We start from the raw sequence: 130,020 nt of genomic DNA on the forward strand, positions 1-130,020 counted from the left end.
AGCATCAAAAGTTCAGCGAAACGGTGCAAGAATAGTATATGACCGACAGGTTATCATTAGTCTGAGTAAAGTTAGCAACTTAGATCCCGTAAGCCCGGAGACGCAGACCGCGCTATACAACCTTGGTCTGCTACGCCAGTCAGATCCAGCGGCCTACAGAGCAGCGGAGTCTCCCCCCAGCAGAGGCCGCCCCCGGAGACATCGGAGGCGTTGCGAGAGGAAGCAGAAGCGCAGCTGTCGCGGTGGACTTACAGCTAAGCTAAAAGCTAACCCGTTCCGACCGCCGCTTCCATCAGTCCTGCTCGCCAATGTACGCTCCCTGGAAAACAAACTGGACTACCTGAAGCTGGACTTAAACACCAAACGGGAGACAAGAAACTGCTGCATCCTCATTCTCACCAAGACGTGGCTCAACTCTTCTGTCCCGGACACCGCCATTAGCCTGGACGGGCTAACAACATTCAGGTCCGACAGGAGCCATGCTCTCACAGGTAAAACCGGGGGGGGGTAGTGTTTGCATCTACACTAACAACAGCTGGTGTAACAACGCTACTCTGGTCTCCAGTCATTGCTGTGTGGACATAGAGTTTATGATTGTGAGATGTAGACCCTTCTACCTGCCCCAAGAATTCACCAGCGTCATCATTGCTGTTGCTGTTTACATTCCACCCAGCGCTAACTGTAAATAAGCCCTAAGTGTTCTCTACCGTGCCATCAGCGACATGCAACCCACATACCCGGAGGGCGTTTTTATTGTTGCTGGGGACTTCAACCAGGCCAACATGAAGACTGTGCTTCCAAACTTTTACCAGCATGTGGATTTTGCTACTAGAGGGGAGAATACACTGGACTTGGTTTACACAAACATCAAGAAGGCATTCAGAGCAGCCCCCACCTTGGCTCCTCAGACCACCTCTCTGTTATGTTAATTCCTGCATACCAGCCCTTGCTCACCAAAGAAAAGCCTGCTGTGAAGAAGGTGAGAGTGTGGCCTGAGGGAGACATGTCTGCACTGCAAGACTGTTTTGAGTGCAGCGAATGGAGCATGTTCAGAGAGGCTGCAACAGACAATCAACACACCAATGTGGGAGAGTACGCTGCATCTGTGTCAGGCTACATACAGTGGTGCATGGAGGGGGTTACAGTCACCAAGACCATCATCACACAGGCCAAGAAAAGAAACCAGAAACCTTGGATGACTAAGGAGGTCCATGGAAGACTGAGGGAGCGCAATGCTGCGTTCAAATCTGGTGATGCGACGGCACTCTGAACCGTGACATCAGAGTAGCAAAGCGCGCCCACAGTCAGAAGGTCCAAGGCTTCTTCCAGGACCCCAGCAACACCAGACAACTGTGGCAGGGCATCCAGACTGTCACTGACTACAAAGCCACACCCACACCCTGTCAGGATGACATCGGCTTCCTTAATGAGCTAAATAACTTCTTCGGAAGGTTTGAAGCTCTGAACAACAACCCTGCGAGGAAAGCTACCCCCCACCCCAACGAACAGGCACTCAGGCTCGAAACCACTGCAGTGTGGAGAGCCCTGAGGAAGGTCAACGCACGGAAAGCTGCAGGCCCTGACAACATTCCAGGACGGCTGATCAAGGAATGTGCAGACCAGCTGGCCCACGTGCTCACAGACATCTTCAACACCTCACTGAACCAGGCTGTCGTCCCCCTGTGTTTCAAGTCAGCCACAATAATTCCAGTGCCCAAGAAACCAGCCATCACATGCCTAAACGACTTTCTCCCTATTGCACCACCATCATGAAGTGCTTCGAGAGGGTGGTTAAGGACCACATCATCTCCATACTCCCCCCATCATTTGACCCGTTCCAGTTCGCATACCAGCCAAACCGCTCCACTGAGATTGCCATCTCCACTGCTCTTCACCTGAGCCTGGAGCACCTGGAGGAGAAGAAAACCCATGTACGGATGCTGTTCCTGGACCTCAGCTCAGCATTCAATATGATCATCCCCCAGGACCTGGTATGCAAATTGGAGCCCCTGGGTCTCAAAACCTCCCTGTGCAACTGGCTGCTGGACTTCCTCACCGGCAGAACCCAGTCTGTCCGAGTGGGTAACAACACATCCAGTGTCATCTCCCTGAACACCGGCACCCCCCAGGGATGTGTTCTGAGCCCCCTGCTGTTTACCCTGATGACCCACGACTGTTGCCCCAGGTACAGCAGCAACCACATTGTGAAGTACGCAGACGACACAACAGTTGTGGGCCTCATTCAGGACAACAACGAACTGGCTTACAGGGAAGAAGTGCAACATCTTGTGGACTGGTGTAAGGTGAACAACCTGGCCCTGAATGTCGACAAAACTAAGGAGATCATCGTGGACTTCAGGAGATCCAGACCCAGCCATACACCCCTCCACATCAAGGACACTGCTGTGGAAGTCGTGAGCACAACCAAGTACCTGGGGGTGCATATCACCAACAACCTCGGCTGGTCACTCCACACCTCCTCCCTGGCGAAGAAGGCACAGCAGAGCCTCCCTCCCCCCTCCCATCCTAACCACCTTCTACAGAGGGACCATCGAGAGCCTGCTGACCAGCTGCAACTCCGTCTGGTCCGGGAGCTGCAGGGCCTCAGACTGGAAGTCTCTGCAGAGAGTGGTGAGGACAGCGGACCCTGCTCCCCACCGTTCAGGACATAGCAGATAGCCGCTGCCTATCCAGAGCCCACCGGATCCTCTCTGACCCCACCCACCCCCAGCATGGACTGTTCTCCCGCCTGGCATCTGGCAGAAGGTTCTGCAGTATCTGCTGCAGAACAGCCAGACTCAGAAACAGTTACCTCCCCCTGGCCATCAGACTGCTAAATGCCAAATTAACCCCCCTATTATATATACTGGTTATTCTGTTTTGCACTATTTATTCTGTTGTTTACATTCTGTTTATCTATTTATTCTCTACTGCACTCATTATTATTTAACTCTTGTTTTCTTTTTTTAGTTATATAGACTATATTTTTAATTTTTAAACCGCCCCACAATTCTATCTCTGTTGTAAACCGGAAGCCAAGCAATGACATTTCGTCACCAAAATCTCACTGCTGTGTTTTTTTGTGCAATGACAATAAAGGAAGTCTAAGTCTAAGTCTAAGTGGGGCACATCTCTGGCTGCAGAGACGTGTTTGTGTAGGGAGGGGCGAGCGCTGTGTGTGACTGGCCAATCACAGAGCGTGAAGACAGTCAGTTACCCAATGAGGATTTTCCTTTAGCACGAGCACGGATATTGACGACTTTTACTCGTATCATGATCGTACTCGTCAAAAATGCTTTATCCGTACCGGATACTCGTCTGAAACGAATATTCGGCTCAACCCTAACTGTTACTGTTATAGAAATGCCCCCCATTTGCAGCAAAACATCCCCCTCTCAGCAATTTTGCTCCTAAAGCCCCCCAACATTCTCTGAACTTGATCTTGTCCAGAGGACAGTCCAGGACAGAGCCAACTCTCTTGCATAAAAAACTGCAGAGGCCACCAGAGAGTCATTAACGATGTCCTACATATTCCAAAAGACCACTGGAACACTGGAGATGACTTTGGCCCTTCCTGTACAGAATATCTCAGTTGTTTGTCCAGTCCAGTTTGTGGTTAAGGTGAACACCCAGGTATTTGTACTGGCTTCCAATCTCAATGTCTGGCCTTTATGTGCAGGTAGTTCAATCCACACCATTTGACCAAGTTGGTGATGACCTCCCTGTATTGCATTTTATTCCCCTGTGATACACATCCAATGATGGCTGTATCATCAGAGAACTTCTGGATGTGACAGCTGTCGGTGTTGTGTCTGATGTGTAGAGGGTGAAGAGAAAAGGAGAAAGATGATGTCAGCTTGGCTAACATCCTCCTGTCACCCACCTCCTTGATCTTGCCCAGAGGGCAGTCCAGGACAGAGCCAGCTCTCCTGACCAGTTTGTTCAGTCTTTTTCTGTCCTTCTCAGAGCTTTCACAGCCCCAGCAGACCACTACGCGCAATTTGCAGATGCCACCAGAGAGTAATTTTTTAATAGTGTCCTATATACTCCAAAGGACCTCAGTCTGCTTAGCAGGTGGACACACCTTTGGCCTTTCAAGTACAGGACATCAGTGTTGGTGGTTGTTTATTCACCTAAGGTATGTATGCAGGGAGCAGATGAAACAGGTTGTGGTCAGAAAACCCAGTGGAGGGAGAGTGGAGGACAGAGAAGCATGATTGAAGTCTGCAGTGATGAGGAGGAGGGTCTGGGGGGGTGATTTCTGCAGCTGTGAAACAGTGTGTAGGAGCTTGCATGCTGCTGCGGCATCAGCTGACGGGGGATTTATACCGTTGTCGCTATGATGTGTGAGAACTCCCTCGGAAGATAATATTGCTGAATACTAACGACTAGCAGCTCCTTTACAATGATGTGCCCTGGATTACATCATCTGTTGTTCAGAAATATTACAATGCCCCCACCCTTCCTCTTACCGCTCTCTGTTGCTCTTCTGTCTGCTCTCAGCAATTGGTCCATTCAAAGCAACATGCGAGGCTGGCATGAGTTAGCTTAGCCATGTTTCAGTGAAGCATATGAAGCTACACTCCAGATACTCCCTCTGCAGTCTGGTTAGCGCAGTTTGCGTTTCCATCTTATGAGGGAGAGATGTCAGATTCCCCATAAGAGGCGATGGTATTGATTTTTACTATTGTCTTTTCTTGTCACGGCACTTTGACTCAGCTCTCCATCCCCTTCTTCTTCTCCTTATTACGGTGGGGATCTCCAGTCTTTCCACTAGGAGTACATTTGTGTTGCTCAGCGCTACCAACTGTTCCTGTGTGTAAACAATGGAGCTGTGGCTGAATGGATCTCCCAGTGTTTTAAGTAATCCAGAGAGGAGTATAAAACATCACTAGTCTCACAGTTGTACATCCATATGTCTGAAAAGTGCGGTTTAAATAAATATTATGATTATATTACTGTTATTATTAATCACAAATCTAGAGCTCTGTACTGCTGCAGTGCTTTAACTGTACCTGGAGGACAGCTGGGGGTTATAGCATGACACTATTAACTGTGACATCAGATATGAAAAACTGTAACTGCCTCACTCATTCTTTCAAGATTTTCATCACCATCTCTAATTGTGTTGCTGTACACTGTTGGCCTCGGGTGCACCATCATGTCTAACATCAGCTGTAATGTAAGGCCAGCCCGGCTTGTGTCACTGGGGAGCAATAGGCTGTAGAGGAGCCCCATGTGCTGGGTCTCTGAGAGAATATTATTACCACAGTGAATGCTTTGCAAAGTGATTTCTTCCCCAAACTGCAGAAATTATGTTGGATGTTACCGATACCTGTTTTGTTTTTGTTTGTTTTTTTATATATCCATTATTCAGTGTACATCCATGTCAGCTAATGAGCTAATAAATGTATGTTGTCTGTCCATTAAATATTCATCTGTTCAGAACTGCTGGATGGTCATATACATGCAGCTTGTCTCCATTCGGAATAACTCAACATAACATACAAAAATGTCTTACACAGAAGATACATAGAAAAGTGATGGGTGACTGACTGACATTGTCATCCCTTGATCTACAACAACAGTGTAGCTAGAAACCACATTAAAATAGCGAGTATTACAGTTCAGTATGTCAACATGTAAACGATCAAAGAACAGTTTGACTTGGTACTGAATATATTGTGCTTATTTCATTGTATGAGTTCATTCTGCTCAACATCTAAACATAGTGGGCACAGTCAGTCCAACAGAAGCTGAGGAAAAGACAGATTTAATGTACTTTTAACTGCAATATTATGTGTTGGACCTATTGGCACAAGCAGCTTGAGTGAGGCCCTCACTGCTATATTAGCTTTGCAGCACCTATCAATATTACTCTGCCAATTAAGGCCATTAGTTGGTAATTAAACTAACTGGAATTATTTGTTAAATGGTGCTACCATTAAAATGCCCCAGGTACATTTTGGATGAGATGGATTTGATAAAGTGGCTGCCTCTGTGTTTCTGCCTTGTTTGCCAGCTCTCTACAGATGATCCAGAAAATGCCCCGATAAAGAATAAAGGTGGGAAAGTCATTATGTATCCTGGGGGTCCCACTACCACTTCATGTAGGGAGAAGTGCTCTATCTGTGCGTGACCTGGAGAGAAAACATTCCCATCTAATAGCAACCAGCATAGCTGACTAAAGACAAACTAACGCATGAAGAAATTGGAGTTCTAATCCCCCTCCTCTCCTGAAGCCTTTGTGTAAATGAGGCAGACTGTAAATCAAGCAAGTTGCAGGCATTAGTCTTTTACTTACACCTGGGTATGGTGGTTTAAAGCACAATATGATAACAGACCTACCTCTGAGTTCTGATGAAACAGTCTTTCATAGAGTTTGGTTATTTAAGCAAACAGAGAAAATCTTTTGGCCATTCTTCTCAGTTAAAGCCACTGAATGGAATAGTGTTACAACACTTGTTATCTTCAGGTTTTTATATTGTGTTCATTTTATTACAGTTAATGTGAGGGAGTGGACAGTTGGAGCACTTTAAGGATTGAACATTCAAGAGAATCAACTTGAGAATCAGTGTCAGGACTTTAAAATGGAGCCCCAACAGGTGTTGAAGAGGACACAGTGTGAAGTTAGATGGCAATTTTCATTATGTTTAGCCTGGCTTGCACAATACATGAAGTGTAAGGATCGACCTTCATACATATTTAATAATTATGCAAATAAAGCCAAGTCAGAAAAGATTAACACACTCTTTCAAAGTTCTAACATTCATGTTCCTGTTCATGCTTTGCTTTAGGACATGTGGTTTGGAGAGCATGAGCACTCCCTCAATGCCTGTCAACATAGTCCCTTGGAGGAGGACAGAGAAAGGGAGTGGATAGAGAGGGAGGCCATGGCCCATTAGATTTGATCTGAAATCATTCTCAGTGAATGCTGGCCGAAGGTACACTTACAATACTGTTTATAAAGAAATTACATAATCAGAGTTGCCTCTGAATTTGTAGATCAGTTGCAGAACTGGAGTCTTTCCATGACCACATCTTAATGTATTCCACCAAATGCTTCTACTTCAGCTCTTGGGTGGGTGTTACATGGTGGGTGATTCCAGATCAGTGCTATGTAGTACTGGGTATTAATATTTATACATTGTTTATTTTTTCTGCTCCAGTTTTTAAAAGATGCCATCTTGCTGTAGTAGCTAATGTGGTAGCTAGTGTTAGTGGAAAAAAATAGAAAATGAAGATAACTTCACTGTGCATTCAGAAACACTTTAATGTTACTGCTAGACTATTTATTTCTTAATACAATAAAAGTAATGAAATGAGGACCAAGAATATGGCCAAAATATAGTCAGGCAACAGTAAAACATGTTCTTGAAGCCAAAATGCTGCAGTAAGCAAGAGCAGTAAACAGTAAAGAATGATACATTCGTGTTTATTGTAACTAAACTTTTATTGTTTTTCTCCATTCATGTGGCCTTTAATAGGTAAAGGTCAGTCAACATTGTCACAGCGTCTACAACAGTGTCTTTATCATTTTCAGCTTTAGACTCAGCCAAGCACAACACAAACTGTGCCAGCCATCACCCAGTCCCCCCTGAAAACATTCAAAAATTGAACAACAAGCAAGTTACTGGTAAGCAAGTTTACCAAGCTCCTGATCTCATTCCACATCACTGAATCCATTAAATTCTTCATCCTTGGTGTCGCTTCTGAACAGCTCCCCCAACTCCATAGGAAAATGAAGTGTTGACAGTAAACATACAGGAAGAGGAAGATGGTGTATGGACACGCCCCCAGCGCCCACAGCACCCCAGATGGGAATCGAACCTAGGATCTTTTAGCTGTGAGGCGAAAGCATTGCCACTGTGCCACCGTACCACCAAAGTGGCTGAATATTAAATGTTATATAAGACATGAATTGTTGCACTGCATGTATACAATATATACACCAAGTATCAGATTCTCTATGCCTTCAACATGCTACTGAAATACCTCATAATCTCTTTGCTTGAGTCTCAGATTCTCTAAATAAATCAATCAAAGCCTTTAGAGGCCCTGGTGGCCCGAAACCAAAAGAAACAACACTCTTCATCTTCCACCAACGGTACTAAGGCTGGACCTATTACGGTTGGTTTCACAGTTGGGGCTCTACCAGCAGCAATAATGTGTTAATAATATTTGTAACATCTGGAAAACATTGGAGCTATAGCCCGGCTTGTAACAGACAAATAATCATGGGTCCAGCCCACTGTCTGCTTCAGCTCTGCAGCAGCTAAGAGTGAAGCTTCCCCTCTCTGCAGCTTGCCATTACAACAGGGATCACGCCTAAAAGCTCATTTTTCTTGACTGTTATCCTATAGGCATGAGAGGAATCGACCCTCTCACCGAACTCTCCACCAGAAGGTGATATCATATAATATAAAACATTCTATCCCTTTGCTTCCACTCATGTTTCTTGACAATTAATGGGATTACAGTGTTATTATTACTGGACATACTACAAAAGTGAGACCAGCTGGCTCTCAGGTGATGCAGGGAAAATGATGTGCTCATTTGTATGTCGGGCTAGACTGGAGGAAACTGCATGTATAGCTGAGCAGACAGCGAACAGACTGGTACCCACCACCGAGGCCACGGTATGTTGAAAAGACCTGGTGGCGAAGAAGGTCTGAGCTGATGTCACCCTTACCGCGACCAGGAGAGCACAGCCGGGGATGTGTGCTACCACGTCGACGACCTCCCTTGGCAGATATAATTTGTTCCTGTGACATGTATAAATTTGACAATATATAAATTTAGGTCTGACTGTATGTGCTGACTCAGATAGTTGCATTGAATCGTTGCTGTTGCTAATTATTGATTGCAGTGAAATGCCAGACACTGTGGAAACCTGCCTGCGAGGTATTGGTGACGTGGGCGCACGACTCCGCTGGTTTACGAAAGTCCACTTGTCTAGCGGTGCGCCGCCAGCGCACAGAGTTAAACAAATTTGGGGTGACGAGGTTTCAGTGCACTTTTACATCGCCGGCGTGGACCGAAAATGCAAATCCGCCTGCTGATTATGCCAACACCTCACCCTACTGCGCCACAACGCCCATCCTGGCATACTTATGTGCGCCTTGGTTTACCAAAATACCAAGTACGCTGCGCACCTGCCTGTGCTGCACAAAAATACCACTGCGCGGGGTGTGCAGGGTGCGCACCCTGCACCGCGCCAGTGGCGGGGATGAAAATAGAGCCCCCCAGTCTAAAATACCACTTACCACACGGCTAATGCGAATTTTCCGCTGTCACCTTGTCAAAACCAACAATGGATGGCTTTCGACAGAGGCATATGGATACCACAACTAAGAACAAGCTTACTGCAGCCATAGCCAAGTAATGTTCATTCTTTCTGGAGAGAAATAAGAGGCTGGGTTGATAAGCCTCTGGTGAATAAACAGAAGAGCATCATAGTCTGACTGCTTGTATGTTCAAAGGAAACTTAAGAAAGGAAAGTTTAAGCCATGGTTTAACTGCACTATAGGCTGAGTCCTAGTTTACAATGATGTGACCTTTGTAACTTTATCTTGTATCACCCTGTTTTGATCCCCTCGAAAGGGCTGTTGAAGGGGCTTTTTTGTAAGGAAGTATTTATTTTTTTGTCATCTGTTTATTGACAGTGTTAAATTTTGAATGACTGCTCAAAGTGAGAATGTTAGTGTGAACTACACGTTGTTCAATTCAATTCAATTCAATTTTATTTGTATAGCGCCAAATCACAACAGAAGTTGTCTCAGGACACTTTCCATATAGAGCTGGTACAGACCAAGCTCTTTTATCTACAAAGAAACCAACAATTCCCCCATGAGCAAGCACTTGGCGACAGTGGCGAGGAAAAACTTCCTTTTAACAGGCAGAAACCTCGAGCAGAACCAGACGTTGTTGTTTTCAATAAAAAAACAAAGCAAGCCTATCCACTTTTCCATGTTGATAAGAGTATTAAAATGATAATTAATGGGACATTTAGAATAGATAAAAATTTGTGATTAATCACAGTTAACTATGAACATTACTACTAACATTATACTACTAACATTCATGAGATTAATTGCGATTAAATATTGTAATCTATTGACAGCACTAATATATATGTACATATACATAAGTATATATGTATATATATGTATATGTGTGTGTGTGTGTGTGTGTGTGTGTATCTCTCTTTCTATATATATGTGTGTGTGTGTGTGTGTGTGTGTGTGTGTGTGTGTGTGTGTGTGTGTATGTACACACACACACATATATATACATATGTGTGTGTGTATCTGTGTATATATGTGTGTGTGTGTGTACACACACACACATACATACACATACACATACATATAGCAGCATTATTAAAGTTTTTCACCTTCGAAAGTTCTTGGAGTTCTAGGGAACATGTTAGCAAACAACAGCCTATTTACACATACAGCAGACAAAGCAACATTAGCATTAATTTGGAATTGAACATAAGTTCAGTGGTCACTGTCCTTTCTCCAGTAACTAAATGCTCCACTTTGTTCACCAGCTAGTCTCTAACTGTCTGTCTCCTGTTTGGTGTTGGGCAGGTACTGTGCAACATTATGTCCTCACAGAAGACATATTTACATATCACTGTAAAAAAAGCACAGGTATAAATAAGGGTCCTGGTATCATTCATGCTGGCTCACTGTCACACTGTCATGGCTTACTGGAAAACAATGCCATAGTTAAAATTGTCAGATACATATTAAGAAGCTGGTGACAGTGAATGTTTAGCATTTGTACTTGAAAAGTGACCCAAACTATAAATCCATTAACGAGACTGTCACTGATTAATTTTTAGTCAAGTGACATTGTAAAATCTGAATCATCATCTAAGTGTTTCCTGGTTTAACCTCATCATAACCATACAGTATGCTGATGATCCCAGGTCACAAGTTGACATTAATTCACAATAAATAGTAATAAGCTAAAAAGATTAGAATTGTGTTTTGAAATATCCTGGTGGTAAATTAATGTCTTGTTTCCAAAAATGAAAGGTGGCAACTTCACCTATCACCCTCAGACTTGTGTCAGACCATACAGCTCTATAACCTCACCACCACAGTCCTGAGAGATTCAACTCCACACACTGCACACTATGTCACGTCTATATTACATATTTAACTCAAATCATGTCCTAAGAACTGGATATACTTCACTGTGCTATCAGCTTTGTGTATATCACCACATTAGAAATCGTATTTTTATTTTAAATCCATTTTCTGTCAGACTTCCCCATTTTTCTATCCAAACATAGCAACAGCAGAGTCCACACATTCCCACGTTCAAGCTGGTGTTTTCTCACATGAACAGAGAAAAATAACAAAACAATTAAAGAAGTATCTGTCATCCAGCTAATAAAAAGCAGCTTTAAGTGACATAATGAATGACCTAGATGACAACTGCAGCCCCAGTGTGTCACTAGCCCATGCCAAGACTAGGCTTTGATAAATGGAGGCCAGTGCTTGGTGTGGAGGTGAAGAAATAAGGAAAGATCTGTCCCAACTGTAAAACTCAACACTTAGAGCTGATGAGCACTCCCAGGGCACATGTCCATCTGCACACAAACCTGAGCAGTGTGACCAATCAAGCCCTCCAGGTGACTGCCTCAGGCACTGTCTACATGTCGCATGATGTTTAAACGAAAGGCAGCTCTCACAGTAAACCTCAGCTATTACCAGCTATAGTTCAGCAACCTCACAACTGAAATGTCTGAATGTTTCATATTAAACAGGAATAAAAAAATAAGATATATTGTTTTTTTTAACTGTGTCTATCTGTTATCCGATGATCCTTGAGCTTTTCACTGCTTTTCAGGTTTCAGGCACATATATCAGCATCTGCTGGGTGACTCCCACTTTAATGCCTCAGGAGGAAAAGTTGCACATTGAGCGTTTAACCTAAATAACCCTCCTATGTCGTTTGATTATACTGTTGAAGACCCAAGGGCATTGCTCGGCAAAAGCCAAATTTGTGGTCTGACCATGGGGTCCATGAGACACAAGGGTAATCATCCACCCATGTCTGCAAGTATCCATGCACAAAATGTATTTTTTTATGCCCTGTCCCTTGTCCTGTTAAGTGGTTGCATATTATATTTTCACTTTCTGCCTTTTTTGTAGATGTTCAGGTATATCAGGGTTTCTCAACGGGGGCAGTACTGCCACCCAGTAGGCATTCAGAGAACGGTGGGGGGCGCTAGGAGCAAAATAAGGGGGGTTTTGCCACAAATGGGGGGCATTTCTATAACAGTAACAGTCATTCACCACCACAGTATTTTTAATAGTCTTCCATGCCTTGTCTCACAAAATCACGCAGTGTTTACGAATTTACAGCAAGAGTAGGCCCGGAACCTGTCACTTTTTATTTTGGCGCCTGTGTTAACAGGTTGGAGCTGCCACACTGCCCGCGTGAACAGCGCGGCTCAGCTGCGTCTCAGCTGTTTCTCATCTAGAGCTCAGGAGGCTCGCCTATTTTTGCCGCGAGACGCGTGCATTTTCAGTTTCTGGTCTCTTTTTTTCCCGCACCCATATTATTTTAAACTGTGATTGGTTACTCAAGTTAGATTGGTGAAGGAGCCTAATTAATGTTGGAATTTGACAATAAATATATTTTCAACCAATAAAAAAGCATAACCTTCATTATTCTTTACATTTAATAATACATTTACAGTATTATTTGATTGAAGAATTATCAGAATTATCAAACTGTGTTTAATGACAGGGCTACAGTGGCTATGAATACAGAAACATCTCAAATAGGCCAGTGAAATACACAATTTCAATCATAAATATCTATTAAAATTTAATAGATAACAGTATTTTTTTGTAGGACCCAACAGGCAGACAAAAAGGCACCGAAACGAAAAGAGCCATTCAAAAACAACAGTTTTATTTACAGAACAAAAACGATCACTATGATAACCAACAAAACACAAACTCATAAACAAACACATAATCAGCCCTAAAACAAAAGTCAACTACACCGTGGTGAGCGGGTAGGAACAAAACACACAGTAAGCACTAGGAAATCAAACGAGAAGAACAACTGGGAAACAAGACAACGAAAAAAAAACTAAGACACGCTCAACAGTGACTAGGAACAACAAGATCTAGGATGCAACGAGACAAGGAATGGCTGGAAAGTTTTAGCATGAGCTCAAATAATCTAGCAGCGAGACAAAGCCGCCATGCTGCTTAAATGCAGGGAGAAATCAGTGGATGAGCGTCAGGTGCGCCGTCTGCTCTCTGCACAGCCAGGCCACACCACTGCACAAAACAGAGACACAAACACAAAGCCCCTATACAGAAAACACATAAGCAAAAATGTGACAAAGCACAGTCTAACAATATCAGTATACAGGGGTTTGTGTAGTTGTGTAGTTGTATGCATGTATGTACACACACACACACACACACACACACATATTCGTATACATTTTTGTTTTTTTAATATAATTTTTTATTATAATTACTAATCATTATATTTAATGTCATCTTTAATGGGTTTCCTTTTTACTGAAATTGTTGGTTAGTAAGGGTGGGAGGGAGTTTTTTGTTTTCTTCATGAATGTTTGCTATTTATTTAAGTATTCAAAAAAAAGTTCCATAGTTACCATACAGGCAACTTCTCACTTCACTCTCAGAAAGAAAGTGAACAAGCGTATATCCCAAAATGTTGACGTATTCCTTTAAAAGTACTTTACTTTCACATCCTTATTACCTGGGGGGTGCTACAGGGCTCTGTTCCTCAAATGTTGCTGGGGGACTTCTGCACCTCCTCTTGGCTCTGTTTTCAGGCCTAAGAAAATGTAGCCCGTGACATGAGACACGGGACACTCACAGCCATTTGTATCTGAAATGGGTATAGGGTTCACCCTAAAACGTCTTGGTCATGATCCAGCAAACTGTCAATAAGCTACAGACTTGAGGTTAAGGACTTGGTGCTCTGACAACAGCTCTAGATTAATTTTGAGCCAGTTTTGAAGAACCAAAAGATCGAGACAGAGTATCTACTACATAGTGACTTTGTGATATACATATCAGCCAGGGTATTTAAGTATAATATTGATGGGTCTGTGCTTCTACAAGTAATGGGGTAGAGTAGGCAAATATTCATAACACTCCCCATTCTGAAACATAAGAATTTCATTGGTTTATTTATGATGTCATTGTAGCTTATAATATTTCAATAATTTCCTGTTGGTACTGAGAACATATCTGGTGGACTTAGTGACTTTGCAGCAAGTTTAACACACTTTATAATGTTGTATGTAATCTAACATCAAAATATTTTATGATCGCCACACACTGCCGCAGTATTATCATCTTTTACCAACTGTTTGTCACTGTCAAACTAGAGGCCATTGAGTATAAAAGTACTTCTGTTGGTGAATACAGTACCCACCATATGTGAGTTTTTAAAGTAGAATGTAAACTCCAAAATGTACGTGAACATACATACAGAGCATTAAAGTGGAATATATGTAACCCTCCAGAAACCCCTCTAGACTCACCAGAAGCAGAAAGTAAACTTAACTGCAAGATACTGGAAAATTAAACATGAATACTCAACAAACTGCTGCAGGGAATAGATGATCTAAAGTAAATTAAGCAGGTCTACCTTGCAGCAGATTGTGGGCTGAATCAGTTTTGTCATGTGGAGCATACTGGTTAATGATGGGTTGCAGTGCATCAAGCAGAGAACCCCATCAGGCTGTGCTCTGGTGAATGAAAGGTGAGCAGGAGCGAGGCTCTGAGAGGAGAGAGCCCATAAATCATCTGGAAGAGTTTAGTGTAAAGTAGCAAGAGAGGTGGGGGCCCAGGGAGCACTTGTCTTCAGCCTACTGCTTGGCCAGAGGGATTTGTTTTCTTAAACCAATCCAAACAGTCAGGAGAGGAGAGACTGGGCCTGCTCCTCACAGTCCTACCGTGGGACTGTCCTTTCCTTCCCCCTCTCCCTCTGTCAAACATACACACATGTTCCCTCACATATTCTCTCTGCAGGCTGGTGTATTCTCACTAATATAAACACGCATTGCCTATTGTTTATGCTATCACTTCAGCTAACTGTCTTCTTTTCTCAGACTATCAAACTGTGAATGTAGGACAGGCATTTTGCATGTTTCCTTGGTTACAAGTCCTGAAGTAGAATTAATCAATTAAAAGGTTATGTTATGGTTTAGGTTACACAGGGTTAGGGTTGAGTTCAGGGCAAAACTTGTGGTTCTGCCTGTCCCGCCAAAGAGTAACAGCATGAAAAGAGGCTCTCTCTGAGAGCTCCTTGCAAGAGTGTACTCTGTGAAGTACTAAAGCATGTACTGGGTTCCCAGCTGTTGCTGAAACTGTTTTGGATTGCATTGGACAAGTTGTAAAATGACTTTTGTGATCACATCAATCCTCTACAGTATTAACAATGCAAGAGAAGTTACAGATTATAAAAACAAGTGACCCAGATCCAGGACCACTACAAAATCAATCACTATCCTACACCACTATCTCCCAAAGATTAGATTCAATAGCTGAGCAGTTCATAAAATTCTTAATGCCATAGGAGGTGAATATTTCTAACTTTGCAGGTAGTTAAGCCTACTATCCAATGAATTTCTGTTTGAACTGTTGTCCTTTTACATATTTTATTAGCTGCCCAGTGACTGGGTTCACTCTGCCTCTGCCTGAATGACTGCCATCCCGTGGCACTCACCTCCACCATCATGGAGTGCTTTGAACGGTTAGTCAAAATCTTCATTGCATCCTCTCTTTCAGACTTACTGGACTCACTTCAGTTTATATACAGACCAAACAGATCAATGGACAACGCCTTTGTCCTGGCCCCTCCACACTGCCTTCTGCCATGTGGACAAGAGGAATGCATACGTACTGTATGTGTTACTGTTATTGTTCATTACTATAATTCAGCATTCAATACAGTGTGACCCCAAGGTCAAACTCAGAGACCTTGGGGTCACTGCCACTGTGATTGGATACTGAACTTTCTGATGGACCAACCCCTTGCTATACAGACAGGCGGAACCACATCCTGCACCCTGATTCTGACCATCAGTGGCCCTCAGGGGTGCATGCTCATCCCTCTCCTGTACTTCCTGTTCAAGTCTGACTGCATGGCCACCCACAGCTCCAAAACGATCATTATCAGCCTGATCATCAATGATGATGAGATGACCTACATAGAGGAGGTCAGAGCATCTGGTGCCATACAACAACCTCCATCTCAATGTCAGCAAAACAAAGGATCTGACAGTGGACTCAAGGAAATGACACAGAGAGAGACATGCCTCCATCACCATGAATAGGACTACGTAGAGACTTTTGCAGGATAAGGAGGCTCAACATGAAAACAGGATACTCTTTAACTTCTACAGGTGCACAATTCTGACTGGCTAATTCACTGCCATTGATGCTATATAACAATGAACATCTCTGTGACATCACCCATTGGTTTTTTAAGAGCCTTGTGAAAATCAGTGCCTGACTCCACCTAACTCCCAGCTAATCAAAAAATGGGCAAAGAGGTGGAGCGTGAGTCAAGCTGAGGCAGGCCAAAAGAAGCCTGGTTGCTGAAACCAAGCAGCTAGCATTCCTAGTAGTCATTTCTGAGGCGACTGAGGTCCTTCAACATCTGCCGGACTATGTGCAGGATTTTCTATGAGTCTGTGGTGGCTAGTGCTAGTCTCTGGTCGTTTCTCAATATGCGTTCTTCTCTGTACTTGTGTTCTTGTGTACTTGAGAAACGTCATCATTCTGAGTCCAAGTACTGTTCCAATTCTCAAGTCCGCATCTCGACAAGTACACTCAAATACCCGGATGTGTTCTTGCCCCTCCCACTTTATCGAGTATGCATCGGATGGTGACTTGTGCGGACTTGGGGCAACCACGTATCCCAGAATGCATTTCGTTGCAACGATGCCGGAGGAGAGGACTCACAACTATAAGTTACAAGTTTGGAAATACTGCTGTTTTAGTAGTACGGAATGTGGTTTTAAGATTATTTTATGTGAGAAAGTGGATATTATAACTTAAAATCTGTGGTCGATTCATCACAATAGCGCGTAGTTTAAAATTTGCTCTAAAGTTTTCGGAGATGTGTCGTCCTGCTAACGTCATCAAGTACGCTGCTGTCCCAATTGCAGAATGACGGTCCTGCCTCCTCCCGTCCTAGAGAGACTGTACTCCCAAGTCGAACTTGCTAAGTCCGAACTGCCAAGTTCGTAAGTCCGAACTTGGCGTACTTGGTATTGAGAAACGGCCTCTATGTTGTTGTATGCTGGGGCAGCAGGCTGAGGATGGCGGACACCAACAGACTCAACAAATTGATCTGCATGGCCAATGACTTTGTGGGAATGCAGTGTGACTATGACAGTGGTGTCAGAGAGGAGGATGCTGACTAAGCTACGGACTATCTTGGACAACGTCTCACACCCACGTCATGATGTGCCGGTCAGGCACAAGAGTACTTTCAGTGAGCGACTCATCCCACCAAAATGCAAGATTGAATGCCACAGGAAATCATTTCTGTCTGTGGCCATCAAACTGTACAGCTCCTCCCTCTGAATGGCCCCTGGACTTTTTCACTCCCTGTCAGATCATTCATATTTATAATGCAGTTCACTACTGACTTAATATAATAATCATGTGCAATAACCAACAGTGAAATTGCAATAATTCAACTTCTGTAATATCCACTGTCATACATTGATTCTTTCATACATTTATTTATTTATTTTTTACACTCTTATATAACTTATTTTTGGAAATACATGCAGATCTCTCTATCTCTTCTATTCTTTTAAGGAGCACCTGTAACAAAAACAATTTCCCCTTGGGGATCAATAAAGTATTTCTGATTCTGATTCTGAAAATTAGCTAAAAAGACAAAAACTATTTTTGTACCAGGCTATAAATATGTTAATTTCTGCTGTAAAGTTGGGCATTTTAATATGGAGGTCTATTGGGACTGACTTGCTTTTGGAGTAAGCTTCAAGTGGCCATTTAAGGAACTGCAGTTTTGGAACTTCCCCACTGGCTTGATCATTCTGATTTTTCAGGTTGCCGCTTGATCACCACCTAATATGGCAGTAGCTTTGCCCTCAACCATAAGGCATTGCAGAGGGAGGTGAAAACTACTTAACAAATCACCAGGGAGAAGCTGTCTTCCTCTACACGAGTACCTCTACACCCGGTGGAGCAGGAAAAACGTCAACAGGGTCTGCAAAGTGGCCAGTCACCCCAGCCAAAAACTGTTCTGCCTGCTGGAGGTACCACAGCATCTTGTTCAAGCTCAGAGACAGTTCATCCTACAGAATGTTGAGCTCAAGAATATTACGCTTATTAAGCTACAACTCTTTACTCACACAGTAGCATTCATCGCTTAGCATCTGGACTACCTCAACAACTCTACCTGTTACACCTTGGGTGGGGAACATCCTGCCTCTGACTGTTGTCTGCATGTCTGCAAGGCAATTAATGAATACACAAAAGCAACTCAGAAATAATAAGGATAATAAAAAAAAATACAAATAAAATTTAAAAAAAAAAAAACCTTTAGGCTGCAAATCTTTTTTTTTTTTATAGTAGACAAATGCATTTGGTTGGTTGATCCTTTGTGGCTGCTGTATGCCCGTGCGAGGGATGAGCCGGGTGAACACATCACACACATAGCTTTCACGTTATTAACAACATGCATCATGGCAATTGTCAAGAAAAGGAAAGTAGATGCAGAGTGTCCACTTTCCAAGTGAAATGGACAAACAATTATTGTTTTGATGAGGTAAAAGGCAAGTCAGTGTGCTTAGTTTGGAGAGACATAAGAAGTGATGGAAAAAGCCAACCTTCAGCATCATTACAGCTGCTAAACTGGATGAGTTGCAAGGATTGCTTGTCCCTGTGATCTACATGTCAAAGTATCCTGAGTATCCGGTAAGATGTTGAGCCACCAACTGCAGAAGTGCATGGCAATCTAGTGGTATGAATGTGTGTAAGAATTGTTGAATTCCGCAGTCCGTTAAAAATTGAGCTAATAGCTAAAAAGTTGAATCCTCATTCAGAAAGAGAATTTGTGAAGCAGTGCCTTGTTGCCAGTGCAGAGCTGCTGGCACTGGACAAAGTAAAATTGTTCCAAAATGTTGGTTTGTCTCAAAGAAGCATCACAGAGCAAATTGCTGACATGGCAGAATATTAAAAAAAACACTGAAGCTTGGTTTGTACCAGCTCTATATGGAAAGTGTCCTGAGACAACTTCTGTTGTGATTTGGCGCTATAGAAATAAAATTGAATTGAATTGAACTGAAATTGACATTGCGACAAAATGTAAGTTTTTCAGCTATAACAAGTACCGCCCAACTAGCCATTTTTGTACATGGAATTACCACAGAGTTTGAGTTGCTGTCTTTGCAAGCCATGCATGGCACTAACAAAATTGAGGATTTGGTTATTAACAAATTTGAACTCCCATTTGAAAAGTTAAGTGGCCTTGCCACAGATGGAGCTGGGCAGAGGCTCAAGCAAAAGTGATTAACTGCATTAGTCAAAAAAGAAATGAGTTGTCTCAATCCAAGTGATTTCGTTGTATGCCACTGTATCATACATCAGAAGAGTCTGCGTGCATATTCCCTGAAGCTCAACAATGACAGCTGTCATAAATTTCTTCAAAAGTAGAGGGCTAAACAGCCACCAACGAGCTTGACTCAGTGTACAGAGATCTGGTTTGCCAATCTGAGATGCCATGGCTGAGTCTATGCTTTCATGGTTTTACCAGCTGAGGGGAGAAGTAAACAGTTCATGGAAATAAAGGGAAAACTGGGCGGGGAACTCAGTGATAGTAAGTGGCTGTGTGATTTGGCCCGACAGAGCTGAACATTAAGGTCAAAAAGCTTTAAGGTCCAAACCAGCTTCTCAGCTCTATGCTTTCACACCACAGCAACTGAGACTGTACTTATCAAAGTTTTAAATGACATACATCTGAATAATGATGCTTCTAAAACCTCAGTCTTAGTATTATTAGATCTTAGTATTGCCTTTGATACAGTTGATCATGACATACTTCTTGACAGGCTGGAAAAGTGGGTGGGACTTAATGGCACTGTACTACACTGGTTCAAATCTTATTTACAAGATAGAGACTACTTTGTCTCAATTGGTGAGCATGTGTCTGAACGAAAAAAAATGATGTGTGGGGTGCCACAGGTGTCCATTCTCGGACCACTTCTTTTCAATATCTACATGTTGCCCCTAGCTCAGATTATGGAGCATCATAATATTTCTTATCATACTTACACAGATGATACACAACTTTATATTTCTGTGTCATCACATGATTACAGTCCCTTACTTCCCCTGAGTGAGTGTATTCATCAAATCAATGAGTGGATGTGCCAGAATTTTCTTCAGCTTAATGCAGATAAGACAGAAGTGATTGTATTTGGCCCCAAAAATGAAAGGTCAAAGATCAGTGCTCACCTTAACTCCATGTCACTGACAACAACAGATAAAGCCAGAAATCTTGGTGTAATTATTGATTCAGACCTGAATTTTAGCAATCATTTAAAGCTAATTACCAAATCAGCCTACTACCACCTGAAAAATATAACCAGAATTAAGGGATGTCTGTCCAAAGAAGACATGGAAAAACTTGTTCATGCATTCATTTTCAGTAGGTTGGACTATTGCAATGGAGTCTTTACTGGCCTAAACAAAAAAATCAATTAGGCAACTACAGCTGATTCAAAATGCTGCTGCACGAGTCCTTACAAACACCAGAAAAATGGACCAAATCACACCAGTCCTCAGATCACTACATTGGCTTCCTGTGAGTCCAAGAATAGACTCTAAAATCTTACTGTTGGTCTACAAAGCATTAAATGGTCTAGGACCAAAATATATTCTGGGTTTATTAACTCCATATGAAGTATCCAGACCTCTCTGGTCATCAGGGACAGGTCTATTGTGTGTTCCCAGAATGAGAACCAAACAAAAGTGAAGCAGCTTTCAGTTATTATGCTCCTCACCTGTGGAACATTCTCCCTGCACACCTGAGGTCTGCACCAAGTGTCAGCTCATTTAAATCAGGGTTGAAAACATTATTATTTGCTACAGCTTTTACTTGAATATATTTGCTCAATGATTTTAATCATTCTAAATGCTAAATTACTGTCTTTTACTGGCTTCTGTTTTTAATTTTCCTTTAATTTTCCTTTAATTGTATTTTATTTTTATTTTCTATTCTCTTATAATCTCTTTCTTTCTTTGAAATGAATGATTTTAATGTATTTCTATGCTTCTGTAAAGCACTTTGAATTGCCTGGTGCATGAATTGTGCTATACAAATAAATTTGCCTTGCCTTGCCATTCAAATGTGAAATTACATAAAACAAAATTAAAGCTGAAGCAAGTGCAACTCCACAAGGGTAACATTGTGCAGGAACAAAATCCTGCTCAAACATTCATCAAAACTCCTCCAGGCATTTGGCAAGAGGCTTCAGGATTTGCTATACCATTTAATGTGGAACCACCTGAAGTGCTTGACATCAAATCATGAAATCATTGAGCTGCAAAGCAACAACAGGCTCAAAGCTAGGATGGATGTTTTAAGGATGTTATCAAAATTGAAATGGCCCTTGATAGAAAAGAGGTTCCTCACCCGTTACACACTTCTTTCTATACAGTCGTGCTGCGGTCTCTGTATACTATACACAGTCATACAGAGAACCTCGTGAGGGAGCATAGCATCAGTGACAGTATACAGCATAAAGTGTATATATGTCTGTAAACCTAACAGAGGTGGCAGATCCGGATATGGTCATATGAATAGTTTCGGTGACATTAAGTTGTAACTGTTTTTTTAAGGTGTGGACAAACATTGCCATGCTCAATGAAAATGCTCACGGGTCATATTTAAGTAAATGAGAAACAACAGAAACAACAACAAACACATTTAAACATCCATCCATTTTCTATGCCGCTTATCCCTTTCGGGGTCGCGGGGGGGCCGGAGCCTATCTCGGCTGTCAACAGGCGAGAGGCGGGGTGCACCCTGGACCAGTCACCAGCCGATCGCAGGGCACATACACACACTCACACCTAGGGGCAATTTACCAGTCAACCTAATGAGCATGTTTTTGGTCTGTGGAAGCCGGAGTACCCGGAGAGAACCCACGCATGCATGGGAGGAACATGCAAACTTCACACAGAAAGGCCCGACCCGGGAATCGAACCTGCAACCTTCTTGCTGTGAGGCACACGCACTACCTGCTGCGCCACCGTGCAGCCCCCCATTTAAACATCTTGATTCAAATTAAGGCACTGTATTTATAAGGGTAACCTAAGGATTAATTTAGGGGTATTTTGAGGATTGATAGGGATTGCTTCATAGTATTTTGTTTTCAATAACACTGTCTAGTGCAGCTTGAAATGAAAAACATAGCACTGTTACCATCCTTCTGCATAGCAGCATTAGTAAATGAGCAGTGTTGTGGTGTCTCTGTTCAAGCCACTGTGATGGAGCTCTGTTTTGGAGCCACCACAGTCTCTCAGACAGAGCAGAAACACTGGGCAGAGAGAGATCATGTCCTTACTGTCCAGTCCCTCAGAGGTCGACCCTGTCAGCCTTTGCAGCACCTGAGGGACTGGATCAATCTGACTGATTGGACTGGGACCCTTAGAAGTAACCCGTTGTTATTATCACCCAAATTGTGTCGACATCTGTGATGCCCCTCCCACCCCCTGCTCTTGAAGCAAGCTGTCTGCAGTCCATCAGTGACTCAGGAGTTGTCAGAGTCTGCTCAGACCCCCATACATCATTGAGGCTGTGTGAAAAATGAGTTCCTTTTCTTCCTCTGAATGTTCTACAACTCTGTGGACTGTGACTGTTAACATCCTCCTCTGTTCACATTGACATCCACAGTTTTAATACAAAGCTAAGAACAGTAGGAATAGTAGGACCAATACAGAAGTGTTTGTGCAGCAAATAAAATGACAAAACAGTGTGTTGGAAGTGGTTTAAAAAATGAGAAAGAACACTAAGCACTTTCAGTCAGGTTCAGATCAATTTTCTCAGTTCATAACATGTGGGACTGAAAAGAAAGTTGTCCTCAGTCAGCTGGTGAGAGTGGTTCTGACATTGCAGTGATGTTGTGGCTCCCCCTACTGTAATAACAGTGAATGGTTAGGTACTGCAGCAAAAAGGAGACCTTTGCCACTTAATTTTTATGGAAGCTCTGAAGGAAATTCCAGGCAAAATTGAACACTCAACTGAACTCTCAAAGCAGAATAGAAATTTGATTACTATCACTCCTATCCATACCTACCTGTGTGGTGTCCTGTGGACAGTGGGTGCTTATCAATTACTCCTTCTTCTGAACTGGAAAGATCACAATCCAGACCGTTTTTCATGAGTCTCATGATGCAATATACACACCTTTGGACATGGAGCAAGTATGGAGCAGGCTTTAAAACACTTAGATTGGACATAAGATGGACATTTGGAGGTAATTAACAAATTCCTATATCAGGCTGCCCTCTGGAGGTGAAAAATTGGTCAACCATTGGCATACTCAGATGAGCCAGGTACTTAGACTTACTTAGAACATTTTTATCCTTTATTTTTATTCTTTATTTTTTTTTTAATCTGTGTTTGATCTTATTGTTCCTTATGTGTAGTTGGACTGCAGACAAAACAGGTATTACTGGGATACGTCACTGAATTATGGTGGCTTTTGACTGTCACTATTTTTAAATAAGTTCACATTTTCAATTTAGCTGAAGTGGAAAAGTTAATGGTATGATAAAAGCAAAATGCAACAAACTGCAATGGGTTTGGATGTAGTAAATAAATTATGACATACATGAACCATGTGACTTATTTGTTGCTTTAGCTTCCGCTGAAGAGGTGAAATATTGCAATTAATATATAAAAACCTCAAATCATATGTCATATTTCAAACGTGTTCCATCACATTATTTTTTAAGGTTTGACTGATGCTCCTTTAATTACGTCAATCAATCAATTACATCAATCAAACTTTTTCTACAGTGGTTTATTTGCGCTCAACTGGAGAATTAGTCCCACAAGCTGTTTCTCCATGAACTAACTGCAAATAGTCACTTAACATAGATGATAGAAACGCACTTTAATTAGTATTTACGTTGAAGTTGGATCAAAATTTGACTAAATCCTGGCTTTTTAGTTGGATGACAGGGTGTAATTATTATCTGCAACTCTACCTTTGTTATCTGGAATCTTATATTGATTGATGAGAATAAAACAAAATCAGTTTTTTGGCATTTAAGCTAGTTACTGTTACACTCATATGGAGTATTTGGGTTGCAAGACTCAAGTGCTTATTTTATCACTCTAATAGCTTCATTCAAATGGCAGCAAAAGTGGATTAGTTAAAAATTTAGAATAATCTTGTCATGGTAACTGTGGACTGAGTGTGTTCATTTGGAAAAATTAATCGTTTTTGTTTGCATTGTTTAAAATTTCCCACAACTCTACAAATGATAAACAGATATAGCTAACGGATAGATGGATGTTTAAACCTACATCTCCGTGGAGAAATGAAGAAATTAAGCATCTGAAAAGAAACTGCAGGAGTGCTGAGAGGAAATGGAGAAAATCAAAACTAACAGTCCACTATGAAATTTTACGTCATCACCTCAAAACTTACAATAACACCATTAAACAGGCAAGAATTTCTCACTTCAAAAAACTAATCTCTGCCCACAAAAATAATCCCAAATTTCTCTTCTCCACAATTGATCTTTTAATAAACAGTAATTTTAACAGATCTCACAAGACAATAACAAATACCCTGTGTTAAGACTTTGCAGACCACTTCAGGCGCAAAATTGATAACATCAGATCCAGTCTTTTATCGCAGCAGGTTTTAACTACCAATACATCTGAATCACTGGTATTACCTGAGGAAACACTGGAGAGTTTTGCCCTGGTTGATGCAAGGACACTTGGTCGAGTTTTCTCCCAGGTAAACCCTACAACCTGCCTTTTAGACCCAATTCCCACACCGTTTTTTAAAACACTCTATGGGTTCTTTGAGGAACAGCTGTTATACATGGTGAATTGCTCTCTTCAGACGGGTGTCTTCCCCGCCTCCTTTAAAACGGCGGTGGTGAAGCCCCTTCTGAAAAACAGCAATTTAGACCCCAATATTCTTAATAATTACCGACCTATATCCAACTTACCTTTTTTAAGTAAAATTTTAGAAAAACTGGTTTTTAACCAAGTAAACGATTTTTTAAAGATCAGATCAACAAGATGGCGCCACGGACGGCTGCCCCGGTGTGTTGGTGCGCGCTGTTTTGTTTTGTGTGTTAATTCTGTTTTTTGCGACGGTACCCGGAGCTCTTTCACCAGAGATGAGCTCATGAACATCAGGGCTACAACACCAGTGGATCTATTTCCTAATTTTCTGCTCCCAGCAGTGGAAATTTTGGACATTCTGGTCAAAGGTGCGCTCACCTTTGCTCACGCAGTGAAACGCCGGAGGAGAGGTAAACGGGCCGGCGCACTCATACGTCTCCGCCAGCGCGGACTACGCACAGCGTTACCAGCAATATTTCTTTCTAACATGCATTCACTGCCCATCAAAATGGAGGAATTAAAACTGCTGTCGGGTAAAAACAGAGACTTTTCCTCATCTGCAGTTTTGTGCTTTATCGAAACTTGGACCTATGGACTAATCCCGGACTCTGCGCTGCAGCTGGCTGGCTTCCAACTCTTCCGCGCGGACGGAGACTCGGAACTTTCCGGCAAAACTAAAGGTGGAGGAATCTGTTTCTACATCAACAGTGGTTGGTGCAACGACGTGACAGTGATCCAGCAGCACTGTTCTCCTGACCTGGAATCTTTTGTCATAAACTGTAAGCCCTTTTATTCACCCCGTGAGTTCGCCTCATTCATTCTGGTCAGCGTTTACATCCCGCCGCAGGCCAACGTGCAGGACGCACAGCGCGCGCTCGCAGACCAGATACTGCGTGTGGAGCGGACCAATCCGGACTCTTTAGTTATTGTCCTTGGCGACTTTAACAAAGGTAACCTCACTCATGAACCCCCCAAATACAGACATTTTATTAAATGCCCAACCAGAGAGGAGAATATTCTGGATCACTGTTACACCACTGTCAGGGATGCTTATCACACCGTCACCCGCGCCGCACTCGGCCACTCCGACCACGTCATGGTCCACCTGATTCCTACGTACAGGCAGAAACTAAAGCTCTGCAAACCCGTAGTGAGGACATCAAGGAAGTGGACCAGTGAGGCTGTGGAGGATCTCCAGGCGTGTTTGGACTCTACTGACTGGGATGTGTTCAGGACTGCTACCAACAGTCTGGATGAGTACACGGAGGCTGTGACGTCCTACATCAGCTTCTGTGAGGACTGCTGTGTTCCATCACGCACCAGGGTGAGTTACAACAGTGACAAACCCTGGTTCACAGCCAAACTCAGACAGCTAAGGTTGGCAAAGGAAGAGGCCTTCAGGAGTGGGGACAAAGACAGATTCAGAGAGGCGAAGTACAGATTTAGCAAGGCGGTGAAAGAGGCTAAACGGCTGTACTCTGAGAAGCTCCAACACCACTTCTCAGCTAATGACTCTGCGTCTGTCTGGAAAGGGCTTAGGCAAATCACCAACTACAAGCCTAAAGCCCCCCAGTCCATCAACGATCGACGTCTAGCCAACGACCTGAATGAGTTCTACTGCCGCTTTGAAAGGCAAAGGGACAGTCCAGCAACCATCCCCCACGACACCTCCCAACAGCTCCAGCTCCAGTCACCTCCACCAATTCCCACCTTAAAGGACCCCCCCCCCCCCCCCCCACCCCACCCACCTCAGTGACGACTCTTTCCATTCATGAGAGAGATGTCAACAAACTCTTCAGGAGACAGAACCCCCGGAAAGCAGCTGGACCAGATTCTGTCTCCCCATCCGCCTTGAAGCACTGTGCTGATCAGCTGTCTCCAGTGTTCACAGACATTTTTAACACCTCACTGCAGACATGTCACGTGCCAGCCTGCTTCAAGTCCTCAACCATCATCCCAGTTCCCAAGAAGCCAAGGACTACAGGACTTAATGACTTCAGACCCGTTGCCCTGACCTCTGTGGTCATGAAGTCCTTCGAGCGCCTTGTGCTCTCACACCTCAAAGACATCACCGACCCTCTCCTGGACCCCCTGCAGTTTGCCTACAGAGCCAACAGGTCTGTAGACGACGCGGTCAACCTGGCCCTCCACCTCATCCTCCAGCACGTGGACTCCGCAGGAACCTACGCCAGGATCCTGTTTGTGGATTTCAGCTCTGCCTTTAACACCATCATTCCAATCCTGCTCCAGGAGAAGCTCTCCCAGCTGAGCGTGCCTGACTCCACCTGCAGATGGATTACAGACTTCCTGTCTGACAGGAAACAGTGCGTGATGCTGGGGAAACACTTCTCCGACTCAAAGACCATCAGCACCGGATCCCCTCAGGGCTGCGTTCTTTCTCCTCTACTCTTCTCCCTGTACACCAACAGCTGCACCTCCAGTCATCAGTCTGTCAAGCTGCTGAAGTTTGCGGACGACACCACTCTCATCGGACTCATCTCTGATGGCGATGAGTCCACCTACAGGTGGGAGGTTGACCATCTGGTGACCTGGTGCAACCAGAACAACCTAGAGCTCAATGCTCTAAAGACAGTGGAGATGGTTGTGGACTTCAGGAAAAGCTCAGTATCACCTGCCCCCATCACCCTCTGTGACTCTACTATTGACACTGTGGAGTCCTTCCACTTCCTGGGAACTATCATCTCCCAGGACCTCAAGTGGGAGCCGAACATCAGCTCCCTCATCAGGAAAGCACAGCAGAGGATGTACTTCCTACGGCAACTGAAGAAATTCAATCTGCCAAAGACAATGATGGTGCACTTCTACACAGCCATCATTGAGTCCATCCTCAGCTCCTCCATCACCATCTGGTACGCTGCTGCCACTGCCAAGGACAAGGGCAGACTGCAGCGTGTCATTCGGAGAAGGTGATCGGCTGCAGTCTCCCGTCTCTCCAGGACCTGTACACCTCCAGAACCCTGAGGCGTGCAGGAAAGATTGTGGCTGATCCCTCCCACCCTGGACATAAACTCTTTGAGACACTCACCTCTGGCAGGAGGCTGCGGTCCATCACGACCAAAACCTCACGCCACAAGAACAGTTTTTTCCCGTCTGCTGTCAGCCTTATTATCAAGGCCCGGAACCCCCCCGACACTTCACACTTCACCTCTGACTCTACTTGTCACTGACATTGCCACAACTATATGCGTTACATTAACGCTCTACTTGGACTCCCTTGAAAAAAACAATCTGTGCTTCTGTTAAAAAAATATATATATATATGTACATATATTTATATTGTGAGATTTTTTATTTTACTACAGTTCTTCTATTGTTGTATTTTTTACTTATTTTCTTATTTTTATATTATTTACTTACTGTCATATTTTTAACTTTTTAATTGCTTCTTCTTGATAGATGTGTCATGCACCAACCTCACCAAACCAAATTCCTCGTATGTGTAAAATCGTACTTGGCAATAAAGCTTTTTCTGATTCTGATTCTGAAACAAAAAGAACATTTTAGAAAGGTATCAGTCTGGTTTTAGGATGAACCACAGTGCAGAGACAGCCCTATTAAAGATTCTAAATGATATCAGATGCAACTTAGATAAACACAAGCTCACAGTCTTGGTACTTCTGGATCTAACTGCCGCCTGCGATACAGTAAACCATCACATTTTATTAAACAGACTGAAGCACCTGGTCGGCCTCTCAGGTACTGCTTTTAACTGGTTCATCTCATACCTCACTGACCGACACTTCTTTGTAAGTTGGGATGCATGTTCCTCAGGTGCCCATGAGGGGTTCCCCAGGGGTCAAATTTAGGTCCAACTCTTTTTAACCTGTACATGCTACCCCTCGGGGACGTCATCAGGAGGCACGGCATCAGCTTCCATAGTTGCTGATGATATGCAACTGTACATTGCCGTGTCTCCTGATGACACAGGGCCTATTGATGCCCTTTTTCACTGCATTTTAGACATCAAGTCATGGATGGCAGAAAATTTCCTTCAGCTCAATCAGGACAAAACAGAGGTCTTACCCTGCGTTCCCACCAAACGCGATGAAAATTATTTAATCGCGCCTCAAATGAAATCGCATCGCACCAGGCGCTCCAGTTTTGACGCTGGTACAAAAACCCCTTGACCTGGCATCGCGTCGCGCGTCTAGCCCGTCCAACAGCAACATTTCTTACGTCATTTCATTCTCTCGTCGACCAGAATGTGGTTTTAAGATTATTTTATGAGAGAAAGTGGATGTTAAAACTTAAAATCTGTGGTCGATTCATCACGATAGCGCGTAGTTTAAACTTTGCTCCAAAGTTTTCGGAGATGTGTCGTCCTGCTAACGGACGAGCTGAGATGGTGACGTCATCAAGTACGCTGCCGTCCCAATTGCATACAATGACAGTCCTGCGCTCTCCCATCCTGGAGAGACTGTACTCCCAAGTCGAATTTGCTCAGTCTGAACTGCAAAGTTCGTAAGTCCGAACTTGGCGTACTTGGTATTGAGAAACGGCTCATGGCTGAAATAACCACCATCGCTGCACTGTACCTGTACTGCACAAAGTAGTGCAGCTATTGTTGAATGAGCCAGACAAGTATGCTAGTAAAGCAAGCTATGCTAACTGGGGCTATGCTACGCTGAACTGTCATAAAGCTCTGGGTGAGCGGTGACGGCAACAATGAGCAGTTCCTCCATTGTTTCTGGCAATTTCACTTTGCGAGGGAACACCAGGATGTCCGTACGTCAGCACGTCGATGACGATCTCAACGGTGATAGGCTGTCGCGGCGCGTCTTCACGCGAATCCGCCGCAAAAGTTCAATTATTTCAACTCGAGCGATGAAGCGATGAAGCAATGGGGCGATGGGGCGATGGGGCAACACGATGAGAGCGATTTTCGCGGCCAACGCGTCGCCGGGCAAAATGACGCTTCAAATCGCGTCTTTGCATTGACTTTGTATGTAATCTTGCAGCGCGATTTTGTTTTATCGCGTTTGGTGGGAACATAGCCTTAGTCATTGGTCCTGAAGGCCAGAGAGAGAAACTTTTCCCAAAACTAAAAGATTTGAAACCAACACATTCTGTAAAAAGTCTGGGCGTGATTTTTGACTCTGAGCTTACTTTTATTCCACACATCAAAAATATAACAAAGATAGGTTTTTACCATCTTAAGAATATAGCCAGAGTCAGCCCGTTTCTCTCTCAGGCCAGCACGGAGGTGCTGATGCATGCTTTTATCTCTTGTCGCTTAGATTATTGTAATGCCCTGCTCTCTGGTCTTCCCAAAAAGAGTACCTCAAATTTTCAACTACTACAGAATTCAGCCGCACGAGTGCTGAGGAGATAAACACATCCACCATATCAATTGTGTGTGTGTGTGTGTGTGTGTGTGTGTGTGTGTGTGTGTGTGTGTGTGTGTGTGTGTGTGTGTATGCATGTAGTTGAGAGTGGGTGTTTGTACATACAGAGGGTGGGAGGGATGGGTTTTTATTGTCGCTTTATTTCGATTTATATTGTTTTCTAACAGCTGTGAAGCACTTTGTGTTGCATTTTATTACGTATGAAAAGTGCTATATAAATAAAGTTTGATTTGATTTGATTTGATTAAAATGTAACACAATACAAACAAGTGAATGTGAGAGCTGTGCATTGGTCTCTTCATCCCTCTCCTTTCACTATTCCCCTTGTTTAAAGGTATAACACATACTATTATATAATTAAACTCTCAATAGCAAAATTCTGTTTCCAGAGTTGTCTGCCATGACTACATCCAAACTGTTAAGAAACAATTAAGGAAAACTGAAAAGGAGAAATGAAAGAACTTAAAACAGGACAACTACAGAATCCCACAGTGACACCAGAAACTGTCTGTGAGATATACTTATTTCATAAATCTTTATTCATTCAAATCTTTAAGGACAGAATGAATAATATCCACAGCATCAAGGTACTGTATTATTTTAGATCATCAGACACTGTCTACCAAGTATTTGATATAGCTTCATGAAATAATAAAACAAAGTCTAAACACAGAAAAGATTAAATATATTGTACCATACAGAAACCATATAGTACATATACAAAAATACTTTTCAGCTTTCTTTATATGAACATAGAAATAATTAGCATACTTGGTTCTGACTGATTTTAGAGATTCAGCCTAGAGTTCTTTACTATGCAATGATCCACTCTAACTTTGTAAAGAAAGTAAGAGATAAAATAGAAACAAAAGATTGTTACTTAAATAATGAAGATTTTCCTTTGGGTTTTATCTTTTGATAGTTAAAATACAGTAAGCAATGCGAAAAGTCCATAAAGAAGGGCACATGGGTAAGCCACCAACAGCTGCTGACCCTCCATAGCCAGGGTGGAGATGAAGATCTTGGAGGCAGAGAAACTACACCAACAAATTCCTAATGAGGCCAGAATTATACCAAGGATGCCCCTGTGAAAACAAAAAGAGGGATTTGAAGTGCTTTAACCACAAATGTCAACCTGACCAAACTCTGCAAGTATTCTTGTGTTATTTGCGCACTTATACCTACAGCATGAACTGGCATGAAACTCTCCTGATTAAATCATCAGAACAAGGTTAACAACTTAGAAAAGGTCTGGTTAAAGTCAAAGGTACAAGCCTATGCACATAAAAATTTAGAAGCAGTAGTTAAGTACAATGTCCAAGGTGCATTTTCACAAGAAACATCCAATCATCAAGCTTAAAATTCTGTGACGTGTGCGATAAATGTGGGAGAAAGATTAAGTCGATGGTGTTTAGAAAACTACACACATGCCACAGCTTAAATCTATTAAGTTTTAAATTCTGTGTCAATTTGGATGAATTGAGGGACAACACTGTCTTAATTACACTGACAATGTGTTTTGAGCTACAAAACCAGAAGCCATTCTACAGCTCTGAGAATGGCTTCTTCTCAGTGGTAAGTGAGGGCAAGGAGCCTGGGTCTTGAAGTATTTTGAGCACTTCCCCAAGCCAAACTGATGGACAAAACATAATTTCTCAAAGTTGAAATAACTAGAACTGGTGGTCACAACATAGCCCTATGTGATTATTACATTATGTGGGAGAGTCCTGTATTTCTATGTTAAGGAATGTTGAGAGTACCATTTAAAGAAAAACTTTGTCCAACTTCACAACTAATACAGGAAATGGTTATAGGTGTTCTCTCCTGTGCTCCTGTGTGTAAGTGAAATGAGAGGAGATGAGGCTTATTTTCATTGGAATGATATAAACCAGGAAAGAGTTGTTTCCTAAATTTTATGCTGAAAACATAATATTTTATTGTATAGGAGCCAAGAGGTGAAGAATAAATACAGAAGTATGGGGAATGTAAGGCCTTTCGATGCAGAATATGACAGAGTAAAGTCTCAAGGCAATGGATGCTGACAGAGATGTGAAGCTACACTATATTGTCAAAGGTATTGGCTCACCTGCCTTGAAATGTATATGAACCTAACTGACATCCCATTCTTAATCAATAGGGTTTAATATGACGTTGGTCCACCCTTTCCAGCTATAACAGTTTCAACTTCCCTGGGAGGGCTTTCCACAAGGTTTAGGAGTGTGTTCATGGGAATTTTTGACCATTCTTCCAGAAGCGCATTTGTGAGGTCACACACTGATGTTGGACAAGAAGGCCATGTAACTCTCTATACACTTTTCTTGAGCTAATCTGAAGGCCACACAAAGTCTGGAGGTCTGCAATGATTGACTCTGCAGAAAGTTGGTGACCTCTGTGCACTATGCGTCTCAGTATCTGCTGACCCTGCTCTGTCATTTAACGTGGCCTGCCACTTCGAGGCTGAGTTGCTGTTGTTCCCAATTGCTTCCACTTTATTATAATACCACTGACAGTTGACTGTGGAATATTTAGGACCAAGGAAATTTCACGACTGGACTTGTTGCACAGGTGGCACAGGTGGTACCACGCTGGAACTCAAGGAGCTCCTGAGAGCGACCCATTCTTTCACAAATGTTTGTAGAAACAGTCTGCATGTCTTGGTGCTTGATTTTACTCAACTGTGGCCATGGAAGTGATTGGAACACCTGATTTCAATTGTTTGGATAGGTGAGTGAACACTTTTTGGCAATATAGTGTAGTTGGCCGTACAACTATAAGCCCATATCCAGCTTATTCTGTATTTGATCTTGGAGTTATATCTTTTATAGCAGACCTTAAAAGACCTTAAAACCTTAAAAAGACCTTAAAAGTAATTTTGCCGTGCAATACGGTAGTTTGACAGCTGCAATTTCATGACATCCTCCATGAAAGGCTAGTTAGTGGACCTTAAATTAGTATAATTAAGTCAGTCTTTTATTCCCAAAGTCACAAGTGAACTTTTATGCTCAAAAACCTTTGAGTTTTAAAATCCACAAAGTCACAAAAGAAATAATGCACAACCACTGAATAGACTTACTGCAGAGAATGAAAGACTGCGAATGCAGAGAGCACCACCATGGGCAGGAGACAGTAGCCCAGGACACTGGCCACACAGCCATAAGACACATTCAGGGGACTCATCAGACTCAGCAGAATGTACATTCCAGTGCAGGCCGTAGCACTGGTCCCATAAACATAACCAAAGTGAGCTTTACCTGCCTGAATATATGACAGTGAATGATTAAACATTAAAGAGAGAATTGTTATATCTCGCTACTGTACATATTACGCAGCAGTGAATGCTGAATAAGGTTTTTAGTAATTGTCATGCATTAGTCTGAGATAGGCAGCATGCTTGTAACACACCATCATTAAAGTGACCCCCAGTGCAATGCAGAAGATGATAGGGCCTGTCAGGTCAGTCTCATTCATAATGCTGCCATCTGCAGGCTTAAAAGGGTTCAACACTGTCAGTGCCTTCTGCCAGATGTGGTCTAAATTGATGCCAAGTTCTAAACAATAAACAGAAAAGTGGGGAAAAGGGAAAACAATTATTTGAAAATCCAATCTTTGTATGTTGTTTGCATGCAATGCAAAAATGCTCCTCCTGGTCATCCACTAACTCTTTCTGGAGTGAAGTCCAAGTGCAATGCGGCTTTCATTTAGAGTGTCAATAACGGAATGTTGCTTTCAGGCAGAACTTGATTCTATAGCCGTTTCCTACAGTCAACACATCTGATATCAATATGAATGGAGGATTTCTGGCTAGATTTTAACTAATACAACATAGATAGTACCAAATTTTTCAAGATTCTAGCCATAATGAAACAAATGATAATTTTACCCTCAAGAAGGGGAGGTTCCTCTTCAAGATAATCTGTTCCTGTGCTTCCCACAGACTCATCAGGCATCGCAGGTTGGTAGAACTGTCCAGTGTACTGATGCTCTATGGAAGGATCCAGAGCCCCCGGCATGAAAGCAGGTGCTCCACTGAAAACAACACAATTGGAAGAAAAAATATTTTTTTAACGCTCACTGAAAGAGAATGAAAGTGGTCATGTTATAATGACATATGTGCTTTCAAGATTAAAAAAAAAAAAAAAAAATTGATCGGGAAATACTCCTTTGGTTCGTGATGTCATCAGTCTGTAATTTTTAAGTCACTTTTGGATTTATTTGGTGTAAAAACTAAGATTTGAAGTATGCTCTTTCCCAAAACCCACCTATACCTACTTTTACTTAATGCACACTACATCTCGCAGAATGCCTTTTCGCAGCCTCAATGACAAAGCCTGGACTTCTGGTGCCCTTAAGTGGACTCAAGTGAAAAGAGGCTGTACAATGAATAAGTGTAAGATTAACACCACAAGACTAAATGAAATGTGTAAGGCCAATGAGCATGAATATACCAATATCTTACTTAAGAAATAGAATGAAGTCATCACTTAATATATTCTGAATGGAGTACTCCAGTGATTTAGCATTTGACCTTCATTAAATTGTGGGACACAGATTCATAAACAGAATATGAAGAGCAGAGGTTGTGACATAATGACTTTATGGTTATTCTTTTTCTATTGTTTTTTAGAATAAAATTAATAGTAGTACGTTTTATATAGAGAGCACGTTTCAAAACATATGTTGTAAAGTGCTCTGCAAGGTAAAATAATACTGTTAAAACAGAGAGGGCAAAGAAGAGCTGACTGAAAGCTAGCAGACTCAGGAGGCTACCAGGAGGCCGAGTCAATAACTGGGACTTGAGGGGCTAGCACAGTCCATGGTGAGCCCAGCATGGGAGCTGAAATGCATATGCTTCAACTTTTCCTCACTGGTGGTGCAATGGTGGCACACTATGTGCCGTGTTATCACCATTTTTGCTTTTAGATGATGTCTGATGATATGTCATAGAAACCAGTTTGTTTCAAGCATGGTGAGGCTTTTTTTTTTTCTTTTTTACTTTATTGCCATTAACACACATTAACAGGCAATTAACAATACAAAATAAAATCTCCTTGAGGGTGGGCTTCACATGGTGAGACTTTTAAGTCAGGGCCATATTTGAAAGTGAGCTCTTGGATGATTTGAATGACATATTCCTCTGACAACAGATCCAAATACATTTTAAGGCAGCTTCATAAAACTGAAAAACACGTGGGTACACCAAATTAAGCTAACTCAAATTTGGCCTATGGCCAAGTGATCATCAAATCATTCATTGTACTAGTCAACAAGCCTTTAGGCTCCTTAGACAGTGATTAGACAGTGATTCTAATGTGTGTGTGTGTGTGTGTGTGTGTGTGTGTGTGTGTGTGTGTGTGTGTGTGTGTGTGTGTGTGTGTGTCTTGTAGCAGACATTATTGTGAATGTGAAAGACTGTCTCATTCAGTTGTGTAAGTCTGTGTCTTTCCAGCACTGCATCCTCAGAATAGCCACACTTTGTGCTTCATTAAGTTTTACCGTTACACTCTAGCCAGAGGACTTAGAATCCATTTTTTTGGAAAATAACATTATTATGGACAAATATAATGATGATAATTTTGTAAAATTTGGTTCAGGTTGTACATTCCTGGCTACCTTGTTTACATCAGGAGACAGTCTCACAGCTTGGGAAATGGATAAGAAATCCTTTTTATTGAGCAATATTTTTTCATCCAGATGATTAAAAGTCTTCCAGAAACACCAGAACTGTGGTGTTTTCTTGTAAAAAAAAACAAAAAACAAAACAAAACAAAACAAAAAAAACATAGTTTATGTTTACATTCATTGTGTCTCACAAAAAACAGATTCCGTGTATCCTAGAGGTCTAGAAACATGATGAATACATTCCTCATGAAGTTTTGATAATCAGGTGTTTATGTGACTCAAAGAAGATGCAAATACAGGAGAGGCACAGTCGAGGGCTATCCTCTAGTCTGAATACTTACTCATCATAATAAGCAGGGCTTGTGGAATTGTAGGTTTCATAGTAGGCCACAGCGTGACCCTGGTCATCTATGTAATATCCTGTCTGCTCAAACTGCTGGAAGTCCCCCATGCTATGAACAAAGCTGAGACAAAATAAGACACAACTGTTGACCAGAAACAGAAGAACAGTGGGGTCTTCAGCAGTGCCTTGGCAATCACCTTCAAGTTTATCAGCTCAGTGACTCAGTCACTAAATTTAAAATATTTGAGCCAGATCCAAATCTTTCTGTTTTACCCCGACTCCCAAATTGCTTACATTCTTACCAATCAACTTGTTTACTTCCCCTGCATTTTACCAATGCAGAAGTAAACAAGTTGAATTTTATCAAAATCACATTATCAAGAACATGAACTGTATGTTTCTTCTCACTGCTTCTCATTATTTTTTATTGTGCAAATATAAGTTAACTTTCTCCAAACTGTCACAACTTTAAACATAAAAGGGACACGGCTCAAAGTGACTGTCAAGTTGTAAGCTGTGTCCATTGGGCAGGGTGTTCTTTGCCTCAAACAACTTGGGTATTGTCACTGAGCAACTATTTATCTATTATATTTTGGCATTTCATTGCTGCTTTTCTTACTTGCCATTCAATACTGGTGCAAAGAAAAAGAAGAAAGTGACAGTGACCTCAAGACATCTAAGCAAGCACAGAGGCATTCCTGTTTAACACGCTATCCATCACAGTATTCTCTGAGACACCAGGGGGCACACGAACCAGAGGGGGGAGTAAGACACACATGTGCAAGTCCAAAAAGCCACTCCCAGGTCTAAACTTCAGGTTTTAAGCAAGTCCCAAGTTACTGTGGTGAAAATCAAGGAAAGGAGAGTTTTTCAACATAGAACTAACGTGACACTAACAAAAAAACAAAAAAAAAACCCAAAACCTTCCTTTAGCATTCAACTGACCTTCCCAGACTGTTCTGGGAATGTAACTGTAACCCACTCGTGCCCGGGGAGCCCCTCCAAACACCCAGGGACTCAGCGTTGTGTGATGCTGTGTGATGGGGTGTTGTGGGGTGGAAATGGGCACTGGACACAGGGGTTCTGAATCATGGCAGAGAACTGATGTGCTTTACTGGCTCACACTCAGTCATCACAGGCTGCTGGCTTCATCACCTTGTGGCAGCAAAAACATTCCTCATAAAACACTGTATTTCAGTGCAAAAATAATTTTCTCTGAAAATAATACATTCCAAAAGGTTACAATTAAATAAGGCTCTCTTAAAATATGTAGCGTGAAAATAAAATAAATAACATCCACAGATCACTAATTGGAAATAACTGAAATCACAAAAAAAATGAACTTACTTTTACTGCACCGTTTCCACTGAACCAGTGAACCACTGATAGATAGATAGATAGATAGATAGATAGATAGATAGATAGATAGATAGATAGATAGATAGATAGATAGATAGATAGATAGATAGATAGATAGATAGATAGATAGATAGATAGATAGATAGGCCTTGCTTACCTTGCGGTTGCAAAAGTGAATGTTGAAGTAAGATGGCAGTCCCCATAGAGCAGGCATGAGCAAACTACAGCACAAACCAGCCATGGTTTGCTCCACAATAAACTCACCTGTTTGAGTCTACAGTCCACAGCCAAACAGTGTGGAAGGCTTCCACTAGGCCACTTCAGAGAGCTGTGTGGTGTCAGGGAAGAGAACATGTGAAGCCCAGACTCTTAGGATATTCTATTAGTAGCTGGCTATATTTAGACTTGTTCTCATGGACATGACAACTCCTCAGTGCCTCTTGATTCTGTTTCGACAAATTGTGCATTGTCCAATCGTATCTGATTATCTACTGGAATACTACTAGTCTGAATGAAATTATCCAGATTTGAGTGCTGTGTGATACACAAATACTCACGAACTCTATGTCTATAATCGTGGTTATGGCCCTGCCTCTAAGGTTTCAAAGCTGCATTTATAAACCATGTCACATATAAATAAATAAACAAATAACTTATTACTGAAAAATACAGCCTACATCCAGCAACCATTAGCTGAGGTGAACAGTACTTAACAGACGTATTTAGCAGTTATTATATGCTGCCGAAGTGTACAGTTTACCACGCATTGCAACATTGTTGCGCAGTACCAACTCTCCTGAACACTCCTTCAAGAGCCGGAAACAAAACAAGTCTATCATGTGATTTCTGCTCGTGCCTCTTGTCCAGTATGTAGCTGTTAGGTGTTAAGCTGACCGAATAAGGATTGAAAGAAGGTATTTGAACCCATTTGCTATCTTGATTTGTATTCTTGCTTTATTTATTAATTCAGCCTTTCAAATTAATTTAGCATACAGAGGCATACTTGAGCAGTTGGCAGTTCATTGATTAGAGGAAGTAACAGTTAGCTAAACACATCGCCAGTTCTTTTGCTCATTAGCTTCTATGTTAGCATGCTCTAATTCACTTCACAGAACCCCGGTTTGGCTATATTAACAGTCCAAGTTACTGCTCATTCGTGAGGACGTTTAATGGAGCCTGTTTTCTCCCCACAGCTGCTGCATAACACGTTGAAACATTGGCCGCCATGGCTGATGTGAGTATGGCCTGTCTGTCACTCCTCTTCTGGTTAGCTCGTTCAGTAGCCCCTGCCTTTCTCTAGCACGGAGGAAGAGGGAAAAATATTTTGTAATATGTACAAAATACAAAAAGTTACACCGTTATATATGTGATGTTCCCAACAAATACGTGGTTTATAAGTTACAGCATTTCGGTAACTGAGAGCTCGAGCGTTAAAACGATGTGATGTGATTGTTTTGTGTACATTTTGGGAGTTTGTGTGACCTACCTGGCTGGCTGAATGTATGTGCGCTACACACGTAGTTGCCTTATATTTAAGATGATCGCCTATATACTTGTCAGTGACACTCAGCTTGTCTAATTTTCGACCATGATTTCTTTGCAGGATTTGAAGAGATATCTGTACAAACAGCTGCAAAGGTGTGTATGATTGATGTTGTATAATGGTAAAGTTATTCTCCATGTCAAAATGAAAATGTGACTCATCAATGTGACTATGAAATATGACAATGAAATCAGAATGTGAAGTGTTGAGTAATTAGTAAAATCTATTGTCTGTTATCCATCAGTGTTGAAGGTCTTCATGCTATTGTAGTGACAGACAGGGATGGTGTCCCAGTTATCAAAGGTAAGAAACAATTTTTGAATCCTTCCTGGCTACATGCAGTCCACTACAACCCTGCAGCATGGCTTCACACACTGATCCATGATATTGTGGTCTTGTTGGGAGTAGGGCCATCTAATATGGAATGTGTCACAGTAAGCTGGTTTTCTCCACATACCGTCTTTAAAAGCATGCTCGTTAAAACCCTTGCAAATGATCCAGAATGTGGCAGCTCGCCTGGTCTTCAACCAGCCCAAACAAGCACGTCACTCTGCTGTTCATATCCCTCCACGGGCTCCCAGTTGCTGCCCACATCAAGTATAAGTTGTTGATGCTTGCCTTCAAAGTTGGCACCAAAACCTCTCCGACCTACCTGAACTCCCTCATTCAGGTTTATGCTCCCTCCTGCGCACTACGCTCTGCCCAGGAACGGCTGCCACCTCCAAAAAGCCTTAGGTCTGCAGCTAGACTCTTTTCTTCTGTGGTTCCCCAGTGGTGGAATGAGTTACCAAACTCCATTCGTTCTGCAGAGTCCCTCTTGATCTTTAGAAAAAGACTAAAGACCAAGCTCTGTACTGAACACCTTCTTTCTTAAAACACAAAAAAACTAAACAAACAAACAAACAAAAAATTCTCTGTTCACTCTATGCATTACTTCGTAGCACTGCCTCGTAGCGCCTATGTCCAGTTGGACCAGAAAGTTGCATTAGGGCTCTTATTCTTGTTGTTCTCTCCCGCCTAGAACCTTGCTTGTGATGTATGTAAATCACATATGTACATTGCTTTGGATAAAAGCATCTTCCAAATGACAAATTGTAATTGTAATTGTGTGTGTGTGTGTGTGTGTGTGTGTGTGTGTGTGTGTGTGTGTGTGTGTGTGTGTGTGTGTGTGTGTGTGTACGTGTACACAAGATCTGTGCATCAGAGATTATAGTAATGTCATCTTTATTACAGTGTTCTTAGATTGCAGAATGTGAGGTGCATTTAATCTCTCTGTGTATTTAACCTGGTGCTGCTTGAGCCTTTATGTTAATGAAACACCATTTAGTTCAGAATGGAGTCATGTTGAAAGTGTGACATGAATGTTACAGGTCTGACAGGTCAGACTGCTGTCACAACTGTAAAGGAAAGGTGAGGTAGGGACTCATTCAGAAAGAAGACTGACATGACTGACATCATCGAATACATGTTGTAAAGGTGCTCTGTGATCTAAGGCCTTGTTCAGACTGCCAGTCCTAATCCATTTTTTGGCATATCCAGATTGTATCCAGATTGATTTTACAGAGTCGGGTCAGCAAAAAAAAAACAATGTGATTTTTGTTAATTCGATTCAACCCACCTTTGGTGGTTGAGAAACAAATCAGAAGGGATTTATTGTGCAGCTCCTGGCATATGAAAAACATATCCACCCACTACACTGGTAGATTATCTGAATAGATATTCCACAGTAGAGTGTTGTGAACAGATCATGGGTGAGTGGTTTGATTGCATGCTTGGTTTGTTTGGAAAGTAAAAGCAAGTAAGTTTTGTTATGCATATGTTATGCACATTATGCACAGTGAGCAGCCACTCACTGTCTGGAGAGCTGTTGCTATTATTGCTTCTGTGTCCCTGCAGTTGCCAATGACAACGCCCCAGTCCACGCGCTGAGACCCGGCTTCTTGTCCACTTTTGCTCTGGCTACAGATCAAGGCAGCAAGCTGGGCCTTTCCAAGAACAAGAGCATCATCTGCTACTACAACACCTACCAGGTCAGATGCTGGCGTTCCAATAATCATTCCATGCACAATTCCAGATAGATTTGTCGGATAAATGCTATAAAGGGATACAGTTTTGGCCCTTTCAGGTCAGTTTCAACCACCTCCAAAGTGCACGATGTATTATGGTTGATTGTACATTTATTTAGAACTGGAAATACTATGCAGCTTGTTTATGAGGAAGCTCTACTCAGCTATCACATGTTCAGTTTCATAGAAAACACCTCATACTAGGGCAACACGTGAGCTGTGAACGTGGTCGATTTCTGGCCGTTACTTGTGATGTTTCCGTTTTTAAATAAGCTTATAGTGATCCCCTTTTCCTTAAGTCAGCAGTTTTTGGCCTAACATGTCTGTTGCGTCTCTGGGCTGAACAGATCGTGCAGTTCAATCGGTTACCACTGGTCATCAGTTTCATTGCCAGCAGCAACGCCAACACAGGTAACTATCTCTTCCAATGACTTCAGTCCACCTCAGTCCACTTTTTGCGCTTCCTCTGAAAGCCACAACGCACTTAAGATAATAAACCCCCTAGCCATAAAGCTCTGTGGCAAATCAGTTATTTAACCTTTCATTTACAGTCTGTTTCACATGGTCTCTTTTCTCTCTTTTTGACGCAGCCAAAGCAAAGTGGTGATGTTTCCAAACCTTTGGTCACAGCTACAGAGTTGCTAAGATTCACTGTGTTTTGCAGTGTTTGTGGAAGGGTACTTAAGACAAAGGGGGAAACACAAGGCCATGCATAAATATTTATCAAGCATCCAACATGTTAAAGTAAGATGATGGGCAATCGTTAATAACATGAGAGGGATGCTCAGCCTCAGCCTGCCGCTGGTGTTACACTGTATTCTGTGACCCATCAGATGTGACCTGTAGGTGTGCATCTATGCAACTATTTCACCTTCACCTAACATGTGCATCATGTACCCACAGAAACATCAGAAATTTATTAAGCACATATTTTATGAATTACAAAGTAGAATTCATATTCTTTTCACTGTGTTTTTCTTTACCTCTCTACCACAGGAAAGATGAGTCAGGACAGAGTTAAAGAATGGACCACAGCAGTGGTTGTACATGCTGTTTTTTTAAACTATAAGATGTCAAACAAACACCCTAAAAAGATTCGATAAGGGATTTGAAGAGATTCGGAACTGGATTCAGATTAGCTAAAACGCTATCACAGCCCATCCCATGAATGAATCTTTCAGCTTTGTTTGTTTGCATTGCTCTGCAACAGCCAATTTCATCAATAGTAAGAGTCCCTCTTACTATTGATAAAATTCAAGGTTTCAAGGCCCTGAACACAGGAGGGGTCAATCTTAGGAGTCTCAAGTTTGTTCCTAAATTTCAGCCAGCATATTAATATCTAAAGCAGAATCTATAAAGGAATGAATAAAATTATCTGAAAATATTATTCATATGTGTGGGATCAGAGATTAGATTGTCAGAGGGATCTTTAAATTTAAGCTCTAGCAAAACTAAGGAACTTAATGTGCAACTAGCATAGATAATATACCATTTAAAGCACAGTCTGCAGGAGCTTCCACACCCATGTCTTACTGCGTGGGTCGCTCAACCAGAAGTCCAGAGCATGTCTGTTGTGTCTCTGGGCTGTCATCAATAACATCAATATTATATTTTTAAAACATTCCGAAAGTAAGTTGCGAAATGCCCGTCATGAGCACAAATAGTGATCAGTAACAAATAGTCCGACCAGAAGTATTCAAGATTTCCACAAGATTGTATCATATGGTCCTTGTTCAGTGTCCAGTTGTCAGGAAATTGGAGCTTTTTTGAACACTTCAAATGTATTTTAACTTCATCTTGGTTTCTTATTCATATAATAACGTATTCTGTTGTAGCTGCTCAAGGGTGAGCCTACATTTTTCTTATATAGCCGTATAATATTACAGTGTCTCATTTTTTGATGACTAAGAGCTGATATGCTGTGCTGGTGGTGTCATCAGAAAGGTCAGGGTCACCACAGACATTTCACTCCATCCTGTGTTGAACATGCCTTATTTTCCACATGTGCCTCTCTTGTTTGGAGAGCAGCTAGATGACTCATAACATTTGGGCGGTCCTCTTTGTGTGTCCTCAGGTCTCATCATGAGTCTGGAGAAGGAGTTGGCTCCTCTAATAGAGGAGCTCAGGCAGGTGGTGGAGGTGACATAAGCTCTGACAGGACAACCTTGAGCAGCATCCACAGCAGAATCACCTGTCTGGACCATGAGCTGCTCACTGAATCTCTCTGTCTCTAATGGTGCATTAATGTCTTGTGGGAAAACCAGTCTGGAGGTTTTCACTCTTCCATGTAATGACATGGAAGTGTCAACATCTCCTGACTTGTTTACATCATGATTGAGCTTTTGTTCTGTCAACTTTGCTTTCTGCCATTTTCTGTAGAGTTTAGGTGCTCCTCTTCAGCATTTTCAAGGCTTAGACAGAGTTTATATGTCAAATCAAATGTCATGAAGTCTGAATAAATGTTTTATTTTAGCACCCAAAAGTGGTTTCCCTGCTTTTTTTTTCATTGTAGGGTTTTAATGTAAAAATATGTAGTTTGTATTGTACAGTACTCTTACAGTAAAGGTCAAGTCCTCCATACATTTTATTTCTTTGACAATTGCAGTCCAGCCATCGCTGTTGGAAGGTTGGCCTGATGTCATTTTCTATGTGATGCCTTTTGTGCTAGCAGCCAAAAGTGTTTTTAAGAGCTATTCATCCCTTGCTGCGAGTTAAAACCTGCACAGGGTGTTAGACATCTGGAATCTGTGTCGTTGATGCTTTGATTTTTTTCATTTCAAACCCAAATTGGATAAACATCTGTAGAGAATTCAAAAAGTATGGGGAGACAGACTAGCACATTGTTGGTTTTGGTGCAGCAATACCCTTTAAATAGTCGCTAAAGCAAATGGCCAACTTAAACATGCTAGGAACAAACATCCTCTTGGAAGAAAAGTAAAGTAAGACTGCTAACAGGAGACTTATCCCTTTGCATTAAATAATTTATGTTACAGAACAAAGTGGAATCACATCCAAGTTCTGAGCCTCGGGTCACAACGCTCAGAAACGGGTTTCAGTATTATTCATTCAATGTTAAGTCCTCAGTGTTGAGCAATGTGGTTCTTCATCGTTCATCCAGCTGATGTGACATCTGTGAAGGTGGGGCTTCTATCCATCTTCAGTGTCATCGACCTTTTCTTAACTGTGACTGGAAACAAAGAGAAATATACTGATCTGTTTGTTTTTAGCCAAGGCAGCATAAAATGTCTGCTGCCACCTTCAAAATACTTGGGTTCAAGTCATCATCAGATCCTATTTTTTCTATGAATTTGAGTTGAATAAATGCCCCACTGAGGTGTCACTGAGCTGTCCCTGAACCCATCACATTTGCAAGTTTACATTGTTACTTTATTAACAAACCTTCAAGCATAAACATTTGGGTTAACCTTCCAGAAATGGAGAAATGAATGAATATTACTAAAATCATGATCAGTGACCACGTACATTCTACACTGATGGTTACAGTATGGAGCAGGGTAACTAGCTGACTATGAAACTCTACATCTCTACTCACATCTCTAAATATATGACAACAACCACACTGCTTGGAGCAGACTTTGTCACACTGTACTGGAGTGAATTTGGAACACTCTGTAAGTCTTCTATCTCAATCAGTGACCGTGATCACAAGGTGTGAGGCTGTACACCACCAGTACAATCCCAGCACTGAAAAAAACAGCAGGAACACTTGCCCTTCTTTTCCAGCACTAGGTCAGACTATAGTACCATTTGTCTATATGAAGCTGTTGACTGATCTAAATGGACCATTTAACTTATTTTTTTCCCTATAGCTCAATGAATTTAGTTAGAAATGTAGCTCTCAAAAGCTGAATCTCCCCTTCTTTTACAGTGCACAACCCTTCAGGTAAACAGGTCACAAGAATTCAACTTTAAATTTCAAACTGGTATTATCAGTCTTGTGCTACACACACATGCTGTAATAGAGTACAGCAATGTTTTGTTTAAGCAGCAGAGGCTCAGCAACTGAAGAAACATTGTATTTTTCAGGAATAAGGAAGTAGGTTAATATTACACAAGCAAAGTTTGCAGGAGTTCAAGGTACTGATAGAAATGTCCTACTTCCTGCCAGCACTGCAGTCTGAACAAACTCACCAGTTTCCACCTCAGAATCTTGATCCACTCGTCTGCCTCCACACCCGTCTTTGCACAGAGATAAAATGTTCTCTCAGGAAACACCATGCTGTGAACCCACACACATATGAAAAGTTACTGACTGGAAATGGGGGAAGAGTTGTGCATTACAGTCTATTATCTAGTGGTGTGTGGAAACTAAAACCAAAACATTTGCTTTGTCATTTGCCTTTAGAAAACTAGGAAGCAGGCACTCTTTTCTAGTTGAGAGTGTCTATTCTCCTCATCGTCCACAGTGTGACAGTAAACATCACAGTGTGATTGCACTGAACAACAACTTTTGGAACAAAATGTTTTGCAGTGGTGGGTCCATGATGTTGTCAGATCTGATCTTAACAGAACCGTGAATCACTTGTCTGATGGTGGCCATATAATTTCATCTTGTTTTACACTGTCCTTAATCTGTAATTTTTCAGAAAGCTTGTCACATTTAGTTTTGCTCAACTCTAAAGGATAGGTTCACTGTTCAAGTCTGTCTTAACATTCTTGTCCTTATGAACACTGAAACGTGGAATCATTCCTCCTGTTTACACCTTTACAAGATCCTGTTCAGCGGACCTGCAGTACTCAAATGAAAGACTTTCTCTAAGTTATGCTACCAGTTAATTCTAAATAACTAGTTGGAAATGCAACAACTAGACACAGTCTCTCTTCTCCCTATAATTAGTAGCAAATTACAGAGTTCTTTGGAAGAAACTTATGGGAAACTGTTTGAAAATTATGGAACACAATATGAAGAGTTACCATTCCTATCTGTGGGTTTGGTTTGTCACGCCTGCATAGCAATTGAAGTTGTGTGTTTTCACATGTCTCAGTGCTCAATGTAAGTGTAAGTGTATTAATGATGAGTAAGTATTTGGAACATCTATATTTTTTTCATTTTAACCATTAAAATAATGCTGAATGTATGATATCTCCATGGTGATAAAACAACAGCAAGAAATGCTTTTGCTTCAGAAAAAGCCTTTTTTTTCCTTTCAGGTGTATTTCAGGCTCTACATATTACACCTCAGCAGCCATGCCTGTGGAAAAAATTCAATCTGAGCCATGAAATCTGGATTCTGGCATGTCATGTTCAGACCGCTTTGCAGTTACTGCTGAATTCATCAGGCTTAACCTCTAATGCAGTGGTTCCCAACTTGGGGTCCACACCCCCCTCTGGGGGGCGCCAGAGATCACAGGTGGTGCACACAATTTTGGTTGTTGTGAGGTTACCAAAATTATATTTGTGCACATTAAATTTATAAAATCCCAATAACACCCCCAATTGGATAATCAGAACTCTGTATAATCCAAATGAAAACATATTTTTTGGTCCACATTTAAATTCATTAAGCTATTTGTTACCTATGACCTTTTATTTTTGCAAATAAAAGTTTGTAATTAATCACTTCATTCTTTTAGTGTGTGTATGTGGGTAGGAGTAGGGGTTGGGGGGCCTGGCTTGTCTTGGACACAGGCAAGGGGGGCTTCAAGGAAGAAAGGTTGGGAACCGCTGCTCTAATGCACAAAGCCTGTTTGTCTGATAGAAAAATGACCAGATTTCTGCTGGATGAAATAAAAGCAGACAGTTGAAATCAGCAGCTCTGTTTGGATCGCTCACTAACTGTTCAGCATTGGACATTCTGTGAAAGGTAAAGAGAAATCAGTGGTTGTAACATCTGTAAAGACACTGCTGCTTTGAGCTCATGTGCACTTCTGCTCCCATCCCCCACACCCCCTTTCTTCTGTTATTTTACTGTTCAGACTTCCCTTTTTCAAACAACACAAGTGGCAGATTTTCCTGCCCAGGGGAAGTACAACTAACCTGAACCAGATTTGGTTTGCTTTATCTTCATATTTTTGGTGACATATGATACATATTGGACACATTTTGCCTTTGATGTTTATGTCCATATTGCATAATAGTCACATTTTCCAAAAGCAAAAGATGACTTAGTCAGATGTCCAAACAACATCCAGACCTAAAAAAGACTGACTCTACTATCATGGAAGACAAGAGACAGCAAATTTCACTTTTTGACATTGTTGATCAAAAAAAAAAAAAAAAAAAAAAAGATTTAAAAGGATGAACTGATTATTGAATTTATGGAATGTATTCATTCAGACCTCCAAGGGCCCCAAAAGACAGGTTGGGGGGGGGGGCTAGAAAACTAAAATGAAACTCACTAACTCTAAACCAACACATCTTCATACCTAAATGAATAGGTTGATTGTCAATGACTGATTAACATTGTGAAACACTGTTTGCTTAGGTTTAAGCACCAAAGTATGTACATTATGCTACTTAAAATGGTAAATGTTGCTTTCCCTTTCACATGTGACACCTTCTACTACTACTACTTTGCCTCTACAACCACCCAAGTCAGCCACAGAAAATAACTAAAGGCATCTGTATTGAGGGATGAAACAAAAATTTGTGTGCTTAAAATCACTGATCACTGGCTGACCATCACTTACCAGAAACAGTTAACTCTGTCCTGAGAGTAGTCGAACTGGACTGCAGAGCAGGTTCTCAGATCCAGGGTTCGAATGGGCTCCTCACACTGAAACAGAGACACTTTACAGCTTGCACATACACACTACAAGTTCAAACCCTCTTGTTTTTTTGTGTGACGTGAAGTAGCTGAAATAATTGCTCCAGCCTCACGTTCTAACCAAAAAAGTGAAGTTGTGAAATGGCATATTTAGCACACAAGACTCACCGTTTTGTCTTTGAAGTATTTGAGTTCGTATCTGTTGAGTGTGAACCACCTCTGTTTCCAGTTCTGCAAAAATGTTTACAAGTGGATTTATTTTAAATATGACCTTAGTGTTCAAACACTGAACCACATGTTTCTAAGACCCAATTTGTGCCTTGCATTAAAATGCATTTTGGGTGATCAGATTGCAGTTGGATAGTGCTTGCTGCGACCCTCTTCTCCAATTGTCTGGTCAAGTGCGTGTTTGTTCTGGACAACACAAGTTCCAATCTTCTGCAAATAAATCCTGCACACATTGACATTGACACCCAGTCTTCATCTGTGAAGGTCATTATCACTATCTTCTTCCACCAGTCTTGAATGCATTCCTGTATCGTGATCGCCCTCTGAACAGTGGTGGCACTGAGCACAGCTGAAATACAAGCAGCTGCATTAAACAGGCTTTTCATTTTTGGACCCGCACAAAAAAAGAGGAGGGTGTAAGAAGGAAGAAGAAGAGCAAGAACAAGATGATGCTGGACCGACTGATCCCACTGACTGGAGACACATTAATACCAGGTGTAAATATAATCAGGTTAAATCATATTTAGATACAATGTGGATATGAGACCTGTTTTAATGCAAGGTGTAAATGGGGTGCAAGAGTCCTGCTCCACTACAGTTTGATAATATTTTCAACTTCAATTTTCAAGAGGACAACTGAAAACAAATTTCCTGATGAAAACAGATTTGTGTTCAGACATGGTGAGGTGTAACGCTCCTACTAACACATTCTCATGCCTTAACAACTGAATAGGTCGATTGCCATTGACTCCCAAAACAACACATAACACTGTTGGAAAGTACGATGAAGGTGGACCTTCATCTGAAGGCAGACGGTTGCACTTTCCTTAGGTTTAGGCACCAAAACTACTTGGGCAGGTTTAAGAAAAGATCAGATGGGTTGAAGTAAGTACTTTACTATTATGCAAGTGTACTTAAAATTTGTCTACATTGACTTTCAGTTTCACACAGGACATGAACAGCATCTCCTGGATCAGGTCCTGCATTTGTTTGACCCTTCCTTCAACCTTCCTCCCTCGAAATGCAGACTTTCTGCTCTGTATAAGACGTCACCTGACTTCCTCCTCTGCTCTGCTCATAATTACTACGAACACTAGCCTAACGGTAAAGGTAAATGTGGGTCATAATAACCTGCTCACACAGTCGACCTGTACAGACATTTTTCTAGTGACGACAGGTTCCTCCTTGAGTTCTTACCTTCACAATTGCTCCTTGTTTCACCAGATAGCCTTCCTTTGTGCCCAGCTGAAACGACATGCTTTGTGTTAGTAGAAAAATAATTCTACAGTGAGAGAAGTAATGACTTTCAATGATAATTCTGGTTTATTCCAACTTGGATCTAGGTCCAGAGTTTATTCGAGCTTTCAACCAAATCTCATGGTTCTTCATCAGTGAATGAAGTTGGTGGCTTCATTGTCATGGGTTTAGCTCAGTTCAGTTCAGTCAGTCCCCCTTGATCTTTCTCTGGCCATCCAGTGATTCCTTGTTGATGACCTCTTCATAGTGGATGCTGTGAGGGGTCTGGTGTTCACATCTGATGCTGTCTGTTCCTGGTGTTCATTCAGTAACTTGTCCAGAGTGAAGTACACATTCAAGTAAACAGTCACTTATTTTTTCTCTTTTGACTTTAGTTAGCCAGAAAACACGTCTGCCTCGTATCATATATGCTAACTGCTAGCATCGTAATGGAATTTCCCATGGAAATTAGCCATAAGTTAACGCATTTGTTGATATATGTTCAAAACTGCCAATATAACAATATTGTTCTTCAACAATGTCTGTAACCAAATGAAATACTAAGAGATGTATTCTTTTAACTGTTTAGTTTTACAGTGCTTCCTGAGTAAAGTTTGGAGAGGATCCAAGCTTGAGTAGAATGTTTTCTTACCTGTTGGAAATTATGGTCTAAAACTATAAATATTAATACCCATGTTGAATTTGAACCCTCCTGTAGATTCTTTCGGTCACAGCACATGGAGGTATTTTGACATATTTTGTTAGCAGCTGTTCACAGTTCTGTGCCGTAGGTGTCTTACCGATGGGGCATTTGGCACCAGATCGTTTTCTGTGCGGCCTGTTTGTATGGCTGTGTGAACTCGCACAGACTCGTAGATGGATGGCTCCTCCACACGCCACGGGTATGGACACTTCAGCACAATAAGGGTTCCTGGTTCAGAGGCAGAGGGGAGGTTACAGGCATGACTAAGAAAATAGAACATCTTGGAAAATACAGAATAGAGATTTAACAATACTGGCAAGTGTTGTAATGTGTCATGTATGTCACTGTGTATTATGCAACATGGGAAAAAGTGTGTGGTCAGGTTTAAGCAATCCTGTAATGCCTCAGCTAACAGCTGGCCAACAGGCCGCATTCTGGATTGTTTCTGATTGACCAATATCTTTTATTTTTATTTTTTTACCTTCTACAACCTGCTGTGCCTGCCAATCGGGGACTATATTTGAATGATAATACAAGCTTGAAAACAAAAATGCAGCATTATCATTTTCCACTGAAAATACAATAATCCAATTTGCATTTTCATATGGGTGTTCCATAACCATATCAAAATGAAAATGGAAAAGCTGTTTGAGATAGAGCCCCTAGTAAAACCTAAACCTTAATATAACAGAAAGAGCACAAGCTAGCTAGTCCCCAGAAACTGGTTTGTTTGTTTGTTTTTGTTTTTGCATGCACAGAGTTCACTGTTGTGTGTTTTGTTCCTGTTCTGTTGTTTCTGAGTTCTTCTTCTTCACTTGTTTGAAAATACATGAACTGATATCTGTCTGTAGAACAAGCAGTAAATATAATTTCACTATCACAATACAAACACATCCAGGGCCTTCTTCTTTACTACTTAAAATAGCATAATGTTATCAAACCAACTGTGGACTTGGACTGTGATAGAATTCATAAAAAGCAAACTGAACAGAAATGAACAAGTATTTTATTTAACTTTCTTTTCTTCCAGGTGGGCCAAAAGGGCTGGACCCCTGTTGAGCTGGTGTGTCATAGCTGCACAGGTGTGGCCACCTCAGTGTTGTAGAACATTACAGTGTTGTGCTGTCCTGTTAAAGGCAGAATATTACTCCCAGCTCTAAATCCCATCCTCCAGTACTCAGTTGTACAGAGGACAGCAGTAGTGGCACAAACCAAGAAGTCTAATCTGAATGTAACTCAAATGCCAAGCCACACACACATCAAGTTAGATACACTCTTCATCACATTAATTTCACAGGGTGTAAAACTAAGTCCGACGAATGTCCTTCAAATATGTGCACACTATACAAAGGGATCAGTGGAGAGTTCCTGGATCTGTATGTCCTCAACGTGAGATCTATAAAGACTTGACCCCTGCACCAATGCTGAGGTGCCACTAGTGGACAGACTACAACCATCTGCATGCATGTTTGCTTTTAGAGAACATCAACAGCTGCACTTAAAGTCTCTCGAGGTCACCTGGGATATGGTTCTCAACAGAGGGTGCAAAAAGAGGGCAAGGTTCTTGTACAGGTTGGCATCGACCGAGGAGACCTAGACATACCTCCTCACACTTTGGGGAAATATGCCTTGTTAAACAGAGCTCTGCACAGGATCTTCTGAGGGATCAATCAGACAGCAGCAATGAAATGGGGCCTTATAATGGGAGCAGATGTCATTCAAGAGTGTTAGGTCAAGAGCATCAATTTTGCAGGAGCATTCATATTGACAAACAGATGACCCAGATGAAAGTGTACTGTTGATATGTATTTACAGTAAATCTTGGATCTGAATCTGAACACCCATATCGGTATATTATATTTATCTTATTTTCAAGTTATTAGAAAATGGCATTTTCACTGTAATTGTGACTTTAATAATGCTTGCACAAATGGAAAATTAGACTACATGGCTTATATTGCATTTCAAATTTGAATTAGCATTTGAATACTCTCAACTTTGTAGCAGAAGTCTTTGTTGTTTTCATTTTAATTTCAAATTGTTAGAAAATAGCATTTTTATTTTCATTTGGTCACCAAAAGAGCAATGTTGACAATGTAAATGGAATAGACTGGGGGCACTGTTTCCCTTACTGCATTTGAATATTGTCCACTTTACAGCAGCTTAAGCCTTTGAAAATGGAATGTCATACAGCTTTTCCATTTTAATTGTAGTTTGGCCAACAAACACCCATACTGGTATGTGAAAATCAAAATGCAAATTGGATTACTGCACTTTCCTTTTCATTTATATACAAATAACAAAGTCATAAAGGGAGAATTATGATGCTATTGTGGAATTAAAGTTTCATTATCAAGTTTTCATTATGATTTTAATATAGTCTCCTATGGGATTCCATAAACATCCTTGGCTGTGTACTACAAACATGTGCCAACGAGCTGGTCGATGTTAAAACTGACACGTTTGTGACTTCCTCACAAACACACCCCAGACACTTCAGATTGGTGGTCACATCTCCTGCAATCTACTGCTGAATACCCCTATACCCCACTCTGACCACGTCATGGTCGATCTGATCCCTGCAGACAGGCAGAAATAAAAGCTCTGTAAACCTGTTGTGAGAATGTTAAAGCAGTGGAACAGTGATGGAATGGAGCAGGACTACTTTTCAGGACTACTACCAAATATCTGGATGAATACACAAAGGTTGTGATGTCATACATCAGCTTCTGTGAGGACTGCTGTGTACCATTATCCACCAGGAAGAGTTATAACCATAGCAAACCCTGGTTCACAGCTGAGCTCACACAGATAACGTTGCAAAAGGAAGAAGTGTTCAGGAATGGGAACAGGAACAGGTTTAGTGTAAATATACAGGTTTAGCAAAGCAGTGAGAGATGCTAAATGACTTCAATAGCTGTTCTCAGCAAACAACACTGCTTCTGTCTGGAGGGGTCTCAGACAGATCACCAACTACAAACCTAAAGCCCCCACACCATCTATGAATTGCAGCTGGCAGCTATGTATCTTGACTTTTACAGTGCTTGATTTTTATTTTTCTATTTTCTCTTACTGTGTTTATTGATGTGCACCAAAACACCAAGGAAATTTTCTTTTATGTGCAAAAGCAAGGATCAGTCACAAACAGCAGAAGGGCTGTAAGTGAGCTTGAAACTGAAGTGCAGTTCATTCAAAATACTTCCCCTAGACTTTACAGACTCTAATAAAACAGATCACATCAGTCAGTTTCTTGCATCTTACTCATGGCTCCCAATTTCAAACTACTGTGTGTTTGTAGTCAAGCCTTTCCTATATTTGTAACACAAACTTGTGGTGGAACAAATAATTTCTAACCACAAAAAGGCTCAAAGATAATGTCACCTTCACTAGGCAGGTCAGAAAGTCGTATACGTTAGTGTACAGAAATATAATTGAAGTATAGCAAAGTCATTACACGTACACTTTTGTTTTTTGTGCTTGATTTAAAGTATTTTTGACATATACTTTTAACACGGGTACTTCTAAATTGATGTCATTAAGTTCTATTTCAATGTATTAGAAAAGAAAATACAAATTCTACAATACTTACAGTGGTATTTCAAAGTACTTATGAAAGTATACTTTAAACAAAGTGTATTATAAATTGTACTTTGGTGTACTTAGAAAAAGTGGACTAAACAAACACTTTTAATTGTAATAAAGCATACTTATGAAAAGTATACTTATTTTCAAGTCTTTTGTAATACACTATTAGCATGTTCAATTAAGGTGTACCTTGATTTCACCTCATTTTAAGTATATTTAAGTATATTTCCAACACATTGGTGATATAATATAGCTGTACTGCAACTGTGTTTTGAATGCTCATGAATCATGATTGTGTACTGAAGTACATTTAAAATTTGTAAAAATTGTGCCAATTTAGCAACTATTTACACTACAAGTATACTCAAGTATTACTCAAGTGGTACTCAAGGACTACCTGAGTACAAACAAAAATAGCACGAAGTGTTCTCAGTACATTCTTCAAAAAGTACCATCCAAGTATAATATTTTTCACCTGAGTATGAGAGCATGGAACCAGAAAGAGAGAAAAGAAAATAATATTGTTTTACTTTATAAAATGCAGTATGCTCATCAGTGAAGATTTGAAGTGCTGCTTACCTGCGTCGCTGCCCAGCAGAGGCTGGTTAGCAAAGTGGTTGACAAAGTCTTGAAGGGTGGCAAACACGTTAAACCCAAACACATAACCATTGTCTTTGCGTGTCACATGAAAATGCTTGACGGAATCCTTCGCCCTGTCAAATGACAAACAACATTTAATGTTGCATTAACATGCAAAAATACAATAATCTTAGAAAATGTTATACAGTGGGAGTTTGTGTACTGAGTGCGCTGAATGACATAATCAAGATACAGCTTAAAAGATTATATTTGTTGGACATCGTCCAGCAAATATTTGGCATACTTGTTTGCCACCCTTTCAAAACACATCTCATTCATTAGTTTTGTGTGTATTTATTCTGTGTTAATTGTACTGGTGACATCAGAAATGAGGTTGTTGAGCAAGCCCTACATTAAGGTAACTCAGTTTATCATCTGTTGGACTTGGACTTATATAGGTTCAAGAATGGATTTTAGCATCAGTGATCTACTGTGACATGAGATGTTTATGGTGCCACCATTTATCAGTGAAACTGAATAAAACCACAGTCTATTTTATTTAGAATGATGGTGTTATAGGCAGACTAACCTGACAGAAAGGGCAAAGCAGCTTGGTCCCTCATTGCTGTTCCTCAGGAGGTAACTTCCATCAGTCCCATTGGACAAGAGAAGAGCTTCGGCAGCATGGCGCGACAGGTCATAGTGGTACCACCTTCAAGAACATCATGTATCATCATAAATAACCTGTAACTCAATACTGTTGAGAACTGAGAAGAAATCTATTCAGATCTATTAAGTGTTTCATGGACAAAAAGAGGTTAATCTAAATGACCATGTTCAGAGAAAATATAATCACAATCCAAGAGTTTGGAACCAACACAGAGTGTCTCCAAAAGCTGAGGGTGCCACAGGGTGTTCTCTACAATGCTGAACAGACCTTCTGGAGGTTTTCAGAGGAAAAGGGGGATAACCTTTGCCATAAAACAAACATCAGACTGTAAAACAGATGTAACGGAAACTGGTAAGGGGATGTGAAAGTTAATTATTTGCATCAAGAGTTGCTGAGAATATATATTTAAAAAAATACTGATGCCCATAGCTGAAGAAAAATGAACACAATATAAAAGGAAAAGGCACTAAATGTGGCGAAATAAAGTACCGTTCAGTCCATATTTTAAAAGCAGCTATAAATGAAGAGGAACATGAAGAGGCTGAAGTGTTTATGAGTCTGCTGTTGCTGCTTATAAAGCTCTCAGTGATAACTGTTATATTTGTACAATCTCATCACTTGAAGACAGTGACGCTGTGTATCCAGACGAAGAAAGAAAGAAAGAAAGAAAGAAAGAAAGAAAGAAAGAAAGAAAGAAAGAAAGAAAGAAAGACAAAAACCCAGCTACATGCGGTGGGGCACCAACATACAAAAAATGATGTATTTATGGAGAAACAGTTTCAAAATCCAATTTAACCTCTAAGACCCGAACTCCGGCATGGTGGAGGCCAGCTCATTGTAACGAAGGGCATCCTCTCTGGCATCGTGTTGCATTTTCTCCATTCTATGAGTACCTATTAGTATCTTTTTCTTGCACACTGGGCCACCGTAGAGAATGCTTTATAATGTTTTATTATGTTTCACCATAGGAGCATCAACACGGCACTTCAGAGGCATTCTTTCTTTATTCTGGTGGATTTACTGCCTGAGTTGTGGGACTAATTTAATTAAGGGTTAGGGTTCGGGTTAGTTAGTTAAAACGATTTTATTTCCTCCGCCAAGCCTAAATTAGATTTGTCATTATGTAACGAACAGAAATTGCAAACGGTGAACCAACTTCTGTAATTATGCTATCGAAATCAAACGAACCGCGGAGACAACTGAGAGCTGACAATCTATGGCACTGTAAGGACAGGGAATTATTAAAAATGCCTGTTTTGTTAACTCTTAACATGTGCTCTAAGAATTGTATGTTTGTGAATGCGTGAGAATAATTTTAATTGCAAGGTTTTGGCACGGAGAATGGAGCAGTCCGAGGCTCGTTCGCCTCTGGCAGCGCGTCGTTTTCTATCAGAGACTAAGACAGAAACGAGCTTTATAGCAAAGCAGTTGTTAATGTCTCCGGATAGTCTTACCCCAAAGACTCTAACTCGTCTCTCATGTCCTCAGAAGACGCATCACTGTAGAAACTCATCTCTCCAGGCGGACTCAGACACCAACCATCACACCTCAGAGTTTGGAGATCATCTGATGATCGAGCAGCCAGACAGAAGTGAAAGCTTCAGTGAGACACACCTTGAGGAAATACACTTTGCTGAGGCCATTAGTGTGTGTTCAGTGTATTTCCCCTGTGCATCTGTGAATATGACCTGTCTGAATTTCCAGGCCACTTAACATTACAGAGGTCACCTGGCTAGAAAAAGCCTGAAGACGGAGAGGTGACTCATTCCACTGCATAAGGAATGTTTTGAATATAAAAACCAAACACCACTTACGATTTATTTCTGGGAGCTGCAGCTGAAAGCTCTGCAATCTTTATTTTCCTGTGATTGTTTGGTGTTGGCTTCACCAAACAATTAAAGAGACTCTGAATCCACCTCTAAGAACTGAACTGTGAGTTTCACTGCTCACTTGGTGCTTTGCAGCCACTAATATTCTGAGAGACTCTGATCAAGCTGAACTCTATCTGTAGCTATATCTGCTATATCTACAGCTGTGTTCAAAATAACAGCAGTGTGTTTAAAAAAGTGAGTAAAGCTCAAAATCCTCATAATAGCTTTTATACAAATATACACACAAATGCATTGGGAACACTGCATATTCTATTCCAAATCAAAACATGGAGAAAGATTGATCAAATTTGTTATTACTTTACAGAAAGTGAAGAAAAAGGAATAATGGGCTGTTCAGAAGATTTACAAAATCTGTTGTGTTTTTAAAGGCTGACTATCATATTATCAATCTAACAAGATGACTTCAGTACAGATCTCAAGTCATTTCAGCACACTGTACATGGCACAGACTACACAGATCTGAACAATCTGTTTATTGCAATGTCTGAAATCAACAAATAATTACAAATAATCAAACATATACATCAAATAAAACTGAATTCGTACACAATATAAAAAAATCTATTAGTGACTGCTGGTGATTGCACTAGTCTTGAAGGCTTTGGAGAAAGGTTGACATCAAAGTTAAAGCTGAAAGAATATCTTCATGTCGTGTTACACATGCTCAGTACTACACAGATGTACATAGAGACAGTAAGGTCACTTCACTGCTGGACTACTGTGCTCAGGTTTTCAGTCCCATAATGCACTCACTGTTAGATACAGCTGTCAGAACCAGTGTTCCTCTGCTGGGCTGCACCACCAAGAACTAAATGAAATTAGTGCAGGAATCATATGGAATTTGTTGACCCGACTTTTTTTTTCTTAATTAAGTTTTAATTTGGTTAATTACTCTAAGATGAAGATTTCTGTGAACATTGTATTTATTTCAAAATGAATCACTACGGCATTGAATGAAAGGCCAAAAAAAAGCTCACATCACACACGGCTGAATTGTTCATAATTAAAAGAATTATTCTAATTATTATATACGATGGGGTGATCCAATGGCCCTCTAGGGTGCCTTCGGGTGAAAAGTGTAATGCAATGCTATATAGGCTGCCCTGGATGCTAGAAAAGAGATGGCCTCTATGTGCTCCCAAATGATTTAATAGTTAATAGATCCCTGTGAAAATAATAAGACATTCTATGATAAAACAGATTCAATCTTAACCAGGTTTTGGAATATTTTCACCATAAACGCATCATGATATTTTGCAGGATGTTCATCCTCCGCTGCAGAGTGCCCTTTTTATTTTTTGTAAATGTATATTTTTTCTACCAACAATACCTCCAACAATGTAAAACTAAACAATACGCAAGACAGTCTGCAAATATGTTAACATGATTTGAAGCTATGGAGGTAAAACTTGCACAGTCCTTTGATAACAAAACACTTGGTGTTTGGTGCAACCAATCTCATGTAACATAGATGAGGATTCCAACTTTGGTTCAACCATGGGTTAAAATAATAATATGAAAAGAGTGAGCTGGAAAATATTCCAAACTGGAAAAAAAAGTAATTGATTTTTATCTATGTTGATCCTTGTTGGTGCAGCTCGGCCTAAGGATTATGACTCATGCATGATGCATCTAACCTGAGAAACTGCTTAGTTTTAGCGTCTTTGATCCTATGTATCATTGTCATGTCCTTCATGTATAGATAAAAAATTTCAGCCTTTGTTGTATGTTGATTAGAGCAAAACTAGAACATTTGATTAATCCTCCATTTACCCAACTGACCTCATCTGCCATGGTGTCACACAGCAGAGAGAGCAGCTGAGCAGGTAAACCAAAGCAGGTTACTTGTAACATCTCTCTGATCTCTACATACCATCCACAGCTCACAGGGCTGTAAACACATTTCAACAGTTGTAAGCAGTGTATTTGTTAATCATAAAGCAGTGTGTGCTACAAATGAAAGAGACATCAGTGAGAAATGTTCAAACTTTGGACTGAGTCAAAAAAAAACAAAAAAACATCAAGCACATTGTAGTTAACAGGAACTAATGAGCCATGATCCAGACATGTTGACCACACACAGCAGTGGACTGGTGCTGCCCTGTTAATGTAGTAGATAGTGACCACTGTCTCAGTTCAAGGATCAATCACCTCCAAGACAACTGAGCAACTCCTTCCATCTTAATTTTCCATCTGAATCTTAATTTTCTGCTCAGTTTTTGTTGTTGTTGTTTTTTTGTTTTCTCCAGCACTTAGACTGTATATTTGATTCATGCAGCTGTCTTTAGCTATACACTACATGTCCTGCACCAAAAAGCAAAGCGCTCAAGTGATCAAAGCTGGCAAACATAGTTATATATTACCTACAGTAGCAGCTAAAGAGCCAACTGTTTCCTTCAAGAGTTGGTGGAGACCAACCGAGAGCATAAAAAGAGAGTGAATATTGGTTTTCCTCAGGTGGACACAAACATTCTGATGGGATGCTAATGTTGCACTGTGTCTCTTTGTTGTGCAAGTAGCTGTTTGTTAACATGTCAGGTTTGTTTGTTTTTTCTGACCCCTTGTGATCAAAAACATTTGTTACAGCTTTAATGTTCACTCCTGATTTATTGGTTTATAAAATCAGATTTTTGTTTCAGTTGTTCATGACCAACAAGTGTGACACTCGTGTCCATCTGAAAGTAAACCAGTGAAACTGTGATTTGGACTAATTTCAGGAGGCTATGAATTAAAAAAAAAAAGATAAGACTGAGTAGGCAAAAGGTGAGAGAAGATATTAAGGTGGACTTTTAGTGAGGTCTGCCACTTCACTGTTGTTCCAATGAACACCTCTATGTTCAAACACAATGTGATCATCAATCTCAAGATGGAATGTTGAAACAAAAAAACAAACAAACTGACATACACAGAACCTGTTTTGGTTTTGGTTGGTGAGCACTTTCACCTGCAGTGCAAAGGTAGCCTTGATGGTGTGTATCAATCCAGCAGATTCCCCACCTCACCCAGCCTGGCAGCTCACCATGTTAACTGTAGCACAGATTGAATGCCAGTACAGGCTGGTCTCACTCCTTTATGACATATGTCAGAAGATCAATAAGGTGATGATTTCTTCATGTTTAAATGATATACATTGTACAGCTGCTTTAAAAACAGTATTTTCTGAAAATATTTTACATGATGATCATGTTTCACAGTTTATCTTTCCATGAGCAGATATTTCAGACAAATACTGAAATATCAGACTCAACCTTCCAATTCAGTCAGTAAATAGAACATGTCCAATTAAAACATTACTTTCTTTATCGCAGCTTAATCTCTCCAAGAATTCCTTGGCTATTCACATCTAGCAAAATAAGCAGTTTTTAGTGGAGTCTATAAATAGTTGTTGAGTGGAACATCCATAGGTAGCCTTTTACTGGAGCAAAGAATACATACTGTCAGTGACGCACTTGAATCCAGCATGTCAACATCAATGGTCTTACAGTCTGTCCTGAAGTTTCAGGTTTTTTCCTTGCCAGGTCATACACTGGTAAGACTGTCATGACTGGTATGACTGTGTTTGTGTGTGTGCGTGGAGGGGGGTCACGACACTGCTGAGGCTGTGATGGGCTCCAGGCCAGGGTTGTCTGCACCTACTGGCAGCCTGTTGACTCTTGAATGACTCACGTTCCAGCGCTGCATTCTCCTGCGGTACCTTTCAGAATGCACCATGTCTGTCTGAGCTGATTTCAGAGCAGCAGAGGGCTGGAAGGTGTTGTGCAGAGCTCGAAACAACAGTCTGCAGAGGACAACACACAAGACAGTGTATCAGTCCACATTGTTGGTGGTTCCACATTGCTCAGCAATTAACTCAGGAAGGGTGGCACAATCAACACCCAACAGAAATACAACATTCCTTTTACTGTATCATTTCACTCGACTAACAACTCCCACTTTAGAGCTGTGTCCCTTTTCAGGCTTGGCCTCCTTGGAAGAATGAAAGAACTTGACAAGTTCAATGACTAAAGTCCGACTGATAGATTACCCAAGCCAATCAAGCCATCAGATTTTAGTTTATGCTTAGCTTTAGCTAATATTGGTAAGAATCAGCCATTAATCAAACATAGTACACACTCTGCTTTACAGGCATTAGAAGGTGTATTTTGCTGTGCGTTAAAATCTGTACTGGATTAACAGTTGATCTGAGCATACAGAAATGCAAGAGAATTCCTTCACCGACAGCATGGGGGATGCTTTTGCATATGTAATCTGTCTATGTATGCGAATGTATCACTGCATTGTTTTTTCCTTCCTTTATTTTTCTGATTCCTTCATTTATTCGTTTGTCTAATTATTTCCCTGACTTTTTTATGCCTCTACAGTACCCTAGTGATCCTTGCAGCTGCCTTTATTTCAGGAGGCTGATGTCATTTGGAGTGCAGGGGGCACTCCTGAAGACCTTTTATGACACTGTGGTGGCATCAGCCATCTTTTATGGAGTGGTCTGCTGGGGGAGCAGCATCTCGACGGCTGACAGGAAGAGACTTGACAAACTGATCAAGAAGGCCAGCTCTGTTCTGGGACGCCCCCTCGACTCAGTGGAGGTGGTAGGAGAGAGGAGGATGATGGCTAAGCTGTCATCCATGATTGAGAACGACTCCCACCCCTGCAGGACACTTTAACAGCACCGGAGAGCTCCTTCAGCGAGAGACTGCTTCACCCAAAGTGTGTGAAGGAACGCTATCGCAGGTCCTTCCTTCCTGCAGCAGTCAGACTTTACAACCAGCAGTGCTCCCAGTAGACCACACACTCACAAGACTTTCAATATGACTGCACTATAATACACATCAACTGTGTTCATTCAATTTCAACTTAAGGTGCAATATATCAATCTCAAGTGCATTTTTACTCCTATGTGCAATATCAATACCCCAATGTGCAATATCAGTACCTATTCAATATTCCTGGTTTATATCGTTTATATTGCTATCATTGATATTTAATGTCCTTTTTAATGATGCCCTCTATTTTTTACTATCCACTTTGCTGCTGTAATACCAGAAATTTCCCCACTGTGGGACTAATAAAGGTATATCTTATCTTGTATGTGTTGTGTGTGAATTTAACAGTGTATTTGAGGGTGGGTGTGCATACCTGGGTAACAGAGCCATCACAGTAGTGAGAGCACATACAATGTAGAAGATAGGCTGGGACATCTGGAGTGTTTCCACCCCAAAAGGGTTGGTGGGAGGGCTACAGGTCACACAGAGCAAACTGAAGACGAGTACAAAGCCAAAGTAGGAAGCGCCACTGAGCACCAACACCAGCACATGAATCCATGTCTGCAGAACAACACAGAGGATTAGAGACACAACTGGAGACACACAGCTTTAATGTCAGTTCTTGTCTGGACTCTGATCACATTTTTGCACAATACACACTCCAGCCTTGGATAACATACATAACATTCGGGCCACACGATTAATTATTCAAATGTAAAAACAATGGAGACTAAATCCAGCCTGAAAAGAAGTGATTTCTAACAGCTTTTAGTGTAGCAGTGTGTCTGACCAGAGTGTGACTCTCCATAACTTGGTGCAGCAGGATGATAAGAAGAGCTGAGGCGTTGATTGGTGAGCCAAAGGACAGTTCCCCAATGTCTGATCCTCTGAATGCCTGCGACAAACATGACAACAAGGATGGACCAGGACTGTATGAGCAGTGTCTGTTACAGTGTCTATTATTATAATTACCTGGTCACCACACAGTGACATAAAGTGAACCAATGGAGTAAATAAAGCAATGAAGGAACTATTGGAAACAATAGAATGAATTGACAGTGTACTTACAAAGTAAGGCACAAAGAAGCAGACGAGACTTTGGTAAAAAGCATCCGAGATTGTGATAAGGACCACGCGAGGAACATAGACCTGAAAGGAAACAGGCTTCATCAGTTAGTCCTTCTGAACAGCAGCCAGACTTTAGTACATGCATGCTTTCCTGGCTTAGTCAAATGGATGAGGTCTATGTTTCATTCCTAGTCCACATGTGAATGTAAAATATAAGGCACTTGAGCTGTCAAAAATCTCAATATAATTATATGTAATGATTGATTTTGTTGACTGTTTTGCAACCATGGAAATGTTCAGCATCTTATAGAAAGTATTTATCTATTTTTTGGTTTGATCAGTGGACCATGACATCAGCATGCTGTAATCAATATTGTGCCAAATTACTATACTTGGCCCTTAGTGGCCACTTGCCTGAAGAAGACATGGTAAGGGTCACAAAATTGCCTGTTTTATTTCAGTCAATAATGAGCTAAATAATACAGTTAGCACTTGTTTATATATTACCATACCGTAGTATCTGTCAAGGCAAATCATACGAGTACCATGAATTCAGCATTTTAAAATATATTCTTTCCTTATTGATATGCAAATAAATGCATGAAATTTAGTCAGGTTAAATCATGTATGGAGGAAACTGGCAGTTTACTACGAACTAGATTAGATAATAGCATTTTTATTATACATTCAGTGATTAAGTGTTCATTACTAAACCAGTTGTTTCTGAGAAGCCAGTAATATAAACTGAACTTTGTGAGACCTGATGATGTCATTTGAATTTCATGTCTGTCCAGACTCATGTAATATGCAGTACAGACTTTGAAGGAATTTACAAAAAGGTATAAAGTATTATGAAGTTACAGTAAAGCTGACCTTTGACCTTTTGGATGTAAAATGTCATCACTTCATTGTTTTTTCAGACTTTTTTGTGAAGTTTTGGCCTTTGATCTTTGACCACCTAAAACTAATCAGTTCATTCTTGAGTACAAGTGAATGTTCATGCCAAATTTGAAGAAATCCCTTTACACTGTTTCTGAGATGTCACATTCACAAGAATAGGATGGATGGATGGATGGATGGATGGATGGATGGATGGATGGACGGACGGACGGACGGACAGACGGACAACTGCAATTGCAGGTTTATGTGTGGTGTCATGTGCATGTGCTGTCACCTTGGAGGTCTGTGAAGCACGGTAGAGCTCAGGCAGCTCCATCAGAGTTTCTGCAGGCGTCTCTTGGTCAAGGATGCCGTAGATGAGAGGAGGAACAGAGGTGAAGAGCAAGTTGAAGAGGATGAGCACCCAGGAGTTGGTCATGACACTCCCAGAGAAACCACAGAAGAACTGATACCAGAACAGCAGATTCACATACATCTGAAGACACAAACAGACAGCAGTGAGGATTCTCCTCCTCTCTCTCTCTCTCTCTCTCTCTCTTTCTCTTTCTCCTCTCTCCTTTTTGTTTGTTTGATCTTAACTGTATTTTGCTTGTGTCAGCTAGGGGCTGCAAAGTAGATAGAAACAAAATCAGGTACAAAGCTTTGTTTGAGATGAAGTTTATATCTTTTTGTTGACTTTTCACCCACTAGGGGAAAGACCTTAAAGCCTCTTGACATTGCAATGACTGCAACATGTCACACTATATGGGATGGATCTAACTAAATCTGTGTCAGACTTTAGAACATCAGTTTTGAGACATGTCAGATTAATGGAAAACAGAGGGACTAAGCAGATATGGTAAAGAACTCTCACCACATTCTTGTAGATGAAGTAGAGCATCATGTTTGCAAGGCGAGCGTAACACCAGTGGCCGTGGACCAGCAGCAGCTTTCTGAGGTGTTTAAACCTGGAGATGGCAAAGTCACTGGACATCACAGCCTGGGAAACAAGTGACAAAAATATCACAAGGGAAAATGTTTGGAAATCGACTGCTTCACACATGCATAAGAGGGGAGGGGTGCCCACTTGTTCAATCACTGGACACACACCTGGGATTCATTACCTAGTCAGAGCAAAACCTAAGTCCCTCTTTCATTACCATAGCTTGAAGATTGTTCTTAGCCCTTATGCAAGACTCTGCAGTGATCGCTTTCGGACAGATTCCCCGTTTTTGACCCAGCCTGCCTTTGACCTCGTCTGCTCTCCTATTTCCCAGTAAAGACCCCTGTTCTGTGACCCTGACTATGATTTTCACCTGGCTTGCCTTGATAATTGATGCATTGATAATTGTGCTTTGGGCTCAAGAGCAAGATATTCAGATGATATAAATTCATCCAGGTCAATGTCATTACACACAAGCTGTTTAGAAAAACAGTTAATTTTGTCTGACTGACAAAAGTGTAATTTGGAGGAGAAGCCTCTACCAGACATTACATGCAAATTCTTTTCACTTAATAATCTGAACATTAACCAAGAAGGATTTATTAGCCAATGATCTGACATTAAAGAGAGCTAATTTCAGCTGTAGGGATTCTGTCATAGGAGAGGAGACTGACTGTGGGTGAGCACTAACAAATTTAAGATTACTCAAACAGGTATCAGATGGTCTGTGAATGCTACAATGACTTTGACCATGGCAGCGGCTGTTAAAGATCATCACCAGTATGTTTAAAGAAGCAGCATGGAGGCATTCTGATAGACACCTGAGTGATGATGTTTCTGCTTATTGTTGTGTAATAGTTCACCAATTTGACTGAGCTTCAGGGTAGCAGCTTTAACTAACTTCTTGCATGGTGATTGTGGTGGATGAATACCTTGAGTATTGTGAAGCAGAGGGTTGGGTGAAGGTGGAGAGATACATGCTATCCACCTGTGTGTGCTGTCCTTCATGCTTATCTGTGCATTCTTGTTTTGGTGTGGCATGCTAAGTGCATGATGCAGGTTGGTGCCGAGCAGTCTGCAATCAGTGATGTTGTCACTAAATTTTATCGCATGCCTGAGGCATGCCACTGTCAGCCATGTACTCAGGGTGATGAAAGATTATATTTCCAAAAGGTTGGAATGGGCCCTGATTTGAATACATGCTGTGACTGAGAGTCAGTTTCTCCAGCAAAAGGCAAAGGTCTTTTTTTCAGGACCTCAGAGCCAGTTTTCCTTTACAGAATATCAAAACATCCATCCATCCATCCATCCATTTTCTATGCCGCTTATCCCTTTCGGGGTTGCGGGGGGCCCGGAGCCTATCTCAGCTGTCAACGGGCGAGAGGCGGGGTACACCCTGGACCGGTCGCCAGCCGATCGCAGGGCACATACACACACACCATTCACACTCACACCTAGGGGCAATTTAGAGTCACCAATCAACCTAATGAGCATGTTTTTGGTCTGTGGGAGGAAGCTGGAGTACCTGGAGAGAACCCACACATGCACGGGAAGAACATGCAAACTTCACACAGAAATGCCCAACCCGGGAATCGAACCTGCGACCTTCTTGCTGTGAGGCACACCCACTACCTGCTGTGCCACCGTGCAGCCATCAAAACATCCAACATGATTAATAATCTTGCAGTCACTCCGGTCTGTGGAGAGGATGACTGGTAACAGCTTTGTTGACTCCCTCACAGATGTGTTGACAGATGTCACATAGTTAGCAATTCTTACATGCCTGCCTAGAGAGTCCCCAGTCAGAATGGTATCTGGCTTATGAGGTGTGGGATTACGAGTACTGTTTCTGACCCTTGGTTTGTCAGATGGAGAGTTAGCAATATTTCTCCTGGCCTTGGGGCTATTTCTTGAGTTTCAGCCAGCCTTAATGTTATTGGTGTGATTAGTTTCTCTGGCCTCAACATATTTAGTATTATCACATCAGGTGATGGAGTGAGCATTGGTGTCCTCTAATTTCTTGCTGTATTTGCTTTTGCAGCGGACGACATCAGACCAGGTCCTGGCTGGAGTGGATGCGTCATTAGGGAGCGCTGGTTAGGAAACTTGAACAGCAGATTCACAATAGGACACATCCAGGGCAGCATGTCAGCCAAAGTCATGCCAGGATGCTTTCCAAATGATGTAATCCTGTGTATAAAAGTCTGTCTGTTTTCAGCAACACGTATAGAAGCTGTTACAGAGTGACAACTGTTGAATGAATTGCTCATTCTCACATATCTGATGCAACCTTTCAATCTTCTCTTCAAGTTGTGCTCAGTAGCTCACACCCTGCAGCTCACAGATTGTACCATGTTGGCTCTGTCCTGATCCCAGGTTTTCAGTTACACAGCAAAAAGGCTGTTTGGAGGTCATGCTTGAACAGAACTGAAGAAGAAATAAAAGTGCTAAAAATATGTATGTAAGTATCCAGCGTACACTATCCAAAAGTTTAGGCAGAAAAAAACAAAGATATCAACAAATGAATGTAAACAGAGAGCCATCACAAAAAGCATCTGCTCTGTAGAAGAGCAGGGAGAGACATGTTAACGTACAAATAGATATCAATATGACCACAAACTGTCTCCTCCCCAACTTTCAGTTGCATCTTACTCACTCAGGCAATTTTAGAGATAAGAGAAGTGTAGAGTGTTTACAGGAACAAGGTACTGTATTTTTAGTGTACAATTTGCATCCTTTCCCTGTGGCAGCTAAATAAGTACGAACAAATGTGATCTTCATGTCATTTATAAAGACCTGTGTCATTTTGGAAGGTGTTCTGTGGTCACTCACCTGCATGCCCTCCTGACCAGATATCCCAATTCCCACATCAGCCATTTGAATCATGCTCACATCATTAGCTCCATCACCTTAATTAACAGAAACAACTTACAATCGTCCTTCATGTTTAGGTATGAACAAAGCATATCACATATACTATCATATAAGATTGTTTCTATCTTATATGATAGATGATGATTCCCCCTATAGGAAGCATGTTATTCCAGTTTTTTGTTTTGTCAAACAGTTAACAGGTCTAACAATAACTGCTGCCCCAGGAGAAAACATGTCTGGAGAAAACATGTCTGGAGAAATATACAGGATAAAAAGATATTTAAATTCTTTCTTATTATTCATTAATAAGGAAGGCTGAGTCCTTACCAACAGCCAGGGTCATGACACCAAGCTGGTCGCGGATCAGCTGGACAACGTGGCTCTTCTGCAGTGGAGTGGATCTGCAGCAGATGACTGCCTTGCATCGACAGCTCAGCTCCAGGAAGTCTCCCTTCAGCTCCTCCTGCAGGGCCCAGTCCAACGTGCAGCCATCTATGACCAGGATAAAGCCAGCCACAGTACCTGAGGAGGATTCCCCATGATTCTCTGCTGCAGCCTGTTCAGTCAAACCAGCATCACCACGCTGCACTTCCAATTTGAGCTCCTCGAGTAAAGCTGCACACGCATCCTGATGGAAAAGAAATCCATAAGTACTGTTATGTACAGTCACATTACACCTACTTCACTGCATTTTGTTTGTTTGTGTGATGTTATCCACCAAGCAGCTGGGCCTATAGTGGAGGCTGTTTGTAAGATGGTTTATTTTGGAAAATGATATCTCAACAACTTCTGGGAAATTTGCAATGGAATTTGTTATAGACATACAGTAAGTAGGCTTGAGAGAGTTGATTTTTTCTAGACCCCTTTATCTTTCTTTTAGCACCATAATTTGATGAATTTCTCCTTGCCTCGAAGTTTGGTCAAGATATCTCATGAACTAAGGGCCCAATTTCCATGAAATTAGATGCAAATATTTGTTCTCTTTGGAGGATAAACCCAATTGTTTGGTTACCATGACATCATTCCTAAATATCAATGCTGGACCAACAGGATGTTTCATATTCTAATGGTATCCTAATGCAGAAGTACAGAAGTTGCATTTGTAGCTTTATTTACAAGCACGATCACCATACACACATTTTTAAGCCTACTACTCTCTTAAGAATCATTTTGGACTAGTGTTGAATGGGCAGACAAGCTGACACAGACATCATTATGCTCTACCATCAGCAGGACAAAAGTTAATTGCATCTACTGTAAACCTACACTACTATGCAACATGACGTTTTATGGCTAAAATATTAGCCGTCATGATTTGCAAAACATTGAAGCCCCATACTTAATTGAAAGTAGCACACAACACATCAAATGTTGAAACTGAGATATTAGTTGTGAAAATGAAATGATATCCTCATTTACAATTTGATGCCAGCAACATGTTTCAAAAATGTTGGACAGGCTCATATTTACCATTATTATGATTATTGATAATAATAATCATAATAATTATTATGATTATTATTGCCATTATTGATAACAATAATAATACTTGTTATTATTATTATTATTGATAACAATAATCATAACAACAACAATAATAATAATAAGAATAGTAGTAATCATAATAATAATAATACATTATTCTTATATAGCGCTTAGTACTCAAAGGTGCGTCACACAAAAAAATAAAAATATTGAAATAATATGATGGAAAGCAGTGTTAAACAGGTAAGTCTTAAGCAAGCACTGCATCACCTCTTTTAACTACACTCTAAGCATTTGGGAACTGAGGAGACTGATTGCTGTATTTTTTAAAGTGGAATGTTTTCCCATTCATGCTTGATGTTTGATTTCAGCGGCTCAACTGTTTCGGATCTCCTTTGTCATGTTTTAGGTTTCATGATGTGCCAAACATTTGGGTGACAAGTTGGGACTTTAGGCAGACCGCTTTAGTACCAAAACTCTTTTACTTTGCAGCCATGTTTTTGGAATAAGATCAGAATGTGGTTTGGCATTGTCTTGCTGATACAGGCAAGGCCTTTCCTGAAAAAGACGTCTGCTATACTAACCTGTATATATGGTTCAGCATTAATGGTGCCTTCACAAATGTGCAGGTTACCCATGACATGTCCACTAATGCACCCCCTTCACACATGTTGGTTTTAGAACTATGCGCTGATAACAGGCTGGATGGTCCCTCTCTACTTTCGCCCAGAGGACCTGGTGTCCATGATTTCCAAAAAGAATTCCAAATTTTGAGTCGTCAGTCCACATGACAGTTTTCCCACTTTGCCTCAGTCTATCTTAAATGAGCTTGGGACCAGAGAAGGCGGTGGCACTTCTGGATTTGGTTTATATACATTTTCTTCTTTGCATGGTAGAGTTTCAACTTGTATTAGTGGATGCAGCGATGAACCGTGTTCACAGACAATGGTTTTTGGAAGTGTTCCAGAGCTCATGCAGTGATCGTGTCTGTTTCGCAGTGCTGTCTAAGGGCCCTAAGATCACAGCCATCTAAGATTGGTTTTCAGCCTTGACCATTGTGTCAGGGGTTTCTTCAGATTCTCACAATCTTTTAATATTATGTACTGTAGACAAGGAAATCCCCAATTTCACAATTTGCAATTTCACATTGAGAAACATTATTCTTAAACTGTTGCACTATTTGTCAGTGCAGTCTCTCACAGAGTGGTGAACCCTTCCCCATCTTTGCTTCAGAAAGACTCAGCCTATTTGGGATGCTCATTTCATATCAATTATGTTTTCAGTTAACCTAATTTATTGTGAAATGTCCTGTCAGGTGGTTTGTTTCAGCATTTCACAACTTTTCCAGTCTTTTGTTGCAACTGTCCCAACTTTTTTGACACCTGTTGCTGGCATCAAATTCTAAATGAGGGTAACATTTTAACATTTGATGTTTTGTCTTTTTTTTTAATTAAATATGGGGTTTCCATGTTTTGCAAATCATCACATTCTGTTTCTATTTAAGCTTTACACAGTGTCCCAACTTCTTTCGAAACAGGGTGGCACATAGCTAAAACCAGCCATGTACATGTACAACTTACAATTCAGTGTTTAGCCCCTGGGGGCAGAAGATGACAATAAACCAAATTAAGCTAGGGATCTGGATAAACAACAACAAAAAAAGGAATGCACCAGTGCTACTATCCATCAGCTCACCTTGCTGTCACAGCTTGCTGTCAACAGCTGATCATTTGGACGGAGAATTTTGCAGGCATAGGCAATGTTGATGGCTGTCTCCTTTTTGTCTCCAGTGAGGACCCACACTTTGATCCCAGCCCTCTGAAGAGCTTCAATGGTCTCTGGAGCCTCCTCCTGCAGTCTGTCTACAATCCCTGTGGTACCTGAGCACACACAGGTCAGAGACAAAGCACTTTAAGTTGCACTTCTCTCAGCCCTGATGTACAGTATGAGTGGTCCATGTGTCAGCTGCAGTGAGCAGCTCTCTTACCCAGCAGGGTGAGGTTGGTCTCTAGTCTCTGAGCTGAGTCCAGCAGTAGCTCCTCTCTGTTCTCAATGGAGCTCTCTGCCAGAAGCTGTCTCTTCAGCCACACCTCGTACTCCTCCTCTTCCAGAACCTGCTCCACACACGACATACAGTCACTCAGTAATATCTTCTTATTACAGGGGTGGATTCACTCCCAAGCAAATACTAGTGCATCTTTGGGAAGAGTTGAACTCATTCTAAAATCAGTGAATGGAACAGATTATGGGCACTGCTCACATACTGCAGCTGCATGAGTTCATGACTGAGACAGGAGGAAATAGACAAGAAACAACTAGAAGGGCATTGGAAGTTTGAAAATCAATTGTGCTGTTACAGCCACTAATTAGCTGTCAATTCTTACCAGGAAGATCCCTGTAGGCGTCTGCTTGTACAGCTTCCTACAGTACAACCCATTCCTTCACACTTCAGACAGTCACAAATGGAACTAAATAGCTGCCTCAACCTCAAGAAAGAAAAAAAAACCTCCCTAGCACTTCTTCCTGAAAAAGACAGTGCTTTGCATTTGGTAGTGGCAGGTTTGATTTTAGTTAAATTTAATTAAAATCAAATCACAAATCACTTTTCCTTTAGTCCTTTATGACCCAGTAATTTCATAGATGAAAAGGAAATCGATAAAACAATGTGTGTTGTGTTTCACTCTGCACTTCTCTGTTTGATTTTTAACGTTTTGAACTTGAAATCAGTGACACCTTGTCTGACATCAGTTGTGTACTCTGGGACAAAAATGTGTTGTGGTATGAGCAGCACAGTCATTCAGAGTAGTCTGCATTAGGCTTAAGATACTTAAACTTGCTAACTTTCAGGGACGCTCAGATCTTCTTTTAATTCAAACGCACCAGCTCATCTGTAATTCAAACTCTTGGCAAGTGTTCCAATCTCAAAAGGCAGGTTTGGAGGTAGAGATGACGGGGTGGAGTTGCTTTAATGAGCTTTCCTTTTTGTTTGGGGCTACACATCTTCATGATGGCAATAATCTATGATAGTAAATAATGTGTGATGAAAATGTGTCTTTTTGATAATAATGTGTGTTTCATTTTCCTGAAGCATTACCTTTCTAGCAATGCAGAGTGTGCGGAGTCCATCTCTGGCATAACTGTCTAAATGTTGTTGGGTTTGTTCTCTGATGTGACTGTAGATCTCCTGAACCTGCTCTGCACCTGAACATAACAGGGGGACATACAGAATGACAGTGATATAGACAAACATTGCTTTTAGTATTAGAGGTGGGGGAGTCAAGTCACATGACCTGACACTAGTCATACTCAAATTGCACAATAGCATTTTGTTAATGTAAAAGACAATCAGGGGAATCAGGAGTCCAGACCTTCTAGTGATCTATGGAGTAATCTGTCAAACTGCAGAGTCAGGTGGACAGGGGGAAGGGGGCACTGAAAAACGGGACGTTCAGGAGAAACTGGAGGGTTGGCAAGTAGCTATATCTACAAACACTGTATGAAAAGTAGGGGAAGCAGAGGAAAACACTTTGTTCACAGTGGATCCTGCAGGATAGTTTGGTCTAGAAAATGAAAAAATATATCAAACTACAGAGCCAGCCTAGAAATAGACAAGAAGGAGAGAGATCTTTGCTGAATTATTTTTGTTTGGAGTTTTTCTTATTTATTATGTCAAATGCGCTTTCACACATATTTACTGATAGGACAGCAAAGGTAATTCATCTTCTGACTAACTAATGGTGCTATTTGATATATAAGAGCTAGGATAAATACCAATGCATGGTGATAATTAGATTTTCAAATTGTAGAGGTGGTTCTAGTGTCACACTGGTCAGCCTGATTAATCTAACCAAACCCGTTTTATTCATATTAAAAGTTGTATCTTTGATGAACATTTCAATGTATCATTGATGTGCAATTGAAGAGCAATGTAAAGTGAAAGTCGACACACATGAAAAGTTTTTGGTATTGGAGCAGTACGTGTGTGTGCCTTCATTAACTACAGCCACACAAACTGTGTACTTTGGCCTCTGCCTGACTCTTTGTCCAGTGTGCGCAGAAAACCTTTAACTATATTTTTTCATGAACAAATGGCTCTGAGGCTTTCTCTTATTGGGTGTGATTTCTTGACTTGACATCAACAGATCCTGTATGTCTGTGCCTTCAGTGTCCTCTTGCTGCTCTGTGGCAGTTAGAAATTTTTCATTGCGTAACAAAATGGACATGTGGCGTCAGAGCACATGAAACACGTTAACTGTGTAAGTCTTACTGTCAGTGCGTGATAGTTGGCAGCCCTGTAGTAACTAAAAGCTGTCAGACAAATGGAGTGAAAAGAACAATATTGGCCTCTGAGATGAAGCGGTAGCAGTAGCAGTATGAAGTTGCATAAAATGAAAATAATCAAGTAAAGTACAAGTACCTTGAATTTAGACTTCGGTCCAGGCCTGAGTGAATGTTTTTAGTTACATTCCACGACTGGTAATACAGTTTGTTTTGCTTGTTTTTGATAGGAGAAGTAACTAGCAGTAGTGAGTGGCCATGTTGAATCTCACTCGGATCTGACTGTGCATTGTTGTTAACTTTGAAGCTTTTTATCGATTGCCACAAAATATCAAATGTCCGTAGGATGTAGGTGTACGCAGGCTGCAACAGTTCCCGTTAATGTTGAAAATAAAAGTCAGCCTTTCATGACCACTGTCTTTCAAGTGATTTCAGCATGGAAACTGGGGTAGTTCATCATAATTTCATATGACTAGACCCTCGTTTGACCTGAGCAATGATTTGACTTCACTTATTGCTTGGACTCAACTTGACTTGCTTGGTTGTCACCATGGTAACTTGGGACTTGCTTGAGACTTGAAGCTTAAGACTTGGGACTTGCTTGTGACTTACACATGCGTGACTTACTCCAACCTCAGTTTAATATATTAACATTAGATCATTCAGGAGACAAAATTCTATGTCCATATTCTTTGTGTTAATTACCTTTAGGTGTCTTAGTGAGGTCCATCATGACAGAGTCGGCTCCCTTGGTATAAACCACCACCTGTCCTGAGAGCGGGTGGCGGACCACCACTGACATTCTCTTCCTGTCGGAGTCAAAGGGCAGGATGTGGAGCAGCTGGACAGCCAGAGAGCCAATTCCTGGCAGATCTACCAGCAGGCTCTCTGCAGAACGTCTCCTCAGGGTGCAGGAGTATGCCTGGGCTGCATGGACCAGAGCCGCCTCGTCTGGACTCTCTGCCTCATACAGCAGTTCCTCATCAGAGTCCACTTCTCTTGCCAGGTCCTCCACATCCTGCTGGGCCCCATCAGGGTTTTTCCTTGAATCCTGGATATCATCCTCTGTCTCCCTGTCCATCTGTCCAGCATCTCCTCCTTCCAGTCTAGAAGAAAAGTCCAGTTTCCTCTTCAGGCTAGAGATCTCCAGGTTGCTATCTCTGCTTGGTTCTGACATGTCTGTTGTGCTGTCCAGGGGTGCGGGGAGGGTGAAGGAGCCAGTCTTCCCTACAGAAAACAGCCTGGTGGCAATGGTGCGAGGGCTGCCTCTGATCTGTGGAGGGGAGAAAGCTGAGAAAGGAGAGAAGCTGAAGCGCTGAAAAATCAGCTTGATTTCCTCCAGGGACTTGAGAGGTGTTCGTTCTTTGGGGAGCTGCGGGGAGGAGAACAAAAAAGAGAACACAGAATCAGTTATTGTAAGAGAACTCTTGAAAAGAAGAGCTCACTAGTGAACATTTTCTATTAAAATGTTGTACTTGCTTTAGTGAATTTCTGGAATTTCGATGGCATTTGTGTTATATTTTCTTAATACAGAGCTATTCAGCTATCAAAGAGTAGTTTTAATTGGCAGTACTAACTTTAGGCTCCTGTACATCGACTTTACACTGAGTGTGGAGCTGCATTGTGTGGGAAACTAGAGATATTGCATCACATTCTTTGTTCTATCTGTCTACATTTCTGTACATTTTCAGTGTGAAAACTATGAGTGGAAATGGAATAAAGCTGTTAACATGTTTTTGGGCTGAAATTAAGTCAGCATATCAAAAAAAGGGTTAGGGTTAGGGTTAGATTAATACAGATTCATGCCTACACCCTGAAGTTGCATTACTTCCTCCTTCTTTTCTTCTACTTAATGCATTCATGACATGTTACTACTAACTGTCACAGGCTTCCACCAGACAGACTAACAAATGCAGAGTAAGGGTGTCCTGCAGGTGTAACCTCAAGCATTCCTGGTCTAGTCCCATGGAGGGCCCTTGATGCATGTAGGTCCCTCACTATCACCATAATGAATGAGAAAACAATCAAACATCTCTACAATAAGTCAATTCAAACAATGTAGACAAATGAACAAGCTGCACAAGAACAAATAAAATCTTTGTAACATACTGTGCAGACATCATCTACTCACCACAAGTCGAGGCTGACTGGGTAAGGAGACCACCACGCTGTTACAGATGGCCAGAGCAAGGAAGAAGTCAGTGATGTAGGTCAGCTCCAGGCTGGATGAAGTCCCAGAGGAGCTGCCACTCAGAGGCAGCACAGGAGAGCAAAGCCAACTCAACTTCCTCACCAGCTCAGGGTCAGGTACCACATCCTTCGTCTGAACGGAGAGACACAGGAGCAGCATGAGATTATCCCTCATGGCTGGAGCATGAACAAATTGTTGATTTCTGGAAAATTTCAAGTACCCCTTATATCTGAGGGGAAAAGCAGAGTCCATGTGTTCATATGTATTTAAGTTGGGGGACGGGGAGAAATCAGATTTTCTTCCAGCAACCTGAAGTGTTTAATGTGGTACTCCAGTGATTTAGTACTGCACTTCCATATGCAGTATATGCCAATATATCCAGACTTTTATTTCTCAAGTATGGGTCAAGTTCCAGAAACACCGGGTCCCGTATTTCCCACATGCAATCAATAATATCTATTTGTTAGACCCTCCCTGCCTCTCAAAAAGCCACATTTTCCAATCTCAACACTTCCGTAACACAGGATTAGATAACCCTGATGACATCATCAATAACGGTTTTGGCTGAGTACGTATCATCACTAGTCCATACACATAAAGGTGAAGCATATTCATCCATCCATCCATTTTCTATGCCGCTTATCCCTTTCAGGGTCGCGGGGGGGCCGGAGCCTATCTCGGCTGTCAACGGGCGGGAGGCGGGGTACACCCTGGACCGGTCGCCAGCCGATCGCAGGGCAACATACACACAACCATTCACACTCACACCTAGGGGCAATTTAGAGTCACCAATCAACCTAATGAGCATGTTTTTGGTCTGTGGGAGGAAGCCGGAGTACCCGGAGAGAACCCACGCATGCACGGGAAGAACATGCAAAATTCACGCAGAAAGGCCCGACCCGGGAATCAAACCTGCGACCTTCTTGCTGTGAGGCACGCGCACTACCTGCTGCACCACCGTGCAGCCCCAAAGCGTATTCAGTATACTGTAAACTTTATCTTATTTGTCTTTTTATGAGACTTTCACCTGTTTATTCAATATTCAAGATAAGCATAGATGCATTCCTAGTACTCATTTTCAACAAAAAAATACATTCTAGAAATTCAGCTGTGAGTTGCATCTGATTCTCAATTCTGGATGTGAATCAAATAGGCTAGCACAAAAATAACGTGTGCAGTTGAGGGTGTGTGTGCGTGTGAGTCTGACCACGCGGCTGCAGAAGGCACTGGTTCTGGGCTGGTTGTGATTGGACAGTTGGTCCTCCACTTCTGACTCAGCGGTGAGTGTGTGCAGGGAAACCGAGCTGCGGTTGCAGCTGAGGGAGCGACAGCTAAGAGATTTCCGACTGCAGCCAGACTTCAGGGTCACGGAGCGACCAGTGGCCTCGTTCTTCTCGGCCTCATACACCTCCAGCCTCCGACCTGACACACACAGACCATTTACATCATTGAAGCACAAAACCGCATGTGCCACTTGGTTTGTTTCAATAATTAAGTGTAATCATACAATTTCACATTCAATGTCACTGTTATGCACACAATAAGTACAAGTACAACACCATTTCATATGATCAATAATTAAGTAATTAAATGAAACTGAAAAAGTTTATTGGACTGGAAAAGATGCTTTTTTTCTGTTGAGAAGAAATATAACGAGTGGAGTCCTTTGTAATGTTGAAGATAAATGCAAAACAGTACTGACAATGAATGTGTCATTCATCATGACCAATGATATTTACACAATCAATACTGTAGCAGTACTGTTGTACTGCAGAAGTCTAATTGCCATTACACTAGGATCTACTGTTTTTGATGTTTTTTTACTTAAGTCCGTAGTTTCACTGCTCTATCAGTTTTAAAAAAGTTGTACTCACCAAATTAATTGCTGAGATCTGAGAAATCAGACAAACTACAACAAAGTGCGACGGGTCAAGAAACATGAGCAGTCAGACAATCACAGGTTTTAAACAAACCAACAGATTATTCAAACCATTTTAGTTTGTCTAGTTTGTAATGTTACTGTACGGCTTTGTTTTCTCTTTCAGATTAGTTTAATGTGTGTTTGTGGCCTATGTGTCTGTTCATCTCACTGCTCATGTTTCTTAATGTTCCCGGATCTATATATATAGTAAGCTGTCATCACCTAAGTCTCCTTAATGGCCATTAAGCTGCTTGGCATATATGTCCAGTGTCAGTGTTAAAGGTCCAGTCTGAAGGAAGGATGTATTGGCATCTTGTGGTCACTAAAGGTGAAAAAGGAGCTCTAGAGTCAGTATTTAGTTCGTCTGTTCTGGACAACTGTAGAGCTCATTCTAAGGTAACACATTCAATTCAATTCAATTCAATTCAATTCAATTCAATTCAATTCAATTCAATGCAATGCAATGCAATGCAATGCAATGCAATTCAATTCAATTCAATTCAATTCAATTCAATTCAATTCAATTCAATTCAATTCAATTTTCCTTTATTCGTCCCTCGAGGGGAAATTCCGAATTTCACAGCAGCATCAATAACAGAATAGAGTATTAAAAGACAAAGTGCATGCAGTTAACACAAAGTATATACAAAAAGGTGTACCGGGAATAGTATTTACAAACCTAAAATATTGCACAGTGTACAGAGAAATATTGCACAGATTACAGGCTTTTATGCACTGAAATATTGCACAGATTATTGCCCAGGTTATTGCACAGATTGTTTCCCAAAAAATTTTTCAGTTCAGTTATTGCACAGAATGTTATGCAGATTATTGTACCGCCTACTTGGAGCAGTTTCTATTGTAAAGTCTGATGGCTGCAGGAAGGAATGACCTGCGATACCGCTCCTTCACACACTTTGGATGTAGCATCCTCCTCAGTGCAGTGAGTGTGTGTTGGAGGGGGTGGGAGTCATTGTCTGTCATGGAGGACAGCTTGGCAGGAGTCAGAGCATTTAGCTATCAAGCTCCTCTCCTGTGGAACCATCTTCCAGTCTTTGTCCGGGAGGCAGACACTGTCTCTACATTTAAGAGTAGGCTTAAAACTTTCCTTTTTGATAAAGCTTATAGTTAGGGCTGGCTCAGGCTTGTCCTGGACCAGCCCCTAGTTATGCTGCTATAGGATTAGACTGTTGGGGGACATCCAAAGATACACCGAGCTCCTCCGTCCTTCTGTCCCTCTCCATCCGCACGCTCTCATGTCCTACCACGGCGTGTTACTAACTTAGCTCCTTCCCCGGAGTCTCTGTGCTTTGTCGTCTTGCAGGATCCCATGGACAGTGGCTGAATCTGGATTGTGGATTTCAGCTGCGTCTCCTGCCTTGGCCCTGCCTGACATCCACTGCAACTGCTACTGCTGTTATTACATCCACTGTCACTGTTACTGTGACTGCATGTCTGTCTCTCTGTCTCTGTCTCTCTATCTCTCTCTCTCTCTCTCTGACTGCTTTTCTTTCTGTCTGTCTGTCTGTCTGTCTGTCTCACTCTCTCTCTCTTGCTCTTCCTCTCTCACCCAACCGGTCGAGGCAGATGGCCGCCCAACCAGAGTCTGGTTCTGCTCGAGGTTTCTGCCTGTTAAAAGGAAGTTTTTCCTCGCCACTGTCGCCAAGTGCTTGCTCATGGGGGAATTGTTGGTTTCTTTGTAGATAAAAGAGCTTGGTCTGTACCAGCTCTATATGGAAAGTGTCCTGAGACAACTTCTGTTGTGATTTGGCGCTATACAAATAAAATTGAAATTGAAATCCTCCTTTCCCCCACCTCCTCCACCTGTTCCAGAGGGCATCCCAGGACAGAGCTGGCCTTTCTGATGAGTTTGTCCAGCCTCTTCCTGTCAGCTGCTGTGATGCTGCTCCCCCAGCAGACTACACCATAGAACAAGGCAGAGGCCACAACAGAGTCATAGAAGGTCTTCAGGAGTGCCCCCCGCACCCCAAAAGACCTCAGCCTCCTGAGCAGGTAGAGTCTGCTCTGTCCTTTTTTATAAAGTGCAGTGGTGTTATGAGTCCAGTCCAGTTTGTTGTTCAGATGAACACCCAGGTACTTATAAGATGTGACCATCTCAATGTCCCTTCCCCGGATGTTCACTGGTGATGGGGGAGAGTGCGGGCGGCGGCGGCGGAAGTCCACAACCAACTGCTTGGTTTTATCTGCATTGATCAGCAGGTGGTTCTGCTGACACCAGTCCACAAAATCCTGAATGAGTCCTCTGTATGGCCTATCGTCCCCATCTGTGATGAGGCCGACAATGGCAGAGTCATCAGAGAACTTCTGCAGGTGGCATTTGGGTGACAGGTGGGAAAAGTCCGCTGTATAGAGGGTGAAGAAGAACGGTGCCAGCACTGTTCCCTGGGGGGCCCCCACACTTCAGAGGACAGTCCCTGACACACAGTCCCGTGTCCTCACATACTGTGGGCAGTTGGAGAGGTAGTCCACTATCCAGCATGTGAGGAGTTGGTCCACTCCTGAAAGCTCCAGCTTGTTCCTCAGGATGGCTGGCTTGATGGTGTTGAAAGCACTGCTAAGGTCCAAGAAAAGGACCCAAACAAAGCTACCCGGCAGCTCCAGGTGAGACAGGGCTCGATGGAGGAGGAAGATGAGGGCATCGTCCACTTCGATGCCAGGCTGGTACGCGAACTGCAGTGGGTCCATGGACGAGCTCACCAGGGGACACAGGTGGGTAAGGACCAGCCCCTCCAAGACCTTCATGAGGTGCGATGTTAGTGCCACCGGCCTGTAGCAGCTAGGGTCCTTGGGATGTGGGGTCTTTGGCACAGGTACCACGCAGGACGTCTTCCAGAGTCGCTGCACCCTTACCAGCCTCAGACTCAGGTTGAACAGATGTCCAATGATCCCGCTCAGCTGATCAGAGCAGGATCTGAGGAGTCTGGGACTGAGGCCGTCCGGTCCTGCAGACTTCCTGGTCTTTAACCTCCTGAGCTGATTTCTCACCTGGAGAGGTGTGAGAGACAAGTTGGAGCAGGGGGGCTGAGTGTCTTGTGAAGTGGCTGGGGGGCTGGGAGAAACAGTGGGGGGTGACGTTGGAGGTGGTGAGCTGAATACTGTGGGGGGGGGGGGGGGGGGGGGGGGTACTTGGGCAGAGTGCTGGCAGAACAAAGGGGGGCTGCTGCAGTGCTGGTACAGCTGGGGGAGGGGCAGATGCTTCCTCAAATCTGCAGAAGTAGCTGTTCAGCTCATCTGCCCACTTTGAATCCCTGGCTGCCTGGGAGTTTGGCTTCTGGTGGCCTGAAATGGTTTTCAGGCCTCTCCAGACTCCTCTGGTGTTGTTCTTCTGCAGCTGTTCCTCCATTCTCCTCCTGTATTTCTCCTTCCCCTCCCTGATTTTCCTTCTGAGCTCCCTCTGAACAGTTTTCAGCTCCTCTTTGTTTCCTGACTTGAAGGCCCTCTTCTTCTCCTTTAGAAGAGCCTTAATGTCAGGATTAATCCAGGGTTTGTTGTTGGAGTGACACCGTACAGTCCTGGTGGGTACAGTGGTCTCCACACAAAAGTTTATGTAGTCCGTGATGCTGTCTGTCAAACTGTCGATGTCCTCCTCATGAGAGTCGTTGAATATATCCCACACGGTTGTCTCGAAGCAGTCCTTCAGAGCCTCTTCAGCCTCGTCAGACCACCTCTTCACTGTGCGGGACACAGCTGGTTGCCTGTTAACAAGGGGCTTGTAGACAGGCAGGAGATGAACCAGGTTGTGATCAGCTCTTCCCAGAGGAGGGAGGGGTGATGATTCGTATGCCTCCTTGGTGTTGGCATAGAATAAGTCCAGTGTTTTATTGTCTCTGGTGGCACATGTGACATACTGGATGAATTTGGGCAGAGTGGAGGACAGAGAGGCATGATTAAAATCCCCAGAGATCAGTAAGAGGGCCTGTGGTTTCTGAGTCTGCAGCCTCTTGACACAATTCTCAGTAAGAATTGTGTCAAAAACACAATTCTTATTTTTAGGTGAGTATACACTCATGAAAATATAATTATAAATATCATATTCCGGGCTGCACGGTGGCACAGCAGGTAGTGCGCGTGCCTCACAGCAAGAAGGTTGCCGGTTCGATCCCCGGGTCAGACGGGGCCTTTCTGTGTGAAGTTTGCATGTTCTTCCCGTGCATGCGTGGGTTCTCTCCAGGTACTCCGGCTTCCTCCCACAGACCAAAACATGCTCATTAGGTTAACTGATGACTCTAAATTCACACGTAGGTGTGACTGTGAATGTTTGTTTGTCCTTGAATGTGGCCCTGCAATCGGCTGGCAACCGGTTCAGGGTGTACCCCGCCTCTCGCCCATTGTAGCTGGGATAGGCTCCAGCCCCCCGCAACCCCGAAAGGGATAGGCGGTATAGATAATGGATGGATGGAATATCATATTCCATTTCTGCTGGTAAGTCCTACAAACTGGACCTTTAATGTTTGGTCCAACATTACATTAACTGTGTTGGTAAACATGGCAATATCTCTCTTTTTTTTTGCTTCAGTACTGGAGATTTTGACAAAACAAACTACATTAGCTGATCTAACTGCTGCAAAGACAATGCAGTCTACTGGTTGGTCACTCATCATCATGCCATATACCTGAAAATTTCTTATTGATATCTCTGAATGTACCAGTATTGCTAGGTGGTCCAACCTACTCTGATATAAATGTGAAATCTCCATTGTATAAAATAGGTCATTCACCTTAATTAGTTTCAATGTAGGTCCCTCTTTTTACTTTTCGTATCTGATTATTATTAGTTATTTGCTTGTTCTTCTCAAGTCTCTTTGGTCTTTATGTAGTTAATTTTACAGTAAAACAGTTCATTAACATTTAATCAAAAAAAGAATAACTACAAAAATAAGACCCAAATTGTAATGAACCAGAATTATTCTTTAACATCATATGATTTCAAAGGTACTGGTGCACAGATGCCAGTGAACAAGACCTAAGGCCTGCATTAGGGATGCTCAGACAACTGTTTTGGTCGCAATCCCAATCCTTTGATATCGGGTCTCCGCCAGTCCAATATATAAGTAGGAAGGCTATCTGGTACACTGAAATAACAGCTGTGATCCAAATATTGAATGTCCTGATTAAAAACTATAACGCTGATGAGCTGAAATTATTGAGATGATACTGTATAAAGAAGAGCGTTTCAAACTGTGAGACGAGTTGAAGGGATTGTGGAGGGAGAAGCGTGAGGCAAAGGTACTGTGTGAGGTGAAAGGGACAGGTGCATGCAGGTGTTCTAAAAACAAGAAGTTAGTTACAGTAGTATAACCTGCCGACAGGGTCAACCTGCTAATATCTCTAGCCAACACACATTGAAATGATCATATCCCAACACAGCAATTCTTCCTGCTTGTCCACCATACTGCCTGTGAGAACGTTCCTTTTGTTTAATTAAAAACTCAGAGCAGAGATCTAGCAGAGGTCTAGCAGTTCCTGCTCGATATCTGCTCCATTTAGTCAATTCCTCATAACTGTGAAAATATGATGAACTTCAAAGCATATTAGTAGTTCTTACCATTTTCCTCATGAGGATATTCAACCCCATAGATACTGCAGCGGCGGAACACCATCTTGTTCTCTGTCAGAGTTCCTGTCTTATCAGAGAACAGGTACTGGATCTGACCCAGGTCCTCAGTGATGTTGAGGGCCCGGCACTGGATTCTAGAGTCCAGCTGCTCATTATACAGGGCTAAGTCATTGTGGATGAAGTAGATCTGGCCCAGTTTAACAATCTCAATGGACACATACAGAGAAATGGGGATCAGCACCTGTTGGACAGAAATTGAGGAAACGTGCATTATGCATTTATTGACATGACAAGTTGTAAATGACTACCTTTGCAGTAAAGCCTTCAGACTTCTAAAACTGTAAGCCAACCAACTTTGAATTAAACTGTAGCACTATTTACATGCGTAAGCACACATGTTTCTGCTTTAGAAACAAAAAAGTATGTAACCTAGCCATGAAAAATACTGAACCAAGTAAAGGTCTAGATGTGTCAATGTCCTTTCAGTACCAAATCACCAACACTGTGCTCACAGGGAAGTTGTGCCAGAACTGATTAAGATTGAAAAATCCAGCCCTCATTCATTTCAATGAGACCACTGTGGTCGCAGCAGTGGGGATGCCAATGCTTTGCCTCGTCATCTGGGAACACACTGTGTTGGCCAATGAAACACATGCAGACACACCCACATCAACACAAAACCTTGCAGTATAATAAAGAGCAAAAACAGTGACGAAAAACCAGATAAAGTTTGTAACAAAACATACAGACAATGACAGCAAGACATTACAAATGGAGGTTATGATTTTGGTACACACTTTTACTTGTTTTATTAGTGGGAGAACTACATATTGTGTTGTGTATTTGTGTGTGCATATGTGTGACCAGTGGAGTGCAGTATGTATGTGAAAGAAGGAGAAAGGAGAAAATGAATAAATGCAATAATAATAATAAAAAGAAAATAAATTAATATAAAGATATGTGTACACACACACACACACACACACACACACACACACAAAATAACTTAACAATAATGGCAACTTGTGTTTTGGGCTTTCTTGCTTTCTTATCTTTATCTGCCGGCTGTCACTGCTTTGGCCAAGCCTCTGAGGAGGGAGCAGCTTCATTGTACTGTAGATCATTCTCAGTTTCTCACACTGCCTTGGCCCCACACCCTCTTGGAGTGAGCCAGTCCACTGCAAGTAATTTATTCTTTTCTTTCTAGCTGTTCTGTCATTTGAGTGGACACAGTCTTCACCCATGTCACCACGTCAGTCTGGTTTAACAGAACCCCTTCAAAAAATGTCATTAATGAAAAGACAAATTGAAGAGGAAAAGCAGAAAGAGAAAGATTTGTGTGCTGTATATACGAATATGATTGGAGTAAAATCATATTTATGTTGAAGAAAGCAGGCAGTTGATCAGTGAATGTAAATGATAACTGGATAGTCAACACAACTAAAAAAAACGCTGACGTTGTAAGGCCATTGTTGTATGTTTCACTGATAAATTGGATTACTCTTCTGTAATGAGCTGTCATATTTGAAACTTTTATAATTCAGAGTCAAATCTAAATTCTATCCATATAATCCATTAAAAATAGCTTTAAATATTTATTCCTTTTCATCTTTGGTTATCCTGATAAAGAAAAGCTTTAACAGGTCTATACTGTACTTGCAGCTCGTAAGACTTTAATACCTGTGCAAAAGTGCAATTTTTAGCCTGGAACTGAAATGGTTTACACTCTACCTGTAGCACAATGATCATAGTCCAGAAGATAGTGAATCCAGCCAGGGCAGGAGACGTCTCCCCATCAACCTCATATATAGGGTCTTTGAGGTTCTTCAGCCAGAGACCGTGACCTGAAAAACAGCAAGGAACCAGAGCAGCTCATCACTGTGAACAGCTACAGACTACAGCTGGACAAGGCCCAATCTCTCACTTACATATTTTTTACTGTCCTTTTGTTGACTAGACACAGTGGTTTCCACTGAAATATTCATTCTCCACTGGTCTGCATGAGGCTTCTCCATTGGCCTGTATGTCAGCTACCTATATACTGCAATACTGCTGCTGCTGTTCATAGCTGTGTAGTGAAGTGACAGCTGTGCGGTGTCAGTCAGTGTTGGTACACACCTATGGCAGCAGTCAGACACATGATGATGAGCAGGAACACACACCACAGGACATCTGTGTTCAGACGCTTTTCCAGCTGGCTGCGCTTGTACCTTGGCCCACTGTTGTTCATCATGGCTTTAGTCTCATGACCTGAGTCATACAGCAAGAAAAGAACAGACCGCAGCCATATAGCAAAGATCATACTGAAGGAAGAACATCAACAAAACCGAAACATTTGCAGGAGTTTACATAATGTGGGCATCATAAAGCTTCCCTTTAGATTAAGTTTCATCACTTCCATAGTTTTATCCTTGAGTCAACATATTACATGATTTACAGATCCACCTTAAACTAACCTCAAATTCTGTTTTATTGTTTCTCAAAATGTGTGGTTAAACCAGACAACTCTGGTTCTGGTATCAAACAAATTTACCCTTCAAATCCATGGTGGTTCAGTTTATTACGTGTGCAAGCTGGCAATCAAATTCTGGCAGGGACAACCAGACCAAGTAATTCCAGTTTCAGGATACGGAGGAAATAATGACCATAAAGATCTGAATCACAAAAGCGGCTGAATGCTCAATTGTGAAATTTAGTCATACAGGGGAGGTGTATGTGGGGTTGATTCAGAATAACTACCATGTGTATTCATGCTAATGAAGGAAAATGTCACCCAGTGCAACAGTGAGGCTCACTGTTGTGGCTTTAATAGTTTTGGGGAGAAAACTGAGCTCTATGGCACAGAGGAATAAGATACACCGGGCTTTGGATGCATACTCAATACTTGTTTGTAGGATACATCCATTGATGGTTTGGGTGTGCCCAATTTGTGGACAAGAAGAAAAATCTAATATAACGCAAGACTTCCTGAATCTTTAATATACTATACTTGTGATCTGTTGTGACTGGTTGATTTAGGAAGTCCTAGCTGGATTAGAAAACCCAAAGTAAGTTGATAACAAGGTTGGTGATACCTATGCAGGACCAACAATGGCTTAGTGAATGACAAAGGGAGCCACGCTAAATTGAACTCCTTTGGGAAACACGTCCCTGCAGTGGATCTGCTCACTTTCTGGGCGTACTACTATTCTGTTGTTATTGTTGTGTGTTACTGTTAACACAAATCTCAAGAGGATTCTGGGGAGGACAAGGAAATCAACTTCCTTTAGGAACATCTCAGACTGAAAGGGTCAGAGAGGACTGGAAGGCCCAAACTGACCAGACTGCAGTTACCAGGGGGAAGAGAATAACAACCACAGTGCTGCATTTGGAGAACTGACAAAAAGTCATGAAAAGATCAACAAGAATTGTCACAAAAATGTGAAGAAAACCTGCAGATGAAGGTCTGGCTGAGCCAGAGGAACAATGAATCAAAGCAATATGGAGTGCAAAAAACATAACATGACTCTGGAAAACTGCCTCAGGAAGGAGAAGAGAGAAAATACCTGAGAGGAGCAAATGAAAGATGATTTCACAACCAACCAGTAACTACAATCAAAAAGGAATGGAGGAAAGGGTTCTGGAGGTTTTTAAAGAGGAAGAACAAGGCTGTAGTTTAACTGGTTTCTTCTCCCTCCCTCCCTTACCTGTCTGCCCCTCACCTCCTTCATCTCCCTCCCTGCCCTGCCCTCCACTGTCCAAACTCTAAACCCAGTGTTGGTGAATGGAGTTGGTTCACATGTCATTATGTAACCTACAGCTAGTGTGAAACTTCAGTCATGTGATAACAAGTCAATCCCACCTGACATCTGTTACCAGCACTTACCCATGGTCTGGTTGGGTGCTCTATTTTGATTGGCTGGATAAGGTGTCCATTGATTCCGGATAATGGACACCAACCAAGTACTTCCAGTGAAAGTGTCTGTTCACTGTTCTAAATTAATGCATAGCTTGTATCTAAAATGAGTAACCATAGCAACAGGAACACAGTCAAAGCCTTGTTTACAATTTAGTGCAACTACGACTTCAACATTTTCTATTTGGAATATATGACAACTTGGATGACTTGAATACAGCTGAAGAAAGAGAAACTGAAAAGGCACAAGAAGTTAGAGTGCCAGTCCCCCCCATCCCCTCCCCTCACACTGGGGATTCCAAGTGCTTTCTCATTCATGGGGGGTGGCAAGAGTTGTGGGCATTGACTAGAGGGGCGTTCATCCAAAGAAGGTTGAGAACCACTGCGTGAACAAAAATGCTAATGTGTTTGGGAATGTGAGAATAACAATCAATCAAGTGAGATTATCTTTTTTATGTTACTTTCCTGTTTGCAATGTGTTGTATGACCAAATTACAAAAACAAGTGAAAAGGGACGTTTCAGCAAGTTTACACCAAAGATCCACTTGCAAAAGAACGTAGTCTGCAACACATTAAACTTACCAGTTTACACCAATGAAAGTAGACTTGACTCTTCCATATTTGTGTTTTCTGTCATGCAGTGGGAAAGTATGGAGCCCATTTTGAGCCATAACACAACAGATGTAACAATAATTGCTCATTTTAATGTTTAAGAAGATCAAACATTTATTTAAGTTATTTTGGGAACTATTTTGTTCATCACTTGCCTCTTGTGGTCTCAGAGGCTAATATAATTCGCATTGAACATTTAGCCAAACCCAGCTTGCACTCATCGGTTACAAAACAGTTTGGGAGTGTTTGATTTGTGTTACTTAGCATGTTTGCTGGGAGGTGCATTAAATCATCCATCCATCCATCCATCCATTTTCTATGCCGCTTATCCCTTTCGGGTCACGGGGGGGCCAGAGCCTATCTCGGCTGTCAACGGGCGAGAGGCGGGGTACACCCTGGACCGGTCGCCACCCGATCGCAGGGCTGCATTAAATCAATAATAATAATTGATTAAGGTAGGTACAGCCTTTTTTTAATACAATGAGGTAGAATAAGGACTGACACAACCACTGGCATTATGTTATATGTTATGTTATATAATGTATTTTCAATAATAGTGTTAATTCATTATAAAAATGCATAATGCTATATAAAAACTGACTTAGACTACTGTAATTATGATTGATGTCCTGCCCAATCCAGTTGACAAACCTGTCAACACCTGTCTTTGAAATTGAAAGTATCATCAGTCCCTCTGCTGTCTGTCTAAAACTCCTTGTTTCTCTTCATATTCATTCTTCTCTCTATGTTTCCCAAGTCAAAGCTGTCAACACTAGTCCTCTGTTGCCCCAAGTACCTGTCCATCCTCCACCTAGGACCATTGACAGTCATTCTGCCTATACTGTCCAATGTCTCCTGGTTGTGCCCGGCCGAGCTACGACTTGCAGTATTTGGTGGATTGGGAGGGGTATGGGACAGAGGACCGCTGCTTTATACCCCGTTAACAAATTCTGGATCCCTCCCTCATTTTTGACTTCCATGTTACACATCTGGGCAGCCCAGTCGAATGTCAGATGGCACCAGTAGAGGGGGGGTACTGTTACATCTGCTATGAGAACATCATCTGATCTGCTGTATCCTCCTGTCTCCCTCAGAGCCTCTCTCTCTTCCTTCCTGTGTGTCTGTGTGGTGTGTAACGGCCTGAGTGGAGACAGCCTCTCCAGCTGCATCCTATCCTGTCATCAAGACTCCTACAAAGACTCAGCTCTGCTACATCCACCCTGTCCGTCCGTAGCTCCTCCTCCAGATGCTGTCTCTGCTACCCACTCCTTGGTCTCTCTGCTTTGTTTGACCCAGCTCATATCCCATTCCTGTTGCCCGGCAATAAATAACTGAAAATTGTTTACCTGACTATGTGTCTGTGTCTGCACTTTGATTCACTAGTTCAGCCCAAAAAAAGAAGACTCAGTGAACTGAATGATGACTGAGTCAGTGTATGTTTAGATCGTACACTACACTCTATACAGGATGAATATTGTAACAATACAGTTCATGGCTGGTAGTAGGGGTGGGTGCCTGCTCCAACTCACCTGACTGGTTACACTTGCATTATCGTTACTCAGATAAGACACAGGAGCTAACGTATTTTTGGTAACACCTGATCTAGTGATTGAATGACTCAGGCTTTGACCATCCACCTCTCTCTACTTGCTCAACCTGCTTGTCTTGAAGCTATAGAGAAGTCCCTGCTCTGCAAAAGAAAAAAGTCCATACAGCAATATCACTGCATAGTTAATTTGCATATTTGGTCACAGTGCAGGCATAATAGAGATAGTAAGAATCATGTTTTGCTGTTCTAAGGTTTAATACAACACCAGACGAATCATGCCCTGGAGAAGAGGTTTAAACAGGTTGGCACAGGTCTCTTTCAAAACCTGGAGCTCTACACATTTAGTCAAGACAAAGGAAGAACATGATCCTTTGTTGCCTTTGTGTTTCATGTTCACACACTGACTCATTACAAAACCGAGCAGAGAAAACATGAGGTCATATGGACTAACAGATAAATCACTGGACAGTTTTGGTGAGGTCATCCAGCATCTGGCTACAGTACATGGACCAACATGGAGAAATCAAATTCTGGTGACTGACAGCAGATTAAACAACACTTTACTGCACCTGATATGTTATATTACCTTCTCTGGTATCAGAATGCACCAAGAGAAAACTAAGCATGAGCATTATTATTCCAGACTGTAACTGGACTATGTGTCTCAAAAGATGATGGGAAGAAACGGGAGGAAAAAGAGGGATCTTGTACCGAACCATTACAGTGAGGATAGTTACTGTGTGGTTGCTTACACAAACCTGTTTGATCTGCTTTATACCTATTGATTAATTAGGGAAAATCCTTGCACTCGCATGCTGATGTGCAAACATGTTACCATGGTTACCAAAATGATCTGATGAAATTGCTCATACACTTTCACACTTTCTTCACAATTCATGATCAGAATATGAATTGAATAGCTGTTTAGCCACTGAATTAATACTAACATTAAATTCATGTCACATCATACAGTCCTGTGGCTGGTCTGCAAACTTGGAACCAAACCATGACCCACCTTTTAAGGTGGTCTGCTTGCTTAAGTCCACCACTGACAGCTCAACACCCTAAATGAGCCACACTAAAGAGTTCATTTGAACTAAACCAAAGCACGACTGCAAGCAAATCAAGGTGCTCAACTGCACATGAAGATAATACAAAGATTCAAGTGGATGTGAAAGTGAGACAAAGATATGTTGACACAGAACATCATCACAGAAACAACCAGAGCCGCTCTTGAGTTTTAAGTTTCATTTATACAATCATTGGCTGTTTGTGGTGGAAATAGTCAAGGGTGGCAAATTTGCATGAATAAAGTGAGTCAAACAGTCAGTTTGTGTTCTATTTTAAAGCACTTAAAGAAGACACCTACAGGATTTCTAACATAAAAAACAAAATACATTTTTCAAGTATGTGATTGCATACTTCAAACTGAAAACTGTAATTAGCAGGCCAATATAATTGCTAGTAGTCAGATCTTTTGCAAATGATGATTTGCCCTTACCAGCATAGACCACGATGCCCACTACAGTCTCAGTATTGCGGATGGTGCAGCTTCTCAGAAGGAGGTTGCTGTTATGGAGGCCAACACGAACCCCATTGGGGTGCTCTCTGTGGAATAACACAAACACACACACAACAGGCCGAAGCCAGAGCTTAGCTGCTCAACATGATCCAGTTTTACAGGTGTGTTTAAGAGACAACTAAAAGTGTGGTTGAGGCAGTATAATGGTTTGACACAGGATTTACCGCAGTGTTTTGTGGAAGTGGAAGTGGAAGTGCAGGGGCATTGGCCATGATTGTTTTTTTCACTTAAATATGGAGACATTTTGATTTCTCAAACTCGATACTTAAAAAGGACCTTAAAAATGATTAGCATCCACAGCTTTTGTTAGTGTCTGTACAGTGTGGCCCTGTGATTTAGCAGCAGTCACACTGTCACCATCTGATGGCAACTTTTCTTGAATACCTTTTGCAAAATGATATAATTGATAAAGATATAGCAAGACAGCAGCCACAAAACAATATACATGCATATACATAATTAGACAGGGCTAATATATGTACTACAAAGATGGTAACACTGATCCTGATATTAATCTCACGGCACTGTGTACTGAAGTATACACAGACAGACGTGTTTAATCACAGTAAGATGAAAAGGAACTCACATGTAACCTCTGAACCTGCTGAGGTCATTGTTGGGGTTTTCACACTCAATACGACTGTGGAAGTTTTCAAGGGTCACCTCTCCTCCCTGGTAAAGACACACATTCAACCAAACATGCAGATAAATACATATGCCAACTCACAAAGCACAATTGGAGGGAAATGACATGGGACGTTGTTTTCTTCCATTGCAATTTTTACTGGGTGACTTTTATGGCAGAGTTGAGATGTCGAAATAAAACATGTTTATCCGGCTGTCAAAAATAATCCAGAGAATGAGACAATATTGTCACACACACTGCAGAGGGCACACTTAAAGTAGACCTATAATAATATTTGTAATATTGTAGTTCCTCCATAAATGTGCTTGAGGTGTATAATGCAGTCCAAAACAATACCACCATAAAGATAAGATAAGATAAGATAAGATAAGATAAGATAAGATAAGATAAGATAAGATAAGATAAGATAAGACTTAATTGATCCCACACAGAGAGCCAGCAAGTATTACAGAGAGTAAACACAGTGCTTTAAAGGGTCAAGATAAAGTGTACGGGATACATAACAGAAAAACAACTATGCATATGTACATTTGTACAGATTATAAAAAATAATCAATAGCATATCGTCCTACTGCCATAAAAAGTACTAATGCCAATATCATTATGAAAAAACTACTAATGTGTCTTTATGTCTTTTATTGGGATCCCCAGTACCACCAGTGTAAGTATTGGCTATTTTTCCTGCGGCCCACACACATACAATCACATACGCTACAACCATATAAACACAACAAATGTAACAGCTCCTCTCATAAATTTATAATTAAGTAATAAGGTAGAGAAAGAAATGGTCATCCATTACAACACACATTAAATGAAAAACAGAGTTATAAAATTAATCGCAATTCCTCCAGAAATCATCATACCTTTACCATTTCATCATATGTCCATACATGCATAGTCCTTCATAATAAACATAAATCATAATCAGATGGACCTTCTTAAAGTATGTATTTATCATCCTGTGCCTTCACACATTAAATTCAGAGAAAAAAAGGGCACTAATTTCACATTCTCTGCTTTCACCAAGTTTCCATTCTGTTACTTACACCATTTTCCTCATCTATGCTTCCTTAAATAGTTACAGATACTGTTTTAACAAAATTTTGAACTGGTCTTTCGTCTCCTCTTGAACAATATGCAATGGCAATGAATTCCACCTAACCATGGCTCTGTACACAACTGTGTTCTGCATCATACTTGTCTTTGCCTTAGGTAGAATAAACCTTCGTTCAGTTGCATATCGTGTTCGATAACTGTGTTAAGCAAACTGCGTGAATAACCTTTTATTTAATATCTTTGGTGATTGTGTCAACAGTACATTTCTGACAAAATTTAACAAAACATAGGTGGATCTCTGACTGACAGTTAGCCAAACCAGACTGTCATGCATGTCTAATACATTAGTTCTGTAAGAACACTGTAAAGCACACCGTGCTGCTTTATTTTGAGCTATTTGTAATTTTTTTTAACTCTTTGATTGTTGCACTATACCAAATCATAAAACAGTAATCAAACTGTGACAGAACTAAAGCATTCAGAACATGTTTGATGACATCTGGTGGCATAACTTTTAATACTCTCCTTACAACTGACACACCCCTATCCATTTGGTTCAAAATGTGATCAGTTTGTTTAGACCATGATAGTTCAAGATTATACCCAGAAGTTTTGTCTCTCGTACTTGGTCAGTCTGTATATTGTTTATATTTAATTTCAATTGTGGTTCAGCTTTTGACTGATACCTAGATCCTATTATTATAGACTTTGTTTTACCAGCATCTGTGTGGAGTTTGCATGTTCTCCCCGTGTTCACCCGGGGTTTCCTCCTTAATAACCCCCACTAAAAACATGCAAGAAGATCACTGCCTGACCAACGGTGACGAAAAAGGATGGGTCCCCGGGCACGGGCACCGGCATCGGCTGGCAGCTGGCAGCCCACCGCTCCTGGTCTGCCGCGGAGGAACGACGGACCGAGGATGGGTCAAACGCGGAAAAATAATTTCACATAAAGCATGGCGTGTGTACAGTCTCCTCTTCCCTGTAGCATGTGTGTGCTGTGATGAATAAAGTATAAAGTATAAATCTTAATTTAAGAGATTTAAGCACCAATTTGTTGCTCATTACCCATTCTACCACTGACTTCAACTCCTTATCTAAAATTGTATTGAGCTCTTCAATTGATGGCGCACTGCATATATTGTCGAGTCATCTGCGTACATCGCAATTTGAGCCTTTTCAAGAGCTAATGGCAGATCATTTACTAAAACAGAAAACAATAACGGCCCTAAGCACCTACCTTGAGGTACTCCACAGTCAACCTGTCTGACCTTTGACGAGCTACCATTGAAGAATACTGTCTGCCTCCTATTTGTCAGGTAGCTTTCCATCCATCTTAATGCAGCTAAAGCAAAGCCATAATATTTTAACTTATCTAACAATAAAGAATGATCTATCACATCAAAAGCCGAAGTCAAATCAAGTAACACTACAGCCACTACATTCTTGTTATCTTGCTCACTTTGCCAATCATCTACCATTTGTATCAGAGCTGTGGAAGTGGAATGACCAGGCCTATAAGCATGTTGATAATCTGTATTTAAACTATTTACATCAAAGTAAGTTTGTATTTGTTCAAAAACAATTCTCTCCATAATCTTTCCTAGAGCTAGTGATGAACTAATAGGATGGCTATTTGTACTAGAAAATGGTGCCGCTGGATTCTTTGAAAGTGGAATGAGTTTCGCTATCGTCCATGCCTGTGGGCAAATACATTTTTCAATACTCTAATTAATAATATGACAGACAGGAACAGCAGTTAAATTAGCAACAATTTTAAGAAATGTTACATCTAAATTATCAATACCTGGTGGCCTGTCCTTCCATTTATTTAGCAGACACTCAACATCAGAAATGGTAACTTTTTCCATTTTAAATTTACACTTCTTATTCTTCATTATTAAATCACTAATTAGTGTTGTGGAAGTATGACTGTTTAATTGTTGCATATTTCTCCTCAAATTGTTTATCATATCATGAAAACAATCAATGAAATAATTAGCAATTAGTGCTGGTTTTGTCAAGAAGTTTTCCTCAACTTCAAAATATGCAGGACAGGATTTGGGCCTACGTCCTATCATGCCATTTACTAAACTCCACAACCTTTTCTTATCGTTTTTTACATCCTTAATTTTATTTCCATAATACAAGTGCTTTTTCTTTTTATTTGATGCCGTTACATAATTCCATAACTCCTATAAATTATCCAATCTGATTTGGATTGAATTTGATATAATTTGTTTGCATTTTTTGCATCATCTCTTTGTTTCATTCGTTCCCTCAGTTCCTTGTCTATCCATGGTGATCTCAAATTCCTGACTGCCTGCTGTTATACTTTGGTTGGTGTTATGTTTTTCTGTTGTTGTTTGGTTGTGTTTCTCTGTGTCTGTGTTTCTGCAGGGGAGGGGTGACCAGACTGAGCAGAGGGTTGACAGCGAACCTGCTGCTCATCTGCTTGATTCTCCCCTGCATTTAAGCAGCATGGTGGCTCTGCCTCGCTGCCAGATTGTTTGAGCCAATGCGATGATCTTTCCAGCCTTGTACCTTGCCTCATCAAACTTCCTAGTTTGTGTGTAAATTTTCCTGCCGCTGTAGAGCAAGTCTTGTTTTGGTCGTGTTTAGTTTTGGTGTTTTTGATAGATTAATTCTCATGCTTTAGTTCCTTGATTCTTTGCTAGTGTTATTATTACTGCCCGCTCGCCATGGTGTAGTTGATTTTGTGTTCTAGGCTGATTTTCCATTCCTTTCATTTTCTCGAGTTTTGTACCCGCTGTTGTGGTATCGTCATTGTATTTTGTAAACAGCTCTTACTGTTTGTGCCTCTTGGTCTGCCCAGGGGATCCAACTAAAACTCACTCGATCTTTAGATCGTAACACCTGCTTTCTAAGTGGTGCGTGTTTCTCAATCACTTGCATAAATAACACATTAAAGACCTCAAGGGCATCATCTGGGTTATCCTTTTCTAATACATAATCCCAACATATATTGTCAAGATCCTGTATAAATGACTCTTCACAAAATGTTTTCATTGATCTTCTGAATACTACTCTAGGTCCCGCCTTTGGAACCTTTGTCTTTCTTACTAGCACTACTAAATTGTGATCACTACATCCCACTGGGACAGATATTGCATTGAGCATAAATGACTAGCATTTCTAAATGTATGATCAATGCATGTTGCACTTTTGGACCCATCTTTCTTCATGCACACCCTTGTCGGTTTATCCACCATTTGCACCAAGTTACATACACTAGTTATTACTTGCAGCGTCCCTCTAAGTTCACAGTGCGACATATTCCAGTCAATATTTAAATCTCCTAAAAAAAATCATTTTCAAGATCACACACTGTATCCAACATTTCACACAATTTATCCAAATAAATTAACTTTGCATTTGTAGGTCTGTAGCAACATCCTACCAGCAGAGGTTTCAAATGTGGCAAAATAATTTGCAACCAAATAACTTCAATATCAGCGGGCATTAAATCAAATCTTACTTTTGCTGGTATTTGATTTTGAATGAATACTGCTACACCACTTCCATTAGCATTCCTGTCTCTCCTATATATACTATATCCCTGAGTATCAAAAGCAGAGTCATTAAATGTGTCATCTGAGTTTCAGATATTGCTAATAAGTGAATACCACATGCTAATATTTCTGCTATCTCAGTCATTTTATTTCTGAAAACTACAAATATTTATATGTGCCAATTTTAACCCTTTCCTTGGCAACTGTGTTAAGATCAATATGGTGTTTTAAATTCTCGTTTTCCTGCCCTTTCAATTTGAAAGCTAGAGATAAACATACATTCACCCCATTCAAGACACACACTCACATACACAACCCCACACTTAAACACCTACAAATTACCATACATGCTTCCTACTCATTACACTTAATAAAGAGAGCATACTTGTAGCTCCCTCACATAATCAAATAATAATCACTATTAGAACTAGATCTAGGTTACATTTCACTGAGGTCATATCTTTAATTAATCAAATTTTGTATTTACATGAGTAATTAATAACATTAAACAAAAATATAAACAGTCAATAAACAAACAAATAAATAACTCAAAAGCCAGTGTTAATTGGCCAAGAAATAAAATAAAAAGTTAATGAACAAGTAACCGTAGATACATAAATAATTTAAATAAATTTTGGTGAACATGGTGCGTTTTCTCCTTGTTTTGGTTTCTTTCCACACAGAAAAATTTGAACTACAAGCTACAGTATATGAGAACACTGGTGTATTGGTCAGACCTTGTTATTATTATTATCTTATTCCCTAAAATTTGTCTTTAAAAAGGAGTTTTGCGGAATTCTTCATTTAGTCCCAGAGGTCCCTTGTTTAAAGGTGATATACACTATCCAATTGAGTTCTTTATGGAAATATTTCCCACTATCACCTCGTTGTTTGTGGAGGAAAATATGTTCAACATCCTGACATATCTGGGAAGCTTTTGCTTCAGCAGGATATCTAGTTCCAGGACTTTCATATCACCTGTATGTGTTACATTAAGCTTTGTTCCTCTTATCTTGTTAACTGTTTCACCTTTAATGATGGTTGAAAATATTTGTTGGAAAATTACCTTGGTTAAAAGAACTACATTTGAGGAAACACAGCTTTTCAACATGTAATAAAGTACAACATAAAAAAATATTAAGGGAGCAAGAGAACCGCTTCGATTCCTTTGGAAGCAGAAACCATTTAGTTTCGAGATGCATTAATGCATAACACGTCAATAAATATGCTGGTTTGCCATAGGGGCCAAGAATTGAGGCAAAGACACATCTTACACTTCATGTCTTACCTGCAGTTGGGGGTCTAAAACCACCTGTCTCTGCTTCAGGTTGGTCTCTCCGTCTAGGTTGGCAGTCTCAATATAACAAACCCCATGAGGGTCAGAGGAATACAGCAGCAGCATGTCAGCAGGGATGATTTCATTACAGGACAGACGGACAAAGTCTCCAACTCGCACATCCTTCCAGCACTGGTCAATGTAGGCTTTCTCCTTGCTATGGGAAATTATGTACAGACACACAAGAGAGTGCAGGTTAAAAACATCTTGGGCAAATGATCGACTACTGAGACTACTGAATTTTTGGTGAACAAGAGGTTACATTTTAATTAACCCGATGAATCACAATGAAAGATTCAGACTGGTCGGTACTGAGGCCCCTCTAGCAATACAGGCTTTTTAAAAACATTTTTGGACAGAAAGTAGAGAGGTCCCAGGCAGTGGCAGAAATGAACAGTTACTAAAGTACTGTACTTAAGCACAATTTTGAGATATTTGTACCTTAAGGGTCTCTCTTCTTGTTACCAGTAAGAATTTTGCCACTGAATTATGAACCAGCTACAGGCGAATTTGGGCAGACTGACTGACTCCCACATAAATTGACTGTAGTCAAGAGGTAAGGTAAGTAAAGTAAATGTCGACAGTGTGACAGTCTCCTCTTTTATGAACCTTGATCCTGATGTTGTAGCTTTATTACACATCTACATTTAATATGGTGGTGTTCACAATAAGAGGAATGCAAAACAGGAATATGGAAAGTAGCTTGTACAGTAAAGAACTAAACCTAAAGACCCCTGTATACTTCATCTACTGATCTACTTTCTTGCTCACATAAATTTGGCACGAACCACTCAAATTTGTCTACAACTGTGCTTCCTATAAGCAACTACTTTTTGATTATTTGGCTCCAGCTGATTACATCCAACAGTTTTAATTAGCTGGTGATCGCACAGCATTATTTTGCCCACAGAACACAATTTTGATATCAAATTACCTTCTTCATAATGCCCAACAATTTGAAGTTCCACTATGTGGAGCAAAGTTCAGGTTCATTCAGGTGAAAAAAACAGAAAGACTACAGGAAGTGGACACAGGTCAATGACAGTGAATGATGAACATTATTATTGTACAATATACATATATTAAGGCTATACCGTATGATCTTTAAGGTTTTTTGACCATGGAAACAGTGCTAGCCTTTAAAACTATACTGTATATATGAAATGAACCCTATGGAAGTGAAAGGTCCTGGTGGTATTTGCCAACGGAGGGCCTGCATTCTTCTTAAAAGTTCAGAGGAAAAAAAACAGCCCTTTGATTGACGGGCATTATTACATAATGTGAATACAATCAGTGGTCCAACACCCTTTCCAAGCAATGCAGCAGGGCAAAATTACTATCACTGTACATTTTATTTTTTAATTGTAATCCAAAAATAGCACTGACAATGTTGTATATCCCAAACATTAGCATACAGAGATGGATGTCATGAAAACAACAGTTATTGACTGTTCTGACCAGCTTGTAATAAATATAAAATACAGGATCTGGATATATTGATGATGTGTTGAATACAGATCTGAGAAGTCCTCAAAAAAGATTATGGACCATGTAAGTCTACTGGGGGAAGGAAGAGAAGAGATTTAGCAAATGAGCAGGGTTTTTGTTGTGTGAGAAAGTCATTGGGAAGGGTTTGTCAAGGGGAGGTGCATACTCATTTGCAAGAAGTGACGTACAATCCATTGTAAAGCCTTAACGGAAGCCTTGACTCTTGTCTTTGGCCACATTTGGCCTTTTATATAGCAACACTGAAGACAGCAAAAGTTATTATGTTCGTAAGTGGTCTTAATTAGTCTCAAAACCTGTGAATAGTCAAACCCAGTTAGTACATAATGCAAATGCACAGAACAGTTTCTGCAAGCTGAAAACCATTCACACGAGGACGGATTTCTGCTCTGCAAGCACAAATTCAGTCCTATGTTCGACACTCACTGTGCCCTCACAACTGCTCAACACTCCTGACTTTTGACAAGGGAGCAGACAGCAGCTCATGTCTGCCCTCCTTTGATTAGTCATTCTCTATTGTGACCGTGACCTTTGATTGGCTGGTGTTGATCGTTCGATCACTGACACATTCGAAGACAGGCAGCAAAAAAAATGCTCCCTTGTGAGAATGCTTTTGGTTTCATTCCTGGTTCATTCTTGTTTTGTGGGAAAGGCTTTTTGCTCATTTTAATTCTTTCATTCTTGTTTTTGTTAACAATATCACTTGTGCCAACTAGAACTTTTAGAGAAAGATCAGAGCAGAGAAAAGGGAGCACAAAACTGACCACAACTACCCTTCTTGAAACAAAAAATGAGAAAAAAAATTGATGTTGAGAATATATAGGTCCAAAAGAATAAGACATGTTAGGTGTTGGTTGTCTAATTAAACTGACTGAAAGCAACATTTAACCTACCTGCTGTAAACATGGCAGAGAAGCCTGTTGATCAAATAATCCGACTTAAACCTGCGGTAGTCTTCCCAGATATCCTTGAGCGCTGTCACCAAGAGCACCAGTATGATAGGAACCAGAGCGATCTCTGGCTGGAAGGCTTCCACCTCAGGAACAAAGTTGAGAGCAGCAAGGAAGATGAAGTAGACATTGGCAAATCGATGGAGCTGTTCAAACAGATTCTTGGGCAGGAAGGAGAGGACAGAATACTTTGTCGTCCGGATCTTGTTGCCTTTATACAACTTCAGGATTTGACTCAGTTCTTCATCCTCTGTAAAGGAAGGTACCACTGTCCTCTTCTTTCGCTGACTTTCCTTGGTAGAATGAAGACGGGACAGGCATTCCAAGCTATACATGAGTCCACTGCTCGAGTGGATTGAGATTTGCCTGCCGGTTTTTGTCTCCGCTCATAAGTCTTACCTACCTGCAACTGTTCCCCACTTGTAATTTTACTTCCACATTCATGGTGTCCCTGAACTGACCATTCTGATGTGGAATCTTTTCCCCCTGTCCCTCCTAAGTGAAGGCATAGACGTGGCAGGTGAATGGAAGAGATGAGTGGATAGTTAACTACCTTAATGACGTAATTTATTGACACTCCTCTAAAGGGCTCTCATGCTTTAAATAAACTCAAAGTTCAAGTTTTACAACTGCCTCAAAAGACATACAGGAGAAAGGAGCGTCACAGAGCAGCTGCAGCAACTTTGCGGTTATTTATTTCCTGATGATCTTTCAAGATCATAGCAGTGGAAAATGTATATATCCATTAGTGAAACTGAATAGCATAGTTTGATAAACCACTCTGTTAAAAAAGGCTTCCTGATAATGAGATTACTGTACATTCTAAAATATTGAAGTGATGGTTCTTCCACTGATAAAGCTTCCAAGATAAACAAATGCAAGCACAGCAGCAAACAGTTAACAGTTGCCTTGATTACTATGAACACAATTTCCCGTCAAGGAAGTGTTTTGTTCTTCTACCACACAGTCATAGAGGGGGTGGTCAATGTGCAACATGTCTCTCTTAGCAATACTGCATAAGTTCAACATGTTAAATTTTATATGTAATCACACAATAACAGTGGTATGAAATTTTTAAGTATTTTTAAGTTGTGCGCCTGGCTTTCCTCCTCCATTCCTGCTGAAGTCTGTTATGTTAGCTGCAGTGGTCCGTGTGACTGTGCATATTTACACCTGGTATTAAAATAGGCTCTGTATCCAGATACTTTATCCTGATAATAAGCAATCCGATCTTGCCTTGCATTTACACCTGGTATTTTTAATGCATTCTCATTATTCTCATTGAGATCAAATCTCTGTCCTCAAGTGCCAAAGCTGTGTGTGAAGAATGTGTGTGAAGAGGGCAGGAGATCCACCCCAACCTCACTTAAAGAGTTCTGTGAGTTATTGAGTTCAGGGAAACTTAAGAAACTCTGTGAAATGCTGTCTATGCCAAATTCTAAACTATTTGTCCTCATGTGTGAATTCAGCAAATGTAGAATATTAAGTAATTGCCTTCTTTTCATTCATAATATTGTATGTTTGTCCCAGTGTGTTGCATTACCGGCATGCACGCTACTCGGTCACTAGATAAACTGATATGGTTCGTTTACAGCAGATCAGCTACACGGTTGCACACACAGTTATTTTTTATTGTATATCATTATTTTCCCACATATATTAGTTTAATTTTTCATGCAGTTCTGTTAAATAACACATTTGGTGCATTCATAGCACAGAATAGGTGTATAATCATTTGTTAGAGGCATGTCTCTTTCGCCGTCTTGCTTGCTCACTCTCAAAATTTGAACAAAAAACATAATATAGTTTATCTTAGCTAAAAACAACTATCTGTATCAATGTTATGTTGGGTACGGATGCCATCAAGCTGGACAGATTTTGTTTATAAGCTACCTCCAGATATGGTTAGGCAGATCCGATTACGATTACAATACGTTCACCCCTTTTTATCCAGATCATGTGTCCAGATACAGACAGATGCATTTTAATACCAGGTGTAAATGACGTCTTAGTCTAAACCAGTCAGTGTTTTGTAGCAATCACCTAAAGGCCACTAGAGAAAATCTATCTAGGGTTTACCTTATAGCTACTGCAGACATGGCCCTACTGAGGTGTCTGAATCAAAATCAAATCAAATCAACTTTATTTATATGGCACTTTTCATACATTACAGTAACACAAAGTGCCTCACAGAGGATAAAAACAAAAACAAAACAATACAAAACACTGTGAGAACCCGAAACCTCCCACCCCCCCCAAATATACACACAGATACACAATTACATACACACTCACGCACATACATAGACACACGGACAGACAGACATACATACCTACACACACAAACATACAGACACCCACATACATCCACTATCTGTCGCTGAGGAGACATGGATGGGCACCGAAATCCGAGGTGAGGAAGAAGCTACCTTTGCGGGCAATGCACACCGAGAGGAATCATGGTCCATGACTGCGGGGGCGCTAACACAGGGACCACCCCAGCCCAGGCAGACAGGAGGCTCCACACCAAGGTGTAAAGCTCTCTAGCTACCCGGGCCAGGGCCATCCATGGAACAGCACCCCCATCGGTGAACCAGAATCAATTCCCGGTGTGGTAGGCCCCCAGGAGGAAACACTGGAAAATCGAGGGGTTAGAACAGTAAAATAAGATAAAAGGTATAGAAGCTAAAACTGAGGATAAAACAATAGAATGTATGAAATAGACCATAAATAATGACTAAAACAATTGAAATAAAACATTGAAATAACACAATAAAAAATAAAAATAAAAAATAAAAATTTATATAAAATAATAATAAAAAATGTAAGAATAGAAGTCAATTTAAGAAATTATAAATAGTTAAATGAGTCAGTTAAAAGCCTGATTAAAAAGATGGGTCTTGAGCCTCTTTTTAAAAACATCAACATTCTCTGCGGCCCTGAGGCTCTCTGGGAGGCTGTTCCACAATCGGGGCCATAATAACTGAATGCCACCTCCCCGTGTGTTCTAGTTCTATCTTGTGGTATTGTTAAAAGGCCAGCACCGGAGGACCTCAGGGTCCGCGAGGGTTGATAGGGTAAAAGTAATGCAGATAAATAAGAAGGCCCAAGATCGTTAAGACACTTAAAAACTAGTAAAAGAACCTAAAATCGATCCTGAAGCGCACGGGGAGCCAATGCAGCGATTTTAAAACAGGTGTAATGTGCTCCCGCCCTCTGGTCCTCGTCAGCACTCGTGCGGCTGAGTTTTGTAATAATTGTAAGTTATGCATGCTCTTTTTGGGAAGACCAGAGAGCAGGGCATTACAATAAACTAAACGACAAGAGATAAAAGCATGCATCAGCACCTCCGTACTGGCCTGAGAGAGGAACGGGCGGACTCTGGCTATATTCTTGAGATGGTAAAAACCTATCTTTGTTATGTTTTTGATGTGTGGAATAAAAGTGAGCTCAGAGTCAAAAATCACACCCAGACTTTTTACAGAATGTGTTGGTTTAAGATCTTTTAGTTTTGGTAAAAGTTTCTCTCTCTGGCCTTCAGGACCAGTGACTAAAACCTCTGTTTTGTCCCGGTTGAGCTGTAGGAAGTTTGCTGCCATCCATGACTTGATGTCTAAAATATAGTTAAAAAGGGCATCAATTGGCCCTGTGTCATCAGGAGACACGGCAATGTACAGTTGCGTATCATCAGCATAACTATGGAAGCTGATGCCGTGCCTCCTGATGACATCCCCAAGGGGCAGCATGTAAAGATTAAAAAGAGTTGGACCTAAAATTGACCCTTGGGGAACCCCACACTTTATCTTATGGGTTCCTGAGGAGCATGTATCCATACTTACAAAGAAACTTCGATCAGTGAGGTAGGACGTGAACCAGTTAAAAACCGTACCAGGGAGGCCGACCAGGTTCCTCAGTCTATTTAATAAAATGTGATGGTCTACTGTATCGAAGGCGGCGGTTAGATCCAGTAGAACCAAGACTGTGAGTTTATGATTATCTAAATTACACCTGATGTTGTTTCAAGTCTTTAAAAGTGCTGTCTCTGTACTGTGGTTCATCCTAAAACCAGACTGATGAGTCTCTAAAATATGTTTCGAATTTAAAAATTCATTTACTTGATTAAAAACAAGTTTTTCTAAAATTTTACTTAAAAATGGTAGGTTGGATACAGGCCGGTAGTTATTTAAAACATTGGGGTCTAAATCACTCTTCTTCAGAAGGGGCTTCACCACCGCCGTTTTAAAGGAGGTGGGGAAGACACCCGTCTGGAGAGAGCAATTGACCAAATACAGCAGCTGTTCCTAAAAGAACCCATAGAGTGTTTTAAAAAACGGTGTGGGAATTGGGTCTAAAAGGCAGGTTGTGGGCTTTACCTGGGAGAAAACTCGACTAAGTGTCCTCGCATCAACCAGGGCAAAACTCTCCAGTGTTTCCACAGGTCCAAGCAATGATCCAGGTGATAAAAGCTGTTGAGATAAAAGACTGGATCTTATGTCATTGATTTTTCTTCTGAAGTGGTCTGCAAAATCCTCACAAAGGGCGTTATCTGGTGTCTTGGAGGATCTTTTAAAATTTTTGTCTGTTAAAAGATCAATTGTGGAGAATAAGAATTTGGGATTATTTTTATGGTCATGGATTAGGTTTTGGAAGTGGGAGATTCTTGCTTGTTTGACTGTGTTATTGTAGATTTTGAGGTGTTGACGTAGTATTTCATAGTGAACTGTCAACTTTGATTTCCTCCATCTCCTTTCAGCACTCCTGCATTCCCTTTTGAGTTTTTTAATTTCCTCAGTTCTCCACGGAGGTGTGGGTCTTGTTTTGATTGTTTTGATAAAAAGTGGAGCCACTGAGTCCAGTGTTGACTTTATTTTATTGTTAAAGTTGTCAGTGATAAAATCGCAGGGTGCTGGTAAAATTTCGGCAGGAGTGCTCTGTAAGATCTGGATAAAATTTCCAGCCACTTCAGAAGTTAGGTAGCGTTTCCTCACTGTTCTCACAGCCTCCCACTGATTAAAACTGGTGATTGTAAAAAACACACAAAAGTGCTCAGACACAGCCAGGTCCACAACAGAGGGCGCACCAACCGACAGACCATAAGATATAACGAGGTCCAAGGTGCGCCCCCTGCTGTGGATCGGCTGCATGACATGTTGCTTAAAATCAAGGCAGTGTAAAAGGTTTAAAAATTCTCTGGACATTAAGTCTGAGGAAAAGTTGACGTGTAAATTAAAATCACCGGCTATTAAAATTCTGTTAAAAGAGGTATGAAAACTCACTAATAAAAGAAGTAGAATACTGGGGTGGTCGGTAGACAGTTATACAGAGGATCGGTGGGCTGCTAAAAACAAAGGCATGGTATTCAAATGATGAGTAGCTGTTAAAATTGACTTCGTTCATGTGCATGTTGGTTTTTGTGATTGAAGCAGTACCGCCCCCTCTTTTGCACCCCCTAGTTGAAAATAAAAAGTTAAAATTGGGTGGGGAAGCCTCGGTGAGAACAACAGGTGCGTCAGTGCCAAGCCATGTCTCCGTAAGGAGAATGCTGTCCAGGTTATTATCTAAAATTATGTCATTTATAATAAAAGATTTGTTTAAAAGAGAGCGCACGTTCAGCACAGCCATTTTAACATCTGTGCTGAACGTGCGCTCATCACGTCTTTCCAGTGGAATGTTAAAAACACAGTTTGATCTAAAAGTAGTCCTGGGTCTCGTTTGTCTGTGTGAAATTATGGTTTTGATTGTGTAAATATTGTCCTGTGCCACTGGGGTCACTGAGGGAGGGGCGTGTATGATGTAGGAGGGGGTGGGTGAAGGTGAGTGTGGGTGAGGTGCAGAGGGCGTGTGTATGGGTGTAGTGAGTCAGGAGGTGATTGTGGTGCAGGACCGGACTGTCAAGTCAATGTTGACTGATAAAAGCCGTGATCCCTCCTGGTTTGGGTGTAAGCCGTCTGGTCTGAAAAGGTGGGGTCTGTTTAAAAAAGTAAAAAAAATAAATAAATAAAATTGTCCACATATGGAATACTTTTTCCAAGGCAGTATCCCTTCAGCCACAGGTGCAGCTGGCGGAGGCTACTGGTGGTGACGTCACCATAGCGCAGCGGGGGAAGCGGGCCGGAAATAACCAGTCGCTTCCCCGTGTCCAGCATGCGGTCCACCATGGACCTGAAATCCCGCTTGAGGATCTCGGATTGCTGGTCTCTGAGATCGTTGATGCCGGCCTCCAGGACCAGCGTGGAGGCTGAGCTGTGGTGAGCACACAGCTGGAGGGTGGAGGACTCAACCTCCTTGACGCGGGCTCCGGGGCGGCAGAAGGTCTGGCCTCCATGCACCGTCACATGTCTGACCATCGAGGTCCCGACGACCAGCAGGGGGTGCACTGCTCCACGGGCTGCCTGGAGGTGCGTCGCTGGCAGGGCGAGACCTGGGGTTGGTGGCGCCGGCCCGCGGTTGCTCCTGGCCGAGATGGAGAAGAGGGGCCAGGCTGGACACGCGGATCCCGGCTCCTGGGCTGGGGAGGGCCACGACCAGCTGGGTGGACAGGTCCCGGAGGCGAGCTGGAACACGCTACCTTGGGAGGGAAATCCTGCAGGCTCAGGATGTCATACCTGTTCTCCAGTGGTAGATCCGGAGGCGGAGGAGGGGGAGATGGACGGGCCCCGGCGCCTCTGGTCACCGCTGACCAGGATTCCCTTGGCTTGAGTGGCGTTGAGCTCACCGGTGCTGGAGCCGCCGCTCCATCCTCCCTGATGGAGCACTGCCACTCCGGGGGGCGAAGACAGGAGGTGGAGGGTGCTGATGGCTTGGGCTTGGCGCCCTGGTGGAGCCAGCAGAGCTCGGCGAGTGCTGGTGCCGGAGATCCGGTGGTAATGGAGCCGGTCCACGGCAGGGTGGTGTTGTTCGCGGCCATCATGCTCCGGTTACCAGCGCCGGATGCCCTCATGTGGGCGATGAGTTTTGACTGGGTCAAGGCGACGGTGGAGAAATCCATGAGGATTTTGTCCCTCTCCTTGAGGTCAGCCTTCAGGCTAGAGACGCTGTCCCTCAGTTTTGAGAGGGTGGGGAGACAGGACTCACAGACCGCCATCATGCTGCCGCCTGTGCCGGGGATTCGTCACCCCGGAACGCAGAACCACCACAGGCAGGAGGTGAGTTAGATCCCACTGAGTTAAAAGGTTTTATAAAAAATGGCGCCTCGTTAATGCGCCTCGCTAATGCGATTTCGGCGTCACTACTTCCGTATTCCCTATAATAACTCTTACGCAGGTGTGCTGTACTCATCCGACTTAAGACTGGAAACAACATCTGAAGAAGGGCTTGTGTCTGAAACATCACATGGTGGTATAGGAATAGACTTTTATGCAATAATTATCTAGTTTGAAGACTCTTCTTTTCCATTTTTCACATGTATATTTGTCCAGCATCTAGTATTTATCATGTTTGGATGTGGGGCATCCTCAAAAGGTTCAGTCATTCACAGGTAAGGATGGAGCGAGGTTCACCACTTTGTGAACACATGATTGTATAAAGGATATTACTGCATGGGCTCAGGAACACTTAAAACCATTGTCTGTCAGTACAGTTTGTTTGCAAATGTCATATCATACATGTAGTGAAGCCTTGCTTGATGTCACCATGCTTAATGTCACATTGCAGATTCTACATTTGCATATAATTTATACCATCATTTGGATATTCTTTCATATCAGTGTATATCCCATCCCATCATAGACATGCATAAAGGTTTACTCACCCACAGAACACTGCCACTACATTGTTGTTGACGGTCTTGTCGAACAAGTAGCGTCTGTAGTCTTCCAGGGCATCTTTGATGGCAATAACAGCAAGAACCACCAGCAAAGGTATCATGGTAATTTCCTTCTGAAAGGCTTCAATAGCAGGCACCCAGTTCAGTAAGGCGAGGAACAGGAAGTAGAGGTTGGCAACCCTGCAGAGGAAGGAAGGCCCAGAGCCGCAAATCAGCATGTGCAAACCAGGTTGTGGATGTGCAACTAGTATCAGACCATTTCAAATGGTGTAATACCCACCGCTCAGGCTTAGACTGAAATATCTCAAAAACTATTGAATAGAAGGCCATGAAAGGTGTGACTTTCCAGAAACTGAAGATTAATGAGCTGAACTTTCCACCCAAACAACACAATCTATATAAGGTTCTTATCATCAGTTCTTGCCCATTTAAGAGACCAAAACTAAACCAATGTGCAATGAATTCTTCCAACGAAAACAGACACACGAGCAATTTTGCTTGCGTTTGGATAAACAGGTTTCCCTGAATCATTTTCATTTACAGCATCTTGAAACGTTTGGTATAAGAGAACAATCACAGTGGAAACCAAACAGCTGCCTGGAGAAACACATTCAAACAGTACAACACTGTGGTCTTTGGAAAATAAGTTTGTGCATCTTAAATTGGATAAATCTTGCAGAAACATTGGTACTGCATGATTCATTAATACAAAACTAAAATATTTCATTTTAAATAACCTTTCTCAATGAGTGGATTTCATGCATAATGGACAATTATTATATTTCATTGTAACCAACCAGCTCTCAAGCAAAAATATAATTTTTTTTAATAAATAAATACATTTTTTAGTTATTCATTATTAGTTTTGTTTTAGTAAAGTAAAGATCTGACCTGTGGAACTGCTGGAACAGGTTCATGGGGATGAAAGTCAACAAGCTGTACTTTGTAGTGTGGATGGCATTGCCCTTATAGCTTTTGGAGACAGCTTCAAACTCCTGTTGGTGGGGCCCATGGCGGGCAAATACTGTTCTCCGCTTCCCACTGACTCTGTGTGGGGAGCTTTTGTTGGGCAGGCCATCAGGGGCAGAGTACCAGCCTTGCCCCGAGTTTCCTTCCAGCAACTGTCGACAGCGATGCTGCACCCAGTGGAGCTGCTCCATCTAGGCAGCAGACAGAATTCACAATGTCTTCATCCTGCAGAGAGAACACCACAAAACCATTTGTCTCTATTTGTTCTTATCCACGCTGTCTGCTCGGTTCAAGCATCAGTGTGGTGTTATTCTATATGTTTCTAATTGTCAACAAATCCCATGAAAAGACCCAAACCACAAATGTGTCAGCCTGTCGTCGATAATTCTGATTCCACATCTGTTAGTGGTTTAATATTTTTAAAAGGCCAACATATAAAAAGTGTACATTTTGGGGACTATTTTCAGCGGTGGATTATTGTCATTATCTGCCAAACCCTATTAATTCCCTATATTGAAGCCACTGCATGATTATCCTTTATCTTTTAAGTAACAGAGTGAATGGCACAATAGCTTCTAGAAAGAGAACCTCAATTCAAAGTCCTCACAAAACTGAATGGGTGTTTATTCATAAACGTCTTCTTTTTTTTTCATTGGTTATACACAATAGGTAAGCATAGACAGACAAAACAAGTGAACACATGTACTCTGACACAATAGATGCATCAGACACTTCACATTACATCCCCAAGACAACATAATACTAAGGCTAATGACAACAAACTGTAGGAGTAGTTGAAGAGGTATTAGATACTGTGGATAAATGTGAAAAAAAAGCAACTAAATATGTAATGTTAGTACAAGTCTGTATTCATCTGTGTGTGTGTGTGTGTGTGTGTGTGTGTGTGTGTGTGTGTGTGTGTGTGTGTGTGTGTGTGTGTGTGTGTGTGTGAAGTTAAACAAATAATTATTACAACTATGAAGCAATAGGTTAAGAGATAAAAATGATAGAAGTGGTGAAAGCAGAACACCACAAAGATATATCTATAAAATAGTGCTGTCAATGGATTAAAATATTTAATCGCAATTAATCTCATGAATGTCATAGTTAACTTGCGATTAATTGCAAATTAATCACACATTTTTATCTATTCTAAATGTCCCATTAATTATCATTTTAATACTCTTAACAACATGGAAAAGTGGATAGGCTTTCTTTGTACAAATGTTTTTTATTGAAAGCAATGTGTAGTGTTATATTTCACACTAACATTCTCACTTTGAGCAGTCATTCACATTTGAAGCAAAATTTCACAATTTAACACTGTCAATAAGCAGATGACAAAAAAAAAATATTTGCTTACAAAAAAGACCCTTCAAAACCCTTTCTAAGGGATCAAAACAGGGTGATCCAAAATAAAGTTACAAAGATCACATCACTTTGAACATACAAGCAGTCAGACTATGATGCTCTTCTTTTATTCACCAGAGGCTTATCATCCCAGCCTCTTACTTCTCTCCAGAAAGAATGAACATTACTTGGCTATGGCTGCAGTAAGCTTGTTCTTAGGTGCAGTATCCATATGCCTCTGTCGAAAGCCATCCATTGTCGCCTGGTTTTGACAAGGAGGCAGCGGAGAATTCGCATTCGCCGTGTGTTTGGCCATCAAATGGTAGACTGGATGTGCTGCGGTGATAATTCAGTTCACACCAACAATACACACAGATAACTTTGGTCTTGTCAGTCGACCCATCTGGCAACTTTTTGAAACTAAACTTTCCATTCAAAATCTTGTTCGCATCAATTTCGGCGTTTCGCGCTTCACATCCACACAAACTGGTAGCCTACTCTTTTACAGCTAGCGAAAAGGAACCAAGTGGAATTAAGTGAAATAAAGGCCAACGTGACAGCATCAACAAACTGCACTGCACTGCAGCATGCAAAACTGTTCGCAATGTTGCACCAAAAGTGTGAAAGAAGCTGTGATGAAATACTTCCAGCGATTCATTACACCAGTGGTTCGAAGTCACATCTTTTTAACGACCAACTGACTGTCCATGTCAGTGTAACCATACCTTCTTTACAACATGAAATAACAACGGATTGCACATGCAATATGAAGCAGCTACTAGGGCTGGACGATAAAACGATAGCAATATGTCTCGCGACAGACACGTCATCAAGCAATATCAATAAAACATTCGATAATTTTTTTTTCTTCGTCGGAAGAAACCTGAAGCTGCGAAGCGAGGTTGGTTGCATGAACAAAGGCACTCGCTCTCAGGTAACCGAGCAACGTAGGGAGTAATCGCTAATCAGTGAGAGACACGCTAACACACCAATCATGTAACAGTATCAAGTTCGGTTGCGCCATCTCGTTGTCTCGTGTTTGATGCTCCGTGAGGAGTGAGATGAGAAATAGAAAGCGCTGCAGCGAGCGAAGAAATTGTCGATAAAACAGTGAAAGTCAACTCGCCAGTATGGAGTTTTTTGGATTTTATAAGTCAGACCGTAGTCAGACCAATGTGGTCTGTAACTTATGCAAGACCGTCGTCCCCACCAAGAACGGTAACACCACAAACTTATTTAACCACCTTAGCCGCGCTCACTCTTTGGAGCGCAGCCGTATTCACCAACGTCCGCCAACCGCAGCCCCACCGCACAAGCAGCTGACCACCATGCAGAGGTATCTGCTTCAGTGCCTGATGACAAATCATCTAAAAGGCACAAAAACATAACGGAGGCAGCGGCATATCATATAGCTAAAGACATGCTTCACTGAGCACTGTGGAGAAGCCAGGTTATAAACATCTCTTACACGTACTTTTTTTTTTTCAACACACTTGCAATAAAAATATAATTGAATAGTTCATGTATGTTTAGAGTAAGAAGAGTGACTAAAGTTGTTCATATGTCTAGGCTGGTTTTATAGTTCAGTCAGTGTTACTGTACTGTCTATCATGTTTGTTTGTTTGTATGTTACAGATGTCAAGTCTACCTCAGTTTCTGCTATGTTTACAAAACACTGCACATATCTGAAAACATTTTATTCAGCAGAAGGTGAATCAGCTCGTGAACTTCCTGCACTAAACCTGCAGAAAAAAGTTCTCAGGTTTCTCTCTGTTTACATTTTTACACTTACATGTATTATTTGAGTGTTTTCCATGGTTGTGTTGACATTTCCTTTCTGCCTCGATAGCTGAGGGGATTATAGTCAGAGGAAGGTTCAATTTAAAATAAAAATGTTTCAATTGAATGTATTTTTCTCCGGGTCCTTATAGGTCATAAAAAATATCAATAATTATCGATATCGACCAATATAAAACATTTATATCGCAATAGAGTTTTCAGCCATATCGCCCAGCCCTAGCAGCTACAGGTGAATGTTTGAGCACAAGATGCAGCAGGGCTCCTGTCTTCTGGCAGGAAGCTTTTGTGAACACACACATGCTGACATCTTTTTGTTCAGGCCATCAGGCAGACATGCAGGACATGTGAGTAACACACAGTCTGCAGCAGCTGAGCTGACAGAGAGACACCTGACCTAACAATGCTTCATTCTAATGAGCAGTCTAACATTACACAGAGATCAAAGCAGCTACACTGCATGTTGGTTAATTTGTGCATTTAGTCGCCTATTCATGACAACCAAACTTAAATTTACACAAGTGTCCAGAAGTCTCACAAAAATGTTTCATGATGCTCTTTGTTGTGTTTAAAGCACTATGATAGCAGTTGACAGTTGCAAGATGCATATCAGAAATTTATACAGTTAAAAAAAACAAAGCCAGACATTAACAGAAGCTACACAGAGAGAACCAAACAGAACACCTGTGTAATGTTTTAGAAGATTTCTTGGATATAGAACCTCTTCAACTCTTCCATTTCTAATGGGGTGTCCTTCACTGCAAAACTGCATGGACTGTATCTGTATTTTCTAGTCTGACAACCACTCAAAGCACCTTTACAACTAAGCCACGTGCTCATTACGAGCGTTATCCATTCAAACACACTCACACCACACTGATGGCACAGTATCAGGGGCAATTTTGGGGTTCAGTATCTTGCCCAAGGATACTTTGGCATGTGGATTGCCAAGGCCAGGGATTGGACAGCTGCTCTGCCTCCTGAGCCACAGCCACCCCAAACCTACAAAACATTCTGATTTGCCTCAATAGATTTTTTTTTTTTTGGCCACTTTGGGACTCTGGAACAAGCTTTAAACACAAAACTGACTTTAAGTTCATCCTAAGCTCCTATAGCTAATGGTTGCTTATTACACATCCTGCACACACACAATAATATTAGCATTCATTCAGAATGGTGTTTGTGTCCATCTGATGAATGCATGTTCTCATTTTAGTTCTGGTTTGGTGACAGTCTCAAACAACTTTACATTAACATTAGCTGTTCAATGCTCCACTACATTCACAAGCTCTGTCTGTGTCTGCCTGTTGTTTGGTGTTGGGGAGGTAGTAAAAAGTGAGCTTTTTCTCTGAAAATACTTGCCTGGTACTGGAAACCAAGTCGGTAACAATAAAAAGAATTAGCTAAAGAGGCTGAATAGCTGAGGGAATAGAGCTGAAGTGAAGTGCAGAGTTTGTGATAATTGTCTTTGGGCTAATCACTATGAGTGACACCTTTCACATTACACATAGTCATTTCATACATTGTTAATATGAAAAGAGTTCAGTGCAGTCTTAAATCTGGGTCAAGATACTGGAGGGTGCCTGAAAACATTGTGTAGAAGTGCAGAAGTATTTTTTCAAACCTCCTACACACCACTAGTCCACCCCCAAAGGTACATACACTCAACTAATTAAACCTCTTCTCAGGATAGTGAGGGCATGTACAAAATGTGTGTGAGTGACATCTTCCTCACTTTTCTGTTGGTTTTATTTTACCTGTTAGCCTGGGAAGGGAAGATTTAACAAGAAGATACAGGGGGATCCCCAGTAAATAGAGGGAAATTTAGGGAATCACAGTAATTTAAAAAAAAAAAAAAAAAAAAAAAAAAAACTTACAACAACTTTCAAATTCATGCAAAACCAAAAATGTAATCTAGTGTCTTGTGTGGTCTCCTCCTTCTCAACTTTAATCAGAAGCCCCCCTCCTTAAGCAACAACAGGAAGCACTCTGACAGAGCTCTGTGACATGCCTAACCTGCTCACCATCATTCTCAGCACATGGGTGAGAGAATGACTAACACTAACTAAAGCTAATGAACATAAGATAACACTTTATTAATCCCCCATGGCGGAAATTTGGGAATGTAGTGTCTTCTCTTATAATATCATGGTAAACACAGGAAAGAAGCCTGTAGCAGCATAAATATAGGAGTTGATGATGGCTTCTTGTGAACTATTTGAAAACCCATGATGGTGAATGTAATTCTCTGCATTCTTGTCCAAACAATATCACATTATGTTTGCACCTTCCTTCTGAAAATAGCTGGGATCAAATGTGCTCTACCTGGATGTTTGAATATTTAACCTTCAAGACCTAAAATCATGTATTAACACCAGGATGTAATTTCAAATATTTTTAAAACCTCAAAATGGCCCAGATTTTACTGACCAAATGCGTACACTCTAGGCCGGTATCTTGCCTAAGGCTACTTTGACATATAGACAGCCAAGGCAAGTGATCAAACCACCAACCTTCTGATAAGTGGATGACCACTCTACCTAATGAGCCACAGCCTGGCTCAACCCAGCCTGGAAGTCGGGTGGTTTGATGAAGGGTCCACAGAGGAGAGAAGCTGGAGTTGGAGAATAATCCACATCTGTAGAATGAGTGAATTTAGAATCACAGATGTTTTGGCTCGTTGCCAGCATATGGCAAACCAAGCTAATCATCAATCACTCTCAAGATGGACTGGGCCTCTTCCTCTAGCGAGTAATGTTGAATGCATGCACTTTTTGTATTCATTCATATTAGTGCGGGCCGAACGGGAAGCTTTGGTGGGTCAGATGTGGCCTGCTGGTTGACAATCACTGCTGTAGGGGAAGTGAACTTCATAAAGTCCCAGGCTTTCCTGTGCATGGCATCCTTCATTACAGTAAATCCTACACTTCCTAAAAATATCTACTTTTGAAGAAGTGAAACTAACATTTGAGCTTAAACAGAAGAACAAAGGGGTTGACTACACGCTGTCATAAAAAAGCCAGCACTTCTTATGTGCAGCTCTGCAAGTATTACCATTTTATTTAATCAACTGTTATTAGGCATAAGGTGGCAGGCTGTTGAAAGTGTTCACAGAAACTCTAGGAACATGAAGACCACTGAAATCAATCAGCTTACATGATCTCCACTTATTCTGAACCTTTGTTCTTCTCCACTGAAGTGTACCAATAATATGTTGATAGTTAAAACCTAAAAATAACTGGAATAATTACACTATTTTGAGTGATTTATGTTGTAATGACTTAATACATATTGTTGCTGGAGACCCCCAAAGGATCCATGAAGGTCAAAAGAATTCAAATTTGAGAGATACTGACTCAATGATATGATATGATATTTTGTTCATATGACTGGTCAGATCATGTAACTGTAATTAGCATCACACCTCTACTCTTCTGGTTTCAGGCTTTCCACCAGATGCTGAACTTGGCTGCAGGGATTTACTGCTATTCAGCCACAAAACATTAGCGAGATCCAAAACTGATATGAGGTGATAAAGCCTGGTTCACAATTGGTGCTCCAGTTCATCCTAAAGGTGCTGGATGAGGTTGAAGTCTATCATGCGTCTCCAAGGTGTCCAGCCTGACCACTTATGTTCAGATTTGCTGTTCCTGCCTATGTCACTTCTGCTAAAGGGCACAGTTATTACATGTAGCTAGATTTGGTTCCCCACTGCCAACAGTTAGCTAGGAAAACAAAAATCTTCCAAGAACTATACGTATACAGGCTTTTCCAATTGTTGAGATCAGCAGGTAAAAGTCTTCTGTGACTTGAGCACAGGACAAGACGAAAAAAGAACTTTTTCGCAGGCGGGCAGTCACCAACACAACCATCAATAAGGCATGTTCCTTTTAAGTCCTTGCCTGGGAGGCATCACAAAGAAATGGAGTCAAATGCAGCTTAGACCACCTGGGCAGGTTTGAGTGATTGGATCACAGTGGGTGTTGGTAGCTGCTTCCACTTTGCACTGAAACCATGAATGAAATGAACTAGCTTAGTAATAGCTCATCACTAATAGTATGATTTTCAGGCTAATTTATCTATACACAGTTGCCTGCTAATTAGGTCCACCTAATTAAAACTAATACAGTCTACAGCAACTCTGCCATACATCCTACCTTCATTATGGTTCGAACGTTAAGTTTTTTGTTGAAGCTGTTGAATATTTTACCCCCTCTGTTTATATCAGTAAGTGCAGACTAAATAATACAAACCCCTCTTAGTATAAAACAATGAAGTTGAGCAGGAGCACAAACTACAGCCTCCAAGGTGAGCACAGAGTTGAATCAACACCTCATGTTACTACATGAAGGTGGGATTTATTTCAGGACCGTTGTATTAGACTGCATTTGTTTCAGCAATATGTAAACCAAATGAACTAGCAACTGAGTTTCATACTTGCTTTCATATAGCCAAAAGTTGCATGTTTATGTTGGACTTTGCTGTGTCAACATTCTGGCAGTACATGTGAAACTTGCTCATCCTGTATGGTCTACTGACAGTGACCTCTTTTACAGACTATCTCTGTCCAGTTATGACTTTATGTTTAGCAATTATGGATTATACATATGGAGACTCAAAACCACAGCATTAAACTTACACCATAGAGTCTGCACTAGAGCCTGGTACACCACGCCTGTTGGTTCAACTTATCTAGTTAGGGTTTCTAACTGAAATTGTCTGACGAGCCTTTAACCCTCTTCCTGCTATATGTCAATAGTTGAAGCCAATACAACATATTAGAGGTGCGCTACATTACTGTCTTTCAGTCTGAAGCACCGACCAACAAAGAACAGAGCGCAATGTCTGTTCGGTTCTTCTCTGGCGTACAGCAGCCCTCAGAGGTGTCAGCTGATACAAAAGGTCGGCAGTACATTGTTGTCGCCGCATGTTGTTCATCAGTACTGTAATGAATGAACACATCTCCGCGCTGCATTTACAGTATCCACAATACACAGTGACAGACATCACTTACCCTGCTGTTTATTTCCGAAGTAGTAGTAACAACGGCTTGTAGTAACAACAGCCACCGAGTCCCTTCGGTCACATCACTGTTTCTACAGATCACCGTAAGGCGGCTATAGAACCTCCCAAACAACCACCCTGCAACACCCCCGGCAGCGCAGCGAGACCTTCCGTTTTCCCGCTGACGTCAAACCGAATTCCAACGACAAATTGGTGGATTTCAGACTATCATCATATCAACAATACTGCGTGCATAGTTCAAAATAAGGTAATCAAATATAGGCATTATTGGACCTTGTATTGCATTCGGCATCAAATTAATTAATTGTATAAATTTAGAAAATAACATTTCTGGCATTTACAATTGGTTCACTCTGCCAATTGCCACCTTGCCAACCATCAAGGTTACCTTAAATTCGTAGGTCCTTAAATGGAGTTCGGTGTTTCTCCATTTAATTCTCTAACCTAGACAACCACTGTCGTTTCACGGCAAAACACACAAACACACACACATATCGAATATGTATGGCACAGCATTTCCAGCTACTAACGTGTGCGCATTGTAAAATGTTAGTGGAGATACTGAAGCTCATTTTTACAAGTCATGTGAACGCAGCTCAGTCCACCATGTGACTCACATCAGCTGATCAGCAGGCGGAACCAAAAGAAAACATGGTGGATTTACTGAGGAGATTATCTGTCACAGATTGTCTGAAAGTAAGTACCGAGCGTTGCATTCACGTATAAGGATAGTAATTTAGTTTTCTGAATATCTAATGGAACCTGTTTATAGTTGTTACAGAGAGCTCCTCGATATGTTTATCGGCACATGGAACATACAGTCATTTAGAGGTAGATGCCACCTTTCGGAATCGGTTTTTCTTACTCACCAGGGTCTTGGTGACAATAACGGGTCAAATGTTTGCCCTATTAAAGACTAGCTCCGAACAAGCTACATACCTTAAAATATTACTAATATTACTAAATACTATTACTAAATACTATTAACATAATTAGAAATATTGGCACAGTGCAGATGGTGTATGTGAGCGTTCATCAGATCATTTATTCCAAAGTTTTTATAATATCTTTGGTGTCTAGAGTGTACCAGCAAAATAGTTCGTTTCTGATTAAAATCAATAAAAACATTTTTAAAAAGCAGTAATTGTTTAATTTACTGTAAATGCCATTGACATGCATTGAAATCTGGGAATAAGAATAGCATTAAACATGCTATGTGTGGACAAAAACAAAAACGGTTTACTTCCTCGATTTAAATGGTGAATTAATCATTTTAGTCTTTATATGACACACAATAAATGTACCTAAAAATCTGAACCGAACCTAATTCCATAACATTTCCCAATGACCTTGTCTTTCATGTACTGCCTCACACTTTCTTTGTGTCCTGCTTGTGTGTCTGTGTTGTCCTGTGGCGTTTATGGCCTCTTGCAGAATGAGTTATACTCAGATATATTCAGTTACACTTCATAGCCATGTTCTCATATGGGGAACAGATGCGGGTCTACTTCAAAGTCCAATAGCGAAAATTACTTTTAGTGTAAAATTTCTATAATAAAAATTATAAAAAATAAAACATAAATAAATAAAAAATCAACAAAATGCCCAGATTCAAAAAAGTTCAGATCTGGCAGATCTGGTCACAACACCACATGTCAAACACTGATCCTCAGTATTGTCTGGTGTGTAGCTGTGTCACAGGGTGGTGGATGGACTGTGTGGGCGAGAGCCTCCATGCAGGGGGGATTACAGCTCCACCTGGAGCCTGGAGGAGTGGCTGGAGCTGCTGAACTCCCTGACAGCCCTCTTCCGCCTGGTGGTGGGGAACAACAGCTCTGATGACGTGGTGAGACAGACCGTTTTCGATAAGTTTTAGATGCCATTTTGAACAGTTATGAAAAGAGAGCAGCCTTTTGATGATTATATTATGTGAGATTATGATACATTATCATTTAGATAATTGTATTGTGCTCAGATTTTTCTTTTATTATTAAACTAAGGTGTTAAATACTCTGTTTTTTTCACATCCATCTATATGATATCTTTTCATACAGCACACAGGCTGTGTGAAGGAAGTAGGTGTTTTGACTTTCAGCAGTAGTCATAAAGCTGGGAGCATGGTGCCTGTGGTGGTCAGGAGCAGTTAGAGGATCCTCTCATGGACCCTTCTCAGGTCTCCTCCTGCTTGTCGGTGTACAGGTGCTGGCTGGGCTGTCGGGTGTTGGCAACAGCCATGCAGAGGCTGTGCTGAGTGTGCTGAGAGCCAGACAAGAGGAGATCCGCCGTGCTCTGCTGGACAGAACCAACTCCATCTCCTCTGCTACTCTGCAGGACTTTGACTGGCAGCTTAAGGTGACTTAATGCGTCATTCTTCAGGGTTTAATTGGCTTTATTTCAGTGTTTCAACTACATTAGCATTATATGAAAAGAAGTGAAAGTACCTGTACACTTGTCTCCACTGCAAACACCCAGTTTTAAGCTTTTAGTGAAACGGTTCTCTATCAGAGTGTGAGACACAGCAGACACACAAATGGCAAAGCATTCTATGAAAAAAATGCTTATTATTATTGTTACGACTACCAAAATGTAAGACTTCACCCAGAGAAGCCTAACATACTGTAGAAGGGTAAACGTGAACTTAATGCCTAAATACAGCCACAAATTCAAAGCAAACACATATAATGATGACATATAAATGACATGATGCACATTCCAACCGCTTGAAAAATATTGAGTACCAAACTGTCATCGATGATAGGATCATCCAGAATCCATATTTTGTGAATGGCTTTAATAAAAACTCATCAGTAAGGCTCCCTGGTTGCAAAGAGTCCAACATATGAATCCAGAAAATTTCCCTCTGATAAAGTTTTTCTTTCATCAATATTGCCCCTCCTCAGAGGTTGATCATTTCAATAGATTCATGCTCCAAGAAGCAATCTGCCTGATGCACCATGGGATATCATTTTTGCAAAGTTGATCATTTGACTTAAGGACAGCACTAGATGTAAGGTTACCAAAAAGTCTGGTATTTTCAACCATAAAGTCACATCAATGCCACTGGCCATTTTAAAGAGTTAGTAAGTGAGGCACTTAATTTAACAATAATATTTGCAGGATGCATCTTGTCACTGATTGGTGAATTGGTGATTGGTGAAAACTCAGTTGGCTGAATTGTGAAATCCTTTTTGGTTGCCAACACCATTTTATGACAGCTACCCATGGAAGAAAAGGCATACTAACGTCCAAAGTTCACTGTCTCAGTAAACACAGGTATTGTGCAACACTGTTTCCACAGGCTGCTCCTGTGCTGCTGCTGCTGCTGCTCTGTCTGAATTTCACCTTTGTGTTTCCTGTTCCTGTCTCTCATTCTCTCGCTTCAGTTAGCTCTGTCCAGTGATAAGATCTCATCTCTCCACACTCCTCTGCTCGCTCTCAGTCTGGATTTGAGAGAGAACGGAGCCCTCCAGTCTGTTACCATGGAGATGAGCAGAGAGGAGTTAAACACACTCATCAGTTCATTAGAGGCTGCTAATAAGGTAGACCCACATTAAATATGTGTATGTGTGTGGCCATGTATTCTTTATGTTGTGGGGGCAGAAATCTGTTTACAGTCACATTGTGGTGATGCGCCCTCCTCATGGGGACAAAATGCAGGTGTTGGCAAACAGTTCCTTATTTTCCATCCAGCAGACACAGAGAAAAATTAAAGTTCATGATGAATGAAGACTGAATGGAAGTCCAATATTCTCTCACCTTTTAGCTCTGATATTGGTCTCTGCTAACGAAAAAGCATAAATTAGTTAGTCTATAATGAAGACATGAAAGCAGACAGAAACGGTGCCAGCCGGACTGAATCTCCGGACAGCCTTCAACTTCCTGGGAGATCTTGCCCAATGGCAGACAAAACTGCATCATGAAGGCGACGCTTAGACTGTAGGGAAACCACTAAAGCTGATGTTCTCTAATTGCTGATGTTATCGTTATACTATAGCCATTACATTGTGCAACATTTACGACCTAATGATAAAGCAAAATTACGTGTCTATTGCGTTATTTTGTTAAAAGTTAACTGAGTATGCTGGTACAGTTCTTCACAACACAGGTCACCTTTTGCAGCATATTCCCAAACTTTAAACCATCTGCAAGTAATTTGACTGTGACATCCTGTTCCACTGATTTCATGCTTTTAATAAATCCATACCCCTAACTCTGTGTCTTGCAGGTGGTGCTGCAGTTGAAATGATGGACAGATTGTGGTTGCTGATTTAAGTCCCCGACTGCAGGAAGTCCAGTGAGCAGATGTCATGTCATCAAAAAGTGAGAAGGCGTTTCTCTGCCTTGATTTTGTGTTAGAGACACAAAGACAGTTTTTTCAGCAACATTAATGATTTGATGACTTATTTTTATAATTCACTCGTGAGCATGAGCAGTTGAACACTCACTTTCTTTTTTTCATGCAGTGTTGTATCAAGAGCATCTTGAAATAAATGTTTCTTTGTTTCTTTGCTTTTTGATTCTATTGAACTGAATTTGAATTTCAACTAGTACCCACTCATTTAAAAAAAAACTGTGACATATGGTATTAAGTCTTTTATATTTTGGGCTACTTTTTGGTCAATTTGGTGAGTTTGTACCTCTGATAAGTTAGCTCAAATGCCATAGGGGTTAGGGTACAGTTAACTTCTGCTATTTCAAGATCAATTTCTTTTTGATAATTTTCACAAACTCCAAAGCGGGGCTAAAGCTGCAGCCCCCATGAGCCACTGCACCAGCTATAAGTTCTCTCTTAAGTTATGGTGCAAAGTCCACACTAAACAATACGCTGAAACTAATTAGTTTGATACTAAGGCTCATTGTCATTGTTTGGTTGCGCCATGGAGACATAAAGTTCCTCTTAACTACTCTGGTGTAAAGTCCAAACAAACCAAAGCAGTCACACCTTGAACTGTCTGTGGCTAATCACTGATTAGCCACAGGAAGTTGTTGTCTCACAACAACAAAACTGCCCTTCTTTGCTGATAATGAAGAGGCAGTTAAAATACCAATAGGGCACGAGGCTTCACCTCGTGACCCTAAATAGCTAATGTTAATCACCAAATAACAACAAAAAGGGAGGTAAACTAGGACAAAGCGTTATGATTAGGTGATAACAATACAACCATAATCTACAGATTAAGACAGGAGGTAGAGCGGTCGTCCACCATTCAGGAGGTCAGTGGTTCAATCCCTGGCCTTGGCAGTCCACATGCCGAAGTATCCTTGGGCAAGATACTGAACCCCAAAACTGCCCCCGATGCTGTGCCATCAGTGTTTGATTTGATATGTACATTGCTTTGGATAAAAGCATCTGCCAAATGACTAATTGTAATTGTAATTGTAAATTAGAATGTTATAACAAACACATGATAGCTTGCCACTGGCAAACAAAATGTGTTTAAATTTGCTATATTTGCTTGCCAGCACATTAAATTAGAGTCTAATGTCAAATTACCAGCCACTAAATTACCTGCTTTGCTAGCCCAATAGCATAGTGTAATGCTATGCTGACATTAGATTGTGTGCTTGAATGGTTTGTGACAAGTTGCCAGCACAAAACAACTGGTGTAATTTGCTCCTCATCCTTCAAGTTTCATCCCTATTTTAAAACAATGCGCCATGCTGACTACTTTAGTTTTAAGTTGTAACTTACGCATATGTTGAGACTATTTCAGCTGGTGCAACCCTGAAAATGTTAGTATGTGAACTCTGTCCTAAATTAGAAAGTTCAAACTAGCACACATGAAGTTTACTGTAGCTGGTAGAACCCACTGCAGATAACTGAAATCAAAAAGAATGAAGCCCTTATAAGAGCATGGTTGTGCTTGCCCATTAGATATTATGTTTGTGAAGTTAGTTAACATGCACAGGGTTGTAATTTGAGGACAGTTCTTGGATTATCCAAAACGTGAGTGGCTCATCTGAGGAGCATGAATGTGTTTTTTTTTTGTTTGTTTGTTTGTTTGTTTTTTGTTTCTTGTGTACAAATGGACATTTCCTTTGGTTGCACTGCAATAAAGGTCAACAAGTTACCAGAAAAATTTGAATTTATTCTAAATGGTATTGTTCCTGCAGGAACCATGAATGTCCACAGTAAATATGAAATCTGTTTATTCAGCTGGAAATGCTTGACGTCAGTATGAGGAGGTCTCCAAATGTATCAGGATCCGTCCCCTATAGATTCCCGATTCACTTTTCAAAAGGTAACTGAGTGAGTCAAACCCAGAAAACCTACTGTCCGCCTGTGTCAATGAACAAAAGCAGTCATGCGCTTTTATATTAAACTTGTAGAGTGTAGTGGTGTAATTCACAGGCAGTGTTTGACTCGTGTATCAGTCATCCATGTCTGGTGGTAAGAGGATGCAGAACAGATCCAAAACTTTGGTGGACCCCTGCAAGCTATTTGCAGCTAATGGTCTGATGATGAACCTGGTCAATTGAAATATTGAGGGGGAAAGAAAATCCATATTACATAGAGAGGATATCCAGGGGATGTAACCCCCACCTCCTGTGGAGATGACACAGCAGCTCTGGGGGCTGTGAGTATCCATACCCTGACCATCATCACAAAAAAATATAGCAAAGTAGTTATATTACCAGTATCTGTTTTATAACTTTACTGATCATCTCAGAATTAATATACTTGTCTCTAAAATTAGTTTTATTTTAGGTTTTAGAGGAAATACTTTATGAAAAGGTTTGATCAGTGTGGGCTAATTCAAGATTTGACAAATTGCAAACCTCTTGATTCTGCTTGTGTTGGGTTGCTAAGACCAGGCTTAGAGCAATTATTTTCAGTGAAGTATAGCCCAACCAATGATTCAGCTGCTTGATAACATAGGCTGACATTAACTTATCACAGATATATCAAAATTGATATTTGTGTTTGTTGATATGTAACCAGGAATGTCAGAACAGAAATGCTAAAGAAGGTCAACCTGACACTGACAGACAAATTTCTATTTTTGACTGTAAAATGTCACATTCATCTTGGTTACAATTTACTATTTAATGGCCAAATTCAAGGGATCCTTATCAAAATCTTTATGTATTAATGTAACAAACAAACAAATGAACTATCATTAATAATGCTAATGATAGTAATGATGATGACAATGTGAACCCGTCCTTTAAAGAGAGCTTTTTACTGTAGCAAAGGCAGCTGTGTTCACTTGCATTCAAATGGAAAATTGATGAGAACTAAAATAATTCAATGTAAATGAAGGCAGAGAGGTTACTGTGTGGTGACGTTTGTGTCCAGGCTGCAGCATTCCAGTCGATTAGACAGCCGACTGTCTGATTAATAATGAGAATGGGCTCAACTGCCAACAGACACAGTCATGCAAATGTGCTAACGGCATTCATCTTCACTCCAGAACTTCATGTTAATCATGAGAATGAGCACTGCCGCTGCCAGCTACAGACATGCTAACTGGACTAATGGCATCCTCCTCCAGCCACCACAGTTTCCCTCTTCAGGCTCAATAAAGACCATTTGGCCATTCAAATCTGCAGTGCACAGCTGGATATAAAGGAGGCAGATTCAGTGATGCCCTGCATCAAAGCTATTATGCTTGGGAGAATAACTGTGCAAGAATTTGTGCATTTTCCTATTCTGAGAGAGAATCTTAGAGCATTAACAGGCTTTTTCCAGCTGAACTAAAGTCAGTAAAAACTACAAGTACATTTATTGCAGTGAGAATTTCAAATGCCTGGCTATGGCACATTGTGTGATCAGGATTAACTGTGCTCTGCTGCACACATAGCAAGATGAAAAGTGAACCTGCATGCAGTTTTGCAAGACACTGGTAATCAAATGTAGAACAAGGACTATTTTCAAAAATATATACTGCTGTGTGCAGAGATACGTAACTTAGGCATGCTGCAGGTGCCTGTAAGATTATCTCCGTTCTGCACTGCAGTGAAATGAACTGACAACTATGGTTGCTCTGAAGGTTGTAAAGTGTTCAGTAATCTACAAAACTACAGCATGCTTTGTAAAATGGTCCGTCATGAGGTATAGGAGATATGAGGTACAGGTTAATTTTTTTTTTTTTTTTTCATATCTTATAAACAAAATGTATATAGACAAATGTGTCACATGCAGTTCTTTTGGGAATTTTTGAGACTGTTCTTTGTTTCTGACTGAATTTAATCCATCATCTTAGTTAAAAACAGAATATCACAACGCCCTCTTTGCCAGTCTTACAAGTCACCCATCAGTGTTTTCATCACATATTGTAAAGCAGTCACCTATTATGTCAGCAGCCTCCTTCAAAAGTCACCATTATCACACTTGAAATTGTGAAGCAGTAAATTGAGCTGTGCACATGCAAAAATGTTTGTCCAGTTGAAGCTTTAAGCAGCTTCATGAGCTCTTCTGTAGTCGGATGCCTCTAATTTTCTGCTGACATGGTACCTTCTGTAAATGTTAATTAAACTGATTCAGCACATCTGGAATGACATGTTAAAATGTGATTGGCTTTTGTAGAGCCAATGTATTATTATTATTATTATTAGTAGTAGTAGTAGTAATTATTATACTTGGTGTGAGGAAAAAAACCCAAAACACACAAATAAACGCATGTCTCAAAATACTACTTTTTTGACTGTGATCCAATTAACCTCTTTTTGTTAGATACAGAACACTGACTTTAGTGTTATCTGTCTGAGATTCACATTATGATGGCTGGATTAACCTGATCAGGAGCTCTGGGGGCAAAATCCTTTTGTCGGGCCCCTTTTATCAACCACACCTCCTCTGTGTCTTTTTATTAGTTTTGAGGAACAACAACAAAGAAAAACAATTTAACGAACAAACACAGTTTTCTGGCCCATAGTTTGTAATAAGCCATGAAAAGCACACTTTATATGTAGTTGGTAGAGATGTCGGCAATTTTATTTAAACTCTATTCTTTGAAGTTTCTATAAGTTGACATAAATAAATTGGATTTTGTGTTTTCTCCCTCTCACATGCATCCATATGCTCTCTCTCTCTCTCTCTCTCTCTCTCTCTCTCTCTCTCTCTCTCTCTCTCCGTCTCTCTCACACACATGCACACATGGACAGAACCATTCCCGCACAGTGTCTTATGTTGGCCTGTAAACAAGCAGAAAGAGACACATGCAAACATACCCACACCCCTTTCCACTTCAGAGCACATATAGAGCACGAGAGAAAAATTGTACAGTAATTTTACACAATAAGAGTCCCACACATGCCCCCCCCTCCGCTGCCTGAGGGCAAACCAGTTGTTCAGGGCTTCCATTAGCTGTTCCATCCACAGAAAACATGTGTCCATTTGCTCTGGGTCCTTTGTTGTGAAGAAAGCCAAGTTGTCTTATTTTTCTTTTTTTCACCTCCTGTCTGTCCACACTGCTCTTCCCAGAAACAGCAACAGCATGGAGATCTGCCTCGCAGGAGATTTTTTTCAGCTGAATTAAAAAGATTGTCATCGTAATGCTGGAATGTCTTACTACAATCTACGCTTAGATAATGGTACTATAGAGCCTCAGAAAAGATCTGAAAGAGTCCTCTTCAGTTTCTGGTTCTCCTTGTTCTTAATCTAAAAAAGGTACAAGGTGATTTGTTTTAATTCTACTTACTAGATAGAAGTTAAGTTAAACCCTGTGAAAATATTGAGATTCTTGGTAAAGGCACAATATTCAGCCATGAGGAAAGAGCACACTGCTACTATTGTGTCCTGTCTGGTTTTGTTGTTTTGTTTGTTTGTTTTTTGTTGTTGTTTTTTTGTTGTTTTTTTAAAGCCCTGATAAGACAAGCAGTCCACATTTGACTATCAAGTAGGCATTAGTATACTGACAGCTTGTCCGCAATCTTCTGGGGAATCTTTGAGGAAGAAAAAGCATGTTACTTTATCCATTTAGATTTTGTGATTATTTCTTATTGTTTTTAGCCATACTTTCTATCAGTAATACTAATCGGGAAAGTGGGTTCATTGCTAAAGACAGGTTTTTAAGCATAGGTTTGTCATTTCTCTCATAATCTGGAAAATAGTTTGTTTGTTTAACTGCTTCTGACGGCTTGTGTTTCTTCAGTTTGCTGCTGTTCTCACAGATCGCAGTAATTAACTTAGTGAGCACAGTATTAGCATAGCTGATAGAAATAGCTAAAGCTATGAAAATAAGGTCCAAGTTGCAATAAATTCAGCTGTCAATGTGAACATTCACATCCCACAGCGTACAAACACACTCAGTGACCAGTAGTCAAAATAGAAACCCTGCCATGACGACTCAATACCAGTGACTCTATTTTTGTGTTTGCTTTGTGGGCCTCATAAAAGCAGAGGGTTCAAATTTAAGTTTCTAGAACACAAAGAAACCGCATAAGAATTGTTTGCTAAGGCGGCCCCTGTTAGGTGTACAAAGATATGCAAAAGGTGGCGATATCAAGTGACTCTGGCTAGAACAAGGGATTACTCAAATACACTGAGTCTTGGTTCACCTGTATGGGGGCGTGACAGCAAACAACCTTGCAGGGTGCCTCTACTGTCAATAATAATCTGTTGTAAGTGTTCCGTCCATAGGGAACAATTTCACTGCAGGAAATATGGTGTAGGTTGTAGAGCTTAGGGTGGTGGATGAGCATTTAGTATGCTCAACTTTAACACAATTAATAATCACCTTTTCAATAATTGTCATCATGATCTTTTCCTAATTTTTACTAGGTGTTTCAGTTGTCTCAGCCTAACTGTACAGCATTTCAAGAATTACAGCATGTGTTAATTGCCAGAACCACAATATTGCAGAAAAAGGGAATTTCCTCTTTGCATTTAAAAATCACATTCATAAACATAATTGTCCAGTATTCAGGTTCTGGTCTAGTTACAGGGTTGGGTGAGAAACATCAGTGATACACTGTGGATGACAATGCTGTCTAGTTTGATGAATCCTGGTTCCAACTGAACCACCATGATAGCGGTTTGGACATGGTTGCAATTGTGCATATCTGTGAGGTGATCATGGTATGCAGGTATTAACAACTGTACCTGTAGATCAGCATTGTGCTGCCAGCACCAAATCATAAACTGGATTTATCATGATGGATTCTTTCAAAATCAATGTCAAAAAATCATGTCCAAAAATTGGTTAAGGAACATTCAGATGGAATGACCTGACCACAACAGGTACAGCAATTCAATCAGTCCTGCAAACACCTTTATAATGCACACAAATGCAGCGTCCATAGAATATAGGTCCATCCACCCAGCTTTGTAAAGCAGAGCACTGGTGTTGGCATGGTCTGCTTTAACACAAGCACACTACATAGTCATGGATAAGTCACACTGGTCTTGAGAATACTTCATAAAACTGTTATCAGTAAATGCAATTTGTTTGTAAATGATTGCATTCTGATTTTATTTACATTTTACACAGCATCACAACTTTTTTTGGGGAACCAGTTTTGTGCTTATGGTGAATGGTTTCTAATTTTCTGGTCACTGAGTCCCATCCAGAAAATCTGTGCTGTAGGCCTTCTTTAGCTTCTGTAATCAAAGCTTTTGCCAATAAATTTACATGCAGATATATTAAATGAAACATGTGCATAAAAGAGAAGGGGAAGGGGAACATAAAAATGTAATGCTTCCATCCGAATCACTGATCATTTTGTTGAAAATGATGTGAATCATATTCTATAGCCTTCACAGTTGCTAGATCTCAACTCTAAATAACTGTGGGAGATTTTGGAGCTATTATCAAAACACCAACAGAGGAAATATCTTTTGGAAGAATGCTCATCATCCCTCCAGTCAAGTTGTACAGACTTGAAGAATCAGCACAGTACAGAAGCTGTTCTGGAGGATCCTGGAGGAAGAACACCTTACTATGTTAGAGTTCCTTAAGGCAAAGAGTTGTCCTCATCACATATTTGATGTGAACTTTCATAGGCTGCCACAAGGAGAATTCTGCCCAGCATGTGCATGTGTTTTCTACAGAATGCCTGTGCCTCTCTTGTGCAGTCAGCAGCTGTTATATAACTTTTGTTTAATCAGGTTATCTCAGTGAGATCAAGATCTCTTTTACAAAACAGACCAGAGTACAGCAGAGAAAAAGAAAGGCCTGCACCTCCTTCCTCTTCTTTTACAGTTTTCAACACATAAATTCTGCCTCAGCAGGCATCACAGTGCACAGTTGCTTTATTTTGGATTTCTTTAACTGTACTAAAGCAAAGTCCTGTCTTTCATGTAGCACAAAGTTGGGCACATTTTTACTGGAGAATTCTGAAAAAACCCTGATTGTGTTCAATGTCGTCTTTTTTACATCCAATGCAAACAATTTTCTGTGCATAGCAACAGTGGTATGGTTAAGATTAGGACAATATTTTGGTTAGGATTGATAAAAAAGATGAACGTCAATTGCAGGTCTGTAAGAGAACGCAAACTCCTGCACAAAGGCCAGACTTGCTACATGCCCATCCACATCCCTGACCTCTACACCCTAACCCTCCACCTCACAGTATAAAGTAAAGGACACACAACTTCCTGCACTGGCACTGAATATAATTCATGAGGTTAGGAATCAACTTCTATGGACATAATATTTAGGGACACCTAGCTGGCTGCCACATTCACTTTGTGTAACCCAAATTGGTGGACATACCTGCTCTTGTCGTATTCACTACAAGTTTGTCTTGACTGTTTGACATGATTGTTGCACTGGAGCTGGAGCAAATTCAAACTTGTTTTTTACAATTAATCCCTGACCCTGTCTACAAAAACCTTGATAATAACCTGAAAGGCAGTCCACTGGAGAATGAATTAGAATAACACTGACCTTGCCCTTTCTTTTAACACATTGATGTGGACAAATCTCAATGCTGTCTCAAAAGTTACAGTATGTGCATTGTAACTTCAGGTATTTAACAAAAACATTCAAAAATCTGTATCACCAGGTGTTTCAACACCAGTAGCGTGTTTTATCAGGGCTTGAAATATGATTTTGAATGTGTGGTGACATCATTGGTCATTCTTTACCTGATTGCTTTTAAAGAAAGTTACATTGTACATGCTCACAGATGTCGTGAGAATATTGTAGGTACAAATTTGGCTACAATGTTTTTGAGAAATTAGTGGATTTCCAATTAACATCAATCCTGTACTTACCTTAAATCTTAAATTCAATGATTGTTCAAAAGCATACAGTATAATGATTATAATACACAGTGGCTCAGTAGAGCCATGCAAGATTTATTTTTCTTCTTATAGAAATGAAACAGTTTTGTTTACTGTGCAAAAGGATTTCAACACAATGATATGTACCTAACTCCACAAAAATGACCTCAGTAAGAGAACTGAGCTTAAACAAAATAAGAACTACCTTATCACA

At 41.1% G+C, this 130,020-nt stretch overlaps 5 protein-coding genes across 7 annotated transcripts; 2 read left to right on the plus strand and 3 right to left on the minus strand.

The window, feature by feature from the left end:
• Nucleotides 1-31,060: 31,060 nt before the first annotated feature.
• Nucleotides 31,061-36,716, minus strand: LOC139342522 (protein YIPF7-like). Its single transcript, XM_070979657.1, has 5 exons — nucleotides 36,494-36,716; nucleotides 34,414-34,559; nucleotides 33,936-34,081; nucleotides 33,607-33,788; nucleotides 31,061-31,618 (listed from the first exon to the last, which is right to left on the minus strand). Exons 1-5 carry the CDS (start codon nucleotides 36,601-36,603, stop codon nucleotides 31,456-31,458), a joined length of 747 nt encoding a protein of 248 aa, XP_070835758.1. The 5' UTR covers nucleotides 36,604-36,716; the 3' UTR covers nucleotides 31,061-31,455.
• A 1,953-nt stretch (nucleotides 36,717-38,669) lies between these two features.
• On the plus strand, nucleotides 38,670-46,591 carry lamtor3 (late endosomal/lysosomal adaptor, MAPK and MTOR activator 3). Its single transcript, XM_070979660.1, has 7 exons — nucleotides 38,670-38,768; nucleotides 39,048-39,088; nucleotides 39,458-39,492; nucleotides 39,642-39,700; nucleotides 41,294-41,427; nucleotides 41,811-41,874; nucleotides 43,538-46,591. Exons 2-7 carry the CDS (start codon nucleotides 39,080-39,082, stop codon nucleotides 43,609-43,611), a joined length of 375 nt encoding a protein of 124 aa, XP_070835761.1. The 5' UTR covers nucleotides 38,670-38,768; nucleotides 39,048-39,079; the 3' UTR covers nucleotides 43,612-46,591.
• dapp1 (dual adaptor of phosphotyrosine and 3-phosphoinositides) lies at nucleotides 44,424-56,754 on the minus strand. The gene is made up of 9 exons (XM_070979658.1): nucleotides 56,647-56,754; nucleotides 55,112-55,234; nucleotides 54,523-54,656; nucleotides 50,456-50,586; nucleotides 49,617-49,664; nucleotides 48,360-48,422; nucleotides 48,115-48,200; nucleotides 45,616-45,703; nucleotides 44,424-44,650 (listed from the first exon to the last, which is right to left on the minus strand). The coding sequence occupies exons 1-9, from the start codon at nucleotides 56,703-56,705 to the stop codon at nucleotides 44,627-44,629; spliced, it is 756 nt and encodes a 251-aa protein (XP_070835759.1). The 5' UTR covers nucleotides 56,706-56,754; the 3' UTR covers nucleotides 44,424-44,626.
• Nucleotides 56,755-58,390: 1,636 nt separating this feature from the next.
• On the minus strand, nucleotides 58,391-117,184 carry atp10d (ATPase phospholipid transporting 10D). Of its 3 annotated transcripts, none has more exons than XM_070978863.1 (23): nucleotides 117,127-117,184; nucleotides 108,386-108,688; nucleotides 107,480-107,674; nucleotides 97,226-97,430; nucleotides 91,286-91,371; nucleotides 90,619-90,725; nucleotides 85,180-85,311; nucleotides 84,793-84,905; nucleotides 83,050-83,302; nucleotides 76,770-76,984; nucleotides 75,503-75,694; nucleotides 74,077-74,743; nucleotides 72,188-72,294; nucleotides 71,081-71,207; nucleotides 70,789-70,973; nucleotides 67,936-68,236; nucleotides 67,567-67,643; nucleotides 64,666-64,791; nucleotides 64,087-64,287; nucleotides 62,913-62,993; nucleotides 62,635-62,739; nucleotides 62,218-62,405; nucleotides 58,391-60,862 (listed from the first exon to the last, which is right to left on the minus strand). In XM_070978863.1, the coding sequence occupies exons 2-23, from the start codon at nucleotides 108,652-108,654 to the stop codon at nucleotides 60,667-60,669; spliced, it is 4,128 nt and encodes a 1,375-aa protein (XP_070834964.1). In that variant the 5' UTR covers nucleotides 108,655-108,688; nucleotides 117,127-117,184; the 3' UTR covers nucleotides 58,391-60,666. The 3 variants fall into 3 exon arrangements, with proteins under 3 accessions (XP_070834964.1, XP_070834963.1, XP_070834962.1); XM_070978862.1 differs by lacking the exon at nucleotides 117,127-117,184 and adding an exon at nucleotides 117,024-117,102; XM_070978861.1 differs by lacking the exon at nucleotides 117,127-117,184 and adding an exon at nucleotides 116,625-116,765.
• commd8 (COMM domain containing 8) lies at nucleotides 116,777-121,143 on the plus strand. The gene is made up of 5 exons (XM_070978879.1): nucleotides 116,777-117,331; nucleotides 118,326-118,481; nucleotides 118,835-118,987; nucleotides 120,019-120,174; nucleotides 120,861-121,143. Exons 1-5 carry the CDS (start codon nucleotides 117,287-117,289, stop codon nucleotides 120,879-120,881), a joined length of 531 nt encoding a protein of 176 aa, XP_070834980.1. The 5' UTR covers nucleotides 116,777-117,286; the 3' UTR covers nucleotides 120,882-121,143.
• Nucleotides 121,144-130,020: the final 8,877 nt, after the last annotated feature.

This window comes from Chaetodon trifascialis, chromosome 14 (genome assembly GCF_039877785.1).
Source record: "Chaetodon trifascialis isolate fChaTrf1 chromosome 14, fChaTrf1.hap1, whole genome shotgun sequence".
Lineage (NCBI taxonomy): Eukaryota > Metazoa > Chordata > Actinopteri > Chaetodontiformes > Chaetodontidae > Chaetodon > Chaetodon trifascialis.

What these genes read in the sequence shown, in the direction of transcription:
- LOC139342522 (XM_070979657.1), bottom strand. Translation starts at nt 36,603, where the DNA reads ATGGGGGACTTCCAGCAGTTTGAGCAGACAGGATATTACATAGATGAC. An exon ending in AGCCCTGCTTATTATGATGA is followed by an intron (nt 34,560 to 36,493) that starts GTAAGTATTCAG and finishes TGTTGTTTTCAG; the next exon opens with TGGAGCACCTGCTTTCATGC. An exon ending in TGGGGGTCACTTTAATGATG is followed by an intron (nt 33,789 to 33,935) that starts GTGTGTTACAAG and finishes TCATATATTCAG; the next exon opens with GCAGGTAAAGCTCACTTTGG.
- lamtor3 (XM_070979660.1), top strand. An exon ending in CTGTACAAACAGCTGCAAAG is followed by an intron (nt 39,493 to 39,641) that starts GTGTGTATGATT and finishes GTTATCCATCAG; the next exon opens with TGTTGAAGGTCTTCATGCTA. An exon ending in GCTACTACAACACCTACCAG is followed by an intron (nt 41,428 to 41,810) that starts GTCAGATGCTGG and finishes TGGGCTGAACAG; the next exon opens with ATCGTGCAGTTCAATCGGTT.
- dapp1 (XM_070979658.1), bottom strand. Translation starts at nt 56,705, where the DNA reads ATGAGTTTCTACAGTGATGCGTCTTCTGAGGACATGAGAGACGAGTTA. An exon ending in GACGAGTTAGAGTCTTTGGG is followed by an intron (nt 55,235 to 56,646) that starts GTAAGACTATCC and finishes ATGTTCTTGAAG; the next exon opens with GTGGTACCACTATGACCTGT. An exon ending in TGGTGCCAAATGCCCCATCG is followed by an intron (nt 49,665 to 50,455) that starts GTAAGACACCTA and finishes ATGTCGTTTCAG; the next exon opens with CTGGGCACAAAGGAAGGCTA.
- atp10d (XM_070978863.1), bottom strand. Translation starts at nt 108,654, where the DNA reads ATGGAGCAGCTCCACTGGGTGCAGCATCGCTGTCGACAGTTGCTGGAA. An exon ending in GGGCATCGTGGTCTATGCTG is followed by an intron (nt 85,312 to 90,618) that starts GTAAGGGCAAAT and finishes TGTATGACTCAG; the next exon opens with GTCATGAGACTAAAGCCATG. An exon ending in GTGTCTGACTGCTGCCATAG is followed by an intron (nt 84,906 to 85,179) that starts GTGTGTACCAAC and finishes GCTGTTTTTCAG; the next exon opens with GTCACGGTCTCTGGCTGAAG.
- commd8 (XM_070978879.1), top strand. Translation starts at nt 117,287, where the DNA reads ATGGTGGATTTACTGAGGAGATTATCTGTCACAGATTGTCTGAAA. An exon ending in ACAACAGCTCTGATGACGTG is followed by an intron (nt 118,482 to 118,834) that starts GTGAGACAGACC and finishes GTCGGTGTACAG; the next exon opens with GTGCTGGCTGGGCTGTCGGG. An exon ending in CATTAGAGGCTGCTAATAAG is followed by an intron (nt 120,175 to 120,860) that starts GTAGACCCACAT and finishes TGTGTCTTGCAG; the next exon opens with GTGGTGCTGCAGTTGAAATG.